At 38.0% G+C, this 112,582-nt stretch overlaps 1 protein-coding gene, 1 non-coding gene and 1 pseudogene across 2 annotated transcripts; 2 read left to right on the forward strand and 1 right to left on the reverse strand.

The window, feature by feature from the left end:
* The first annotated feature begins 1,951 nt into the window (after positions 1-1,951).
* Positions 1,952-65,936, forward strand: LOC144365088 (antigen WC1.1-like). Its single transcript, XM_078015890.1, has 18 exons — positions 1,952-1,958; positions 3,758-4,072; positions 11,184-11,492; positions 11,585-11,902; positions 17,190-17,504; positions 34,274-34,582; positions 34,670-34,987; positions 40,069-40,161; positions 40,239-40,553; positions 42,046-42,360; positions 45,154-45,468; positions 51,829-52,137; positions 52,229-52,546; positions 56,970-57,062; positions 57,140-57,454; positions 59,317-59,631; positions 65,099-65,101; positions 65,788-65,936. The coding sequence occupies exons 1-18, from the start codon at positions 1,952-1,954 to the stop codon at positions 65,934-65,936; spliced, it is 4,431 nt and encodes a 1,476-aa protein (XP_077872016.1).
* Trnaa-ugc (transfer RNA alanine (anticodon UGC)) lies at positions 39,204-39,276 on the reverse strand. Its single transcript has one exon. It is a non-coding gene; the product is annotated as a tRNA-Ala (tRNA).
* Positions 65,937-66,202: 266 nt separating the features above from the next.
* Positions 66,203-93,873, forward strand: LOC144365089 (antigen WC1.1-like; annotated as a pseudogene).
* The last annotated feature ends 18,709 nt before the right edge of the window (positions 93,874-112,582 follow it).

Genomic DNA, 112,582 nt, shown 5'->3' on the forward strand with positions numbered 1-112,582 from the left:
TTCTCTCTCTTTCATGACATATTTTTAAAGTGTTGAATTTGATTTTCAAGCATCTTATTCAGGATTTTTGCATCTATATTCATTAAGGATACTTGGCTATATTTTTCTTTTTGTTCTTGTCATGTTTTTATCAAATTTTGGTGGCTTCATAGAATGAGTTTGGAAGAGTATCTTTTCTTTATGTTTTATGGACTTGTTTGAAGAGTATTGGTTTTAGTTTTTAAAAGTGGCAGGCAATTTCTTCTATCCTGAACTTTTCTTCATTTGAAGACTTTGTTACTGTTTGAATCTCATTTCTTATTATTGATCTGTTGAGATTTTTTTGTATTCTCATACCTCAAAGTTGTTAGGACATATGCATCTAGGAATTTGTCTACTTGATCTAGATTTATAATTATTTGTAAAATCGCTTTTCAAAATATTTTCTAGGGATTGCCTATATGTCAATGCTGCCTATTTTAATAACCTCTTTCCATCTCTAATTTTACATGTTTGCATTTTCCCACTCCATCTTTTGGCTAGTTTTGTTAAAGGTGTGCCAATTCTGTTTATTTTTTGAAAGGAAAAACTCTTTGTTTTATTGATCCTTTCTATTGCTCTTTTTGTTCCTTATTAATCTATTTTAGTTCTGATTTTTTAGGATTTATTTCCTTTTACACAATTTAGGTTTCATTTGTTTTTGTTTTCTAGGACATTGAGGTACAATATTACATTATTTATTTGAAATTTCTCCATTCTTTTTTAATGTGTGTACTCATAGTTATAAATGATGTTTTTACTACTGCTTTCACTGTATCCCACAAATTGTGATATTTTGTGTTTCTATTTCAATTCACTCCTACGAATTTTTTAAATTCAGGCCACAGATATTTTCAATAATCTATTGTTTATTCAAAGGTATATTATTTAATATGTATGTGTTTGTGTAATTTCTCTTACTGTCAATTTCAGTTTCATTATGTCATAATTTTTATATAGTAGTCCATTAAATTGCAATAAATTATTTACATTTTTTGCATTGGTTAATGCTTGCTTTAAATCCAAAACTATAATGTATCTTAGAAAATGTACAATGTGCAAATGAAAATAATGTGTATTGTCCAGCTGTTGGGTGGAATACTCTAATCCTGTTACAGCCACTTGATGTATAATATAATCTAACCTTATGTTTGCTTGTTGATGTCTTGTCTGGATGACCAGTCTATTAGTGAGAATGACATTGAGATACCACTAGCATTTTGCTCAAGTTTATTTTTCCTTTATATCCTATAAGATTTGTTTTATAAAATTCTGTGTTCTATTACATATGCATTTATAATCATTATATCTTCAACTTACCACTATGTAGTTACCTTCTTTGTCTCTTCTGATTTTGAAGTGTGCTTTTCATATATGATCATACACGGTCACCATCATGACTAAGAAAGAAGAAAAAAACAACAATAACACAACATAAAATTAACAGGCTACATAAATAAAGTAATGATCATTTATACTCGAGAACAACTAAAATAGAAGTAACCATGATGGGGGAAAACAAATTAATAAGAGTAAAAAATTAATAAAAGAAAAATTAATTCAAGAAGGAAAATAAATAGGGGGGAATATTGGGAATGGGAAAAAGAAAAATGTATGTGAAGAAACAGAAAAATTAGAAATAAAAAAGAGAAAATCCCTTTAAATATTTTTAAAATAAATCAATGATAAAAAATAATAAGATATAAATAATAGTTTAATATAATAAGATATAAATAATTTAAAATGTATCAAAAATTCTTCCCAGGTAAAATATTTACACTGGAGACACCTCTTTGCAGGTGAGCTAACATTTGAATACACCAGGTATGTGGGGTTAGTAGCCTACAAAAGAAACCAATTCCTCTCTCTTCCCACCAAATATTCTGGGATTTGGTGTGGTATGCTGGCTGCACTGTGCTCCTCATTTCCTGCCATGGAGGGTAAGGGAAGGTTGATGGGGCTGGCCATCACACTACAGGGATTTTGTTAGCAAACCTGGGGAGCATTGCAAAACAGAAGTCAAAGTCACCACAAGCCATTCTTTAAGTGCTTTGTGAATCCAACTGGTGGGCACACACTGGCACACACTTGTTCCAGAGGCCTCTAGTCATTGACCATGGAAGTGTCCTAGTCATGGTGAATCAATCCTTGGAATGCCTGTGAAAAGTGGTGTAAGCAATCAAACCACTGAGCTCCACTGTGGAGAGGGGATGTGGGAATGCGGTGAACTGTCAGATGTGTTCTCTGAGCTCTCTCCGCTATGTGCAAGCACATGTGAATGGAATCACCCTTCTTCACAAAGGGAAGGACCACTTACTAATGAGGCTTCCAGGGCCTTCCCTGCCACTCAATTCTCTCAGTTTGTTTGCAACAGGCACTGTCCCTATCTGAGACAGTAGAATGATAATGTTTTCTACCCCATCACTGTAGCAAGGTGACCCAGGGCCCCTGAATTGACCTATATTTTCTAATCCCTGCACAGTTTATTCCCTACAATAGGCTCTTTCTCAAGATAGCTTCTGGTTATAGCACTATGAGAGCTTGCAGAGCATTGTCATGAATTCTCTAAAGCTCTGTTGTTGTGCAGGAGGAGTCTCTCTCAGAAAAATTCCCCAAACTTGATCTAAAGCTTATAAGAACCATGTGTTTCTCCCACAGCTAAGACTGCTGCTCTGCTGACACCATGTGAGTTGTCTGCTCTCTCCAGCTTACCTTATGCTTGCAGGTTGCCTCTCTCACCAGGCAGCTGAAGTTGATCTTGTAAATTACTTTGTACTTTTTTATGGGCTGCCTTAATGCTTCTCTGGATTATTCAGAATTCTAATAATTTCTTTAATTAGTGTCAAGTCCTCTCTTTCTCTTCTTAGGATACAGTTTCCACTGTGTTCCCTGATTCTTTTTGTTTTCAGAGTCAAAACAAAGGTAATTCTATTCTGCAATTTCCCTCCCTCATTAAGAACTCCTACATTTGAATAATAACAACTCCTGACAGGAAATCCAAGCCATTATTTTAAAAAGTAACATTCAATGATTCCTAGTGGCATCTGACATCATATTTTTGGTAGATTGCACAGTCTACCTAAAGTGAACACAGATTTGAAATAAAATATTCAGATCTGAACTCTGAAATGTAGAATCATTAGTGAAATATTTTGAAGGAAACCATAATCTGCCTTGTGATCCATTCATTTTCAGTCTTAATATCTATATAATTATGTATTTCCCTGGATATATAGCGGTCACCTGAGACTTCTGATGATCTCATCCCCATTTCTTACTTCATCTGCTGTGCTCTCATTCTTCCAAATCTCAAACCATTGACACTCGAGAATGCATGCTTTATTAGAAACCATTTCAGATGCTGGCACATTACATTGAATCTCAGAGATCATTCACAAAAAAAAAAAAAAATACTTTCAACTTCTCAAAGTAGGAATCCTGACATTTCTAGAAACATTTTATCACACCTTATGAAGAACTCTACCAATAACAACTTTACCTCTGATAGGACCTAACTTCTACATGAGACTACTTATTAGATTACAATGAGTTTAATTCCTTTTTTTACACAATTAATTTTCCTACTTGTTTGGGTAGGAATTGAGACCTAGCTGCTGCCCAGATATGACAACGCCATGTCTTTCCCAGCAAATTCTACATTTTGAAAGCTTAGTTTGTGGGAGGGAGTAGAACCCTTCTCATTCTCTTTGTAAATGCAAACATGATTCTTTCTCCTCAGAGACTCCACAGCTCCGCCTGGTGGATGGAGGCAGTCGCTGTGCAGGCAGAGTGGAAATTCTTCACCAGCATTCCTGGGGCACTGTGTGTGACTTCAGCTGGGACCTGAAAGATGCCCATGTGGTGTGCAGACAAATGGGCTGTGGTGAGGCCCTCAATGCCGTGCACGAGGCACTCTTTGGGGAGGGATCAGGGCCCATCTGGCTGGATGACCTGAAGTGCACAGGAGAGGAGTCCCATGTGTGGAAGTGCCCTTCTCTAGGCTGGGGGCAACACCACTGCACACACAAGATGGATGCAGGAGTCATCTGCTCAGGTATGGCCAGTGAATTCCCCACTGTATTGGATAATAAAAAGTTCTAAATAAGTGAGTGTCTTACCCTTGGGGGAGTAGGAAATGAACAGTCCAAGGAGGACAGAGAGGTTCTTTCACAGACCCTGAGTGTTCAAAATAGCTGCAAATGATGAGCTTCATTTGTGTCCCTTCTTGTAAACTTCAAATATTATCCTTTCCTTTCTCAATTCTCTTTCTTGATAAGATGGGTTTGTTATAGGATGTTTTCACTTACAATCAATCTTCATAATTTTGTTTCTCTAATTTACTATTTTGGGGATTACACATAAATTACCATATACACCCAGTTTACAGCACTTTTCAAAAGACATGCAAAAATGAGGCTCTATTTTTCTCAGTTTAATTGAGTGTTTATATATGTATAGCCATAGCCAGAGATATTTTTGCACTGGGTTAATAGGTTTATGGGCACGGGGCTGGGATTGAACACCTCACAGGAGAATTTTGGATTATTGCAAAGTTGTAATTCTCCTTTCCAGATTCAGACTTCAGAATTCTTAACACATTAGCAGGAAAAGCCAGAGAACTGTGAATGAAATGCTCTGAATCACAGGCTTTCCTTATTACTACAGTAATATTACTACAGCAGATTCTCTCTACGTTTCCTTTTAAAAGCAACATCTGTATAAACTCATACTTAGGAAGGTTAATGTAACCCTGCCCTGGCTAATCAATATGGAATGCCATAAAATATTAATGCATGTTTATTATGGTAAGATATCATGTAGTTTAGGTCCAGGATATTTATTCAGTGATCTCCCACAAATAACACTGAGTAAACTCCTATTCACACACCAAACTAGCTTGATAAGAGACAATAAACCACGTGAGTACCTGTTTTTAGTATATTAAAAAGAAAGACATATTCAAAAGGGAGAAAGATTAAAAGTTTCCAACATCAAGCAGCCCAGCATGAAGACAGATGCATCCTTCTTGGGGACTGGAAAAGAAATTAAGCTCAGGCCATGGACTTAAAATCTGGGACAAGTCCTGTCAGAATGAAACCTGGTGCCCTGAACTGTCCAACACTGGTTGCTATACCAGTGTGTTCAGACTGAGAATCTGGAACTGTGTTTAGTCAGGTAGCAAAGAGACTGTCTCCACCACCACTCCTCCAAAGCTCCCTTGGCAGAGGAGGAAGCAAGACTCCACTTGCTAAGGAGCAGGGCACAAGGCTGGCCCAGGACTTTGTCTTGGAGCTCAGTGCCAGGCCCATCATGGTGATACTCAGCACTCTGTAGGAATTAGGGACAGAGCTCACAGGCAGAGCAAGACCTATGTGCTGGTGGGACAGACTCAAGAAGAACCTGTGGCTGGTTGCAGGAGTCTTGGTCCTTCAGTCCACTTCAACAGTAGGCAGCTCATAGCACTGAGGGCCTTGGTCCCTCCCCAGTTCTATGTTGCCTTGGCAGGCTGTGGCCTCAGTGTGTGACAGCATTGCAGTGTTGGTGGCCATAGGACCACCCTCCTCATTGCTTCCCAAAGCCCCAGACAGCACACTATGAATAAAGTAGAGAGTTAAGTCTCTGTTTGGGGCTAAAAATTTAATTGGGCACCTAGATTTGACCTGGAACCTTGGGCTCTTTACATATTATAATACAGCTCCCAAAGATGAAAGATAGAGTCTCAAGCAATCAAAAAGAAACAAACACATAGGAATGGCCTAATTCACCTGATGACAAGTTTCTCACAGTAAACATATAGACCAGAGTAAGTGCCATGAGATTTTCATAGAGCTGAAAGTAAAACCTGCCAATCAAAAATTCAGAACACAGCAAAACTGTCCTTTACAGACAAAGGAAATATAAAGACATCATAAGAGGGCCCTCCCAAAAATAATTACCATATGATATAGCAATCCATGGCTGAGCATATATCCAAAGGAAATAAAATCAGGATGAAGAGATATCTATACACCAATGCTTATGGTAGTACTACCGACAGTAGCTAAGAAATGGAATTACGTGCTTAAGACCTTGGGTGTAAGGTGGGGAGGGAATCCACATTTGTGTGAATCCTAAGTGTCCATCAACTGATAAATGGATAAATAAAATGAAATAAATTTACACAATGCAATACTCTGTAGGACAAAAAAAGAATGAAATCCTTTTATTTACTACAGCATGCACTGACCTGGAGATCATTATGTTTTGTGAAATAACTTGGGCAAAGAAAGAAGAGTGCCTTATAATCACACTATATGTCAAATCTAAAAGAGTTGACCATATTGAATTTGAGGCTGGAATTGTGATAACCACAGGCTGGAAAGTACAGAAGATGGAAATAGAAGGCTACAGATTGATAAATGAATAAGAGTTTTTGCTTAGATAGGAGCAAGAAGTTCTGATGTACCACTGCACAGGAGGGTGACTATAGAAAAAATATTAAACTACATTTCAAAAAACCATAAGAAAGCATTTGGAAGTTTTCAACAAAAATAAATAAAGTGTGAGGAAACAAAGATAACACAATGTATACATACACAAGCACATCTATTTACCCATTGAAATTTATACTATTTTTGTTTTTAGGTATCAGTTCAAATAAATTTAAGGGAACAAAAAGAAAATGAGAAGAAATGTGGGGGAAGATTATATAGTTTACATCTGATGGGTTCAATGATACAAGAAAAGTACATTGGGAAGTAAATTAGAAAACAATGGGAACAAGAAGACAAACCAAATTTTTTGAAGACAGAGAAAGCTTACAGTATCTGGTGGATGGCAACACAAGGATGACAAAGAGCACATAAGGATTATCTGAGCCGTGCTTAAGAATCTAGGTGTAAGGTGGGGAGGGAATCTGTTTACATTTGTGTGAATCCTGTACACATTAGCTGTACAAAGTGAGAAAAATGATTTGCAAATGTGACTCACAGTTGTGGCATTGAGGTCAGAATAGGTGAAGAAAAGTTTCCACAAATGACACATTTTTGAGAAAATCAAAACATTCTCAAGGAAGCAATGTGTTTATGTAGCAAAAGATCAGACTAGGGAAAACCTGACTGTAATTTTCAATTTGCTCCAAGGAGAATGATTCATGTACTTCAATATACTTCTGCAGATGGAATTTTTCTTTCTTTTTCTATCCAGGTCTCATAAATTTTTCCTATAACTTGAAACTTTATGTCCTCACTAGATGTGAACCCTCACAAAGAATATTATTTCCCCAAAATATACATATCCACAACCAAAAAAAAACCAAAAATGTTTCTAGAACATGCCAAGTTTTGGTATGTTTTGAATAAGAAAACATAGAAGGAGACTCTCAAATTAGCCTTTATATACATATTTCCTACATTAGGACTATGAAGGAAGTTTAGATTGTGTCTTCTTTGAAGACCGCTCTGCCTCATTTTTATCCTTTTCCAGTCAGAGGCATTTTTAACCCTACTGGGCCTCCAGTGGCCACTCTCTTTTTCCCTGCTGTGCCTTGATGGGCAGGTCATGATGCCACCTCTGGCTTTCAAAGTGACTGGGAAGCCCAATGGTACAAGGAAAGTTTGGTCTTTGAGGAAGATACTTGGAATTTATGGATTTCTTCCTGGCCAGAATACAATAACTGATGGAGACATTCCCATGTACTCTGTTTAGGGTGATGCAGTTCTGTGCCCTAAACAGAATAGTAGGATTGTGGAGTGATAGATGAGGAGATCGGTGGGTACAGAAATGAGGCTTATGGACTCAACATTGAATATTATATTTAAATTTTATGTTTCAAAAAAGCCTCAGTTAGTAGATTTACTTCATGTTATGTCTCAAAATTCAAAAGAAGAAGCTTCTGATATAAATGCTATTTAAAACTCAGAGGGAGAGATACATGTCAATTCTTTCAAGAGACTTGAAAAATGACCATTCTGGGTAAATTCTACCAATTTAGACCTCTTAAATAATGTTCAAGCCTTCATATAGGTTTTCCTTGTGATACAAGAAGAAGGTCTATTCTGAATAAATAATTGATAATTATGTGTTTATACTCCAGTGGTCAAATGAATCAACTTCAACATTCAGACCTCTGGGATTTTGTGACTATAGATTGTTCAGACTGAATAATAGGTTCCATATGGCACATTAATTTTTGTTTTGTTTGTTTTGTTTTTTTTCGGGGGTACTGGAGATTAAACTCAGGGGTGCTTAAACATTGAGCCACATTTCCAGCCCTTTTTGATATTTTATTTAAAGACAGTGTCTCACTAAGTTACTTAGAGTGTCACTGTTCTGAGGCTGGCTTTGAATTTATGATCCTCCTGCCTCAGTCTCCTGAGGCAGGAGGATCATAAATCACATGCACATGAGTAGCATGTGCCACTGTATCCTGCACACATTAGTTTTATTTGGACATATATTTTGTATAAGCAAGAAAGGTGCACAGAAAAGTAGACAATAAAATGGTGGTACTATTTACCTCAACCATCTGGTAATGCAGATGAGTAAGGGAAATCATTTTTTATCTCCAAATCCCTTTATACTATTGACATATTACCAAAACTGGTATGTATTTTTGCAAATAGAAGTAATGAGGATTTCTAAATCACTATGATATAAGAAATGCCTACTTAGCTGAAGAACTATGTAGACAATAAAAATGCCTACATCTGGAATCAGTGGATCTGGATTTACAGAAGAATGTATACCTGCTCCTGAACCACACTTTGACTATTATATTTATATTTATATTTTATATATTTTATATATTTATGTTATATATATTTTGACTATTCTATTTATATTTTATATATTAAATGCAACAGAGTAATTCAACCCTTAAGAATAACAAGTGGGGATCATCTCTGTGTAGATGGTAGCTGACTCTAATTTGTACATCAAGTATTTTTAAAAATAAAATGATTCAAGAATTCTGGATGTATTAGTTCATTAAAAATGCCTAGAAAATTATAAACAATTAATATAGTTTTAAAGATGAACTAAAATACTGTTGAGTTTGCAACAATACTGCCCTCTGAACACCTCAGGATCTGCTCAGCACAATGACAGATGCTCAGTTAATCGTCTGAGTACATGTACTGAATGAATTTTGCTCTTCATCCCCTCAGACTACAGTTGGATTAGGTCTCTCTGACCTGTGAAGAGTAGAAGAGTAAAGGTGAAATCTGAATTGAATCATCTATTTCTTTACTTGAAATGTTTCCATTTTCATTAATGAAAATTATGCAAAAATTCTTTACAAAGTTTTGATATTCCAATAGAAATATCAATATTTTCTTAGTCCAGTGCCTAAGAAAAACATTCCCATATAACATTTCAACTGAATGACACTATAATCAGATATTCCACTGAATTCTCTTAGATAGAACTCAAAATTAATGTTATTCTACATTTATTGAGACATTCTATATCTTGGGAGCTAGAAATATATCATATACAATGAAAAACAAGAAAATGAAAAAGAAGTAGTGTTTCTGCAGACAAATTTTTGTATCTAATTGATCCAGAACTATAATCAGTCATGCACAACTCATGGTGGTGATGGTGTTAATCCCTAGTGTGGAGATGTAACTGAGTGGAAACCAGAATCTACACAGAAAAAGATCTGGCTGCATCCACAGGCAGAGACTATAGTGATAGTTTCTGTTCTGGAGACTGATCTTTATTGTTCCTGTCACTGGACACCAATATTGATAGCTGATTTTTATGATGCCCTGCAGAAGTCTCATGCTTTTTAAAACATAACATCCTAAAGTAGAGTGATTTCATTTTGAAATTCTGTATTTTTATTGTGACTTTCTAAGTAAGGTAGATTGTCATCACTCCTCTGTAATAATATATAATAATAATATAAAATAATGATATAAATAATGTAATAATAATATAAAATAAAATGATATAAAATAAAATGACCTTATAGTCACAAGGTCACAAATCCACACTTGATATTAATACATCAGTTTCAGAGAGAAATGAAAGTATTCTAATTATAATGCTTTAAGTAAAAATTTTAATAAAATTGATTAATGCTTTGATGTTTGTTCCATTTTGAAGATCCACTTTGGAAAAATAAACACTGATCATATTATTCTCTTCAGCAAGATTTCTCTGCAGAACTTCTTCACCACATAAACTTACTATTACATAACTTTTCCATACTTGTGGTGGGATGCCTGCCCAAGGGTCTAAACCTACACTTGAAACCCCTTCTTGATCAGCTTTATAGAGATCTAATGGCTTCTTCCAACTCTACTTACTAATAACAAAATAATCCCTCAAAACAAAATAAAACAAAAAGGCAAAAAAAATGCTCAAATCTCTTGATAAATTCTTTTTTTAACTTCTTATCATTCTTCTAAATTCCCTGTCTTCATTAATAGGAAATATGATGTAAAGAACCCTGATTATTTTAGTCAAGATAACCTGGATTCATCTCATTCTCACAGTATTTACTGGACTCTTTCCTCATTCCTAAATGGGAAATAAATATAAATGTTCAATTTTTTATACATATTGAAATTTTTCACTCATTAACAAATGTTAACTTAGTTGGAATTTTTTAATGAATAAAGTTTTTGAGAAGAAAAAGGTGAAAATTAATCCTAGTCTTTTTCTACTTGATTTCAAATTCAGTGGGTAGATATGGCTCTTATAAAAATGGAGGTAGAAGAGAGAGATATATAAACAAACACACAGGTATCTTTTTAATATGAAGGATAATATGTTCATACAGAAGAAAATAAAAACATACATATTACAACCACACAAACACACATATATATATGATATATATATTATATATAGATACATATAAAGATAGATAGATAGATAGATAGATAGATAGATAGATAGATAAATAGATAGATAGATAGATAGATAGATAGATAGATAGATAGATAGATAGATAGATCTTTATTTATTGAGTCAATCATTCAGAACTGACCTTTTAAATTTCTCCTCATAAATTTGTGTTCACACACTTGCTCACAGAATTCACATTTTGGTATCAACTATTGAACACCTTCACCACACCCTGGGGGAAAAGAAAGCTCTCAAGCATTGCCTGTGACATGTAGCTCCCAATTCCAAGACAAGGTACTCATTTTGTTACTTACTTTCTTCCACAGGATTTGTGCGTTTGGATGGAGGAGGTGGACCCTGCTCTGGGCGAGTGGAAGTGAATTCTGGAGAAGGATGGATTCCAGTATCTGATGGGAATTTCACCTTCCCCATGGCCCAGGTCATCTGTGCAGAGATGGGGTGTGGCAAGGCTGCATCTGTCCTGGGGAACCTGCCCTTCAGAGAGGACAGTGAACAGGTCTGGGCTGAAGAGTTCCAGTGTAAAGGGCTGGAGCCTGAGCTCTGGTTCTGCCCCAGAGTGCCTTGTCCTGGAGAAAGGTGTCCCCACAGAGGGGCTGTGCAAGTTGTCTGCTCAGGTGAGACTCACAACAGGATGTTAATCTCCCTATGCACTCTGTGGGCCGTAAAAAAAATTGTGGGATGTAGCTAAAACCCTGTCTTCTACCAGGATACACAGAAGTCAGGCTCATGAAAAATGGCAGCTCTCAGTGTGAGGGTCAAGTGGAGATGAAGACCTCTGGAGGCTGGAGAACACTCTGTGCCTCCCACTGGAATATGGCCAATGCCAATGTTGTTTGCCGTCAGCTGGGCTGTGGAGTCGCCATCTCCACCCCAAAGGGAGCATACTTTGTGGAAGGAGGAGATGAGATCTGGAGAGACCAATTTCACTGCTCAGGGTCTGAGTCCTTCTTGTGGAATTGCCCTGTGACTGCCCTGGATGTTCCTGCCTGTGCCCATGGAAACACAGCCTCTGTGGTCTGCTCAGGTAAGAGAGGTCAGGGATGACTGGTACTTGAGTGACATGTCTCTAAGAGTAGACAGCATGGAGAGCTGAGTTCACAAATGAGACATTCTGTGGTAAAATAGGATTCCTCTCAATTATTCATCTTTCTGGCCCTGTCAAGTGGTATTAAAAGCAATGTTTTTAAGTAAGCCTTTTATTTATTCAAATTTATGGACAACAATGTATAACAATGAACAACAGCTCTGTCAGGTTCCTCATCCTGGACAGAGAACATTAGAATCTCCCAGAAGTAACCTGCACATCCCTGCAATCACTGTGCCCTCCTCCCTGCAAAGAAGACCACCATAACTTCTGCTGCCAAAGAAAAATTTTGTCAGCTTTTGACTTTTATGTAAAGTCAAGCCACATCTTTTTGACTACTTTGAATCCACATTGCACTTAGAATTCACTCATTTTGTGTTTGTAGCAGAGCTACATTTCTTTTTATTGCTGTTTTCTACTGAATGACCACATGACCATGTATTAATACATTCAAGTGATATTGAGATTTGATGCTTGTTGACTTCTCAAATAATGATCCTATCTATTATCATGACAATAGCTTTTGGTCAAATATGTATATATTTGTATATGGTTTTTAACTCTTGTCCTTTAACTTTCACTCTCTTTAATATGGTCTTCTTTCAAATGTCAAGTATTGTTCTTAATGAAGCACAGCTTATCAACATTTTTGTACACTAAATAGAACTTTTCTACGATAAGATCATAAAGATATTTGCTAAGGGTGTGTTATACATGTTTAATTACTTTTCTTTTGCATGTAATTGTTATACTTTATGGTTGATATTGTAAGGGTGTGTATGATGTGAAGAAATTGACTCCACCCTTTATTTAAAGGAGAGTACATTAATGGTAGGAATAAGGATCTGGCAGGTGGAGTCTTTCTTCATGGTGGCTTGCAATTAACAGGTTGATTGGAATCTTGGCAAGCCCCACCCATCTCTGAGAGGTTATGTAGCTATGTGGCTCCAGCAAGTCACCCCATCTCCTGTGCTGTGTGGAACCTATGGCAAATCTAGGTAGGAATTCTCATGTATTGGGCAGTCTTAATAGCAGGAGTGCCACTGAGAGTTCCCAGACTTTCCTACCCACTTGCTTCCATGCCAGTTGGGGTCATGCACATTTCATGGGTGAATTCTGAGATTCAAACATAATGGATGAGTTGAAATAAGTCTACAAAATATGAATGAATGAATTCTACAAAACAAATACTGGATAGAGATTACTTGATTCAGTTTTTGCAATCTTGTTTCAAAGGCACATGTGAGGAAGCCTGCAAGCATAGCAATTTATGAAAAAAGTATCAGAGAGACTGAACAGAGAATATGGGAGCATGAAGCTATACTCTAATAAACTTTCCAAGCAATTAGGTAATGCAGTCTTGTTATATTAATTAAACTGTATTTCCTTATTAAGAGGTTGAATGTTTCTACCACAGTTATTGTACTCACGCCGTGCATGAAGTTGAATGACATGAGGCATGGTAGGTGCTGTAGAAACATGTGCATTGAGTAAGAGAAAATTCATATTTAAGTCAAGAACTAAAGAAGGAGTAAAGGTCCAATGCAGGAAGAAGTAGAGCATTTGGTCAGGGTAAATACTGAGGTGGGGAGGAGCATAGTGACCTTGATAAATCCCATCATGAGCAGAGCAGGAGAAGGGTGGGAAAGAGATGCATGATTAGTATATAGAGCTAGAGGCCGATCCAAAGAAAAAGTATAAGAAGAGCTGGAGACCTCTCCAAAGCATGGGTCCAATAAAAATCCTGTTTAAAAGCTGTTACTCTTCTCATCTGACATATCATGGAGGAGTGCTGTGAGATGAGGAACCTTGACTACCCTTATTTTCACCTTGAATTTATCTTCTCACAGTCCCAGAGGTCTTGGGTGATACTACCTCCTTTGAGCCTTTATCCATATGCTACTGCAAACTAATATGCCCACTTCATCCCTCTCCCAGAAAACATTCCATGGGGCCTGGAGGAAATGAGAACCTAACATCTTCTAAATTCTTAATAACTGTAATGTCCTCTTCAGTTTTATGTTCTCACAAAAATCTGGCTGTCCTCTGAAAACAATGATTTCCTTATTATTTGAAGGTTCTGCATTTTCCTTTGAACATATGTTTCTTTTCTTTTTCTGGCCAACTCATTGAATATTTCTATTTTCAACAATTAATTTTCTTTTAATCCATGTTCAGCTATTTGAAATTTGCCCCATGTAAGTTGGTGCCTCTCTCTAGTCTGGTCACTCCCCCTCATCCAGGAAGGCTGCAGTAGCAGGCTCACCAGGCTCCTCTGTCTCCTGTTCCTGGTGCTGCCAGCATCCTTGAACACAACTGAGATAACATCCTGGACTCTCCATTAATGACTTTCGCCCTTTGAAGCACTCCTTCACACTCCATCTCCTTTTATGGCCATACTATTGACCATAACTAACTGTCCAGCTTGAGATCTTGATTGCATTGTTTATTTCCCTAACTATTGCCTCTTCTCCTTATGGCATATATTCTTGGTGCTTCTTTTCCATATAATTCATCCTCATGCAAACTCCAAATGTTTTCCCTTGTCAGTTTCCCAGTTTTCCACTCTTCTCAGGGTTGTACATGTTCTTCTTACCCTGATTAGACAACATGATGTCCCATTATTATCCTCCTCCTTCAAGTACACTGAACTCCCTGGTTTCTCTCAAAGACAAGAATAATATTACCTCTCAGTTAATACTATCATGGGATTAATTCACTGATTAGGTTGAGACTCTCATAACCCAGTCATTTCTCTTCTAAAACTTCTTGCATTGTCTCATCAGAAGCTTTTGGGGGACACCTCACATCCAAACCATAATGTCCACCAAGTCTTGAGCAGAGCTAGGTCATGGCTACGTTAAGATACAAACTCACTCAAGTGGCTGAAGGTGTAGCTCAGTGGCAAAGCACATCCAACATGTTTGAGGCTCTTGGTTTAATCACCATCATACCTCAGAAAGAAGAAATGAATAACAGCAGTATTTAACACATAAACATAAATCAGCTATATAAATATAGTAATAATCAAACACACTAATAACAACTAAAAAGCAGTAAATAGATAAAGGAAGAATAAATATAGAATGAACAAAAATGTAAATTAATAAAAGGAAAATTAATTTAAAAAGAAAGATTGCAGAAAAATACAAAGAGAAAAAGGGAAATTAAAAACTAAGAAGAAAATAACTTTATTTAAAAAAGATGAGAAAGAGAAAAATCCATTTAAGGAATTTTTAAAATGCACTAAATACATAATAGTAAGGAAAATATAAAACTTTATAAATTGAAAAAGAAAAACATTACTTAAAATTCCTTCCATACAAAATACTTGCATGCAGAGAACTCTTTCCTGCTCATTTAACATTTAAATCCACCAGATATGTGGGGTTAGTAGACTAAAAATGAAACCAGTTGCTGTTCCTTTGAGTTCCCATCAAAGTGAGCTAGAATTTAGTTTGAAATGCTGGCTGCACTTTGCTCCTCATTTCCCGCCATGGAGATAAACGGAATATTGATGGGTCAGGCCATAATCATGTTGGAGGGGTTCTGTTTGCAAACGTGGGGGCATAGCAAAAGTCAAAGGCATCACAAGCCCTTCCTTCAGTGGTTTGTGGACCCAACTGGTAGGCACACACTACACCAAAGACCTCAAGCCCATGGGGGCATGCCCAGTGCCCTATTCAGGGTGAATCCCTGGAGTGCCTGTAAAAAGTGGTGTAAGCAATCAAACCACTGAGCTCCACCTTAGAGGTGGACATAGAAATGGAGTGAATCACAAAATGTGGTCTCTGAGCTATCAGACATGGCCTCCATGTGCAACTGTATAAGACTGGAATCACTCCTCTTCACATAGAGATGAACCACGTATCAATGAGACCTCAAGTCCTTTCTGTGCCACTATCTCAGTGTGTTTCTGTCAGTCACTTTTCCTGAGACTGAGGTGGTCACTCTTCCACCCTGTCACTGTGGAAGAATCACCCAGAGATACTGAGGTATGATTAATCCAAATTTTATAATCCCAGCACAGTTTAGCCCCTACAATGTGTCCCTTCTCAAGATGGCTCCCACTTATAGCACTCTGAGAACTTGCTGAGCAATATGATCAATTCCTTCTCTAAGTCTTCCTTGTTCTGCAAGAGAAGTCCTTCTCAGAACAACTCCCCAAACTTGATCTTAAGCTTGTAAGAATCATGTGTGTCTCCCACAGATAAGATAGTTGTAGTTGAAGTTGTAAATTGCCTTGTACTTTTCTCTGGCAAAGCCTTGTAATGCTTCTCCATATCATTAACATTTCTCATCATTTCTGTATTGGTTCCCAGTGTTCTTCCTCTTTCTCTTCTCAGAATACAGTTTCCCCTGTGTTCCCTGCCTCTTTTTACTTACAGAGTCACAAAGGTACTTCTATTCTGCTATTTGCCTCCTCATCAAGAACTCCTGACAGGAAGTCCAATCACAGGCTAGATATATTTGGGGGGAAAGTAACATTCTAGGATTCCTGGTGGCATTTGGGCAATGTCACTACTTTGACATCATCTATTTGGAGAGGTTGCCCAACCCACAAATTAATTTTCCATGTTTGAACTATGAAGCCTAGACCTATTAGTGAAATATATTGCATTAACTCTGATTTGTCTTATGATCCATTCATTTTTCAGTCTTAATGTCTATCTAATTGCATTTTTTTTCCTGGATTCATGGCTGTCAACGGAAACACCTGATGATCTTACCCCATTTCCTACTCCATCCCCTGTGCTCTCATCCTTCCAAATCTCAGGCCATGGGTACTCAAGTGTATGTATTTTATGAGGAAATCAATTCAGATACTGGCCTATTATACTAAATCTTAGAAATCATTAAGAAAATACACTTTGAACTACTCCATTTCTCCAATTGTTTTGTCATATCATATGCAGAAATCTACCAATAACAAGTTTTACTCTGATAAGATCTACATAATAACTTCTACCTAAGACTACTCACTTGATTGCATTGTATTTAATTCCATTTCTTAATTTTTCACAATTAATTCTCCAACATGTTATGGTAGAAACTGAGACCTAGCTGCTGCCCTAGTATAATGGATGATCCATATCTTACACAGCAACTTCTTCATTCTGAAAGTAATTCTGCAAACTGCTTGGTGGGGGAGAGAGTACCACATGACAAGAGAACCCCTCTCACTCTCTTTGTAAAAACAACCATTGACACGATTCTTTCTCCTCAGAGACTCCACAGCTCCGCCTGGTGGACGGGGGCAGTCGTTGTGCAGGCAGAGTGGAGATCCTTCACCAGCATTCCTGGGGCACTGTCTGTCACAATAGCTGGGACCTGAATGATGCGAATGTGGTGTGCAGACAAATGAACTGTGGAGTGGCCTTGAATGCCTTGCTCTATGCACAATTTGGAGAGGGATCAGGACCCATCTGGCTGACAGACATGGCTTGCACAGGGGAGGAGGACTCCTTGTGGAATTGCCCTGCCCTGGTCTGGGAAAAGAACAACTGTGAGCACTCTAAAGATGCAGGAGTCATCTGCTCAGGTATGGTCAGTGCATTTTCCACTACCTAAAAGAATGGAAATTTCCAGGAAATAGTGTCTGATTCCTAGGGGAACAGGAGATGAATTGTCCAGAGAGGACTAAGAGGACATTGCCTCAATCAGTGGAATCAAGGATAGCAGTGAACGATGGGTTTCATTCATAAAATGAAATTTCATGACTTTCATTTTGTGTTGTAAATCTCTACTAGTGTCATTTTACTGCTCACCACTATTGTATGATAAGATATTTTTTGTAGAGTATTTCAACTTAAAATCAATCTGCATAATTTTGTTTCTCTAATTTTCTGTTTTTAAGATTAGCACACAAGTTAGCATACACACTCTGTTTGCAGTGATTTTCAAAGAACAAACAATAATGAGGCCCTACTTCCCTCAGTTGAATTGAGTGTTTGTAATGTAGAGTCAGAGATATTTTTGCACTGAGTTAGTAGGTATATAGGCACAGGGATTAAACACATCACAAGGAAATTTATGGGCTACTGGAAAGTTGCAATTCTCCTTTCCAGATTCAAACATCACAATTCTTAATTTATTGGTAGGAAGGGCCAGAGAACTGTGAGTGAAATGCTGTGAGTCACAATCCTTCCATCAGTACTACAGTAGATTCTCTCTACATTTCTGTTTAAAGCAATTTCTGTATAAACTCATATTGGGAGATAAATTTAACACTGTGCTCCCAAATCAATGTTGAAAGCAATAAAATATTAATGCATGTTTATTATGGTAAGAGATTATGTAGTTTAGGACTCAGATCAAGATAGTTACTAAGTGATCTCCCACAAATACACCACATAAACAGTTTTTCGCACACCAAACAACTTGATAGGAGAAATTAACCCAGTGTATGAAAAGAAAAGAAACCAGGTAAGTGCCTGCTTTTATGAGATAAATATAAAAAGGAGTACTGAAGGAGAAGGGAAAATAGGAGTTGCCCTTTCCCATAATCCAAGCAGCCCAGCATGAAGGAAGATGCATCCTTCTTAGGGAATGGAATGGTAATATCCAGGCCTTAGATGTGTAACTCAGGACTAGAAAGGTGCCCAGTAGAGCCTAACAAGCCTCATCCTCATGCCAGTAAACTAAGACTGAGACTCTGGAACTATGTTTAATTAGACAGCAGAGAGACTGTCTCCACCAATGCTCCTCCAACCTATCTTAACAACAACAAAAAATCAAGTCTCCACTTGCTAAGAAGCAAGATGCAAAAGCAGAAATAGGATTTTGTCTTAGATCACAATGCCAGGTCCACCATGGTGATACTCAGCACTCAGCAGGAATTAGAGATCTCAAAGGTGTCACAGAACTCCTAGAGCAAGAGCTGTGTGCTGGTGGGACAGACTCAAGAAGAACCCGTGATTGGTTACAAGAGTCTTGGTCCATCAGTCCACTTCAAGAGTAGGCAGCTCATAGCATTGAGGGCCTTGGTCCCTCCCCAGTTCTGTGTTGCCTTGGCAGGCTGTGGCCTCAGAGTGTGACAGCATTGCAGTGTTGGTGGCCACAGGACCACCCTCCTCAGTGCTTCCCAAATTCTCAGGTAGCACACTATGGAAAGAGTTAAGTCTCTGCTTGGGGATTGGGCACCCATATTTGACCTGGAGACTTGGGCTCTTTACATATTATAATAAGCTCTCAAAGATGAAAGATAAAGAATCTCAAGCAGTCAAAAGAAATAAATAACACATAAGGGTGTCCTAACTTATCTGACAGTGAACTTCTCAACAGAAAATATGTAGATGAGAAGTGAGTGCCATGAAATTTTCATAGAACCGAAGAATAAATCTGCCAATCAAAAATACAGAACATGGCAAATCTGTCCTTTACAGAGAAATACAAAGACATTATCAGATAACTCCATAAAAAGTTAACATATAATGTAGCAATTCACCGTTGAGCATGTATCCAAAGGAAATGAAATTAGGATGTTGAAAAGACATCTGTACTCCCATGTTCATGGCAGTGCTACTGACAGTAGCTAGGAAAGGGAAACAATGTAAGTGTCCATCAACTAATACATGGATACAATAAAGTACATTTACATAATGGAATACTGTTCATCAAAAAAAGTGAAAAATAAAAAGGAATAAAATATTTTATTTGCTGCAGCATGCATGACCTGAAGATCATTAGGTTAAGTGAAATTAGTCAGGTAAAGAAGGACAAGGGTCTTTTAATCTCACTATACATTGAATCTGAAAGAGTTGACCTCATAAAAGTTCAGAACATTAGAATAGAATTGTGATTACCATAAGCTGGAATGTGTAGGGGTTAGAAATGGAAAGCTTTAGATTGATCAATTAGTAATAGCTTTTACTTAGATAGGAAGAAGTTCTGGTGCACCATTGCACAGTAGGAAGACTATAGATAACAGTAATGAACTTTTTTTCAAAAAGCCAAAAGAGAACATATTAGAAATATATACATCAAGAGATCTATTTACTCTATTAATAGGTATACTATTTATGTTTGGGCATCAATTAAAATAAATTTAATTTAAATGAAAAAAAGGAAAAAATGCTACAGGTGAAAAGATATGGGGGAAGGTTATATAGTTTATATGCAATGGATTCAATAATATAAGAGAAATGTATTGAAAAGTACATTTGATAAGAATGAGGATAATGGAAGAAATAAAACTTTTAAGGGAGACAGAGGAAGTTTAAAGTGTCTGGGGAATGGCATTGGAGGGCTGAAAATATTACAGAAGGATTATCTGAGTAGCACAGAAGACAGTGGCATATTGACTCCGTGTAATCTGTGTAAATTCTGTACACCCTTGCTGTGTCAAAAAAGAATAATTTGTAAGATTGACTCAATGTTGAGATATTGAGGTTAGAATGAGGGGAGAAAAGGCGCCATTGATGACATCTTTTAAAGAAACTTGAAACTTGCCCAAGGAACAATGTGTCCTTGAAGAAAAGAATCAGACAAGGATATATCTGACTGTAAATTTGAATTTGCTCTAGTGAGAATGATTCATGTGAATCAGTGGACCTCTACAGATGCAATTTTTCTTTCTTTTTCCAACCAGGTCTCTCATAAACTTCAAATGGCTTGAAACTGTTTGGTTTTATCTGCATTTTTTCCTTGAAATATATATACATCCAGCACCTAAAAACATTTCTGGAACATGGCAAATTCTGAAAAGACATTAGTACTTCAAATTAGAAAACATGGAGGCAGATTCTCAATTTCTCTTCAAATACCTCTCTCCTGTATCATGCAAGGGTTGGAAGTTTAGATTATATGTCTCCTTTGAAGCTCCTCTGCCCCCATTTTATCCATCCTGATTACAAGCATTTTTTCTCATTTCTGAGGTCCTTTAACCACTCTCCTTTCTTCCTTCTATCCCTCAAAATGAAAGTCATGATGCCACTTTGGCTTTCAGAGATGACTGGGAAGCCCAAGAGAACAAGGCAAGTTCAGTCTTCAAGGAAGATACTGGAATTATGTGGACCTCTGCCTGGCCAAATATCACATCTGATGGTGATGTTCCCATCTACTCTGGTGACATGGTTCTGTGCCCTAAAGAGTATAGTAAGATTGTGAAGTCATGGGTGAGGAAACAGATGGATGCAGAAATAAGGCTTATGATCAAAACCCTAGAGAACTGGCTGTATGCAGATGAGTCCCAGCTACAGGCAGGGTGGAGGAGGCAATCTTGGTCTTAGTGGAATAAATAAAGGGTAATCTTGATGAAAGATGTTGGAAATCAACCCTGCCACACTGCCTCTTTTGTTTGCCTGGATAGATTTGAGCCCAAAAGTTATAATAGTGATGAGAAGTGAGAGAGGCATTACCACAAGATGAAAAAGCCCTAGTTTTGTAAAATCTGGAATGTGGAGAATTAGGGATCTACCAAGACCTGGCACAGGTACAGAAAGTAGTTTCCTGAAGACCAGGTTTCTACACACCTTCCTGGTACTTGATTGAAGTGTTTTTGCAAACAAACCCAGTTTGTAGAGGCCACCTCTGTGAAATAAGAGTAGAGATGAGGCACCAAGGATAAAGGCACAGAATATATCCCTGCTGTTGAGGACATGGAGGGGGGATTCAAAAAGGGAGGGAGCTGAAGCAAGAGGAGCTATCCTTGAGAAGCATAAATGAGGTCCCAGTGGAAAGATCTGGATGACACCTTATGTCTAACCTCTAATAAGTCACTTACTCTCCCCAGGTTCTGTCTTCTCTGTCAAGACATAAGGACATAAGCACAGGAGTATCTTTGACAACATATCATTTTTAGTAACTTTTAACACATTTAACACTGTCAACAGCATTTATCACTATGGATCTTTAAACACAGCCATGAAAAGGGGCAATTATGTTGAGTTATTTAGGAGAATTTACTGGAGATATTTACTGGAGAATTCAGATAGACAGATTTAATAATGGAAATTGAGACTGAGAATGGATTTAGGGTAAATATCACAGTACTTCATTTATTTATACAGGAAGCAACCCAGACGCAGACCTTGCCTGTGAGTTGCCTATCTGTCTGTTCCTATTAGAGAAGCCACCAAAAGAGTCTATTTGCTGCCATGTATCAAACACATCCTGCACGTTCAGTTCTTATTAATGCCAATCCTCCAAGTTCCTTAGGCCACAGAGGAAGACAATTTTTCTTGGTTGTTTGCTGTGGGCCAGATGCATTCTCCTTTGGAACTGAAGCATGAGTGTGTCTCTATCCTTCTGATTTATAACACAGAAAGCAGAATGTGTTCTCTAGTGTTTAAGATGTAAATGGCAAATCTTAAGGTTTTAAAGTTACTTTTATTTGTTTCTATGTTGTTCCGTTGGAGTTTTCATGCAATTTGGTTAATTATATTTATTCTCCATTCAGTGGTTCTTGGTAAAATTGTTCTTTTTCTGCTGTGCCTCCTACATAAAGGTAAGTCCTGATATCTTTCAGGTGAGATTAGGGAGACTGATTTCCTTTACGAGGACAAGGAGCTGGGGAGTGGCCTTCAGTGTCAGCATAGACTTCACCTTGAAAATTCACCTCCTCTTCTCAGATGAGTCAGACACAAGATGGGTGAGGATCCCAAGTCATTTAGTCTCTGCCATGACCCTCATATTGAGAAATGTTAGGCACAAGACACATAAAAATGATGATACTGTTTCAAACAAACATATAGACAGCTCTGGTGAATCCAAAATCTATGTACCTCACATGACAATCTCTATGGGATTATTTCAATATTAAGAATTCACATGTCATTAAAATACCAGTCTCATGCAGATATTGAAATGTCCTTACCATGCCTCGTGTAATTTCCAGTGTTTGTCATGATTGAAACAACATGCAACCACGGGGAAAAACAAGGAACCTCATGCTTTTTTTCTTTTTCTTTTCATGTCATTGTCATCAATCACTGCTTAGTCTCATGAGACTAAGACAAGTGTCCCTCCTACCCACCTTACTACTCCTGGACAGTTGATTAGACTGGGACATGGTTCTGTCTTCTAAGTGTGATATTTCATAGGAAGAGATTCAAAAAATCTTCACTGAAGCATCACAGATTTAGAAGAAGGGCCAGTTACTATAGCAGAAATGAAGTGGAGAATTTTCATCCTGCCGTTTTGCATTGAATTCTCTAATCATTTTCCAAAGCCTCTCACTCACACTCCTAATCCAACCTGACTCTCATTCTCAGAAGAGGGGAGACACAGAGTCAGACAAAGAGAAGAGGGAAGGTAAGCATAGAGGCAGCAACCAAAGTGATTGATCTGTGAGCCAAGGCATACCAAGGACTTTCATTGACCAGTAAAAGTGAGGGAGGGTGAGTAAGGATCCCCCCTCCTATAGTTTTGAGAGAAGGAGCCAACTTGGCTGACACTGAGTTCACACTTCCATCCTCCACAACTATGAGGAAGTGAAATTGTGTTTTAAAGTAAAATAATATCTGTAATAATATTAATTCCTTACCCAATTCTACATCAATGAAAGGATTTGTTTTATCACATAATTAAAAGACTTTAGTCAATATGGAAAAGTCACGTTAGAGGACATACTGAAAAAATTATGTTAATAGCAAAGCCCTAGAATGGGTCTTATTCATAATCCACTCTGAAGTTTTCTAAAGAGCAGGTATCATTTTTTCCCCATGTGTTATGACTCTCTTTGACATCTACAGCTAGTCGGGTGTCTGTTCTGGAGGCTGATCTTTACTGTTCTTGTCAATGGACATTATTGAGGGCTGATTTTTTATGATGTGCCTGCAGGTCTCATGTTCTTTAAAACATAACCTCTGAAAGATTAGTGGTTTCAATTTGGAATTTTTGTATCTGAATTTTGACTCTATAAGTAAGGTAAATTCTCATTACCCCTCTTTAATAATGATGTAAATTATAATTACCAGTGTAGTAACACTTCAGGAATCCACCCTTCATGTTAATACATCAGGTTCAGAAAGAAAAGGGAGTATTCAAATTATAACATTTTTAGTAACAATTTTACTGAGGTAGATTAATGATTTTTGGTTTTTAACTATTTTATTTATTCTATCTAGTTATATATGACAGCAGAATGCAATTTAATTCATATTACACAAATTGAGCACAATTTTTCATGTCTCTGGTTGAACACAATGTAGAGTGTCACCATTTGTGTTTTCATACATGTACTTAGGGTAATTGTGTCCATCTCATTCTACCACCTTTCCTACTCCCATGCCCCCTTCCTTTCTCTCCCTCCCCTTTGTCTTACCTAAGTTCATCTATTCCTCCCATGCTCCCTCTGCATCCCCATTATGAATCAGCATCCTTATATCAGAGAAGACATTTGGCATTTGGTTTAGGGGGATTGGCTTCCTTTTCTTAGCATTATATTCTCCAACTCTATCCATTTACCCACAAATGCCATGATGTTATTCTCTTTTAATGCTGAGTAATATTCCATTGTATATATATAAGCCACATTTTCTTTATCCATTCATCAACTGAAGGTTATCTAGGTTGGATCCACAATTTAGCTATTGTGAATTGTGCTGCTATAAATATCTATGTGGCTGTGTCCCTGCAGTATGCTGTTTTTAAGTCCTTTGGGTATAGACTGAGAAGTGGGATAGCTGAATCAAATGGTGGTTCCATTCCCAGTATTCCAAGGAATCTCCATACTGCTTTCCAGACTGGTTGCACCAATTTTCAGTCCCACCAACAATGTAAGAGTGTGCCCTTTTCCCCACATCCTTACCAACACCTGTTGTTCTTTGTATCCTTAATAACTGCCATTATTACTGGAGTGAGATGGAATCTTAGAGTAGTTTTGATTTGCATTTCTCTAATTGCTAGAGATGTTGAACATTTTTTCATAAATTTGTTGATTGATTGTACATCATCTCTGTGAAGTATCCGAGTGTCATGTTAAAGGACATACTAAAAATGTTACTTAGTCCTTTTATCGATTGAATTATTTGTGGGGTTTTTTTTGGTGTTAAGATTTTGAGTTCTTTATATATTCTAGAGATTAGTGCTCTATCTGGTATGCAGGTGGTAAAATTTCTTTTAATTTTTTATTTGTTTTAATTAGTTATACATGACAGTAGAATGCACTTATATACTTTGATATATCATACATAGATGGGATTTAATTTCTCATTTTTCTGATACATACTGTAGAATCACATTGGTCATACATCCACATACATACATAAAGTAATAGTGTCTGTTTCATTCTACTATCTTTCTTATCCCCACATCTCTTGCCTTCCCCTCCTTTCACTTCCCTCTACCTAATCTAAGGTAACACTATTCTTTTTTTTCTTTGCATTACAATTCTTAATACACATGTATACCACAATTTTTGTATCTATGTTTGAATATAAAGTATGTTGACACCCAATTCCAAGTCTTCATACATGTACTTTGTATAATGATGTCCATTACATTCCACCATCCTTGCTAATCCCCTGCCTCTCCCTTTCCCTCCCACCCCTCTTCCCTATCTACAATTCATCTATTCCTCCCATGCTCTCCCTCCTATTCCCACTATGAATCAACCTCCTTATATCAGAAGAAAACATTTAGTATTTGTTTTGGGGGGGGGGGATTGGCTAATTTCACTTAGCATTATCTTCTCCAATACTATCCATTTACCTGCAAATGCCATGGTTTTGTTCTTTTTTAATGTTGAGTAAAATTCCATTGTGTATATATGTTACGTTTTTTTATCCATTCATCCACTGAAGGACATCTAGGTTGGCTCCACAGTTTAGCTATTGTGAATTGTGCTGCTGTAAACATTGATGTGGCTGTGTCCCTGTAGTATGCTGTTTTTAAGTCCTTTGAGTATAGACCTAGGAGAGGTCAAATGGTGGTTCCATTCCCAGATTTCCAAGGAATCTCCATACTGCTTTCCAAATTGGCTGCACCAATTTGCAGTCCCACCAGCAATGTATGAGTGTACCATTTCCCCCACATCCTCGCCAACACTTATGTTGTTTGTCTTCAGCATATCTGCCATTCTGACTGTAGTGAGGTGATATCTTAGAGTAGTTTTGATTTGCGTTTCTCTGATTGTTAGAGGTGATCAGCATTTTCTCATATATTTGTTGATTGATTGTATATCCTCTTCTGAGAAGTGTCTGCTCAGGTCCTTAGCCCATTTGTTAATTGGGTTATTTGTTTTTTCAGTGTTTAGCTTTTTTAGTTCTTTATATACCCTAAAGATTAGTGCTCTATCTGTTGTGTGAGGGATAAAAATTGCTCCCAGGATGTAGGCTCTCTGTTCACCTCACAGATTGTTTCTTTTACTGAGAAGAAACTTTTTAGTTTGAGTCCCTCCCATTTATTTATTCTTGGTCTTAATTCTTGAACTAAAGGAGTCTTATTAAGGAATTTGGGGCCTAACCCCACATAATGAAGATTAGGGCCTACTTTTTCTTCTATTAGACTCAGAGTCTCTAGTTTAATTCCTAGGTTCTTGATCCATTTTGAGATGAGCTTTGTGCATAGTGAGGAGAGATAGGGGTTTAATTTCATTTTGTTGCATATGGATTTCCAGTTTTCCCAGCACCATTTGTTGAAGAGGCTATCTTTTCTCCAGTGCATGTTTTTGGCACTTTTGTCTAATATAAGATAATTGTAATTTTGTGGGTTAGTCTCTGTGTCCTCTATTCTGTACCATTGGTCTACCAGCCTATTTTGGTGTCAATATAATGCTGTTTTTGTTACTATTGCTCTGTAGCATAGTTTGAGGTCTGGTATAGTGATACCACCTGCTTCACTCTTACTGCTTAGGATTGCTTTAGCTATTCTGGGTCTCTTATTTTTCCAGATAAATTTCATGACTGTTTTTCTATTTCTATGAGGAATGCCATTGGGATTTTGATTGGAATTGCATTAAATCTGTCTAGTGCTTTTGGTAGGATGGTCATTTTGATAATATTAATTCTGCCTATCCAAGAGCAAGGTAGATCCTTCCATCTTCTAAGGTCTTCTTTGATTTCTTTCTTTAGGGTTCTGTAGTTTTCATTGTATAGATCTTTCACCTCTTTTGTTAAGTTGATTCCCAAGTACTTTTTTCTTGAGGATATTGTGAATGGGGTAGTGTTCCTCATTTCTTTCTCAGAGGATTTGTCACTGATATACAGAAATGGCTTTGATTTATGGGTATTGATTTTATATTCTGCTATTTTTATGAATTCATTTACTAGTTCTAGAAGTTTTCTGGTGGAGTTTTTTTGGGTCTTCTAGGTATAGAATTATATCGTCAGCAAATGGTGCTAGTTTAACTTCTTCTTTTCCTATACTTATTCCTTTAATTTCTTTCATGTGTCTAATTGTTCTGGCCAATGTTTCAAGAACTATGTTGAAGAGAAATGGTGAACGAGGGCATCCCTGTCTTGTTTCAGATTTTAGAGGGAATGCCTTCAATTTTTCTCCGTTTAGAATGATGTTGGCCTGAGGCTTAGCATAGATAGCTGTTACGATGTTAAGACACGTTCCTGTTATCCCTAGTTTTTCTAGTGTTTTGAACATAAAGGGGGTACTGTATTTTGTCAAATTCTTTTTCTGCATCTATCAAGATGATCATTTGATTCTTATCTTTAAGTCTATTGGTGTGATGAATTACATTCATTGATTTTCATATGTTGAACTAACCTTGCATCCGAGGGATGAATTCCACTTGATCCTGATGCACAATATTTTTGATATGTTTTTGTATTCGAGTTGCCAGAATTTTATTGAGAATTTTTGCATCTATTTTCATTAGAGATATTGGTCTGAAGTTTTCTTTCTTGGAAGTGTCTTTGTCTGGTTTTAGAATCAGGGTGATATTGGCCTTATAGAATGAGTTTGGAAGTGCTTCCTCTTTTTCTATTTCCTGAAATAAATTGAAGAGTATTGGTATTACTTCTTCTTTAAAGGTCTTGTAGAACTCAGCTGTGTATCCATCTGGTCCTGGGCTGTTCTTCGTTGGTAATCTTTTGATGGCTTCTTCTATCTCCTCACTTGTTATTGGTCTGTTTAAGTTGTGTATATCTTCCTGACTCAATCTGGGCAGATCATATGATTTAAGAAATTTGTTGATGCCTTCAATGTCCTCTATTTTATTGGAGTATAAGGTTTTAAAATAATTTCTAATTATCTTCTGTATTTCTGTAGTGTCAGTTGTGATACTGCCTTTTTCATCACATATGCTGATAATTTGAGTTCTCTCTCTCCTCTTTGTTAGTGTAACTAAGGGTCTGTCAATTTTTTTTCAAAGAATCAACTTTTAGTTTTGTCAGTTTTCTCAATTGTTTTTTTTTTGTTTCAATTTCATTGATTTCCACTCTAATTTTAATTATTTCTTGCCTTCTACTGCTTTTGCTGCTGGTTTGTTCTTCTTTTCTAAGGCTTTGAGATGTAGTATGAGGTCATTTATTTGTTGACTTTTTCTTCTTTTAAGGAATGAACTCCATGCAATGAATTTTCCTTTTAGTACTGCTTTTATAGTGTCCCAGAGATTTTGATATGTGGTTTCTGTGTTCTCATTTACCTCTAAGAATTTTTTTAATCTCCTCCTTGATGTCTTCTATAACCCATTGTTCATTCAGTAGCATATTGTTCAGTCTCCATGTGATGCATAAATTTTTATTTTTTATTTTGTCATTGATTTCTGGTTTCATTCCATTATAATCTGATAAAATACATGGTAGTAAAAAAAACATACCACTATTGTCATGTATGTAAGAAATTTTTTAAAAATTTATGGTAGTGTCTCTACTTTTTTGTATTTGCTAAGAGTCACTTTGTGGCATAGTATATGGTCTATTTTATAGAAGGATCCATGTGCTGCTGAGAAGAAAGTGTATCCACTTGATGCCAGTTGAAATATTCTATATGTCAGTTAATTCTAAGTTATTAATTGTGTTATTGATCTCTACAGTTTCTTTATTCAACTTTTGTTTGGAAGATCTATCCAGTGGTGAGAGAGGTGTGTTAAAGTCTTCCATGATTATTGTCTTGTGGTCAGTTTAACTCTTGAACTTGAAAAGAGTTTGTTTGATGAACATAGCTGCACCATTGTTTGGGGCATATATATTTATGATTGTTATGTCTTGTTGGTGTATGGTTCCCTTGAGCAGTATGTAATGTTTATCATTATCTCTTTTGATTAACTTTGGCTTGAAGTCTACTTTATTTGATACAAGGATGGAAACCCTTGCTTGCTTCTGCAGTCCATGTTAGTGGTATGATATTTCCCAGCCATTCACCTTCAGTCTATGTACGTCTTTTCCTAACAGATGAGCTTCCTATAGGCAGCATATTGTTGGATCTTTTTTTTTCATCAAATCTGCTAGCCTATGTCTTTTGATTGGTAAGTTTAATCCGTTAACATTTGGGGTCACTATTGAGACATTGTTTGTATTTCCAGCCTTATTTGTTTAGTTTTGTTATTTGACTTGGTTTTCCTCTTTGATTACTTTTTCCTTTAGTGTGCTACTTCCCTCTGCTGGTTTTCATTGTTGTTTTTCATTTCCTCTTCATGAAATATTTTGCCAAGGATGTTTTATACTGCTGGTTTTCTAGCTATAAATTTTATTAACTTTTGTTTATCATGGAAGGTTTTTATTTCATCTTCAAATTTGAAGCTTAATTTTGCTGGATACAAGATTCTTGATTGGCACCCATTATCTTTCAGAACTTGAAATATGTTGTTCCAGGATCTTCTAGCTTCCAGTGTCTGTGTTGAAAAATCTGCTGTTATCCTTATTGGTTTACCCCCATATGTAATCTAATTCCTTTCTCTTGTGGCTTTTAAAACTCTCATTCTGTATGTTCAGCATTTTCATTATAATATGTCTTGGTGTGGATCTGTTGTGATTTTTTGTACATTCAGCATCCTGTAGGCTTCTTGGATATGGATTTATGTTTCATCTTCATGTCTGGAAAGTTTTCTAATATTATTTCATTGAACAGATTGCTCATTCCTTTGGTTTGGACCTCTATGCCTTCCTCTATCCCAATAACTCTTAAATTTGGTCTTTTTATGCTATCCCATATTTCTTGGATATTCTTCTCATGGTTTCTTACATTTTCACTGTGTTGTCTAAGTTCTTTTCAAGATAATATACTTTATTTTCATTGTCTGATGTCCTATGTTCTAAATGGTCTACTCTATTGGTGATGCTCGCCTTTGAGTTTTTAATTTGGTTTCTTATTTCCTTCATTTTAAAGATTTCTGTTTGAGTTTTTTATATAACCTCTATCTCCCTGTTGAGGTGATCTTTTGCTTCTTGATTTGTTTATGTAGTCATTGTCAAAGTGATCTTTCACTGCCTATATTTGTTATCTAATGTCTTCTTTGAGATCCCAAAACAATTTATCATGTATAACCTGAAATCTTTCTCTGTCATTCTTTCTGCTGTGCTGTTAATTCTTCTAATACTGTGTTATCTTGAATTATTTGTGGTACTTTCTTCTCTTATCTTTTCATGTTGCTCGCATTTTTTTTACAGCTCCATGTGACTGGTGTGTTATTGTTTTTACCCTATGGATTTTTAGTGCTCTTGTATGTTTTCAAGATCCCTCCTTTGTGGGGAAGGACAATGTTAACAGGTTCTAATATCAAAAGTACATCACCTATGAACAAATTATTGTTATTAAGACATTTATAGTAAGTCTCAATGTCCAGAAATGTTGGATTCATAATGGAATATATATCATTATACAAAATATAATTAGTAGTTTCATGAAAGGTGTACAGTTTCTGGTGGTGAACAGTGAACTGGAGGTCAGCCGTAGGATGATATGCTAAGGGGGAAAGATGTGAGGGTATGGGGTTAATATAACTTAGGAAATTTGAAGAAGAAATCTAATGAAGAGGGTTAGAAGCAGGGGAATACATAGGTAGTAACTTAAGGTAGACAAGTATGAGGGAAGACAGTAGAGTACATAAAAACAGAGTACATAAAAACAGACACACATATGTATTTAGAAAATTACAGGATGTTAAAATAGTAAAATTTGAAGGGTGCAAGAAGAATAAAGAAGAAAAATGGAAAGAAAGAAAGAGAAAAAAAGAAAGAAAGGAGAATTTTTTAAAAAAGAAAAAATGGGGGGGCTTATGCAATTCCTCTATATTATATTATTCATGTGACTCAATTCTCATAGTTCTATTTCATGTAAAGTTCTTGGTTTCACATATGTTGGCATTGTGAAGGCCAGAGGATAGAAGCATAGAGGAGGAAGAATATGGATAAGAAGGCAAAAAAAAACTTTTAAAATTTCATTTCCTTTCTGCCTCTATTCTCTTTCAGTAGGTTGTCTTAACCAGGGTGAGAGGACTTGAGCCCCCTGTGTCTCTGTCTCCTGCCTGGAGCTTCCCACTCCTGGTCTCTCTGGTTTGCTACAGGTTTTTCACTCTTTTGTCACTAGACCCCTCCCCTCCTTTTCTCATCAGGTCCTAACTGCAGGATCTCTCACCCTCAGGCTTGCTCCAGGTGGGTGGTGCCCTAGTCGCATTTTGTTCCCAGTCCCGTTCAGCTGAGAGCGGTTTTTGTGCTGGGTAGTCACTGTGCACAGTAATCTCAGCTGGGAAGGGGGGAGGGGGGAGGAAGTTGGAAACCAGGTACCTGTTCAAACAGAGGTCCACACTGATAGCCACACCCACCAAAAAAATGATAAGAGAGGTTTTCCAAGATGGAGTCTGTCTGCTTCCAGCTCTGGGGTGTCTGGTGAGGTGGGGGGAGATGGGATGGCTTTGTGCTGTGGCTAGATTGCAGCCATGTGGCCTGTGTCGGAGCAGGTGCAGCTGATTAGGTGATTCTGCTCCACTGCTTGAGAGTCATGTACGCTAAAACTGCGGGCTTTGGGTCTGGAGTTCAGAGTCTTACTGGAACACAGAGTCTCTGATTTCTGCACAGGTGGTTGCATCTCTGATGGTTTCTGTGAAAATCTGCTGTATAGGGGTCCTGTCGTATGCTCTGAGATGTTATATTCCGAATAGGTGAGACCTTGTGGAGAGGCCGCCTGACTGTTTTCTTGGTTTAATTCCACAGAGCAGCCAGAAACAGTACCTCTTCTATTCTGCCATCTTGGATCCCCTCTGCATGTGATAAAAATTTGCTCCCATTCTGTAAGCTCTCTATTCACCTCACTGATTGTTTCCTTTGCTGAGAAGAAGCTTCTTAGTTTGAATCAATCCCATTTATTGATTCACAATTTTAATTCTTGTGCTATAGGAGTCTTATTAAGGAAGTCAGGGCCTAATCTAACATGATGGAGATTTGGGCCTACTTTTTCTTCTATTAGGTACACCAGGGTCTCTGGTTGAATTCCTAGGTCCTTGACCCACTTTGAGTTGAGTTTTGTGCATGGTGAGAGATAGGGATTTAATTTTATTTGGTTGCATATGCATTTCCCATTTTCCCAGCACCATTTGTTAAAGAGGCTATCTTTTCTCCAATATATATTTTTGATGCCTTTGTCTAATATAAGATCACTGTATTTATGTGGGTTTATCTCTGTGTCCTCTATTCTGTACCATTGATCTACAAGTCTATTTTGGTGCCAATACCATGCCATTTTTGTTACTATAGCTCTATAGTATAGTTTAAGGTCTGGTATAGTAATGCCACCTGCTTCACTTTCTTGCTAAGTATTGCTTTAGCTATTCTGGTTTTCTTATTTTTCCAGATGAATTTCATGACTGTTTTTCTATTTCTATGAGGAATGTCATTGTAATTTTGATTTGAATTGCATTAAATCTGCTTTTGGTACTATGGTCATTTTGACAATATTAATTCTGCCCATCCAAGAACAAGGGAGATATTTCCATCTTCTAAGGTATTCTTTAATTTCTCTCTTTAGAATTCTGTACTGTACAGGTCTTACATTTCTTTTGTTAAGTTGATTCCCCAAGGGTTTTTGTTTGTTTGTTTGTTTTGAGGCAATTGTAAATGGGGTAGTTTTCCCCATTTCTCTTTAAGAGGATTTGTCACTGATATACAGAAATGCCTTTGATTTATGGGTGTTGATTTTATATCCTGCTACCTTGCCAAATTCATTCACCAGTTCTAGAAGTTTTCTGGTAGAATTTTTTTGGTTCTTCTAGGTATTGGATCATATCATCAGCAAATAGTGCTAATTTGAGTTCATCTTTTCCTATCTGTATTCCTTTAATTTCTTTCATCTGTCTCATTGCTCTGGCCAGTGTTTCAAGAACTATGTTAAATAGAAGTGGTGAAAGAGGGCATCCCTGTCTTGTTCCATTTTTAGAGAGAACACTCTCCTGGGCCTGCCTGTGCTCCTAGACTATAATTTGATGTCTGTTCCACACTGACTGTTTATTGGGGGGAAAATTAATGAACACATTATTCTTTTGAGAAAGGATTCCTTGCTTAATTTCTTCACTACATAAAATTACTATTATATTACGATTTCACATCTATAAATAGATGCCTTCAAAAATGTCTGAACCCATACTTGAAATCACTTCGTGATTAGCTTCAATAAATGGATTCTTCAAACTCTGTTTGTTATGAAAAAAATGAACCCTTAAAAACAACACAATACAAAAAAAATTGCTCAAATCTCTGAATAAATTTTGTTCCTACTTTTAAATGACCTCTCTGTCTTCTTTAATGGAAATGATGATGTAAAGAACCAAAATTACTTTAGTCAAAATAACCTGGTTTCTATCTCAGTCTCACACTATTTAGTGGGTTCTTTCTCATTCCTAAATAGGAAATAAATGTAAATTTTCAGTTTTTAATACATATTGAATGTTTTCATTTATTAACAAATGTTGTCTTAGTTGGAACTATTATCTGTAAATCTATGAATTGAATGTTTCAGGGCATAAAATAATGAAAAATTAATTCTAGTCTTTTTCTATACTGAGTTAAAATTCAGTGAATAGATATGGATCCTATATTTAAAAAAGAAAAGAAGGAGGTGGAGTGTTAAAAACAATCATGCAAACACAGAGATACTTTTATAATATGAAGAATAAAAAGTCCATTTAAAAGGAAAACATATGTATATACACACTAGAGATATTTATATAATAATACATGTATATATATTCATTTCATGGACATATATGTATTCCTGAATCAGCAATTTAGAACAGACCTTTAAATTTCTTCTCCAAAATTTGTCTTCAGACAATTGCTTAGAGAATTCGCATTCTGGCACCATCTATTCATCCACTCCCTACACTACAAACCTGAAAAATAAAAATATTTCACAGCTTTAACTGTGAATTTTATCTTCCAATTCTATTCTCTGATATCTGTTGTTGTTTATTTATTTCTTCCTTAGGATTTGTGCATTTGGTTGGAGGACATGGACCTTGTTCTGGGCAAGTAGAAGTGAATCCTGGAGGAGACTGGATTCTAGTATCTGATGGAAATTTCTCATTACCCACAGCCCAGGTCATCTGTGCAGAGCTGGGGTGTGGCAAAGCTGCATCTGTCCTGGGGAATCTGCCCTTTAGAGAAGACAGTGAACAGGTCTGGGCTGAAGAGTTCCAGTGTGAAGGGCTGGAGCCTGAGCTCTGGTTTTGCCCCAGAGTACCTTGTCCTGGAGGAAGGTGTCCCCACAGAAGGGCTGTGCAAATTGTCTGCTCAGGTGAGACAACAGGATGATAACCTCCCTATGTACTCTGTGGGGGGTAAGAAAAATGTGGGATGTAGCTAAAGCCCTGTCTTCTACCAGGATATACAGATGTCCGGCTCATGAAAAATGGCAGCTCTCAGTGTGAGGGTCAAGTAGAGATGAAGACCTCTGGAGGCTGGAGAACACTCTGTGCCTCCCACTGGAATATGGCCAATGCCAATGTTGTTTGCCGTCAGCTGGGCTGTGGAGTCGCCATCTCCACCCCAAAGGGGGCATACTTTGTGGAAGGAGAAGATGAGATCTGGAGAGACCGATTCCACTGCTCAGGGTCTGAGTCCTTCCTGTGGAATTGCCCTGTGAGTGCCCTGGGCGTTCCTGCCTGTGCCCATGGAAACACAGCCTCTGTGGTCTGCTCAGGTAAGACAGGTCAGGGATGGATGGTACTAGAGTGACATGTCTCTAAGAGTAGAGAGTGTGGAGAACTGACTTCAAAAATGAGACATTCTGTGGTAAAATAGGATTCCTCTAAATGATCATTCATCTTTCAGGCCTTTTCAAGTAGTATTAAGAGCAATATTTTTAAGTAAGCCTTTTTATTTATTCAAATTCATGGACAACAATGTATAATAATGAATGACAGCTCAGTCGTGTTCCTCACCCTGGGCCATCAGAGAGTATCAGCAGCTCCAAGGAGTAACATGAACATCTCTCCAGTCACTATGTCCTCCTCCTTTCCAAAGAAGATCACTCTAACTTCTGCAAAATATTTTTACACATCTTGAGCTTTATGTAAAATCATGCAGTATGTTCTTTTTCATGTCTACTATGACTGAACATAATGTTTAGAATTCACCCATGTCTTTATTTTTAGTCAAGCTTCATTTATTTTTATTGCTGTAGAGTTTCTGACAAATAACCACAGAATCATGTGTTGATCCATTCAAATGATGTCAAGGTTTGAGTTGTTTGCATTTTTTGAATATCCAAATAATGATCCTACAAATTATCATGTCAGTGTCTTTTAGTGCAAATATGGATATATTTGTATATGATTTTTAATCCTTGTCCTTTTAGTTTTCCTCCCTTAATATGGATTTTATTTTTGGAGTCAAATTCTTGTTCTCAGTGAAACACAGAATGTCAATATTCCCTGTACACTTAGTGTTCTAATGTCCATTTTTTTAATTTTTTTGTTGTAAATGGACATATTGCCTATATTTTATTTTTTAATTTTTTATTGTGTGGTGCTAAAGATTAAAGCCAGTTCCTCAGACACTCTTAGACAAGGGCTCTGCCACTAGGCTACAGCCTCAACCCTTCTATTGTCATTTTTTAATTGATTTTATTTTTTTAAGTACATGACAGCAGAATGTATTACAAGTCTTTTTTATCTTTTATTTATTTATTTTTTAAATACACGACAGCAGTGGAAAGCATTACAATTCTTATTATACATTTAGAGCACAATTCTTTATATCTTTGTATATAAAGTATGTTCACACCAATTCATGTCTTTATTCATGTACTTTTTTGCACTACAATTCTTATTACACATATATACCACAATTTTTAATATCTCTGTTTATATATAAATTATTTTGACACCCAGTTCATGTCTTTGTACATGCACTTTGGATAATGATGTCCATCACATTCCACCATTGGAATGGTGGAATTGCTAATCCCCTGCCTCCTCCCTTTCCTTCTCTCCACTCTTCCCTATCTAGAATTCATCTATTCCTCCCATGTTCCCCCTCCCTAACCCACTATGAGTCAGCCTCTTTATACAGAGAAAATATTCAGCATTTTTGGGGGGAGGGGGATTGTCTAACTTCACTTAGCATTATCTTCTCCTAGGCCATCCATTTACCTGCAAATACCATGATTATTACTTTTATTACTGAGTAAAATTCCATTGTGTATATATGCCACATTTTTTATCAATTCATCTATTGTCATTTTAAATAGAACTGTGCTATCATAAGATCATAAAAATATTCTCCAAGTGTCTTATCACGTCTAATTACTTTTCTTTTACATATAATTGCACAATGTTTCTGGGGTTGGTATTGTACACAGGGTGTGTGGTGTGAACATAGTGTCCCATTATTGTTTGGACATCCAATTGACTCAGAATCATTACTGAAAAGCCCTTTCCCCACTGTGGTGCCACCATTGAAATACACAGGGTGCAGCTATTTCTGACTCTTGCTCTATACTCTGTTTTGTTCCATTCTGTCATTTTCTATGCTTGTAGCCATGCATGCCTCCTTAATTATTACAACTTTACAGTATGTCTTATTAACATTTTTAAAGAGTACTGTTCTAATTGTGTTGTTTTTCCTGCCCAGTGCATTGGTCATACTCGGTATTGTGCATTTTACATAAATTTTATAAACAACTTGATATATTTAATATAATAAAAACATCATGGTCTTTAGATTGAGTTTTGATTTGACCCAAACATCAATATGGAGCTAATTAACTTAAAATGTATGTCTCTAGTTTCTCTCAGAGATTATACATAACTTTTACTAGGTATATTCTTGGTGTTTTATGTTTATGATGATTTAGTGTTTCTTTTAGTGAAATGTCCTAGGAATTAATTCTACTAGTGTTTGAGTCAGCTTTTTAGCTGCTGTGACAAAAAGGCCTGAGAAGAACAATTTTCAGAGAAAAAGTTTATTTTGAAGTTCATGGCTTCAGAGGTCTCAGTATTTAGATAGCTGACTTCATTCCCTGGGCCTCGAGGTAAAACAGAATATCATGGTGGAAGAGTGTAGCAGGAGAAGGCAGGTCAGGAGATGGCCACCAAGAAGCAGAAATAGGGAGAACTCTGCTCGACAAGGACAATATATAAAACCCAAAGACAGGCCACCAGGCACCTACCTCATCCAGCCACACCCTACCTGCCTATAGTCAGCACCCAGTTAATACTAACAGAGGATTAATGTGCTGATTAGGTTAAGGCTCATATACTCTGATCATTTCATTTTTAAACTTTCTTTCATTGAATCTCACACATGAGCTCTTGGAGGACACCCAGTATCTGAAATAAAACTACAAGTTTTCAGCTTCGCTTTTTTGTGGCTTTGTTTTTCTTGTTTCTGTTTTTTAAATTTTCTTATTCTTTGATAATTTGAAAAATCTGAATAAGCTTCAAAGATAGTATAAAATTCCCAAGTAACCTAACACATATTTCTCAATACTATTATTTTTCTGTATTATCCTATAATTCTGCCATATTTATCCCTGAATATATAAAATATTTTTAGTGGTTAGTTAAGAGTAAGTGGATAAGGTGATATGTCCCCTCAGTCTTCAAATATTTTCAAGATTTTCTTACATGTATGATATGTCAAGATCATTGTACTGTCATGTGTAACTAATAAAAATAAATAAGTTTTAAAAAACGATTTTCTTACGTAATCAAGTGTCATTGCCAAATTTCATAAATTAACTTTGTTGGCTTCCACATATAATGGAGAACTTGTAGTACTTTTCTTTCTGTGTCTGGGTTATTGAACTTAACATGATGTCCTATAATTCCCACCATTTGATGCAAAAGGCAGGACTTCATTTTGTTTATGACTGTATTTATACCACATTTGCTTCATGAATTTGTCTTTCAATGGGCACCTGATTCCATATAGTAGCTATTATGAATAGTGCCACAGTAAGCATGGGAATATAGGATTACTGTTTCAGAATAAATGTAATTGTCCTGGTTGCTATTGCTTTTTAATCCATTCCTCCCCCCACCAAAAAAAAATAGTGACACAAATAAAGAATTCATTTTATTTTGCCCATGATTTCCAGATTCAAAAATTTGGCAAGGGCTCTTGGCAGTTGCCATTTGTGGTCTCATGAGGTTGCACTTGGATCTCATCTGCAGCAGAGGTCATTGAAGCCTTGACCAAGCTGGGAATCCAGGACAGTTCATTCACATGGCTGGTAGCTTAAAGTTCACCTGGGGTTGCTGACGGAACCACCTGTAAATGCTCTCTCCCACATGATAGTCTCTACAGAGTAGATTTCCCATAAAGCAAACATACTACTAAGTGAAGAATGGGAGGCATGACTTTCTTAGCAAGGTTCTTAAGTCAAGCTGTGCTGGCTTCACCACATTCTGTTGTTTATAGACAACTCACTCCTGTCAGCCCAGAATGGAGGGAAGAAGAAATGGACTGCACAGGTCAATAGATAGAGTGTCACAGATATTGTGGGTATTTTTTTAAATGACAGGTGTGTTAACTATCTCACTTTGTATTTTCTGATTTATACTTTTGCACTACCACTAATGGCCTTAATACCTAAAACTTGTAGAGTATATAGGAATGTTAGGTTCTCTCACCACGTCTCTTCATTTCCTATTATATTTCCTATGTTTTTGTCTTTCTGTTCTTCACTCTGTATTTTCCCACTTACTATTTATATTTTGTACTGATCTACATTATTGTTACACTTATCCTCTGGTTTCTCATTTTTAACTACTGACTTTTTATTGGTTCTTTTAATAATATTAACTCTCAAATATTTGTTGGATTTTTGTGATCATTTCTCTACCAAAATTCCCATCATGTCATTTATTGATTCTTTGTGTGTGTGTGTGTGTGTGTGTGTGTGTGTGTGTGTGTGGTGCTGGGGATTGAACCCAGAGCCTTGTGCATGCAAGGCAAGCGCTCTACCAACTGAGCTATACCCCAGCCCTCCCATCATGTCATTTAATTTACAAAATGTAATTGTGATTATTTTAATTACCTATAAGGTAATTCACCAGGACCACCCTCTGAAAATCTTTCCTTTTTTTCTCCTTTGTTCACTTCATTTTCTTCCTAAATTTTTTTATATGTGTGGTTGTTTTTGTTTTTGTCTTTTCTTGAAAAACATTGTATTTGAAAAATATTTCTTCCTACAAAACATTCAGAAATGATTTTATTTTGCTTTTCAATTCACTTTATTTAGGGTATATCACATTATACAAAGAAAAGTGAAATGGTGAGTTATTGGGCACTCATTCGTATGACAAAAATTCTTTAGTTCACAAAATATGATACAAGTTTTCTGAATGTTTAAAAGGATTCTCCTCTTTGGTCTACCCTAATTTTTACTAGTGTACTCACAGGAAATGTGGCAAACATGCTGAGATTTTTCAGAGTCTCAACTACTACCTTTGAATGGTCAAATACCTCCAAGACAAAATAACTGATGTTAGTTTTTACTTTTCCCTGAACTAGATTCCAAAAATGTCTTGCTTCCCTGGGAGATATGCAATGCTCTTAAGCAGCACTAATATATTCACACTTTCTATAGTCATTCCTGGTACTTGATTTTAAAAAAAAAAAAAAAGAGTGTGTCAAAAACCACAGCAGATATCTTAAGTAGAAGATGAGCTCTGGAGATAGAAAATTACTAATAATGGGCTTTAGTTTTGAGATATCATCACCAGGTTATTGTCTAGTTTAATTCAGTTTCCTTTTCTCTAAACCTTTTGGTAGGAAACCAGACCCAGTTGCTGCTCCAGTGCAATGACTCCTGGTCAGACCCAGCAGGCTCTGCATCCTCAGAGGGCCAAACTGCCAACTGCTCAGGTGAGCAAGGACCCCAGCACCCGAGCCTTCCCAATCCCTGTATAACTGCCCACTGACATGACCCTGTCTCTCCTTAGACAGCAGACAGCTCCGCCTGGTGGATGGGGGCAGTCACTGCGCAGGGAGAGTGGAGATCCTGCAGCAGGGCTCCTGGGGCTCCATCTGTGATGACAGCTGGGACCTGAATGATGCCCATGTGGTGTGCAGACAGCTGGGCTGTGGAGTGGCCTTGGAGGCCACCATCTCTGCTCACTTCGGAGAGGGATCAGGGCCCATCTGGCTGGATGAGCTGAACTGCACAGGAGAGGAGGCCCATGTGTGGCAGTGCCCTTCCCAGGGCTGGGGGCAGCACAACTGCAGTCACAAGGATGATGCTGGGGTCATCTGCTCAGGTCTGTGGTGCACACTGTGCACAGGCTGGGAGGGCAAGAGAGGGTCTGTGCGTGAGCTCTTTCTCATCCAGTGAGGAGATCCACGGAAGAGGGTAGAGGAAAGTGTGGCTGTGGAGTCACTAATCAAGACCTCCTGAGACAAAGCAGGAAGCAGGTCTGCTTATATTACACATTTATATATATTTAATTTATATATATTTAGGCAGTAAATATATATAAATTAAATATATTTTTATTTGTATATATTCAGGCAGTAGCTAAACAGATTACAGGCAGCTACCAATGCAATTTCTGCTGTCATTGCAATGACCAATTGAGGAGTGGGCCATGGAGCAAGCACAGGGACTGCAACACATGGCCTCATACCCAGTGCTGTGCCTATGGGGTAAGCGGCCTGCCGCTCACACGCCTAGCATGAGGGGAATGGCCTGCCACTCAGATGCCCTTAATGTATGCCATGTATGGAGTATTCCATGCACCTCTCCCCACAGGTCTACAGGATGATGTCTGAGCCCTAGGACAGGGATGAGGACAGAGCAAAGGGAAGGACAGTTCCTGTTCTTCCAGCAGAGAAAATAAGGTGCTTCCGTTTCCTGCTGCAGCAACTGAGCCTTCTGCTCCTTCCTTCTCAGCACTGTCCCCTGACACAGTCATTCTCTACAGTGTTCATTTAAAGCAGTCATTACTCTTCTGTGACATGTGGGAGCAACATCCTGACCCACTGAATTAGTTTTATATTCCGGCTGTAACAATTTACCATAGACTGAGTGGTCAAAACAACACAAATTTATCATCTTATAGTGTGTAGGTTAGAATTTTGACCTGGGTCTGTCTGGGCTATAAATAAGGTGTCAGCAGCCTATAACAGCTGAAGCTCTGGGAAGACTCCATTCTAGCCTTTTTCAGCTTCTAGAAGTTGTCTGAATTCCTTGTCTCATGGCCCCTTTCCTCTTCAATACAATAGCATTGCAACATTCTGACCATTATTCCATGTTCACATTTTCCTCCCATGAGGATCAGAAAGAATTATCTGTTTTTGACCATACAGGTCAAAGGATATAATTAGATTGTGCTCACCTATTAATCCAGGATGATCCAGGATGATCCATAAAAGGATTTCTTTAAATCTGTCTGAAAAGCTCTTTCGCAATGAGGTAAAATATTCACAGGCTCTGAGGATCAGGGAGTGGACATATTTGGATCTCCACAATTCTGCCACCCTCTCTCCCACCCTGCTCTTCTAGGGTCTGTCAAATGGACAGTGTTCTTGCCTATTCATTTGCTAATATTACATTGTTATAGAAACAGAAAGAGAGGTACAAGTTAGCAAAACAGGTTAGAGGGACAAAAAAACTTCCAGTCTTCCACCTAGTGGGCACTTCCTCGGGACAGTCAGCAATGAGCATTCACTACTTAGGAATAATAAAATTTTAAAAAACAGCAGTAAGAGTTGAATGCTCACTGTGCCCTGTCTTCCTCCTCTTGCTTTCAGAGTTCCTGGCCCTCAGGTTGGTGAGTGAGGACCAGGAGTGTACTGGGTGGCTGGAGGTTTTCTACAACAACACCTGGGGCAGTGTCTGCCACAGCCCCATGGAACCTGTGACCTTGTCCGTGATCTGCAGACAGCTTGGCTGTGGGGACACTGGGACCCTGGATTTCCTGGTTCCTTCCAGGGAAGGTTCTAGACCCCACTGGGTGGATGGAATTCGCTGTCGGGAAACTGATACCTCTCTCTGGCAGTGTCCTTCTGAGCCCTGGAAACACCAATCTTGCCCTTCAAATGAGGAAGCTCATATCACGTGTACAGGTGACCTGTATATTTGTACTATAAAAATTACTATTACTAAAAAGGACTATAAAAATTCAGTAATAATCATTTAAACTTAATAACAAGTTAAAAAGCAATAGATAAAGGAAAGAATAAATACAAAAAGAACAATAAAGTAAATTAATAAGGAAAAATTAATTTAAAAAGAAGGCTATAGAAGAAAATATCTTCTCTTTAGAAGAATAAAGGGGATATAAATATAAGAAGATATCTATTTTATATAAAGAAAATATGAGAAAAAAGAAAAGAGAAAAATTCATTTAAAGAATTTTAAAATGCATTAAATATGTAATAGTAAGGAAAATATAAAAATGTAATATTAAAAAAGAAAAAAGTGCATCAAAAATTCTTCCCAGACAAAATACTGGCAGGCAGAGAACTCTTACCTGTCATTTAACATTTGAGTCCACCAAATATGTGGGTTTAGTAGGCTAAAAAAGAAACCAGTTGTCATTCTTTTGAATTTCCATCAAAAAAAAAACTAGGATATGGTCTGATATGCCTGCTCACTTAGCTCCTCATTTCCTGCATGGAGGTTAAGGAATGTTGATTGTGCAGGCCATAATCATGAGGAAGAGGTTCTGTTTGCAAATGTGGGGGCATAGTAGAGAGCCACAGCCAAAGGCGCCCCAGCAAATTTCCAGCTGCCAGCAATCCAGCTGCCGGCTGATGATTGGCTCACAGTGGCCCCAGCAACATCTAGCTGATTGGCTCCTCTGTGGTGATGTTCATTGGGCTGTTTCCCTGCCCTTCAGACTGCCAGCTGATGATTGGCTCACAGCAGCCCCAGCAACATCTAGTTGATTGGCTCCTCTGCGGTGATGTTCATTGGACTGTTTCCCTGCCCTTTCAGACCACGGAGCTGCTCATTGGGGGACTTCTTTGGCTCCGCCCACGCGACCCAGCCAATCGACCTCAAGAGCAGGAGGATTGTGGGAGGTGGTGAGGTGTGTGGGTGAGAGGCTTGTGGAAGCAGGTGGTGGCAGTTGGGCTCTGAGGGTTTTTTCCTGAGGAGCTGTTTTGTTTGACGTTTGTAGTTCTAAAAATAAAGTTAGTTTCTTTTGACAAGTGGCTCCTGAATTGTGCCCAGCCAGACTGCAACAGTCAAAGTCACCATAAGCCCTTCCTTCAGGACCAAATGTGGACCCAAATGTGGGCACACAATTCCTTCAGGACCAAATGTGGACCCAAATGTGGGCACACAATTGCTCTAGAGATCTCATGCCCATGGGGCATGCCAAGTGTCCTAGTCTTGGTGAATCCTTGGAACACCTGTAAAAAGTGGTATAAGCAATCAAACCACTAAGCTCCACCCTAGAGATGGGGCACAAAATGTGGTGAATTGCTAGGTGTGGTCTCTGAGCTCTCAGACGTGGCCTGTGTGTGCAACCATATGAGACTAGAATCACTCCTCTTCATAGAAAGAAGGATCACATATCAATGAGAACTTTAGTCCCTCCTCTGCCACTACCTCAGTGTGTTTCTGGCAGTCACTCTTCCTATCTGAGAATGTAGGCGGTCACTCTTTCATCCAGTTACTGTGGAGGGGTGACCCAGAGATGCTGAATTATGATTAAACCATATTTTATAATCCCAGCACAGTTTAGCCCCTACAATGGGTCCCTTCTCAAGATGACCCTCACTCACAGCACTCTGAGAGCTTGCTGAGCAATGTGAGAGTTCCTTCTCTAAAACTCTCAGAACAACACCTCAAACTTGATTTAAAGCTTGTAAGAACCATGTGTTTCTCCCACAGGTAAGATAGTTGGAGTTGAAGTTATAAATTGCCTTGTACTTTTCTCTGGGCTTGTCATTTCTTTACTGGTACCCAATTTTCTTCCTCTTTCTCTTCTCAGAATACAGTTTCCCCTGTGTTCCCTGACTCTTGTCACTCACAGAGTCACAAAAAGGGTACTTCTATTCTGTCGTTTGCCTCCTCATCAAGAACTCCTGGCAGGAAGTTGAAGCACAGATTAGATATATTTGGGGAGAAAGTAACATTCTATGATTCCTAGTGGCATTTGGGCAATGTCAAAATATGACATCATCTATTTGGGGAGGTTGCCCAATAGACCTATAATAAACATAAATTTGAAATTAAATATCCATATTTGAACTATGAAGCCTAGACTCATTAGTAAAATATATTGCATTAACTCTGATTTGTCTTATGATCCATTCATTTTTCAGTCTTAATGTCTATCTAATTGCATTTTTTCCTGGATTCATGGCTGTCAACTGAAACACCTGATGATCTCATCCCCATTTCCTACTCCATTCCCTGTGCTCTCATCCTTCCAAATCTCAGGCCATGGGCACTGAGGAATATATTATAAGAAATGAATTCAGATAATGGCCCATTACAGTAACTCTTAGAAATCACTCAGAAAAAAAAAAAAACATTGAGCTACTTAAAGTAGGAATCTTGGCATTTCTCCAATTGTTTTTTCACATGATATGCAGAAATCTACCAATAACAAGTTTTACTCTGATCAGATCTACATAATAACTTCTGCCTAAAACTGCTCACTTGATTATGTTGTGATTAATTCCATTTCTTTTTTTATAATTAATTCTCCAATATGTTATGGTAGAAACTGAGACTTAGCTGCTACCATAGTACAATGAATGACTCCATGTCTTAACAGCACATTCTGCATTCTGAAAGTAATTCTGCCAACTACTTGGGTGGGAGAGAAAGTACCACATGATAAGAGAACATTTCTCATTCTCTTTGTAAATACAACTATTGACATGATTCTTTCTCCTCAGAGAGCCCACAGCTCCGCCTGGTGGATGGGGGCAGTCGATGTGCAGGCAGAGTGGAGATCCTTCACCAGCATTCCTGGGGCACTGTCTGTGGAGACAGCTGGGACCTGAAAGATTCTCAAGTGGTATGCAGACAAATGGGCTGTGGAGAGGCCTTCAATGCCTGGCTCTATGCACAAGTTGAAGAGGGATCAAGGCCCATCTGGCTGACACAGCTGGCATGCACAGGAGAGGAGGACTACTTGTGGAATTGCCCTTCCCTGGGCTGGGGAAAGAACAAATGTGAGCCCTATGATGATGCAGGCGTCATCTGCTCAGGTATGGTCTGTGCATTCTCCACTACCTAAGAGAAAGGAAAGTTCCAGGAAGTAGTGTCTGATCCCTGGGAGAATAAGATAAATTGTCCAGAGAGGAGTAGGAGGTCCCTCCTCAATCAGTAGATTCAGGGATAACAATGGATGATGGGCTTCATCTATTACTGTCTTGTAAATCTCTAATAGTGTCCTTTCCCTTCTCAACTCTCTTATTTGACAAGATATTTTTTGTAGAGTATTTCAATATAAAATCAATCTTCATAATTTTATTCCTCTAATTTACTATTTTTAGGATTAGCACACAGGTTAGCACACAAACTCTATTTGCAGAAATTTTCAAAGGACAAATGATCATGAGGCCCCACTTTCCTCAGTTGAGCTGAGTGTTCGTAATGTAGAGTCAGAGATATTTTTGCATTGGCTTAGTAGGTATATGGGCACAGGGATTAAACACATCACAAGGGAATTTATATGCTACTGGAAAGTTGCAATTCTCCTTTCCAGATTCAAACATCAGAATTCTTAGTTCATTGGTAGGAAGGGCCAGAGAACTGTGAGTGAAATGTTGGGAGTCACAATTTCTCCTTCCATCAGTACTATGGTAGATTCTCTCTACATTTCTGTTTCAAGCAATTTCTGTATAAACTCTTATTGGAAAGTGAATTTAACACTGTGCTCCCAGATCAATGTTGAAAGCAATAGAATATTAATGCATGTTTATTATGGTAAGAGATTATGTAGTTTAGGACTCAGATCAAGATGGTTATTAAGTGATCTCCCACACATACACCACATAAAACTTTTCACAGAACAAATGGCTTGATAGGAGAAAATAAACCAGGTGTGTGAAAAAGAAAAGAAACAAGTGAGTGCCTGCTTTTATGATAATAAAAAAAAAGACACAATGAAAGAAGGAGGAAACGTTGCCCTTTCCCATAATTCAAGGAAAACAATGTAAGTGTCCCAACATGAAGGACAATGCCTCCTTCTTTGGGAATGGAAAGGTAATTAAGTTTAGGCCTTAGATGTGTAACTCAAGACTAAGAAGGTACCCCGTAGAGCACAACACGCCTCATCCCCCATGCCAGTAAACTAAGACTGAGACTCTGGAACTATGTTTAATTAGACAGCAGAGAGACTGTCTCCACCAATGCTCCTCCAACCTATCTTAACAACAACAAAAAATCAAGTCTCCACTTGCTAAGAAGCAAGATGCAAAAGCAGAAATAGGATTTTGTCTTAGATCACAATGCCAGGTCCACCATGGTGATACTCAGCACTCAGTAGGAATTAGAGACCTCAAAGGTGTCACAGAACTCCTAGAGCAAGAGCTGTGTGCTGGTGGGACAGACTCAAGAAGAACCCGTGGTTGGTTGCAGGAGTCTTGATCCATCAGTCCATTTCAACAGTAGGCAGCTCATAGCATTGAGGGCCTTGGTCCCTCCCCAGTTCTGTGTTGGCAGGCTGTGGCCTCAGTGTGTGACAGCATTGCAGTGTTGGTGGCCACAGGACCACCCTCCTCATTGCTTCCCAAAGCCCCAAGCAGCACACTATGGAAAGTGTGTTTGGGGGTGAAATTTAGTTGGGCACCCAGATTTGACCTGGAGACTTGGGCTCTTTACATATTATAATAAGCTCTCAAAGATGAAGGATAAAGAGTCTCAAGCAATCAAAAGAAATAAACAACCCATAAGGGTGTCCTAATTTACTTGACAGTGAACTTCTCAACAGGAAACATGTAGACCTGAAGTGAGTGTCATGAAATTTTCATAGAACCGAAGAATAAATCTGCCAATCAAAAATACAGAACATGGCAAATCTGTCCTTTACAGAGAAATACAAAGACATTATCAGACAGCTCCACATAAAGTTAACATATAATGCAGCAATTCACTGCTGAGCATATATCCAAAGGAAATGAAATTAGGATGTTGAAAAGACATCTGTACTCCCATGTTCATGGCAGTGCTACTGACAGTAGCTAGGAAAGGGAAACAATGTAAGTGTCCATCAACTAATACAGGGATACAATGAAGTACATTTACATAATGGAATACTCTTCATCCAAAAAAAAGTAAAAAATAAAAAGGAATGAAATATTTTCATTTGCTGCAGCATGCATGGCCTGAAAATCATTAGGTTAAATGAAATTAGTCAGGCAAAGAAGGAGAAGGCTCTTCTAAATCTCACTATATATTGAATCTGAAAGAGTTGACCTCATAAAAGTTCAGAACATTAGACTAGAATTGTGATTACCATAAGCTGGAATGTGTAGCGGTTAGAAATGGAAAGTTTTAGATTGATCAATTAGTAATAGCCTTTACTTAGATAGGAACAAGAAGTTCTGGTGCACCATTGCACAGCAGGAAGACTATAGATAACAGTAATAAGCTTTATTTCAAAAAGCCAAAAGATAACATTGGAAATTGTCACAGAAGGAAATGAAAAGATAACAAAATGTGCACATATATCAAGAAATCTATTTACTCCATTAATAGGTATGATATTTATGTTTTGGGTATCAAATTGAGATAAATTTAATTTAAATGAAAAAAGAAGGAAAATTATACAGGTGAAAAGATATGAGAGAAGGTTATATAGTTTATATATGATGGATTCAGTAATACAAGAGAAGTGCATTGAGAGGTAAATTTGATAAGAATAAGGACAATGGAACAAAAAACAACTTTTTGAGTTTCCAGTGCCTGGCAAATTGCACTGGAGAGTTGACAAAGAGCACATAAGGATTATCTGAGTAGCACAAAAGATAATGCTGTATGATATTGACTCTGTGTATATCTGTGTAAATTCTGTATACCCTTGCTGTTTAAAAGAGGAATAATTTGTAAGATTGACTCAATGTTGAGATATTGAGGTTAGAAACTTGAAACTTGCCCAAGGAAGCAATGTGTCCTTGAAGTAAAGAATCAGACAAGGATATACCTGACTGCAAGTTTGAATTTATTTACTCTAGTGAGAATGGGTCCTATGAATCAGTGGACCTCTGCAGATGCAATTTTTCTTTCTTTATCTAGCCAGGTCTCTCATAAACTTCAAATGGCTTGAAATTGTTTGTTTTTGTCTGCATTATTTCCTTGAAATATATATACCCAGCACCTAATAACATTTCTGGAACATGGCAAATTCTGAAAAGACATTAGTATTTTGATTTAGAAAACACGGAAGCAGACTCTGAATATTCTCTTCTACTTCTTCTCTCCTATATCAGGCTAGGGTGGAGAATTTAGATTATGTCTTCTTTGAAGACCCATCTGCCCCATTTTATCCTTTCCTAATCACAGGCATTTTTGCCCATTTCTGGGCCTCCAGTGACCATTCTCCATGTCCCCGCCCAAAAGTTCTAATAGTGATGAGAAGTGAGAGAGGCCATTTCCACAAGATGAAAGAGTCCTAGTTTTGTAAAAGCTAGAATGTGGAGAATTGGGGGTTTCCTGGGACCTGGCACAGGTACAGAAAGAGTAGTTTCCTGAAGACCAGGTTTCTACAAACCCTCCTAGGACTTGACTGAAGTGGTTTTTGCAAACAAACTCAGTTTGTAAAGTGAAGTCCACGTCTGTGAAATAAGAGTAGAGATGAGGCACCAAGGATAAAGGCACATAATATATCCTCAACAGCAGGGGCTCTTGAGGACATGGGGAGGGGATTCAAAAAGGGAGGGAGCTGAATCAAGAGGAGCTATCCTTAAGAGGCATAAATGAGGTCCCAGTGGAAAGATCTGGATGACTCCATATCTCTAACCTCTAACAAGTCACTTACTCTCCCAGGTTCTTTCTTCTCTGTCAAGACATAAGGACATAAGCACATGAGTATCTTCAATAGTATATCATTTTTAGTAACTTTTTAACACTTTGTTAACACTGTCAACAGCATTTATCACTATGGAGCTTTAAACTTAGCCATGAAAAAAGGCCATTATGTTGAGGTATTTAGGGTACTGGAGAATTCAGATAGACAGATTTAGGAATGGAAATTGAGACTGAGAATGGATTTAGAATAAATATCACAGTACCTCATTTATTTATACAGGAAACAACCAACACCCAGACCTTGCCTGTGAGCTGCCCATGTGTCTGTTCCTATTAGAGAAGCCACTAAAAGAGTCTATTTGCTGCCGTGTACCAAACACATTCTGCCCGTTCAGTTCTTATTAATGCCAATCCTCCAAATTTCTTAGGCCACAGAGCAGGACCATTTTCCTTGATTGGTTGCTGTGGGCTTTGATGCATTCTCCTTTGGGACTAAAGTATGAGTGTGTCTCTATCCCTTCTGATTCATAAAACAAAATGCAGAATTTATTCTCTTGTGTTCAAAACGTAGAGATCAAACCTTAAAGATTTAAAGTAATAAATGTATTGTTGAATTTGCAACAATACTGCCCTCTGAACTCCTCAGGATCTGTTCAGTACAACGACAGGTGCTCAGTTGATCATCTGAGCTCATGTATTGTATGAATTTTCCTCTTCACCCTCTCAGGCTATAGCTGGATTAGTTTCTCTGAACTGTGAAGACTAGAAGAGCAAAGGTGAAACCTGAATTGGGTGATCTATTTCTTTATGTGAAGTGCTTCCAATTTTTATTAATGGAAATTATACAAAAGTTTCTTGCAAATGTTTGATATTGCAATAGAACTCAGTGCCTAAGACAAAGGTACCCTCATAACATTTAAATTGGAGGACACTGTACTCAGATATCCCATTGTATTATCTTAGATAGAGCTTGGATGTAATGTTATTCTACCTCAAATTTCTTGGATGCTAGAAATGTGCAAAATACAATGAAAAAAAAGAAAAAGAAATAGTAACACTGCAGGCAAGTTTGTGTTTCTCTCTAAGATGAATCTGTAATTAGTCATTCAAACCTGGTGGCCCTCTCTGGTGATACTTGTGTTTACCTTTAATGTGAAGGTGGAACTGAGTGGAAACCAGAGTTCACAGGGAAGGAGACCTGGTGCATCCACAGGCAGAGCCTTCAGCCAGCCAGGTTTCTGTTCTGGAAGCTGATCTTTGTTGTTCCTCTCACTGGACAACCATATTGATGACTGATTTTATGATGTGCCTGCAGGTCTCATTCTCTTTAAAACATAACCTCCTAAAGATTAGTGATTTCAGTTTGGAATTTGTGTATCTGCATTTTGATGCTATAAGTAAGGTATGTTGTCATTACTACTCTATAATAATGATATAAATTAAAATTACCATTGTAGTAACACTTCAGGAATCCATAATTCATATTAATACATTAAGTTCAGAGAAAAAAGAGAGTATTCCAATTTTAATGTTTTAAGTAACAATTTTAATAAGTTATATTAATGCTTTTGGTGTTCATTGTACTTTGATGGCTTACTTAGGGGGGAATAATGAATATGCTATTCTCTTGAGAAAGTATGTCTTGCTGAACTTCTTCACTACATAAAATTACTATTATATTAAAATTTTATATCTGTAACCAAATACTTCCCCAAATATCAGAACCCATACTTGAAATTACTTCCTTATCAGCTTCAATAGATGTATAATGGATTTTTCAGACTTTGTTTATTAGGAAAAAAATCCCTAAAAAACAACACAAAACCAAAAAAAAAGTGCTCAAGCTCAAAACTCTGGATAACTTCTGTTCATTCTTCTAAATTGTCTTTCTGTCTTCTGTAATGGGGGAAATAATGTAAAGAAGACAGATTATTTGAGTCACATAACCTGGTTTCTACCTCAGCCTCACACTGTTTAGTAGGCTCTTTTCTGATCCCTAAGTGGAAAATAAGTATAAATTGTCAGTTTTTATACATACTGAATTTTTTGATTCATTAACAAATGTTATCTTATTTGGAATTAAGTATCTGTGAATTGAGAGTTTGAGGGCATAAATAGTAAAAAATTTATACTAGCTTTTTTCTACACTGAGATCACATTCACTGGATAGTTATGGATACTATAAAAAAATAAAAGGAGATAGACTGACAAAGAAAGTTATACAAAAACACAGATACCTTTATAATATGAACAATAATTTGCCCATATAAAAACTACATATATTACACAAATATATATATATATATATATATATTCATTTCTTGGACACACACATATACATGATGTATGTATATGTATGTGTGTGAGGAAGTGTTTCCTTTCTTGAATCAGCAATTTAGAACAGACCTTACAAATTCCTTCTCCAAAATTTATCTTCATACAACTGCACTGAGAATTCACATTCTGGCACCATCTGTTGAATCCTCTCCCCATGCCAGAACCCTGGAAAATGAAAAGATTTCCCAGCAATACCTGTGACTTTTAGCTTTGTAATTCTATTCCCTGACACATGTTGTTGTTTGACTTTACTACCATAGGATTTGTGCATCTGGTTGGAGGACATGGACCCTGCTCTGGGCGAGTGGAAGTGAATTCTGGAGGAGAGTGGATTCCAGTATCTGATGGGAATTTCACCTTCCCCATGGCCCAGGTCATCTGTGCAGAGCTAGGGTGTGGCAAGGCTGCATCTGTCCTGGGGAACCTGCCCTTCAGAGAGGACAGTGAACAGGTCTGGGATGAAGAGTTCCAGTGTAAGGGGCAGGAGCCTGGCCTCTGGTTCTGCCCCAGAGTGCCTTGTCCTGGAGGAAGTTGTCCCCACAGAGGGGCTGTGCAAGTTGTCTGCTCAGGTGAGACTCACAACAGGATGTTAACCTCCCTATGCACTCTGTGGGGGGTAAGAAAAATGTGGGACTGTGCTAAAATCCTGTCTTCTACCAGGATATACAGATGTTCGGCTCATGAAAAATGGCAGCTCTCAGTGTGAGGGTCAAGTGGAGATGAAGACCTCTGGAGGCTGGAGAACACTCTGTGCTTCCCACTGGAATATGGCCAATGCCAATGTTGTTTGCCGTCAGCTGGGCTGTGGAGTCGCCATCTCCACCCCAAAGGGAGCATACTTTGTGGAAGGAGGAGATGAGATCTGGAGAGACAGATTCCACTGCTCAGGGTCTGAGTCCTTCTTGTGGAATTGCCCTGTGAGTGCCCTGGGTGTTCCTGCCTGTGCCCATGGAAACACAGCCTCTGTGGTCTGCTCAGGTAAGACAGGTCAGGGCTGACTGGTACTAGAGTGGTGTGAGAGCAGACAGTGTGGAGAGCTGAGTTCACAAATGAAACATTCTGTGGTAAAATAGGATTCTTCTCAATGATCATTCATCTTTTAGGCCCTGTCAAGTGGTATTAAGAGCAATATTTTTAAGTAAGCCTTTTTATTTATTCAAATTCATGGACAACAATGTATAACAATGAATGACAGCTAAGTCATGTTCCTCACCTGGGCCATCAGAGAGTATCAGCAGCTCCCAAGAGTAACCTGCACATCTCTCCAGGCACTATGCCCTCCTCCCTTCCAAGGAAGATCACTCTAACTTCTGCAAAATATTTTTGCACATCTTGAGCTTTATGTAAAATCATGCAGTATGTTCTTTTTTCATGTCTAGTATGATTCAACATAATGTTTAAAATTCACCCATGTCTTTATTTTCAGTCAAGCTTCATTTATTTTTATTGCTGTAGATTTTTCTGCCAAATAACCAAAGGATCGTGTGTTGAGCCATTCAAATGATGTGGATGTTGGAGTTGTTTGCACTTTTTGAATACTCAAATAATAATCCTACAAATTACCATGTCAATATCTTTTAGTGCAAATATGGACATATTTGTATATGGTTTTTAATACTTGTCCATTTATTTTACCTCTCTTAATATGGTCTTCATTCAAGAGTCAAATTTTTGTTCTTAATGAAGCACAGAATATCAATATTTCCTGTACACTTAGTGTTCTAATGTCTTTTTAAATAGAACTTTACTACCATAGATCATAAAAATATTCTCCAAGTGTCTTATCATGTCTAATTACTTTTCTTTTACATATAATTACACAATGTTTCTGGGGTTGGTATTGTACACAGGGTGTGTGGTGTGAACATAGTGTCCCATTATTGTTTGGACATCCAATTGACTCAGAATCATTACTGAAAAGCCCTTTCCCCACTGTGGTGCCACCATTGAAATACACAGGGTGCAGCTATTTCTGACTCTTGCTCTATACTCTGTTTTGTTCTATTCTGTCATTTTCTATGCTTGTAGCCATGCATGCCTCCTTAATTATTATAACTTTACAGCATGTCTGATTAACATTTTTTAAAGAGTATTTTAGAGTAACTGTTCTAATTGTGTTGTTTTTCCTGCCCAATGCATTGGTCATACTCGGTATTATGCATTTTACATAAATTTAATAAACAACTTGATATATTTAATACAATAAAAACATCATGGTCTTTAGATTGAGTTTTGATTTGACCCAAACATCAATATGGAGCTAATTAACTTATAATGTATGTCTCTAGTTTCTCTCAGAGATTATACATAACTTTTACTAGGTGTATTCTTGGTGTTTTATGTTTATGATGGTTTAGTGTTTCTTTTAGTGAAATGTCCTAGGAATTAATTCTACTAGTGTTTGAGTCAGCTTTTTAGCTGCTGTGACAAAAAGGCCTGAGAAGAACAATTTTCAGAGAAAAGGTTTATTTTGAAGCTCAGGAATTCAGAGGTCTCAGTGTTTAGATAGCTGACTTCATTCCCTGGGCCTCGAGGTAAAACAGAATATCATGGTGGAAGAGTGTAGCAGGAGAAGGCAGGTCAGGAGATGGCCACCAAGAAGCAGAAATAGGGAGAACTCTGCTCGACAAGGACAATATATAAAACCCAAAGACAGGCCACCAGGCACCTACCTCATCCAGCCACACCCTACCTGCCTATAGTCAGCACCCAGTTAATACTAACAGAGGATTAATGTGCTGATTAGGTTAAGGCTATCATAACCCAATCATTTTACTTTTAAACTTTCATGTCTCACATGTGAGCTTTTGGGGAACACCTAGTACCAAACCATAATTACTAGTTTTCAGATTCATTTTTTCTGGCTTGGTTTTTCTTCCTTCTTTCTTTCTTTCTCTCTTTCTTTCTTTTCTTTCATTTTTATAATTTGAGAATTCTGAATAAGCTTAGGAAAGTATGAAATTCCCAGGTAACCTGAACCAAGATTCCCCAGTGCTATTATTTTTCTATATTATCCTTTCTCCCATCATATTTATCCCTGAATATATAAAATATTTCTGAGTGAATAATTTAAGAGTAGGTGGATGAGATGATGTGTCCCTTTACTCTTCAAATATTTTCAAGAATTTTTCACACAACCACAGTGTCATTGCCAAATTCCATAAATTAACCTTGTTGGCTTCCACATATGATGGATAACATGTGGTACTTGTCTTTCTGTGTCTGGGTTATTGAACTTAACATGATGTCCTACAATTCCTACCATTTGATGCAAACAGCAGGACTCCATTTTTTCTTTATGACTGTATTTATACCACATTTACTTCATGAATTTGTCTTTCAATGGGCACCTGATTCCATATGGTAACTATTGTGAATAGTGCCACAATAAGCATGGGAATGTAGTATTGCTGTTTCACAGTAAATGTAATTGTCCTGGCTGCTATTGCTTTTTAATCCATTTCTCCTCCCCCCCCAAAAAAATAGTGACACAAATAAAGAATTCATTTTATTTTGCCCATGATTTCCAGATTCACAAATTTGGCAAGGGCTCTTAGCAGTTGCCACTTGTGGTCTCTCATGAAGTTGCACTTGGATCTCATCTGCAGCTGACTTGACCAAGCTGGGAATCCAGGATAGTTCATTCACATGGCTGATAGCTTGAAGTTCACCTGGGGCTGCTGTCAAATGCTCTCTCCCACTGGATAATCCACAGAGTAGATTTCCCATAAAGCAAAATCCTAGTAAGTCAAGAGGAAGAGGCCTGACATTCTAAGCTAGGTTCCTAAATCAAATTGTGCTAGCTTCACCACATTCTGTTGTTTATAGGCAACTTACCCCTGTCAGCCCAGATTGGAGAGCAGGAGAAATGGATAGAATGTGACAGAATTTGTGGGTATTTTTTTTAATAACAGATGTGTTAAATATCTTTGTGTATTTTCTAATTTATACTTTTGAACTATCAGTTCGGGCCTTAATGCCTAAAACTTGTAGAGTACATAGGAATGTTAGTATCTCTCACTGTGTCTCTTAGTTTCCTGTTATATTTCCTACATTTTTGTCTTTCTGTTGTTCACTCAATATTTTCCCATGTTCTTCCACTTACTGTTTCTATTTTGTGCTAATCTACATTATGTTAGGCTCATCCTCTCATTTCTCATTTTTACCTACTGATATTTATTGGCTCTTTTTCATTGGTTCTTTTTATTCATGCCCCTCAATTATTTATTGGATTTTTGTGATCATTTATCTACCAAAATTCCCATCATGTCATTTAATTTACAAAATTTAATCATGATTATTTGAATTATCTATAAGGAAACACCAGTATCACTCTGTGAAAATCTCTTTTACCTCTTTTGTCCACTTTCTTTCTACATAAACTCTTTTATATGTGTTGAATATTTTTTGGTTGAAAGACATTGTATTTGAAAAACAAATTCATCCTACAAAACCTTCAGAAAGGATTTTATATTCTTTAATCCACTACCCATTTAATTTACAAAATTTAATTATTTTATTTATTACAATTTTATTTAGAGTAGATCCCTTACACAAAAAGAATTGAAATGATGAAAAATTGGGCACTCATCCCTATGACAAAAATTATTTCAGTTTACAAAATATAAGTTTTCTGGGTGTTTAAAAGGATTCTCCTCTTTGGTATAACCTAAATTTTACTTGGGTTCTCCCAAGGGAAATCTGGCAAAGGTGCTAACATTTTCAGACTCAACTACTACCTTTGAGTTGTCAAATACTTCCAGGAGAAAAAAGCTGATTCTAGTTTTTACTTTTCTTTAAACTTGACTCCAGTGTCTTGCTTCCCTTAGAGCTATGCAATACTCTCAAACATCAATGACATAGTCACACCTAAAGTCATTCCTAGTACTTGGCTTAAAATAGAAGAGTGTTAGAAGTAGAAGCAGAATTCACCATTAGAAAATTGGCTCTGTGCCGCAGTCTGGCTGGGCACAAATCCCCAGCCACTGAAGCAGGAATAAACTTTATTTTTGAACTCCACCAAAACACTCCACACATGCTCCCGGGGAATTCTCCCGAATGCCACGCCGCTCTTCCAGGAACCAGCCACCAGAAATATCTCCTCCGGAAATCCCTCCTCCTGCATTTCCCCAACCAATGGGAACTCTCTGGGAATCCCCAGGAATCCCCATGAGAACTCCAAAGTAGCATGAGAACTCCAAAGTATGGCCGAGGCGGATAGTAATGCCTCGCCTGTCAACCAATACTATTGGCAAAATGCCAGGGGCCATTCTGACTCAGCTGTGGCTCTCAGTAGCTCTGAAAATAGGAAATTAGTGGTCATGGGCTACAACCTTTAGATGCCATCATAAGATTATTGTCTAGTTTAACTCAGTTTCCTGCTTTCTAACCCTTTCTGTAGGAAATGAGGCCCAGTTACTGCCCCAGTGCAATGACTCCTGGTCTAACACAGCAGGCTCTGCAGCCTCAGAGGGCCACACTGCCAACTGCTCAGGTGAGCAAGACCTCCAGCACCAGAGCCTTCCCATTCCCTGTGTGAATGCCCGCTGACATGACCCTGTCTCTCCTCAGACAGCAGACAGCTCCGCCTGGTGGACGGGGGCAGTCACTGCGCAGGGAGAGTGGAGATCCTGCAGCAGGGTTCCTGGGGCTCCATCTGTGATGACAGCTGGGACCTGAGTGATGCCCACGTGGTTTGCAGACAGCTGGGCTGTGGCGTGGCCCTGGAGGCCACCATCTCTGCTCACTTTGGAGAGGGATCAGGGCCCATCTGGCTGGATGAGCTGAACTGCACAGGAGAGGAGGCCCATGTGTGGCAGTGCCCTTCCCAGGGCTGGGGGCAGCACAACTGCAGTCACAAGGAGGATGCAGGGGTCATCTGCTCAGGTGTGTGGTGCACACTGTGCACAGGTGGGTGTGGGCAGGAAAGGGTCTACAGGATGATGTCTGAGCCCTAGGACAGGGGTGAAGACAGAGCAGAGGGAAGGACAATTCCTGTTCTTCCAGCAGAGAAAATAAGGTGCTTCCATTTACTGCTGCAGCAACTGAGCTTCTGCTCCTTCCTTCTCAGCACTGTCCCCTTACACAGTCATTCTCTACAGTGTTCATTTAAAGCAGTCATCACTCTTCTGTGACCTGCAGGAGCAACATCTTGACCCACTGAATTAGTTTTCTGTTCCTGCTGTAACAAGTCACCATAGACGAGTGACTCAAAACAGCACAAATTTATCATCTTACAATGTGTAAGTTAGAATTTTGACCTGGATCTCTCTGAGCTAAAAACAAGCTGTCAGCAGCTGCAACAGCTGAAACTCTGGGAAGACTCCTTTTCTTGCCTTTTTCAGCTTCTAGAAGTAGCCTGAATTTCTCAAGTGACCCTATCCTTCTTCAAATACAAAGCATCTCAACCTTCTAACCATTCTATGAACACATCTCCCTCTGATGTGAGCCAGAAAGACTTATCTGTTTTTGAGGATATAGGTGTAAGGATGTCATTAGATTGGGCACACCTATTGGGGGCAGTCATCCTATCCAGGATGATCCAGTATAATCTCATGATGAAAGCACCTTTTGTTTGTTTTTGTTTTTGTTTTTTGGTTCTGGGATTAAACCCAGGGGGCTCAACCACTGAGCTACAGCCATATCCCCTTTTTTATTATAATTTTTCATTTTTGAGACAAGTCCACGTTAAGTTACTTAGAGCCTCACTAAGTTTCTGGGGCTGGCTTTGAACATGAGTTGCACCTGCTTCAGCCTCCCAAGTCACCAGGATTACAGGCATGTCCCATCTTGCCTAGAGAAAGGATCCTTTTCTTAATGTTGTCTGAAAAGCCCTTTTGCAATATGAGTTAAAATATTCACAGGCTTGCAGGATCACAGAGTGGATGTATTTGAAGCTCCACTTTTCTACCACCCCTCTGTCCACCCTCCTTTTCTATGATCTGTCAGATTGTTAGTCAGGTAGTAAAGTTTTTTTCCTACTCAAGTCCCATTCAGTGTTCCTACCTGTTCATTTGCTAATATAACATTGTTGTAGAAACAGAAAGAGAGGTACAAATTAGCAAAACAGATTAAAGGGATAAAAAAATCTTCCAATCTTCCACCTAGTAGGTACTTCCTCAGGATAGTAAGCAATGAGTTCTCACTACTTAGGAATAAAGAAAAAACAGCAGTAAGAGTTGAATGCTCTTTAGAGCAGATTATGCTAAGTGAAGCTAGCCAATCCCTAAAAAACAAATGCCAAGTGTCTTCTTTGATATAAGGAGAGCAACTAAGAACAGAGCAGGGAGAAAGAACATGAGAAAAAGATTAACATTAAACAGGGACAAGAGGTGGGAGGGAAATGGAGAGAGAAGGGAAATTGCATGGAAATGGAAGGAGACTCTCATTGTTATACAAAATTACATATAAGCGGATGTGAGGGAAAGGGAAAAAAACAAGGGAGAGAAATGAATTAAAGTAGATGGAATAGAGAGAGAAGATGGGAGGGGAGGGGAGAGGAGGGGGGATAGTAGAGGATAGGAAAGGCAGCAGAATACAACAGTCACTAGTATGGCATTATGTAAAAACATGGATGTGTAACCGATGTGATTCTGCAATCTGTATACGGGGTAAAAATGGGAGTTCATAACCCACTTGAATCAAATGTATGAAATATGATATGTCAAGAGCTTTGTAATGTTTTGAACAACCAATAAAAAAAAGAGTTGAATGTTCACTGTACCCTGTCTTCCTCCTCTTGCTTTTAGAGTTCATGGCCCTCAGGCTGGTGAGCGAGGACCAGCAGTGTGCTGGGTGGCTGGAGGTTTTCTACAACAACACCTGGGGCAGTGTCTGCCACAGCCCCATGGAACCTGTGACCTTGTCCATGATCTGCAGACAGCTTGGCTGTGGGGACACTGGGACTCTGGATTTCTTGGTTCCTCTCAGGAAAGGTTCTAGACCCCGCTGGGTGGATGGAATCCACTGTCGGGAAACTGATACCTCTCTCTGGCAGTGTCCTTCTGAGCCCTGGAAACACCAATCTTGCTCTGCAAAGGAGGAAGCTCATATCACATGTACAGGTGACCTACTGTCTATTTCTATGTATCTGTCCTATGCCTGTAGGTTGTTGTCAGGATGGATGAGTTGAAACAAGTCTACAAAATGAATTCTGGATAGAGGTTTTTTGATCCACCTCTTGCAGTCCTGTTTGAAAGACGGATATAAGGAAACGTGATAGAAATTTATGTGAAAACTACAGACAGACTGAAGTTAACATATGGAAGTATAAACTTATACTCTGATAAACTTTGTAAGCAGTTAGCCAAAACAGTCTTTATATTAATTAACCTGTTTTTCCTTAGTAAGAGGGTGAATGATTGGACCTCAGTTATATACATTTCTTACTATATGCTATCACTTTTTCCTCCACCAAACTGTATCACAGGTAATGTGCCTTAATTGTCACAATCAACTGATGATGGGTATTATAGTAATAGCTTATTTCATAAGAGGCAACTGAGCTTAGGAGGAAACATTTCATCTCCCTTACACTTTCAAGTGAGTGGGAGAGCAATTTGGGGAATCAAATACTATTGGGCTGTTTACTCTGAAATCCATCTTCATCAGACAGACCACCTCTCGGGTCACTTTATTGATGGAAAGTAATCAAGTGACTTGTAGGTAGAAACTTAATTCCATACAGGAGGACAGATGCAAGAAGAAAAAACTGCCCCATCCTCATGGAGTTTGCACTTCAGCCTGATGACATGCACCATGCATGAATTTGAGTCTCATGAAGAAATGGAAGGTGCCGTGGAAATGCGTGCTTTGGGGAAGAGAGAAATCATTTTAAGTTGAGACCTAAAGGAGGAATTGAGGTCCAATGCAGGAAGAAAGCAGAGCATTTATCAGTGTAAATACTGAGGTGGGAGGACTATGGTGACCTTGAGGTATGGATAAAATCCTATGATAAGCACATCACAATGCCTGATAACCTGGATGGGAATGATGAGCTCAAGTCCTCTCCAAGGCATGGCCCCAATAACAATCTTGTTGAAAATCCATCTGTTAATCTTCTCCTCTGCCACATCATGGGGAATGGCTGGGAGATAAGGGGCCTGGTCTCCCCTTATTTTGTTCTTGAATTCATCTCCTCACAGTCCCAGTGGTCTTGGTTGATACTACCTCCTCTGAGCCTTAATCCATATGCTGCCACAAATTAATATGCCCACTTCATCCCTCTCCCAGAAAACATTCCATGGGGCCTGTTGGAAATTGGAGACTATCATCTTCCAATTTCTTAAGACCTGTAATGTCCCCTTCAGTTTCATGTTCTCACAAAAACCTGACTGTCCTCTGAAAACAATGATATCTTTATCCTTTGGAGGCTCTGTGCTTCCCTTTCATCAGGATATTTTTTGAGCCAAATCTTAGAATAAAAATATTCTTGCTCTCACATGTCATTTTCAACATTTTTTTTCTCTGTGTTCAATTACTTGAAATTTGCCCCACGAGGTGACACCAGCTACCACTTCTGTTGGTGTCACCCTCCAGCCTGGTCACTCCCCCTTGTCCCAGTAGGCTGCAGTACCAGCCTCACCAGGCTCCTCTGTCTCCTGTTCCTGGTGATGCCAGCATCCTTGAACACAACTGAGATAACATCCTGGCCTCTCCTTTCCTGGTTTTCTCCCTTTGAAGCATTCTGCTCCCTCCCACCCCATCTCCATGTATAGCCACACTATTGACCATCACTACCTGTCCAGCTTGAGATCTTGATTGCATTATTCCTTCTCTGTTTCTTCTTCTCCTTATGGCACATATGCTTGATGCTCCTTTTCCAGATATTTCATCCTCATGCAGATTTCAAATGTTCTCCCTTATCAGTTTCCCAGTTTTCCCTCCCCTCATGATTGCACATGTTCTTCTTACCCTGCTTAGACAACATGATGCCCCATTATAATCCTTCCCCTTCAAGTACACTCAACTCCCTTGTCTCTTCATTACCTGTGTAATGACAAGAATGGTTGTGTCAACTACTTAACTCTTCCCTGCCTGCACTAGACTAGGCAAAGACTGCTGAATCATGGACAAGTGCTGTGTCTTGTTGTAATCTGAAATTATCCTGCTAGTCTCTTTAAATCCAACCTCTGATGGACCATCCACAATAGCCCCGTATTCTAGTGTGCTTCTCTCACATGTTCTCTTGCCTTTTCTGTAACTGTCTACCTTGCCTTTTCTTAGATGTCTACCTTATTTTCTCCTCATATACTCACTCTGCCTTATTGGTTGTTTTTATTCTGCTTTATAGGTTTGCTAATTCTGTTCCATTAATAAATTTTAGACACATTCTTGTTTGAACCTCAGACTCTCTACTCTTACTTCCCTATCCTGCTTACCCAGATGTGTATTCTAAAGATGTTGGATGGAATATTCTATAGATATCTGTTAAGTCCACTTGATCTATAATATTAGTGTAATTATGATATATGCTTGTTGATATTTTCTCTGCATTCCAAATCGATTAGTGAGATGGGATATTAAGGTACCACTAGTATTGTATGGAAATGTGTTGTCCCAGTATATCCTATGACTATTTTTTAATAAAATTCTGAGTTCTTTTCTTTGGTACATATTTATTTGTAATTATTATATCTTCTTGATGGTTTATTCCATTTACTAATACATAGTGACCTTCTTTGTCTCTTCTGATTGATTCTGAAATCGTATTTTTCAAATATGAATACAGCTACTTCTGTTTGCTCTTAGGTTCCATTTGTTTGCAATATCATTTTCAATCCTTTTCTTTTCAGTCTATATATGTCTTTGCCTCTCTGGTGAGTTTCTTGCAGACAGCAAGTTGTTAGCTCTTGATTTATAATGCTGTTAGCCAGACTGCATCTTTTAATTGGAGAATCAGACCACTTACACTCAGAGTTATTATTGAAGGGTTTGTAGTAGTTCTTGTCATTTTGTTGCTGTTGTTGTTTCTGGACAGTTTGAATAATCTATTGTCATGTCCTTCTCCCCTATTCATTTTGGAGCTTTAATGATATACTGAATTGATAATGTTTGATTCTTTCTTCCTTCTCAATTGTTTATTTGCTCTTCTAATGAGATTTATTCCTTCCCATGCTCTCAGTAACTAGGCTGTCTTGCTTCCTACAATCTTATGTGTGTAGGATTGATACAGTGTAGGATTGACACAGAATCTTCTACAGTGCAGGTTCAGTGGTTCAAAATTCCTTTAATATGTTCTTCAGAGGACTTATTTTTCTTTGATTTTGAGGGATAACTTTACTGAACACAGTCATGTAGTTCACAGTTGTTTTCTTTCAAAGTATTAAGTACATCACTCCATTCCCTCCTGGCCTTTAGTGTTTCTGTTTATAAATCTGTCATATGAGGTTCTTCTTAGTAAGCAGCCTTCTTTTAATGAAGTGCCTTAGTGTGTAGGTGTCCTATAGTGTTGAAATTAATTTGAAGTGGACATTGTAGGTTGTTTCTCTGTAGCTTCTTTGGTTGATAATAATGGGTTTTGAGACCCCAGGTATTGTGTCAGAGCACATCTTTCTCTGTAGTGCTCATACAAATGTGGTCCTTCTGGTAGTTCAGGCATGTTGTTATAGACAGCACAGTGTGTAGGACATTCTCTCTGTGGTTATTTTCCCAGTATTATTTTTTACTGTTTGGTCTGATGTCATATGGCAGCAACCTGTGCTGAGGTCTTTCAAGGCACTTTTTCCACAACATTTGAATTATTTTTCTCTAGTGTTGTTAAGCTGGAGATCGTCCAGGAGCAGGAGTTATGCCTACTTGTGGGTGGATCATCAGCTGGATCTTCCCTATCCATTAAGTTTAAATATCCACCAACACTTCAGCAGGACTAGGTCACAGCTTTAGTAAGATTCAATGTCTCTACATTGGCTGGAGTTATAACTCAGTGGCCAAGTACACATCAAACATGTTCAAGGTCCTTCACTTAAACACCAGCATACCTCAGAAGCAAACAATGGAAGTAACCAACAGAAAAATAAAATTATGGACAAGTGCTGTGTCTTGTTATAATGTTAAATTATCCCACTAGTCTCTTTAAATTTGTGATCCAACCTCTGATGGACCATCCACAATGGCCACTTAATCCCAGCAGCTCAGGAGGCTGAGCAGGAGGATTGTGAGTTCAAAGACATCCTTAGCAACTTAGCAAGGTATAAGCCTTGCTAATACAAAAAAGGGCTGTCTCAAATACAAAAAAAAAGGGCTGGGGATGTGGTTCAATTGTTATGTTCTCCTAGGTTCAATCCCTAGTACTCAAATAAATAAATAAATAGATAGATAAATAAATAAACAAACAAACCAGCTATAGAAATACAATAATAATCAATTACACTCAACAAAACTAAAACAGCACTAACAATAGATAAAGGGAAGAACAAATATAGAATGAACAAGAGAGTAAAAAATTAATAAAAGGAAAATTAATTCAAAAAAAAGATTAAAGATGGAAAATGAAAGGGAAAGAAGACAGGGAATTTAAAAAGAGGAAGAAAAGTATTTGTCACATTAAAAAAGGGGGGCAGGGAACATTAACCAGGCAAGTGGCACTTGCCTGTAATCTTAGAGACTCTGAAGCCTGAGGCAGGAAGAGTATAAGTTCAGTACCAGCCTAAGCAAAAATAAATAAAATTAGAAAGGGCAAGGGGTATAGCTCAGAGGTAAAGTGATCTGGGTTCAATCACCAGTACGAGAGAGAGAGAGAGAGAGAGAGAGAGAGAGAGAGAGGAAAATGAGAAAGAAAAAGAAAAATCCATTTGAAGAATTAAAAAACAAATTAATTAAATAATAGTAAAGAAAATATAATAAAGCATAAAGAAAAATATATGTCAAAAATTTCTCCCAGCCAAAGTATTTGCACTGGAGACACCTTTCCAGGTCATCTAACATTTAAATACACCAGGTATATGGAGGTCAGTTGACTGCAAAAGAAACCAATTGCAGTTCCTTTCTCTTCCCACCAAATATGCTGCATTTGGGGGCAATAGATTGGCTATACTGTGCTCCTCATTTCCTGTCAAGGAGGTTAAGGGAGTGTTGACAAGACAGGCCATAATATCCCTGTAGGTGTTTTGTCTGGAAACCTGGAGGCATGTCAAAGGTCAAGTCAGCCCTTCCTTCAGTGGTTTGCAGACCCAATAAGTAGGCACACACATGCTTCAGAGGCCTCTAGAAGGTGCCCACTGGGATATGAGAAGTGTCCTAGCCATGGTGAATCCCTGGAAAGCCTGTGGAAAATAGTGTAATCCCTGGAGAGGCGACAGAGGCGACATGGGAATGCCATGAATTGTCAGATGACATGCGACTAGAATTACTCTGCTCCACAGAGGGTGAGACAACTTACCAATAAGACCTCCATCCCTCCCCTGCAATGCAATGCTCTCAGGGTGTTTGTGACAGGCACTCTTCCTATCTTGTTGTACAAGAGTACTCTCTCTCAGAATAATTCCCCAAATTTGATCTAATGCTTGTAAGAACCATGTGTTTCTCCTACAGCAGGTAAGACTGCTGGTGCTGACACCATCTGGGTTGTCTGGACTATCCAGTTTACCTTATGCTTGCAGGTTGCTTCCCTCACCCAGGAAGCTAGAGATGAAGTTGAAAATTGCTTTGTACTTGTCTCTGGGCTGCCTTTCTGCTTCTCCATGCTGTTTAGATTTATCAAACATAGTTGATCAATAGATTTTTATAGTTCCTCTTTTTCTTTTCTCAAAATACTACTGTCCCTTTTTCCTTAATCTTTTTCACTCAAAGAGTCACAACAAAGTACCTCTTTTATGCTATTTATCTCCATACCAAAAATGCCTCTTTTTGAATATTAACAACTCCTGAAGGATAATTTGGGTAAAAAAGTGACATTCTATGATTCCTACTGGAGCTGAAGGTCGATACCTGAAATCATCTTTTTTGAAAACTTGCTCAATCTACCTAAAGAGAGTCAAGTTTTGACATTACATGTCCAATCTGAACTCTGAAGCCTAGAATTATTGCTGAAATATTTGGAGACAAACCATGGTCCATTCATCTTTCAGGATTCATGGCTGTCACCTGAGGTTTCTGATGATCTCATCCCAGTTCCGTATTCTATCCCCTGTGCTCTGGTCCTCCCACATCTCAGGCCATTGGCACTCAAGTGTGTGTGTGCTCTATAAGAACCAATCAGATGCTGGCCCATTGACTTTTAGAAGTCATTCAGAAAAAGACGCTTTTAACTACTCAAGCTAGGAAACCTGACATTTCTAGAATTGCGCTATCAGATCCTATGAAGAATACCACAGATCCTAAGTTTAACTATGATATCAACTACCTAATAACTGCTACCCGAGACATCTAACTAGATTATATTGTCTTTAATCTCATTTCTTGTTTTTTACACAATTAATTCTCCTACTTATTTTGGTAGGAATTTAAACTTAACTGCTGCCCTGGTATAAACAACTTTATATCTTACACAGCAAGTTCTGCAATCTGAAAGTGAATTCTACCAACTGATTGGTTGAAGGAGGGAGTACCACAGAATAAGAATACTCTTCTCATTTCCTTTGTAAATACAAGCATTGACATAATTCTTTCTCCTCAGGGACCCCACAGGTCCGCCTGATGGATGGGGGCAGTCGCTGTGCAGGCAGAGTGGAGATCTTTCAGAAGAATTCCTGGGGCACTATCTGTGATCAGAGTTGGGACCTGAATGATGCCCACGTGGTGTGCAGACAAATGGGCTGTGGAGTGGCCCTTGATGCCATGGACTATGCACAATTTGGGGAGGGATCAGGGCCCATCTGGCTGGATGAGCTGAAGTGCACAGGAGAGGAGGACCAAGTGTGGAAGTGCCCTACTGGGAGGCAGCACTACTGCTTGCATGTGAGGGACGCAGGTGTCATCTGCTCAGGTATGGTCTGCATTGCCGCTTTCCCGGTGACTTAAACACTCAGACCTTTTTGCCCACCCAAGAACACCATTTACCTGGTTGCTCACGGCTAAAACACTCAGGGATCACTGGACTAATTGGGCTGTGCGAAATAACCACATAAGAGACAGAAATACCTTTTTCTTTGGGGGTGCTGTGACAGCTCCTCTGACCTTAAGGGTTCAGAGAGAGAGAGAGAGCGAGCCCACACGTGCTGACTCTTTTTATTGAGGAGAAGCCATTCAAATGAGGCAAGGGGTCAAGTTACAAGGGGCTGAATCTAGCTTCATGATGTCCACTGTCAGCAGTTTGACTGATATCTAGGAAGGCCACACCCAAGGGCACAGTAAGAGAAGGGGACACATAAAGGGCACTTCCATGGAACATTGTTATCCCAAACAGGGCAAGGAGTAATATTACAAAGGAACAGGTGATCATAGGTCTACCCATGGGGATGTAGGAAAGCATGCCCATGAATGAAGACACAGTCACTCACACCCTAGAAGACCGGGGCTATCCAGATCACAGCATGACTGCCAGGTGCCACACCGGGCAGCAGGGGAGTCAGACACAGTCATGTGCTAGTTTGGCCTCCCACACTGCATATTCTCCACTGCCTAAGAGAATGAAAATGACCAAAAGTGTATATCTGATCCTGGGGAAATAAGAGACATTGGACTAAGAGGTCCCCATGGACACTGGGTGTTTGAAGTAGCAATGGCTAATGGGCTTCATTTAATTATTTCTTGTAAACCTCAAATATTGTCCTTTCCCTTCTCCACAGCCATACTTGAAAAGATAGGTTTTGGTTTTGTAGAATCATTCCACTTAAAATAATCTCCATAAATTACCATGAATATCCCCTTTTCAAAGGATAGACAAGAATGAGACTTGCTTTTTTCAGTTGAATTGAGATTTTTTGCACTGGGTTAGTAGGAGTATGGGCACAGGGATGGGATTAAACACATTACAGGGGAATTTATGGATTACTGCAAACTTGGAAATTCTTCTTTCCAGATTCAGACATCACAATTCTCAGCTCATTGGCAGGAAAGGCCAGAGAACTATGAGTGAAATGCTCTGAGTCACATATTTTTCTTCCATTATTACTACAATAGATTCTCTCTACACTTCTTTTCCAAAGCAACATCTATATACTTGGGAGATAAATTTAACCCTGTGTTGGCAAATTAATGTTGAATGCAATAAAATATTAATGCATATTTATTATGGTAAAATGTTTTGGTAGTTTAGGACTCAGACCAGGATGGTTGTTCCATGATCTCCCACAAATACACCACATTAACTGTTATTCACACACCAAACTGGCTTCATAAGAGACAATAGACTAGGTGAGTGCCTGCTTTTACTATGGTAAAAAGAAAAGACACATGAATGAGGAAGAAAGATCAGAATTGCCCTTTCCCCAACCTCAAGCAATCTAGCATAAAGAAAAATGCATTCTTGAAGAATGAAAAGGGAATTAAGCCCAGACCTTAGACTTGAAACTCAGGACTAGGCCTTGCACTGTGAAACCTGGTGCCCAACAGAGCCTAACAACCCTATCCTCATGCCAGTAAGCTCACATTGAGACTCTGGAACTGTATTTTGTTGGGCAGCAAAGAGACTGTCTCTACCACCAGTCCTCCAATCTCTAGCAGTAGAGGGGAAAGCAAGACTTTCTAAAGATCCGGGCACATTGCTGGCACAGCACTTTGTCTTGAGTTCAGTGCCAGGCCTACCATGATAATACCCGGCACTGAGTAGGAATTAGAGGCCTCAAACATAGACTAGAAGTAACTGAGCAAGACCTGTGTGCTGGTGAGACAGACTCAAGAAGAGCCTGCAGCACCTGTGGCTGGTTGCAGGAGCCTGGAGCCTTGAGTCCACCTTAGCAGTAGGTAGCTCATAAACTGAGGGCCTTGGTCCCTCCCCACTTCTGTGTTGCCTCAGCAGGCTGTGGCTTCAAAGTGTGATATACCATTGCACCATTATTGGCCACAGGACTTCCCACTTCATTCCTCCTCAACCCCTGGTAGCACAATAAGAAGAGAGTTAGTTGTCTGCTTGAAGGTGAAAAGTTAGTTGGGCGGTTGTGATTGGGAGCCTCAGGTTCTTATCTCTATCTATTATAATACAGCTGTCAAGGGTGAAAGATAAAGACTCTCAGACATCAAGAGAAAAAAAGAAAACAAACAAATAACATATAAGGATGTCCCAGTTCTCCTGCTGGCAGACTTCTCAATGGTAAACATATAGGTCAGAAGTGAGTGCCATAAGATTTTCAGAGAAATGAATAAAAACCTGCCAAACAAGAATACTGAATCCAGAAAAATCTATCCTTTAGAAATAAAGGAGGTACAAAGACATTATCAGACATCCTTCCCCCACCAAATTTCCATATGATATAGCAATCCCAATGCTGAGCATATGTCCAAAGGAAGTGAAATCACTATGTTGAAGAGACATCTGTACTCCCATGTTTATGGCAGCACTATTCATATTAGCTAAGAAATTGAAATAATCTAAATGCCCATCAGTGATAAATAGATAAATAAGTGAAATACAATGGGATACTATTTAACCATAAAAATGAAATAAATCCTTTCATTTGAGATAACATGCATGGGTCAGGAGATCACTAAGTTAAGTGAAATAAGTCAAGCAAAGAAAGACAAGTATCTTATAGTCTCACTGTATGTCAAATATAAAAGAGTTGACCTCATAGATGTTGAGAATAGAATTGTGGTTACCATAGACTAGAGAGTGTAGGGAATGGGAATGGAAGGCAACAGACTGATCAATGAATAATGGGTTTTACTTAAATAAGTTCTGGTGCACTGTGGCACAGGAGGATGACTATAGAAAACAATCATGAACCACATTTCAAAAGCTAGAAGAAAGCATATTGGAATCTTTCACCAAAAAGAAATGAAAAGTTTTTCAGGAGAAAATAAATGCAACATATACATGTATCAGCATATGAATTTACTCCATTAATATGTACACTATGTCATTAGGTATCACTTAAAATAAATTTGAAAACTAAGGAAAATATAAAGGTGATATGATATGGGGAAATTATTTATATCTGATGGAAACAATGATACAAGAAGAGTATATTAGCAGGTAAGTTTGAAAAGAATGGGACATGGAGAAAAAAAATTTTGTGAAGATAGAAAAAGCTTACAATATCTGAGGAATGGCCTTGGTGGGTTGACAAAGAGCACCTAAGAGTTACCTCAGCATCACTTAAGACCCTGGTGTGGGATGAGCAATCTGTGTCCATTTGTGTGAATTTTGTGTATCCCTCTGGCACAAAAAGAGAAAAATGATTTGCAGGAGTGACTTAAAGCTCAGGTATTAAGAAGGTCAGAATAGAGGAAGAAAATGTCCATTGGATAATACTTTCATAAGAAGCTTGAAATGTGCCCGAGGAAGCAATATATCTATAGAGCAAGAGATCAGACAAGGATGTATATGACTGCAATTTTTAATTTACTCGAGTGAGAATGATTCCTATGAATCAATAGATTTCTGCAGATGCAATTTTTCTTTCTTTTTCCACTCAGTGACTCACAAACTGCCGCAGTCTGGCTGCAACAAAATAACGGGGGGGGGGGGGGGTGACGAGCAACTTGTTTAGATTGATACAGCAGGAGTGGGAGCCGTTTATTGTAGGACAACAGAGGTATTTATACATTCCACACAGCCTATCTTAATTAGCATAAACTAGATACAGCAGTCAACCAATAAGAAATCTCCACACTTAATGGCTCGCTGGCACCACCTCACGAACCACTCCCCCTGGCAAAATACCAGGTGCCATCCTGACTTGTTTACAGACTCTAACATTTCTCTGGCAAAATGCCAGGCACCATCCTGACTTGTTTACAGACCTTAACAACAAACTTCAAAGGACTTAAAACTGGTCTTCTCCCCACTAGATGTAAAGCTCTTTAAATATACATACGCAGCACCTAGAAACATTTCTGGAACGTGGCAAATTCTGAAAAGATGTTAGTATTTGTAAATAAGAAAATATAGAAGCATGCCCTCAATATTGTCTTTTTAACCTCTCTTCTATATCAGACCTGGGCAGAAAGTATAGATTGTGTCTCCTTTGAGGACTTCTCTGACACATTTTTATTCTTTCCTGATCAGAGGCATCTTTACCCATACTGAGTAAATTCCATTTTGATGACTTACTTTGAAAAGAAAATTACTGAGCAGGTTATTTTACAAAGACAGAATTCCCTTCTTCAGGACATAAACTTACTATCACACTGCAATTCCATATCTGTAGCCAGATGCCTCCCCATGATACTTATTGCACTAGTTATTTTCTTCCACAGGATTTGTGCGGTTGGATGGAGGAGGTGGACCCTGCTCTGGGAGAGTGGAGGTGAATTCTGGAGGAGGATGGACTCCAGTACCTTATAGGAATTTCACATTACCCACTGCCCAGGTCATCTGTGCAGAGCTGGGGTGTGGCAAGGCAACATCTTTTCTCTTGGACCTGCCCCTCAAAGAGGCCAGTGAACAGGTCTGGGCTGAAGAGTTCCAGTGTAAGGGATGGGAGCCTGAGCTCTGGTTCTGCCCCAGAGTGCCTTGTCCTGCAGGCAGCTGCCAACACAGAGGGACTGTGCAAGTTGTCTGCTCAGGTAAGACCCACAGCAGGACTTTAACCTTTCTGCACACTCTGATGTGGTAACAAACATGAGATGTTACTGGAATCCTGTCTTCTCCTGCCAGAGTACACAGAAGTCAGGCTCATGAAAAATGGCAGCTCTCAGTGTGAGGGTCAAGTGGAGATGAAGACCTCTGGAGGCTGGAGAACACTCTGTGCTTCCCACTGGAATATGGCCAATGCCAATGTTGTTTGCCGTCAGCTGGGCTGTGGAGTCGCCATCTCCACCCCAAAGGGAGCATACTTTGTGGAAGGAGGAGATGAGATCTGGAGAGACCGATTCCACTGCTCAGGGTCTGACTCCTTCCTGTGGAATTGCCCTGTGAGTGCCCTGGGTGTTCCTGCCTGTGCCCATGGAAACACAGCCTCTGTGGTCTGCTCAGGTAAGAGAGGGCAGGGCTGACAGGATGTTTTTGAGTGACTTGTCTCTAAGAGCAGACAGCATGGAGAGAAGACTCTAAAAGTGAGACATTCCTTGGTGAAATATTGTTCTTCTCAATGATCATTCATGTTTCAGGCCATGTCAAGGGCGTTTTTCAGAGGATTTTTTTATTGACAAAGGCTATTGGTTTATTATTACCTATATAGATTAAACATTACAGAAAAACAGTAAGATAAAGAACATCCAAATATCTTCTGCAAAATTTTCTCAAATTTTAAACTTTGGCTACCATATTTGCTTCAGACTTTTTCTATTTTACATATATATAAAATATATATATATATTGTTCTTACTAGCTATACATGATAGTAGAATGTATTTTGACATATTATACATATATGGAGTATCAATTCTCATTCTTCTGGTTGTACATGATGCAGAGTTACACCAGTCATGTAATCATATATGCACATAGGGTAATAATGTCTGATTTATTCTATTATCTTTCCTACCCCTACATCCCTTCCCATCCATTCATTACCCTCTGTATAATCCAAGGTACATCTATTCTTCCTTAGCCCGCTGCCCCTTATTGTGAATTAGCATCCACATATCAGAGAAAACCTTCGGGCTTTGGGTTTGGGAGATTGGCTTATCTCATTTAGCATGATATTCTCCAGTTCGTTCCATTTACTGGCAAATGTCATAATTTCATTTTCTTTATGGCTGAGTAATATTTAAATACATATATATATATATATATATATATATCTCATATCTTCTTTATCCATTCATCTACTAAAAGGCACCTAGATTGGTTCCATAGCTTAGCTATTGTGAATTGAGCTGCTATGAACACTGATGTGCCATGTGATTTCAGAATGCTGATCTTAAGTCCCTTGTGTATATGCCAAGGAATGGGATAACTGGATCAAATGGTGGTTTCATTCTAAGGTTTCTAAAGAATCTTCATACCACTTTGCATAATGGTTGCACCAATTTGCAGTCCTACCTGCAATGTATGAGTAGACCTTTTTCTCCACATCCTTGCCAATATTTATTGTTATTGTATTCTTGATAATTTCCATTTGTCACATTCCTGGCAACAAAAACACTCAGGGTCACTCCATGGGAACTGGGCTGCATGAAATAATCACACAAGAGACAGAAATACATTTTTCTTTGAGGGTCCTATGATGGCTTCTCTGACCTTAAGGGTCCCCAGAAAGAGAGAGAGAGAGAAAGAGAGAGAGAAAGAGAGAGAGAGAGAGAGAGAGAGAGAGAGAGAGAGAGAGAGAGAGCATGCTGACCCCCTTTTCATTGAGGAGAAGCCATTCAAATGAGGCAAGGGCTCAGGTTTCAAGGGTCTGAGTCTAGCTTCATGACGTCTGCTGTCAGCAGGTTGACTGACATCTAGGAAGGCCACACCCAAAGGCAGAGCAAGAGAAGGGGACACACAAAGGGCATTTCCATGGAACATTCTATCCCAAACAGGGCAAAGGTGTAATATCATGAAGGACCCATGGGACTGCAGGAAGGCATGTCTATGCATGAAGACACATTTTGCTACATTTTTACAACTTTCAAGATGGGGGCCACCCTCTACTTTGATGTAGCCAGATCATGGGAAGTGACTGACAGAGCCTCACCAATCAGAAAAGGAAAACGCTAGTCACATAGTGCGATGGCTTCCCACAACCATTCCTACTGAAGTGAGAGGAAATCTCAGTGTAGTTTTAATTTTCATTTCTCTAACTACTAGAGATGTTGAATATTTTTTCATATATTTGTTGACCAATTGTATTTCTTCTTCTGTGAAGTGTCTGTTCAGTGCCTTTGCCCATTTATTAATTGGGTTATTTGGTTTTTTGGTGTTGAGTTTTTTGAGTTCTTTATATATCCTGGAGATTAATTCTCTATCTGAGGTGCAGGTGGCAAAATTTTCTCCCATTTTGTAGGCTCTCTAATCACATTCTTGATTGTTTCCTTTGCTGTGAAGATTTTTAGTTTGAATTCACCCCATTTGTTGATTCTTGATTTCATTTCTTGTGCTTTATGAGTCTTCTTAAAGAAGTCAGTTCCTAAGCTGACATGATATAAATTTGGGCCCACTTTTTATTCTATTAGGTGCAAGGATCTGATCTAATGCCTAAGTTTTTAATCCACTTTGAGCTGATTTTTGTGCAGGGTGAGAAGTTTGAGTTCAATTATATTTTGCTACATATGCATTGCAAGTTTTCCCAGACCATTTGTTGAAGAGTCATATCTTTTCTCCAATGTATGTTTTTGGCACTTTTGTATAGTATAAAATAACTGTATTTATGTAAGTTTGTCTCTGTGTCTTCTGTTCTCCACCATTGGTCTTCATGTCTGTTTTTGGTGCCAATACGTGCTGTTTTTGTCACTATAGCTCTGTAGTATAATTTAACGTCTGGTATTGTGATGCCTCCTGCTTCAGTCTTCTTGCTAAGGATTGCTATGGCTATTCTGGGTCTCTTATTTTCCAAATGAACTTTATGACTGATTTTCCCATTTCTATGAAGACTGTCATTGAAATTTTAATGGTAATTGCATTAAATCTGTATAGCATCATTTTGACAATGTTAATTCTACTGTCCAAGAACATGGGAGATATTTCCATCTTCTAAGGACTTTTTTAATTTCTTTCATTAGTGTTCTGTAGTTTTTATTGTGGAGGTTTTTCACCTCTTTTGTTAGATTGATTTCTAAATATTTTAATTTTTTTAGTCTATTGTGGATGGGGGAGTTTTCCTAATTTCTTTCAATGGATTCATCACTGATATATAGGAACATGTTTGGTTTATGGTTGTTAATTTTATATCCCACTACTTTGCTGAATTCATTTATTAGTTCTAGAAGTTTTCTGGTGGACTTTTTGGGTCTTCTAAATATGGGATCATGTCATCAACAAATAGGGATAGTTTAAGTTCTTCTTTTCCTCTTTGTATCCCTTTAATTTCTTTCTCCTGTCTAATTGCTCTGGCTAGAGTTTCAAGAACTATGTTGAATAGGAGTAGTGAGAGAGGACATCCCTGTCTTGTTCCAGTTTTTAGAAGGAATGTTTTCAGTTTTTCTCCATTTAGATTGATGTTGGCTTTGGGATTGGCACGTATAGCTTTTATGATGTTGAGGCATGTTTCTACTATCCCTAGTTTTCCTGGTGTTTTAAACATAAAGCAGTGCTGCATTTTTTCAAATGCTTTTTCTGCATCTATTGAAATGTTCATATGATTGTTATATTTAAGTCTATTGATGTGATTAATTGTGTTTATTGATTTCCATATGTTGAACCAGCCTTGCATCTCTGGGATAAACCCCACTTGATCATAGTGCACTATCTTTTTAATATGATTTTGTATGTGATTTGCCAAAATTTTATTGAGAATTTTTGCATCTATGTTCATCAGGGATATAGCTCTGAAGTTTTCTTTCCTTGATGTGTCTTGGTTTTGGTATCATGGTAATAGTAACTTCATATAATGAGTTGGAAGGGTTCCCTCCTTTTCTATTTCATGGACTAATATAAGGAATATTGGTATTCTTCTTTGAAGGTCTTGTTAGAACTTGGCTGAGAATCCATCTGGTCCTGGACTTTTCTTAGTTGGTAGACTTTTGATGGCATCTTCTATTTCTTTTTTGTGGGGAAGGGGATCACTGGGAATTTAATTCATAGGCACTTGACCACTTAGCTACATCCCAGCCCTATTTTGTATTTTATTTTGAGACAGAGTCTCTCTGAGTTGCTTAGTACTTCACTTTTGCTGAGTCTGGCTTTGAACTCATGATCCTCCATCCTCAGCCTCCTGAGCCACTGGGATTACAGGCATGTGCCACAGTGCCTGATGCTTCTTCTATTTCTTGAAATTGATCTGTTTAAATTGTATATGTCTTCCTAACTCAATTTGGGTAGGTCATGTGACTCTAGAAGTTTGTTGATATCTTCAAGATTTTCTATTTTATTGGCATATAAATTTTCAAAATAGTTTCTGATTATTGTCTGTATTTCAGTAGTGTCCACTGTGATATTTCTTTTTTCATAACAAATATTAGTAATTTGAATTTTCTCTGTTTTAGCATGGCTAAGGATTTATTGACTTTTTTATTTTTTTCAAAGAACCAACTTTTTTGTTGATTTTTTTGAATTGTTTCTTTTGTTTCAATTTCATTGATTTCAGCTCTTATTTTAATTATTTCTTGTCTCTTCCTGTGTTTGGTGTTGATTTGTTCTTTTTCTAGGGATTTGAGATGTAATATTTATTTGTTGACTTTCTATTCCTTTAGTGAATGAGCTTAATGCAATGAACTCTCCTCTTAATATTGTCTTCATAGTATCCCAAAGATTGTGATATGTTGTGTCACTATTTTCATTTACTCCTATGTATTTTTTTTATTTCATCCCTGATTTCTTCTGCTATCTTTTGGTCATTTAATAGTGTACTACATAGTCTCCAAGTGTTAAAGTAGCTTCTATTTTTTTCATTGATTTCTAATTGTATTCCATTATCATCTGATGATAGAATGCAAGGTGTTATCTCTACTTTTTTGTATTTGCTAAGAATTACTTTGAGGCCTAAGATAGATATGTTCTATTTTAGAGAAGGATTCCATGTGCTGCTGAGAAGAAAGTATATTCAGTCCTTGATGGATGAAATAATCTATGTATGTTCATTAAGTCTAAATTATTAATTGTATTCACTAGCTGATCCCAGTTTTTACTTTTCTCTGAACTTGACTCCAAAAGTTTTTCTATAAGGTGTAGAATGCTCTCAAGAAGAACTGGCATACTCGCATTTTCCTAAAATCATTCCTACTATTTTACAAAAAGCCTAAGAGTCTGCCTGAGTCAGAAGCAGAAATCTCCATTAAGAGATCAGCTCTAAAGATAGGAAATTACTGATCATGTCCTATACTTTCAAATGCCATCCCTAGATTCTTATGTAATTTAATTCAGTTTTCTGCTCTCTACCCACTTCTATAGGTAACCAGACCCAGCTGCTGCCCCAGTGCAATGACTCCTGGTCTGACCCAGCAGGCTCCACAGCCTCAGAGGGCAACACTGCCAACTGCTCAGGTGCGCAAGACCCCCAGCACCAGAACCTTCCCATTCCCTGTGTAAATGCCCACTGACAGGACCCTGTCTCTCCTCAGACAGCAGACAGCTCCGCCTGGTGGACGGGGGCAGTCGCTGTGCAGGGAGAGTGGAGATTCTGCAGCAGGGCTCCTGGGGCTCCATCTGTGATGACAGCTGGGACCTGAGTGATGCCCATGTGGTGTGCAGACAGCTGGGCTGTGGAGTGGCCCTGGAGGCCACTGTCTCTGCTCACTTTGGAGAGGGATCAGGGCCCATCTGGCTGGATGAAGTGAACTGCACAGGAGAGGAGGCCCATGTGTGGCAGTGCCCTTCCCAGGGCTGGGGGCAGCACAACTGCAGGCACAAGGAGGATGCAGGGGTCATCTGCTCAGGTCTGTGGTTCACACTGTGCACAGGTGGGAGAAGTGAGAAGGGTGTGCAGGATGATACCTGAGCTTTAGGGCAGAGGAGGGGAAATTGGTAGCAGGGAGGAGGGGGAGGAGGCTCATTCCACAGTGCCTGTGTCTCTAGCAGAAAAGATGAGGTGCTTCCATTTCCTGATGCAGCAGCTGAGCTTCTGCTCCTTCCTTCTCATCCTTGCCTCCTGACAATCATTCTCTTCAGTGTCCATTTGACTGTAGACCTCATGCTTCAGTTACTATGGGTGCAATATCCTGTGACCCACTGTATTAGTTTCCTATTGCTGCCATAATAAATTATCACAGAGTTAGTGGCTTAAAACAACACAATTCAAGTCTGACCCCAGTCCACCTGAGCTGACAAGGTGTCAGTGGACTGCCTTCAGCTGAGGCTCTGGGAAGACTCATTTTCTTGCCTTTTCCAGTGTCTTAAAGTTGCCTGTTTTCCACTTTCTTCTTTAAGTCAACCACTGGCACATCTCTGAGCATTTTTTCTTCTTCACATCTCTCTCTGACTAGAGCCAGAAACTGCTGTCTGCTTTTGAAAACACAGGTCTAAGGATGTGATTTGATTGTGCTCACATGGTTAATTCATGATAATCTAAAATAATCTCACTATTAAAACAACCTTATCTTGATCTTATCTAAAAAGCCCCTTTGCCTCACCAGGTGACCTATTCACAAGCTCCAGGATCAGGAACTGACATACCTTGGACTTCACTACTCTGTCACCTTACTGTTCATACCCCCTTTCCCAGGGTCTGTCATATATTTAGTCAGGTAGCTTTGCCTCCCTCCCTTCAAGAGCCTCACTTCAGTGTTCCTGCCTGTTCATTTTCCACTACACCATTGTCATAGAAATAGAAAGAGACATACAGGTTATTAAAACAGGTAAAAGGGATAAAATTTTTGTCTTTCCACCTACTGGGCATTTCGTCAGCAAAGTTAGCAATGAGCACTCAGTAACTAGGGATAAAGAAAAAACAGCACTAAGAGTTGAATGCTCACTGTATCCTATTTTCCTCCTCTTGGTTTCAGAGTTCCTGGCCCTCAGGTTGGTGAGCGAGGACCAGGAGTGTGCTGGGTGGCTGGAGATTTTCTACAACAACACCTGGGGCAGTGTCTGCCACAGCCCCATGGAAGCTGTGACCTTGTCTGTGATCTGCAGACAGCTTGGCTGTGGGGACAGTGGGATTCTCAACTCTTCTGTTCCTCTCAGAGAAGGTTCTAGGCCTCGTTGGGTGGATGGAATCCAGTGTAGGAAAATGGACACCTCTCTTTGGCAGTGTCCTTCTGACCCCTGGAAACAGAGATCTTGCTCTGCAAAGGAGGAAGCTTATATCATGTGCTCAGGTGACTTACTCCCTATTCCTGTGTCCTCACTCTACAGGTTGTTGTTAGAGAAATTTCATACTTTCAAACCAAAGGAATGAGTTTAAATAAGTTTTATGAGATGAACATTTGAATAGAGATTATTTAAGCCTCAATTTACAATCTTGTTTCAATGAATGACAGAAATAAGTAAACTTATTCTGACAGCCATTTATGTGGGAAATGTCATGGATATTAAACTGAGCATGTAGAAGCATGGACTTATCTGCCGGGTTTCTGTTCACAACTAAAAGGTTCAGGGGTCACTCCAGGAAAACTGGGCTGACTGGGCTATGCAAAATAACCACACAAGAGACACAAATACCTTTATCTTTGGGGTCGCTGTAATGGCTCCTCTGACCTTAAGGGTCCGCAGGAAGAGAGAGAGCGAGAGCAAGCGGCTGACCCCTTTTATTGAGGAGAAGCTATTCAAATGAGGCAAGAGGTCAGGTTTCAGGGGGCTGAGTCTATCTTCATGATGGCCACTGTCAGCAGGTTGACTGACACCTAGGTAGGCCAGACCCAAGGGCACAGTAAAAGAAGGGAATACACACACAAGGCACTTCCATGGAAGATTCTATTCTAAACAGTGTAAGGGGTTATATTACAAAGGAACATGTGAGCATAGCTTCACCCATGGGGCTGTAGCAAGACACAACCATGCATGAGATACCAACCCTCGAACCCAAGAAGGGTGGGGAAAACTCTGCCACATTTCCATGACTGAGCGCCTCAGCACCCAGCCTGGGAGTGTGACTCAGTCAAGTGCAAGGTTGGTCTCCCACATTTATCCTCTGAAAAACCATGTAAGCAAATGGCTAGTGCAGCCTAAGGCTTACTACTCTGTATTTCCTTAGTAGAGTGAAAAATTTGACCTCAATTATGTAAAACACTTGCTATATCATATCACTATGTTAAGAGTTTTTTTCACATGTAATGAAGGTTAAACCTCTCAGTACACTGTTCATAGATATTATGAAGATCATTTATTCCAGATGTGCAAACTGAGGCTAGGAGTAAGCACTTCATCCACCCAATGCCCTCAGGAGAGTGAGGAACAACTTGGGGAATCCAGTACTCGTGGGTTGTCTTTGAGCTCATGGTCTTTTACTCTACATCAGTCAGACAACCTCTTAGGCAAGATTGTTGATGGTAAGTAATGGTGTGCCTTATAGGTAGAAACTTAATTCTAGGCAGGAGGAGATACAAGAATAAAATACTTTCCCTGTCCTCGTGGAGTTTACCCTTCAACATGATAACACACACCAGCCATAATGTGAGTGACAGGAAAAAGTAGAAGGTGCTTTGGAAATGGGTAATTTGAGAAAAAGATAAATCCTATTTAGGTTGAGACCTAAAGGAAGAGTAGATGTCCAATGGAGGAAGTAATTATAACATTTGGTCATTGTAAATACTGAGGTATGAGAAGCATGGTGACCTTGAGGTACTGATAAAATCCCATCAGGAGCACAGTAGAAAGAGGGTGGTGAAAGTGATGCCTGATTATCTGGATGGGTGAAAAAAAAAAAAGCTCAAAGCATGGCCCCAGTAGCAATCCTATTGAAAAGCTGTTTGTTAGTCTTCTCCTCTGCCACATTATGGGGAATTGCTGGGAAATGAGGCACCTATTCTCTCCTTATGTTTCTCTTGAACTGATCTCCAGTCCCACAGGTCCTGGTTGATACTACCTCCGCTGAGCCTTTATCCATATGCTACTGCAAACTAATGCCCACTTCATCCCTCTCTCAGAAAACATTCCATGGGGCCTGTTGGAAATTGGAGACTATCATCTTCCAATTTCTTAAGACCTGTAATGTCCCCTTCAGTTTCATGTTCTCACAAAAACCTGGCTGTCCACTGAAAATAGTGATATCCATATCATTTGGAGGCTCTGTGCGTCCCTTTCAAAAGGATATTTCTGGGCCAAATCTTAAAATAAAAATATCTCTCCTTTTGTCATTTTCAACAATTTCTTTCCTTTTTCTCCATGTCCAGCAATGTGAAATTTGACCCATGAGGTGACACCGGCCACCAATTCTGTTGGTGTCAATCTCCAACCTGGTCACTCCCCGTCATCCAGGAAGGCTGCAGTACCAGGCTCACCAGGCTCCTCTGTCTCCTGTTCCTGGTGCTGCCAACATCCTTGAACACACTGAGATAACATCCTGGCCTCTCCCTTCCTGATTCTCTCCCTTCAAATCACTCTGCTCCCTCCCACCCCATCTCCATGTATGGCCACACTATTGACCATCACTAACTGTCCAGCTTGAGATCTTGTTTGCATTATTCCCTCTCTGACTATTGCCTCTTCTCCTTATGGCACATATTCTTCATTCTCCTTTTCCAAATATTTTTTAAATATTTATTTTTCAGTTTTAGGTGGACACAAAATCTTTATTTTTATGTGGTGCCGAGAATCTAACCCAGTTCCTCGCACAGGCTAGGCAAGGGCGCTATCACTTGAGCCACATCCCCAGCCCCTTCCACATATTTTATCCTCATGAAGATTCCCCTATCAGTTTTCCACTCCCCTCATGATTGCACATGTTCTTCTTACCCTAAAGACAACAAGATGCCCCATTATAATCCTCCCCCTTCAGGTATACTCAACTCCCCCTTCTTTTCTGCCAGTCAACAACAAGATGATTGAGTTAACTACCTACCTCTTCGCTGCCTGCACTAGACTAGGCAAGGACTGATGAATCATGGACAAGTACTGTCTCCTGTTATAATGTAAAATTATCCTGTCTCTTTGAATTTGTGATCCAATCTCTGATGGGCCCTCCACACTGGCCCCATATTGTAGTGTGCCTCTCTCATGTGTCCTCTTGCTCTTGCTCTAACGCGACATTTTACAAATTCACTGATCTGCCCCTCACTGTTATTTAAACCACATCATACACATAAATGATGGTCTTGCCTCAAACTTCACTGGAAAATAGAAACTTTCGGCTGTCTATCTGCTTTTTTGTTTTTTCCTTTTGGTCACTCTGACTTACTGATTATTATTCTGTCTTACAATACTAGAACTTCTTTGTTAGATATCTAAATTTTAGACTCTGTACTCTTCCTTAGCTCCGTCTTCCTTTCCTTATCTCATTGGGATTCATGGCCTTAAATTATATCATTTCACTGACAGCTCCCAATATAAACCTCCATAGCTGATCTCTGCCCTTAGGTCCAAACTCCTATATTTCATTGCTAATGTACCCTCACTTCAATATATGATAGACAGCTCAAATTTAGTTTTCAAAATAGAGTGTTTTACTCTACCCCTTCAATCCCTGCCTCTAACTTTTTCTCCCTGTTCTATTCCCCATCTCTGTTAATGCCATTGCTGTGCTCAATTACTCATTCTCAGTCTACATTCATGTCTCCATTTCACTCTCCCTCCAGTTTCAATGTAGCAAGGTCTATGTCTCTACCAGAAACCATGTCCTAAATCCTTCTACTCCTTTCTTCCCACTCTCATCTTAATTCATGAAAGATCACTTGTTGCTTAGACTCTTCCAAAAGTCTTTAGTGGTCTTTGTCTTCTACAACATATTGTCTATTTAATTCTGGAAATATGCTCATTTGACTAGCAGGTTGATTAATGTATTGCTGTGTGTGTCAGTAAGCTGCATTTAGAAGTGACACTGGCCCATTTCTTTGTGGCTCCCAGATGCAGAAACAACTGGAAACCATGTCTCGTGTCTCTAATTAGCCTAATTAGCAAAAATTGCCAGGGAATATGTAGTCAGCTTGTTCTCAGGCTTTGAAGGATTTCCCCCATAGAAGGGGGAGGGGACTGTGAGCCACTCAAGGGGTTGGGGATATGACTCATGCATGCAGATTACTACTGATTGGGTTTGGATTCATTCTAAGTTTAAGTAACACTAAACAACCTCTCCATGTGAGTCCCCCCAGGGAATGAGTAATGCTGTCTGTCTGGACAACGAGCACTAGAGGCATGAAGGGATGACCACCCCATCTTCTCTTATGCTGTGCTCTTTTTTGTTCTCTTCACAGAATCAGCCACATGCTTAACACTAAGGGATTTATGTTCTTCCCTCTAGTTTGTTTTTGCTGTAGCGTTAAACAATATTTTTTCTATTACACTGAATTACCAAAACTTTACTCATCCAAATCAAGGAAGACATATTAATAAATATAAAGTCTTTAAATATAAACATATAAATAAATATAAAGACATATAAAAATATAGAGTACATTAGTGACATTGCACAAACTCTTATCTATTTATATTCCATATTCCCCTGATTTAAATAGGATTCATGGACTTAAAAAAATCAAAAATTTTTCCCAACCCTCTATTTTCATGAAATCCTACCTTAAGCCATATAGTGATAAAAGCATTTATCCTATGGTGTCTTTTCATTTGGTTTTATAATATTGGAATTATATCATACTTACTATTGTTACATTGGCTTTTTTAACAATATATTGTGGATATTCCTCAAGCAGAGCTCACTCGTTTGTAAAACAACACCATGATGTTACATTCTTAAGAGATTAGCATTACAATTTGCATAATCATTTTGCTATTAATTTATAATTCTTTTCTATTTTTCCCTTCTACAAACAATATTGTAACAAATGTCCTTGCACATGTCACACTACATACTAGTATGTTTATTACTACAAGACGACTGCCAATGGTTGTAAGATCATAGAATATCTATTTTTTGAACAGATATTGTCATATTACTTTGTAGGAACAATTGTTGTCAATTGGTATTTCATATCTTGATAAAAAACACTGGGATTTTTTTTATAACTTGACCATTAATCTAAAGTCAAAGAACATACAGAAGCTTAAAATCAAAAAACAAACAAAGCCCACAAACCTATGCTAGGAAGTGCCTGAAATCCAAGGAGAATGCAATGGCATATGATGGTAAATGTTTCAAAAGCAAATGCTTACTTTTTTCCTTTTCTTCTCTTTCCTCACCTTATTTTTTTTCCTTTTCCCTGTAGAGGTTGAAGTGATAATAAATTATAAGATTAGGTATTGATGTATTTTTTCCCCTTACAATAGACTCCACATATTGAGAAACAGTGAAACATCCAATCCTGAAAGTGAGTAGCCACCCAAGAGAGGTTTCTAGAGATGTTCTCTGCATAGGGTAGGAGGTTGATAAGAGTAATGGGAATAATGTATACCCGTGATGGTTTTTTAGGAAAAGTGCCATGTATGTTTTCTTAGTGTCATTTCGCTTTTTTATGTATTCTCTTGTTTTGTTTTGCTTGCTAGATGTTACCTCTATGTCCTTTCATGAGTTAATTTTCCTCAGTGTACTACCTGTTTATGCAAACGTTTCTATCTTACCGACTATTATCTACTTATTAACTTTTCTCTAAATTCTACTTGCTTTGTTTATGTAAAAAAATACTTTTAATTTATTTAAAATAATAATGTTAATTAATTTAGATAAATACTTTTAATGTTTGTAATTTTTATAAACAATAAGAGGGATATTGAGTACAAATTATTTTGGGGATTACTCAGTACTTATATTTTAAATGTCTAATATTTGTTACCACAAGACATTGATATTAACTTACTCTTTATTACCTTTCTGGTTAGCATGAATTCAAAAAAAATATTTTTCAGCAGATTTTACGCCTCTATTCATTTAATCAGTAAATATTTATAAGCCGCTGTTCATAACATGCGTAGAAAGTCACCCATACATACTTCTAAGAAAGGCATTCAACATGCCAGGCATTGTCCTGTTCGCAGGAACAAGGAATTAGGCAAGGTCCCTTTCTAGTGAAGTTTTCTTTCTGAGTTATGTGTGTCTCTCTGTGTGTTTGAGTATACATATATGAGCATGTGCATCATCATGTTTGTGTTTTTTCACATTATGGGCACAGAAAAAAACAAGTAAACTGATAAAAATTTCAGCTGCTGAAAGGGATATGCTCCAAGGGATGTCCCAATAACCCAGAAACTGAGACTGCTTGTGAAGCCTGTTGTCTCCACCTGTCACCTGAACTAAGCCCAGGACCTTAGAGAGCCTTGTCTTGGGGCAGGATCCCCCCAACTGCTATTTACCAGTGCTTCCCCACTGTCTGCTCCTGCAGGAAACAGACCCAAGAGCTGTCCAGCCACTGCTCCCTGCACAGGTACCTCATCCCCTCCCACTTTCCCCATGGTTTCCAGGGGCTCCTTTCCTCCCACCAGGGAGTAAGTGGAGGTGCTGCTGCCTTTTCAGACAAAGAGAAGCTCCGACTCAGGGGAGGAGACAGCGAGTGCTCAGGGCGAGTGGAGGTTTGGCATGAAGGCGCCTGGGGCACTGTGTGTGATGACTCCTGGAGCCTGGCAGAGGCTGAGGTGGTGTGTCAGCAGCTGGGCTGTGGCTCTGCCCTGGAAGCCCCAGGAGAGGCTGCATTTGGCCCTGGAAATGGAAGCATCTGGCTGGACGAGGTGCAGTGCAGGGGCAGGGAGCCCTCCCTGTGGGCCTGTGCTGCAGCACCCTGGGGACAGAGTGACTGCAAGCATGAGGAGGACGCTGGTGTGAGGTGTTCTGGTGAGTAGCAGGACCAGGTGGGGGACCAGGGTTGAAGGAGTGTGTTTGCATCCAAAGGGCTTCCCAGGCTGCCCTGCTGCCCTGAGCTCTTGACATCTGGAAGAGAACCATGTGCCAGTGGTGATGGATGGGCAGGAGTGACATTCGAAGACCAACACAATGCAATGATTCCATTTTCCTTCTCTTCTTCCCAGGTAAAAGGACACGAATTCACCCCACTCCAAGAAATAAGTGGTTCTTTTACTCTGAATCAGGTAATAAGGAGTTAAGTAGAACTTCAGTGTTCTGCCCTGTGGAGTCTACACAGGCCTGATGATCAGGTGTTAAAAGAAGCCATCATTTTTATTAAGTTGTAGCAGAGCACTCCAAAGCCTCCCACACATTCACTTTATGGAAAACTCTTCAAACTAGACTCAGAAGATATTTGACACATCCCAGAGCAGGATCTAGGGTGGTAATCCTGGGATTCAGGCAGATCTATGATGATTGAGCTAGGGACTTCATGGTTCTGAGGACTCAAGTGATGACCAGGATAACTGGGTTCTCCTGAGCTTATGGTCCTCTCTAAAGACTCATGGCTCTTTTTCTTCTTCAGGCACCAGTTCAGCCTCAGCCCCTGTCCCTGGCATCTTCTCCTTACCTGGGATCCTCTGCATGATCCTGGGAGCCCTTCTGTTTCTGGTCCTAATCATCCTGGGAACTCTGCTGCTCAGATGGAGAGCAAAGCACCAAGGTGGGGCATAGGAATGCTGTGACCAGAAAGTATGCAGGGATAATATAGGGCCAATTGTGGGTTGTTGTTCTGTTTTGTTTTTTAAGTATATGTTTTATTTTGTTCTGATTATATGAAAAACTTCTCTACATGGACTTGGAGATTTAGAACACATAAATTCATCCTAGGTTAAAAAATGAAGCCCTAATGCCCCAAATATGATGGTTTCCCATATGGAGAGTGCTAGTGGAGACTGGGTATAAGATCCAGCGGTGGCCAGGAAATCTAGTTCTATCCCAGTGATCACAAAGATAAAGAAAGGGACCATAAGCTCAGGAGAACCCAATTATCCTTGGTCATCACCTGAATCTTCAGGACCATGAAGTCCCTAGCTCAGAGGGTATCTCCAAGAGTGTGCATTGGAGAAGATTTTGTCTGTTGGTAAAGGAAAGACTTCTAGGAGCAATATCTGAACTCATTCTGCTTTCCCCAGCCTTATCCACTTTTGAAGCTGCTGTTGATGAAGTCCTGTACCACGAGATAGATCACTCAATAAGTCCAGAAAATGAGAGCCTGCTAAACGGCCCAGGTGTGTTCCATAGCCTCCTTTTCTTTGCATGAGTTTGCCATCAGTGTGGGAATCTTCAGTAAGCAAAGACAACATGACTAACCCAGCCACACATGGCATATTAGATAGCTTTTCATTACTGAAGTAAAATGCCTAAAATAACCAAATTATAAGGAGAAAATATTTATTTAGTTCGACTCACATTTTCAGATGTTTTACTCCATGGTAACCTGGCCCTGTTGCTTTGGGGCCTGTGCAAGGAAGCCTATCATGCTGGGAGCAAGTAGTGGGGCAAAGATGCTCACCTCATAGTGACTAGCAAACCAATAAAAAGAGGAAGAGATTGGCATCCTATAATCCTTTTCAAGACCATGTTCCCAATAACTTAATACCTCCCACTAGTCCTAGCTCCTTAAAGGACCAACCTGTGGACCAATCATTTAAAACATGAACTTTTAGGAATATTCCTGGACCACTGTAACAATTCTCAGCATCCTCCAATGGCAAGAGCTCTAAGCGCTCTCTCTACAAGTATGAAGCTTCAAAATTTCTTCTGAACCATGAACGAAAATTTCTTCTTGACCTCCTACTGTGTTTGTCTATGATGTTTTCTCTCTACTAGGAACCATGTCTGATAGCTCAGCAACTGAGCTACCCTATTACCCAGGGGACAGTGAGGAGAACGGAGACCCTGAATTTTCCCCAGGTAGTAGAGACAAGTCTTCCCCTGGATGGTGGGGGTGAGGAGGAGGTTATCATCTGAGAAGAACTTTCTATGATTATGATGGGAAGGGTCTCTTCTGTCTGGTTCGCAACTATTTTTTTCCTCTCCACCCTCTCTGTCATCTAGAAAGGGAAAGATTACATTCTAACCATAACTACTTCCTTATGGTCACAGGTATACTTCAAACATATCATTGTAAAAACCCAAGGTCATAACTTTAAAAAGAACATTTGAACCTGATCGTCTCAAAAATTTCTTGGTGAAAGAGAACATTGAGAAGCATGGATTTGAGGTTTTGACCCTGAAATAGAGGGATGTATGAACCATTTTGTGGTTTAAGTGATACTAAGAAAAATAATGACCTTCATAATCCCTGGAACACATGGAGTGTGTGATGTCTGTACTTATCAATCACCAGGAACTCTTGTCTACACCTTTGTAGACCTAAGAAAAGAAGACATCCTGGACCTTCCTAAAGTGGTAAAAATGGAGAGTTCCAGGGATGAGGCATGTCCAGGAGTGCTCTGTCAAGATGGATCTTAAGGACAGCAGAGCAGTAGAGGAGGTTGAAACCCATGCCTCCTGGAATTGGAATTAGTAGGATAGCCTATCTGTGGGAGAGAGAAAGCCAGGCTTCTCTTCTGGACAGCTCTGTATCTCCATTGCCTCAGAGGCCATATGAACAACCTGCATTCTCCTTAATCCTGATGAAATCTCCCTGACTCACTGATATGTACATATTTTTTTCAACCCTCTACCACATGCCTGAAAAGAGTGCCTCAAACTCAGCATAACTTTTATCAATGTTTGTGGAATAATATGTTAGTAAAATATTATTGACCTTAGTATACTGAAATATTTAGATAATTTACATGGTTTCTAAGAATACAGAGATCAAATCTGCCTTTTGGACAACCTTGGAATATGGTTCCTATATTTATCAGCTATTAGAATCTCTGCATTAGAAGAGACTGAAGACATCACCTTGACTAACCCCCGAGTGATAGGAATGGGGTTCCCCCTCAGTGAAATGAGAAATAAAAGCTAAGAGAAATAAGATGGCTGAAAAATCACAGACCACAGAAAGTAGTTTCAAAAGCGGGGATAGGACAAGCAAGCTAATCAAACGAATTGAGCTTCTGGACAAAATGGAGCCCACACCTGCTTTATTTATATCAGGAAACATCAAAGGCCTTCCATAGAATATTCTTTACCAAACTAGGATAAAGGTGGGCTGACCAGTTCCGAATAGGATATGCCCATCTCTGGTACTACTATGAGGAACCTTTCTAGCACAGTGGAGGGAAAGGTCCTATGCATGGGGTGATCTATTGCCCTGGGAAAGCCACAGAAAGTTCCCAGTGCCAGGCCTATCCCTCCTTGGCTTCCAAGGTGAGAGAAGGTCCTCATGTATTTCATGGATGGCTTCCTGCAACTAACACGTATCTTGCTCTTCCACTTACTCTCTGTTTTCAGAACCTGCAGGGCAGCATGCAGATGCCTCCAGTAATAGTTATGATGATGTTGAAGAGTTACCTGTTTCTGAAATTCCTTCTTCCTCTGAAATGAAGGAGAAGAATTTTTTCCCAGAAGAGGGAGGTGGTGCCAGTTGTTCTCAGACAGGTATGTGGATAGCTATCTCTCCAGTTGTCCTGCATTATTGTCATGGAAAAGATGGATTTGGACATGTTAAAGAACCATTTTCTTTTATTACAAGAATCTAGGTAGCCTTGTACACCAAGATGATGTCATCTCTTCCATTTTTCTGTTTATTGAAGCTGTTGTATTTCTTCTGAAAGAAGGTACATATTGTGTTCTCTGTCTGCACACACAGGCCATGGGATAGAGACATGTATATATGAGCTGCAGAGACTTTGTGGCTTTGTTCTAGTTTTCACACAACAAACTAACATCTATGTTCAGACAACAAGTATGTGAGAAGTAATTTGGAAAGCTTTCTAAAGTTTTTATTAGTGAATTATAATTTTTCATAATAGTAGCATTCATTTTGACATATTCATAAATACATTTAACATCATTTGCTCCATTTAAATATCTAATGCTTCTCCTTTCCAAGCCTCCCCTTGATCCCCTTCCTCTATTCAACTGATCTTTCTTCTATTTATTTATTGTTTTTTTAGCTATTGCATCACAGTTATATTTAAACATAAAATTCATTGTGATATATTCAAGCACACAAATAGCATAATTTGGTTAATTTCATTTCAGAGTTTCTCCCTTTTCCTTCCCCTCTTCCTCCCCCTCAATCCCCTTCTACTCCACTGTTATTGAATTTTCATGAGATCTCCCCAGATTTTTTTATTTCTTATTTCCCTCTAGTTTCTGCATATGAGAGAAAACATTCAACCCTTAACTTCCTGAGTCTGGCTTATTTCATTTAGCATGATTTTCTCCAGTTCCATCCATTATCCATTTTTCCATTTTTCTTTATGTCTAAATGGAACTGTGTGTGTGTGTGTGTGTGTGTGTGTGTGTGTGTGTAATCACATTTTTTATCTATTCATTCCTTGACAGACACCTAGGCTGGTACCATAACTTCGTTACTATGAATTCTACTGTTATAAACATAGATATATCTATATCATTATAATATGCTGAATTCAGCTCTTTTTATAAATATCAATAAATGGAATAGCAGGGACCCTAGTCCTCTGATTGTACTAATTTGTGGTCCCACCAAGAATGTATGAGTGTTTCTTACTCCTCACATCCTCACCAACACTTTTAATGTTTTATTAGTACATTATAGTTCTACATAATAGTAGAAAGTAGGGTTCATTTTGATATAGTCATACATGCATGAAATAAAGTTTTCTCCATTTCAACCCTTAATACTCCACTTTTCTTCTGCTCTCCCTTCTTCTGCTCCCCCTTCTCTACTCTACCAGTCTTTCTTATAATTATTTATAGTTTTTTTAACTGGTGCTGTATAGACATATATAAAGGTGAAATTCACTGTGGTATATTTATATATATACATAACAAACTTTGGTCGATTTCATTCCATAGTTCCTCCCTTTTGCTGTCTTTCCTCCCTCCTTGTCAATCTTTTTACTCTATTCCACTGATTTCTACTTTCATGAAATACCCCCCCCCCTTTTTATTTCCTTATTTTGTCCCAGCTTCTGCGTAAGAGATAAAACATCCAACTTCTGGATTTTTCAGTTTGGTGTATTTCACTTAGCATGATATTATCCAGGTCCATTCATTTACCTGCAAATGCAATAATTTCATTTCTTATAGCTGAGTAAAATTCCATTTTGTATATTTGCCAATTTTCTTTATCATTCATCTATTGACAGGTACCCATGCTATTTTCATAATTTGGCTATTGTGAATTGTGATTTTATAAACATTGATATGCCTATATCCTTGGATTAAAAACTAAGGAGTGACCTATATCCCAGGGGTTTTGGAGCCTGAGGCAGGAGGATCAGGAGTTCAAAGCCAGCCTCAGCAATTTAGTGAAGCCCTAAATAACTCAGCAAGACCCAGTCTCTAAATAAAATATTAAAAAGGGTTGGAAATGTGGCTCAGTGGTTAAGAACATCTGGGTTCAATCTCTGGTACAAAAAAAAACAAGGAGAGAGAGTTATGTTATATTGTGATTCCTAGTCTTTTGATGAATCTCCATACTGATTTCAAAAATGATTGTACTAATTTGCAATACCACCAACAATGTACTTTTACCCCACATCTTCACAAGCATTTATTATTTGTATTCTTTTTTTTTCACAGATCAGGTTTTTTTTCATATTTTCATTTTTTATTGATTGTTCAAAACATTACAGAGCTCATGATATATCATCTTTCATACATTTGACTCAATTGAGTTTTGAACTCCCATTTTTACCCCAAATACAAATTGCAGAATCACATCTGTTACATACTCACATTTTTACATAATGGCATATTAGTGACTGTTGTATTCTGCTGCCTTTCCTATCCCCTACTATCTCCCTTATTTGTATTCTTGATGATTGCCATCCTAACAGGGGCTAGATGACATCACAATGTAGTCTTGATTTTTATTCCCTTGATTGCTAGAGGCATTATTTGTTGGTCATTTGTATTTATTCTTTTAAGAAACATCTATTTATCAATTGATTGGGTTAATTGTTTGGTGGGGTGTTAACTTTTTAGGTTCTTCATTTATTCTAGGTATTAATCCCCTGTTAAAGGAGTAGCTGACAGAAGACTTTCTCCCACTTCATACGCTCCCTTTTCATGCTCTTGTTTCCTTTGCTGTGCAGAAACATTTTAATTTGATGCCATCCCACATGTTAATTCTTGATTTTTATTACTTGAGTCTTAGGAGTCTTAATAAGGTACCTATAACAACATGTTAGAGAAGTGAGCCTATTTTTAATTCTACCAGTTGCAAAGTTCCTAGGTCTTTGATATATTTTCAGTTGACTTTTGTTCAGGGTGAGAGATAGGAATCTAATTTTATTCTACACATGGACATCCAGTTTTCCAGCACCATTTGTTATAAATGCTATCTTTTCTCCAACATATGTTTTTGCACCTTTGTCAAGTATTAGATGAAAATATTTATTTGGGCTTATTTCTATGTCTTCTATTTCTTTTCTTCTGTTTTTATGCCAGTAGCATGCTATTTTTGTTACTATAAAACTGTAATATAATTTGAAATTGAAAATTGTGATGTTTCCAGCCTTGTTCTTGCTCAGAATCGCTTTGACTATTCTGGATCTTTTATTCTTCCATATTCATTTTAGGACTGATTTTTTCTACTTCTGTGAATAATGTAATTGATATTTAATGAGGATTGCAATAAATCTGTAGATTGCTTTTGGGAGTGTGACCACTTTAACAATATTAAATCTGCTAATTGAAGAACAAGGGATGTCGTTCCATCTTCTAAGATCTTTCTCAATTTCATTCTTCAGTGATCTATAGTTTTATCTTAGCGGTCTTTCACCACCTTGGTTACCCCTATTATCAGGTTTTGGTTTTGGTTTTTGGTTTTTAGAGTATATTATGAATGGAATCATTTTTCTGGGGTTTTTATTTTGTATTTGGTTCACTATTGGTATATAGCAAATCTATTAAATTTTGCTTTTGGTCTCAGTTTTTGGTTTTTCTTTTTGTTGGTTTGTTTTTTTGGTGTTGTTTGTTTGATACTAGAAATTTAAACCAGATTGTTTTACCACTGAGCTACATCCCTAGCCCTTTTTGGTTTTCTTTGTTTGTTTGTTTGTTTGAGACAGGGTCTCACTGAATTGCTTAAGGCCTCATTAAGTTGCAGAGACTGGTCTTAAACTTGCAATCCTCTTGTCAGCCTCTCCAACTGCTGGGATTATAGTTTGCAACACAGCGCTCAACATGAAAAATCTATGAATGTTTGTATGTTGATCTTGTGTCCTGCTATTTTGCTGAATTTGTTTACCATTTCTGAAAGTTTTCTGGTAGACATTTAGGGGTCTTATATGTATAGAATCATATCATCTGCAAATGAAAATAATTTTACTTCTTTTCCCTTTGTTATCCCTTTAATTTTCTCCTTTTGCCTAACTTCTCTGGCTAAAACTACAAGAAATATATAAGAGTGGTAAGAGTTTAAATCCTTGTCCTGCTCCTGATTTTAGAATAAATGCTTTTATTTTCTCTCCATCCATTATGATGTTGGTTTTCAGTTGGTCACTTACAGCCTTCATGAGTTTGAGGCACTTCCCTTCTATTCCTAGTGTCTTCCATGTTTTGGGGGGGAATAACAGGGATTGAACTTGAACTCAGGGGCACTCAATCACTGAGCCACATCCCCAGCCCTATTTTTATTTTATTTAGAGACAGGGTATCACTGAGTTGCTTAGCACCTCTCCGTTGCTGAGGCTGGCTTTGAATTTGTAATCCTCCTGCCTCAGCCTCCCAAGCCACTAGGATTACAGGCACGTGCCACCACGCTCTGCCTCTTCCATGTTTTTGACATGAGTGAGTGCTGATTTTTGTCAATGACTTTTTCTGTCTATTGAGATGGTCATGTTATTTTTGTACTTAAGTTTATTTATGTGATGAGTTATATTTATTGATTTTTGTGTACTGAACAACATTTCACCTATTTTGAGGAAAGCACATAACTAAATGTTTCTAGTTGACATTTCCCACTATTAATGCATAATGTGCAATAGTCTTAACTGGAGAATATTGAAATTTCCATGCTAGAAGGAATGATTTTTGTCTTATTGTTTCAAATAACATATGGTGTATTTCTTGGGATTGGGCTTTCTACTTGCACATGGGCATGTGGTCCATGGGAAACAGGAAACTATTGAATTTAATTGAGCTTCCCCCCTTCAGCATCTGCCAAAGGACCAAAATTGTTGTCATGAATACTTTGAGGTCAAGTGTGGTCTGTTATTGAGGTACTGAGGAATCAAGGGAGGTCATCTTCTGCTTGGAGTGCTTAAGGAATCAGCCTAGTATGGAAGAAAGAGTGCTCATGTCTCTTGGCACTTCTACTATCCTCCTTCTCATTGAAATGAAGGCATTTGCAGAGAGTAGAGTTCCTGTGATGTAGCTCTATTAATCCTTCCAGAAAAATTCAGATTCCCCATAGATATTTTGTAGCCATTCTACTAGTCTTTCATCCTACAAAAGGTCTCTATATTGTCATTTTGTCACCACTGAAACCAGGATTCTCTAACTGTTTCAGGCACCTCTCCTCAGTCTCTCAGAGAACCTGATAATTCTAACACAGAAGAGACAGCATCCTCATTGGTCCTGAGACAAGATGACCCTGGATATGATGATGTTGAGCCTAACACCACGTAGTGCTATTTTTTAGAGCAACCAAGTCTGCAGAGAACACCTTATGATATTTTTCCCTAATAAAAGAGAATTCTGTCTTCATTTCAGCAATGTTTTACATGTATCCCTTATACATAATAAATACTCTGAGCTTCAAAGACGAGTTTCATTCTCTTAATGTGAGTACATTTACTCTCAGCAACCTCTGAAAATTCAGTGTTTGAACTGAATGGATCTCACATGGGATCTCCCACAGTTCTGTCCCATAGTTGCTTCCTTTAGATGGACAGATATTCATTCTTCTCATGAATATCATAAAACTGAAATGCAGTCCTGAACAAAGTTTTTCCCAGAATTGCAAAAACTTTCTAAGTGGCTGTACATACTATAAAATTTTTCCACCCCAGACCGTCAAATATTTACTGGACTCAGAAAGGAATAAGTATGCAAACCAAACATTGCAATTCTCTATACTACAGGATCATTTTTCTCTATAGCCATTTCCAAAATTTAGTTATATACATGCAAGCAGAATGGATGCTTCCATATCTGCCTTCTGTGTAATATTAAATCAAGATTGTCTTTACTATTCTTTGTGATTTCTCCCTTTTCCTTCATGAGTTTTTTATGTTTTTATTAGTGTTTTATTATACATGATAATGAGGTTCATTTTAATATATATATATATTCATATAATATAATTTGCTCCATTATGATCTCCAGTACTTCCACTTTCCCTCCTCTCCTCCCTTTCCCTTATTCCTGATCACTACTCTACTGGTCTCCATTCTATTTATTGATTGATTTTTAATGGTGCTTCATAGATACTCAATTCACTGTGGTATGTTCGTATATGTACATAAAATAATTTGGTCAATTTCATCCTGCATTTCTTCTTTTTCCTTCTTCCTTCTTCTGTCCCTCCTCCTTCCCCCTCAGTTCTCTTCCTCTACTCCACTGAACTCACTTCTATTTTCTTGGGATACCCCCTTTATACATTTCCTTATTTCCCTCTAGCTTCCCCATATGAGGGAAAACATTTGACTTTGACTTTGAGTCTGACTTTCTCTATTCTTTTTTAGCTTAAATATTATTTAAAAATAAAATGTATATTACTATCAATAATGTACATGAAATTATGAAAAAAATCTATAATCATAAACCATATGTACAGTTATTTTTCAAAAACTTTCCATATACTTCTATAATTCAAAATTTGGAAATATTTCACTATATTAAAAAGTTCAAAGCCCTTCGCTTAGGCTATGAAGTATGCACATTTGGAATTCTATCTTCGTGTTGAGCCTCATTAGCTACACATTCAGTCAGTTTTAAGAATAATCAATAACAAACTGTTTTCTAAACGTGTAAGATTCTTTTGCAAATATGTGTTTTATACATGTCTCTGGAATGCCCCTTGTGGTACTCACCTTTTCCTACCTCATTTCTCCCACTTTTAATTGCATTGTTTTGGGGGATTTGAGGTGGGGTGGGGGTGGGGAAGGGTATGTTTTACATATCACTTATCAATCCAGTAAGCTAAAATGGATTAACGTCATAATCAGACACTTAATGACTAGGAGTTCTATTGGACAATATTTACATATTATTTGTTTTGCAAAGTTGAATATAATTGATTTTTAAGTGGATAAATTTCTCACTCCAGAAAAATATACTTTTGTGTTTTATCATCTTTTTTAATATTTTTTAGTCATACATGGACACAATATCTTTATTTTGCTTTGCTTTGTTTTTTTTAATGTGGTGCTGAGAATCAAACCCAGTGCCTCACATGTGTGAGGCAATGCTCTGCCACTGAGCCACAACCCTAGCCCTATCACCTTTTTAATAGTGGATGTCTTAAATGTTCACCAACTTCTGCTATCACCATTCCTTATTCCAGAAATTATAAAACCAGAGTTGATTCTATTCCTGTGTCCTATATATTTCAAGTACATAGGACAGACAGGAATGACATGCACTCTAGCTAACTCACACAAAGCTAATTTTGAAACTAGAGTTCAAGACAAAATTTAATTCTCCACCTCTGCTGGCCGGTTGGGGCCTGTGCAAGCTGCAGGCCTCTGCAGCTAAGAAAGCCCATTTTAGTTTAAGTAGCTAATTACATCAAGGGATGCTGGTGGAGTTGGCAAATCTTATTTCTTCTCTACAACCACTGAGTGGTGTGTTACAGCTCTCAGTATTGGAGCTCTAAATGGGAGGATATGCCCTCCAGTGTTGCAATAGACTCTAGCAACTCACTATCAACTTCTCTCCATGTTCTTGTCTTGCAAATCCAAAGAATGAGATTCATGGAACGTGGAAGGTAAGAGTGAAAGGAGTAGGAATTATTTTATTAAAAAATAGAACTCTTATAAGGGCAAGAGAGGACACAGGTAGGGGTTACCAGCAGTGTGTGCTAGTCTAGAGATTTATACAGCACTTGGGTCAATGCTATTGGTCCAAATGTATGCTAATCAGGGTTTGGAAAAGCACTAATGCTGTTGGTTAACTCTTGAGTCTGAATTTCCATTCAGATGTGCCCCTTCTCCTTTTCCTCACTGTTGGCCAGGAAGCAGGAGGTTGAGGTCATTGGATAGTGGATGCTCAGGGATTCTAGCTGCAGCCTGGGTGGAGCAGGCATCCACATCAGGCCAGTCAGACCTCCATAGCATGATAGATCCATGTCCCCTGGCTCTCCTGTGCCCTGGCTTGCAGTGCCTTGGGTCCACACTGGTGTGGCAGACACTACTACAACCTTGGCCCATGTTCATAGCCCAGCTCCAGACCACTGGGGCTACCTTTCCACAACTCCAGGAAAATGACTTGGCTTAAATATCATTCAATCATCATATCAACATTAATACAAAATCATTCATTGATGATCACAGACTTTTCAAAAAAATCACTTTTTATCTTTTTATGAAAACTATTAGAGAAATTTACTTGGGTCTTTCCAAGTGGTAATAACTTTCTGTAGAAAATCTGAGTTTTAATTGTTGACAATTGTCCAAGCCACACTATACAGAATAAATTACCCATATCAGAGAAGACCCTGTTTCCATGGAGAGGCATTAATATTGAAAGGAAATGAGCCTTGTCTATTAAAACAGACTCTGAATAGAACCTGAATGAAGAAAAGTGAAGTCATTTGATTGAGATCCTGATTCTATTACTCTAAAGAGAGCCGAAAAATAACTTTGCATCAACTTCAGTGGGAGAGCTAAGTTACTGTCATTTCCCCCTCTGATCTAGGTCTATACAAACCCACTGATCCCAGCTAATTCTGTGCACCAGAGTAAGGTAGACTTATCTGAGAAAATGGGGAAATATGGAGACAACCATATTCATTTCTCCTTTAAATGTAAACCCAAGAATATAATTTACAAATGCAAGTCAAGAACAATTTTTGGGAAAAGAAAATGTAATGGAGACTGGCAGAATAAAATTTTTATACCTATTTCCTCCCAAGATATCAATGTATATCTATACAGAAATAAATTCCTCACTGTTTTCACAAGTGGCTATGTGCATTATGTGACAGGTCCAGAGTTAAAATGGCAGAGAGACTAAATGTTACTGAGAGATTATTAAATGAGGAGTTAATTTTTATTTCTTTTTGAGTAAAATCAGGATGGTTATTTGTGAATGGTCAAAAGTTAAGATTAAAAAATAGTATCCATTTAAAAATGTAAACAATTACATAACCACAATAAAAAATCTACTCGCCACCGTGGAATCAATGTGGTGAAAGAAATGAACAAAGAAGTACATGTGTAAATGTGAACAATTGGAAAGTTTAATATTACACTTTGCCACTCAGTCATCTCCTCTATTAATAAGGGCAAAGTACTTCATTTCTACTTTTAAAGAAGCAGTGAAAATTGAGCTTGAAAAAGTATACCAAATTACAAGGAAAGTTTGCTCCTGCAGCATCACCAATGAAGCCCTCTAATTGTCAATGGATGAGGAAGGGAAATCAACACATCCTCATGATGTGACAACTGTCAATCAAAACACAGTCAGACACCTAGGGTAGGTAAAAACCCAGTTATCACACAAACAGAACACATATGAGTCAAGACCAAGATGAAAGACAAAGACTAGGATCTGCAATTGGCATTTTCTAGAACATAAAAATAAGACATTAACTTTAAATAAGATGTAAAATTTTTTATTTAAAAATGATATAAAATAAGGCATGAATTATAGTGATAATAATTTGTGCTGCACCCCTCCCCTGACTCAGGCAAAGGCAAAGCCCTACTGAGATAAATGGCACAAGGCAGCCATCCTCTGGAGGAGCACAGTATGTTTCTGGGAATTGACTGGTTTGTTTTTGTATTCTGTAAATAAGTATAGTTGCGACTTCTCATATGACCATTAAGTATGAAGGAAAAAATTTGACTTTCCCAATTAATGCAACTACTTCTAAAGAATAAATCTGTTTGCTCTAAATGCAATGATTCAGCTGTGGAACGTAAATTGTTAATGTTTAATGAGAAACCCCCTGTAGGAAAAACAGTCAAGGAAGTTTTTGAGAAATTAAATTAAAATCTAGAGAAGAAAAATTAATATTAAGAAGACAGATTAGTGCTTAGTACTGGACAACTTGTTCTTGTTCCAGTGCACAATGGTTTGGTGCTTTTACTCTTGTTTGATTAAAATTAGTAGCCTCCCTTTTCAAGTTAACCATTTTCCATAACCGTGGTGCCAGTTCTAGTCAGTAAGTCAAGAAAGAATAGTCAAGGTATAGGCCAATAGTCTGGGACATTTCTTTTTTTTTTATTGGTTGTTCAAAACATTACAAAGCTCATTACATATCATCTTTCATACATTTGATTCAAGTGAGTTATGAACTCCCATTTTTACCCCAAATACAAATTGCAGAATCACATCAGTTACACATTCATAATTTTTACATAATGCCATATTAGTGACTGTTGTATTCTGCTGCCTTTCCTATCCCCTACTATCCCCCCTCCCCTCCCCTCCCATCTTCCCACTCTACCTCATCTGCTGTTGTTCAGTTCTCTCCCTTGTTTCCCACCCCCACTTTCCCCTCACAACCTCTTATATGTAATTTTGTGTTACATTGAGGGTCTCCTACCATTTCCATATGCTTTCCCTTCTCTCTCCCTTTCTCTCCCCCTACTCGACTCTGTTTAATGTTAATCTTTTCCTCATGCTCTTCCTCAATGTTCTGTTCTTAGTTGCTCTCTTTATATCAAAGAAGACATTTGGCATTTGTTTTTTAAGGATTGGCTAGCTTCGCTTAGCATAATCTGTTCTAATGCCATCCATTTCCCTGCAAATTCTATGATTTTGTCATTTTTTAGTGCTGCATAAAACTCCATTGTGTATAGAGGCCACATTTTTTTTATCCATTCATCTATTGAAGGGCATCTAGGTTGGTTCCACAGTCTAGCTATTGTGAATTGTGCCGCTATGATCATTGATGTGGCAGTATCCCTATAGTACGCTCTTTTAGGATCCTCAGGAAATAGTCCGAGAAGGGCGATAGCTGGGTCAAATGGTGGATCCATTCCCAGCTTTCCCAGGAATCTCCATACTGCTTTTCAAATTGGCCTCACCAATTTGCAGTCCCACCAGCAGTGTACAAGTCTACCCTTTTCCACACATCCTCGCCAACACTTATTGTTACTTGACTTCATAATGGCTGCCACTCTTACTGGAGTGAGATGGTATCTTAGGGTGGTTTTGATTTGCATTTCTCTGATTGCTAGCGATGGTGAGCATTTTTTCATGTACTTGTTGATTGATTGTATGTCCTCCTCTGAGAAGTGTCTGTTCAGGTCCTTGGCCCATTTGTTGATTGGGTTATTTGTTATCTTATTGTTTAATTTTTTGAGTTCTTTGTATACTCTGGATATTAGGGCTCTATCTGAGGTGTGAGGGGTAAAAATTTGTTCCCAGGATGTAGGCTCTCTATTTACCTCTCTTATTGTTTCTCTTGCTGAGGAAAAACTTTTTAGTTTAAGTAAGTCCCATTTGTTTATTCTTGTTATTAATTCTTGGGCTATGGGCGTCCTATTAAGGAATTTGGAGCCCTACCCCACAGTTTGTAGATCATAGCCAACTTTTTCTTCTATCAGACGCAGAGTCTCTGATTTGATATCAAGCTCCTTGATCCATTTTGAGTTAACTTTTTTGCATGGCGAGAGAAAGGGATTCAGTTTCATTTTGTTGCAAATGGATTTCCAGTTTTCCCAGCACCATTTGTTGAAGATGGTATCCTTCCTCCATTGCATGCTTTTAGCCCCTTTATCAAATATAAGAAAGTTGTACTTTTGTGGATTGGTTTCTGTGTCCTCTATTCTGTACCATTGGTCCACCTGCCTGTTTTGGTACCAGTACCACGCTGTTTTTGTTACTATTGCTTTGTAGTACAGTTTGAACTCTGATATCGCTATACCTCCAGATTCACACTTCTTGCTTAGAATTGCTTTTGCTATTCTGGGTCTTTTATTTTTCCATATGAATTTCATGATTGCTTTATCTATTTCTACAAGAAATGCTGTTGGGATTTTGATTGGCATTGCATTAAACCTGTAGAGAACTTTGATTAATATCACCATTTTGATGATGTTAGTTCTGCCTATCCATGAACAGGGTACATTTTTCCATCTTCTAAGATCTTCTTCTATCTCTCTCTTTAGGATTCTGTAGTTTTCATTGTATAAATCTTTCACCTCTTTTGTTAGATTGATTCCCAAGTATCTTATTTTCTTTGAGGATATTGTGAATGAAGTGGTTTTCCTCATTTCCATTTCAGAAGTTTTGTTGCTGATATACAGGAATGCCTTTGATTTATGCGTGTTGATTTTATATCCTGCCACTTTGCTGAATTCATTTATTAACTCTAGCAGTTTCTTTGTAGACCCTTTTGGGTCTGTTAAATATATTATCATGTCATCCACAAATAGCGATAATTTAAGTTCTTCTTTTCCTATTTTTATGCCTTTAATTTCTTTTGTCTGTCTAATTGCTCTGGCTAGTATTTCAAGAACTAAATTGAATAGAAGTGGTGATAGAGGGCATCCCTGTCTTGTTCAGATTTTAGAGGGAATGCCTTCAGTTTTTCTCCATTTAGGATGATGCTAGCCTGAGGTTTAGCATATATAGCTTTTACAATGTTGAGATAAGTTCCTGTTATCCCTAGTTTTTCTAGTGTTTTGAACATAAAGGGATGCTGTACTTTGTTGAATGCTTTTTCTGCATCTATCGAGATGATCATATGGTTCTTGTCTTTAAGTCTATTGATGTGGTGGATTACATTTATTGATTTCCGTATATTGAACCAGCCTTGCATCCCAGGGATGAATCCTACTTGATCATGATGCACAATTTTTTTGATATGCTTTTGTATTCGATTCGCCAGGATTTTATTGAGAATTTTTGCATCCAAGTTCATTAGAGATATTGGTCTGTAGTTTTCTTTCTTTGAAGTGTCTTTGTCTGGTTTTGGGATCAGGGTGATGTTGGCCTCGTAGAATGAATTTGGAAGAACTCCTTCTTTTTCTATTTCTTGAAATAGCTTGAAAAGTATTGGTATTAATTCTTCTTTGAAGGTTTTGTAGAACTCCTCTGTATACCCATCCGGTCAAGGGCTTTTCTTGGTTGGTAGTCTTTTGATGGCCTCTTCTATTTCTTCCTTTGTTATTGGTCTGTTTAAATTGTGTGTGTCTTCCTGACTCAATCTGGGCAGATCATATGACTTAAGAAATTTATCGATATCTTCATTGTCTTCTATTTTATTGAAATATAGGGTTTCAAATACTTTCTAATTATCTTCTGTATTTCTGTAGTGTTTGTTGTGATATTGCCTTTTTCATCTCGTATGTTAGTAATTTGAGTTCTCTCTCTTCTTCTCTTCGATAGCATGGCTAAGGGCCTGTCAATCTTATTTATTTTTTCAAAGAACCAACTTTTAGTTTTTTTCAACTTTTTCAATGTTTTTTTTGTTTCAATTTTGTTGATTTCTGCTCTAATTTTAATTATTTCTTGTCTCCTACTACATTTGCTGTTGTTTTGCTCTTCCTTTTCTAGGTTTTTGAGGTGTAGTGTGAGTTCATTTATTTGTTGGTTTTTTTCTTTTTTTGAGGAAAGAACTCCAAGAAATGAATTTCCCTCTTAAATCTGCTTTCATTGTGTCCCATAGATTCCGGTATGTTGTGTCTGTATTGTCATTTGTCTCTAAGAATTTTTTTATCTCCTCCTTTATGTCTTCTGTAACCCATTGATCATTCAGTAGCATATTGTTCATTTTCCATGTGATGTAGGATTTTTCCTTCCTTCTTTTATCATTGATTTCCAGTTTCATTCCATTATGATCCGACATGGTGCATGGTATTATCTCCACACCTTTATATTTACTGAGAGTCGCCCTATGGCATAATATATGGTCTATCTTTGAGTAGGATCCATGTGCTGCTGAGAAGAACGTGTATCCACTTGATGATGGTTGATATATTCTATATATGTTGGTTAAGTCTAGGTTATTGATTGCATTATTGAGTTTTATAGTTTCTTTGTTCAGCTTTTGTCTAGAGGATCTGTCCAATGGTGAGAGCGGTGTGTTGAAGTTCCCCATAATTATTGTGTTGTGGTCTATTTGACTCTTGAACTTGAGGAGAGTTTGTTTTACGAACGTTGCAGCACCATTGTTTGGTGCATACAAATTGATAATTGTTATGTCTTGATGGTGGATGGTTCCTTTTAACAGTATATTGTCGCGACCCCTCACCAGCAAGGGAAACACAACACAGGATTCTTCTTTCAGCAGTTTACTCAGGACCTTTGAATCATGATGAGAAAACAGGAACAAGAGAGCGAGCGGTCGGTCTGCCCTAGCTTAAGTACCCAGTCCCGCCAATGAACTAGCACCACGTGGAAAAGTCTAATAGGTACAGCGCAGCGGAAGTAGGCCAGAGCCCAGCCCCACAGCCTTACCTAACCGCTTAACGAAGCGGAAGCAGGGACCAGCACCATATTCAGGGTGCGGTCGCTGGCTCCCAACAGTATATAGTGTCCTTCTTTATCCCTTTTGATTAACTTAGGCTTGAAGTTGATTTTATTCGATATGAGTATGGCCACTCCTGCTTGCTTCCGAGGGCCATGTGAGTGCTATGATTCTTCCCAACCTTTCACTTTTAGCCTGTGTATGTCTTTTCCTATCATATGAGTCTCCTGAAGGCAGCATATTGTTGGATTTGGTTTTTTTTAATCCAGGTTACTAGCCTATGTCTCTTGATTGGTGAATTTAAGCCATTAACATTTAAGGTTACAATTGAAATATGGTTTGTACTTCCAGTCATGTTTATTTATTTATTTATTTTAGTTTGGCTAGTTTTTCCTCTTTGGTTATTTTTCTCCCCCTTTACTGAGATACCTCCCACTGTTAGTTTTGGGCACTATTTTTCACTTCCTCTTCTTGTAGTATTTTGCTCAAAATGCTTTGCAGTGCTGGTTTTCTGGCTGCGAATTCTTTTAGCTTTTGTTTATCATGAAATATTTTAATTTCATTGTTGTTGTCCATTCCTTTGGTTTGAACCTCTGTGCCTTCTTCTATCCCAATGACTCTCAAATTTGGTTTTTTTTATGAGATCCCATATCTCTTGGATAGATTGCTCATGAGATTTAAGCATCTTTTCTGTGTTGACTATATTCTTTTCAAGTTGATAAACTTTGTCTTCATTATCTGATGTTCTGACTTCTACTTGATCTAGTCTATTTGTAATTTTCTCGTTAGAGTTTTTAATCTGGTTTATGATTTCTTGCATTTCTAGGATTACTGTTTGGTTTTTTTTTTAAATCTCTATCTCCTGGTAAAGCTCGTTCTTTACAGTTTGAATTTATTTGTTTAGTTCATTTTCAAAATATACTTTCAATGCTTGGACTTGCTGTCTCATGTCTTCTCTAATATTCCGTTCCATCTGAGTTAAGTATGCCTTGATTTCTTTCCCTGTCCATGTTTCTGATGCTTCTAGGTCCTCCTGTAGATTTAAGTTGTCTTGCGTTGTTTGTAGACCTTTTTTCCCTTGTTTTTTCATGTTGTTCACGTTACTTTCCAGCTCTGTTTGGCTGCTTTGTAACTGCTTTCTCCTATACATTTGTTTTGGCTTTGTATATCTCTGTTGTCTCTCCTTTGTGGTGGGAGATTATGCCTAGAAATGTTGGGCTTTATTGTACTTTAAAGCTGAATCATTCAATTCATAAAAGGCTTCCAGGTTCTGTATGCATATAGTGATTTGTTATTTGTTCTTAGGACTGTATGTTTAGGTTAGGTGCTATGATGGTACGAGGGTTAGTATGTCTTGGCTACTTTGGAAGATTGCTGTACTGAAGATGGATACTAACAGGCAATTGGATCAGGGTGTTGGTAGTAGCTAGGTATTTAGGAGCCCTATAGACAGCCTCGAGACTTTCACCTATTTGCATTTAGATAATTACACGTAATGGAAGACGTAATGCTTGGGATGAAAGTTGGGGGGTAGGGGAATGAAGGTGCTCTTAAAAAGAAAGAAGGAGAGAGAGATAGATAGATTAGAGGAGAATGAAACGAACAATAAAACTTGAAACAGGAAAGAAAGAGAGAAGGAAAAGAGGAGAAAGGAATAGAGAGAGAAGAAAAAAAAATATTGAAGTCTTAGAGATTCATTTTCTTCTCTTCCAGTAGGCGGAGCTGTGCCCTCTGAGCAGAGCTTCTGCTCTCTACCTGCCCATAGCAATCCCTGTAAGGCATCTCCTGGGAGCCTCTCAGACTTGTCAGTCCAGAGCCACTTCACTTCTCCGGCCCTTCCCCGATTCCTCCTGTCAGCCAGCCAGCCAGGTCCTGTTCACCAGAAGCGGTTCCCCAGAGATCTAGTTACACTTGCAGCCCCACCGCGTGTCCCATTTAAGCCCCAGTGCTGTGGTAAACTGGTGGTTAAGACCTTTGGAGTCACCGCTGGTGATATGGGGGGTTGGGGGTCAGGGATCAGTTTGGGACATTTCTAACTATTATTATTATTTCTAACTAAGCAGAAACAGCTCAAAGCAAAATGCGAACTGAAAGTAAAAATGCTTGCTTAGCATAAGCCAAGATACATTCTTCTAATCTAATTGTAGCTACACAATATTTTGTTTCTTTGAATAATGATTCCTGTTTTGTAACCACAAAATACTGTGAACCTGCCAAAATGAAAAGTATATATGATTAACTTCACAAGTAAAGATTGGGATTCAGCACCTTCATTTTTGTATCTGTGTTGTTTCTCCACCCAGGACTCCTCACCATCAGTTTGTCTCCTGAGACCCCCTGCCAGAGCTGGACTCCCACAAATTTGATAATCAGATAAGACTCCTGAATAAGACTAAAGACAGTGGGGCACAGTGGCACACGCCTGTAATCCTAGAAGGGAGGCTGAGACAGGAGTATTGCAAGTTCAAAGCCAGCCTCAGCAAAAGTGAAGCACTAAACAACTCAGTGAGATCCTGTCTCTAAATAAAACACAAAATAGGGCTGGAAATGTGGCTCAGTGGTCCAGGGCCCCTGATTTCAATTCCCAGTACCAAAAAGAAAAAAAAAGAGAGAGAGAGACTAAAGACAAGCCAATCAAAGAAAAGAATAGAATAATTCCATTCCAATTGAGCAGTTGAATCACCATCAAACCAGCTGTTGTGTTATTTGAGATCCCTGCTCTTCAGCCTTCTTTACTTTCTAGCAAAATTACCCAGGCTTACTTTGTACACTGGTTCATTTTAATTGAAAGTAAGATTTGTAAATCAAGGTCTGGGCCTAAATGAGGTCTTCCTACTGGGATAAGATTACTTTAAGGTCACTGAGCAGACAGAGCAAAAATATAAATCAATTCATAAACTTCTAATCCCAGTCCAACAAAACAAGATTCTTCCTTTATCTTTCTATTCTAACCAGAATTTTTCTTCTCCAACAGTGATACCATTGGCTCCCAGTAACAATAAAAAGGTTTGCACAACTGCTCAGTCCTACAATATCCACAGAATAGATTCAAATTTGCTATAACCATAAGAGTGCCAACACAAATCTATAAAGATAAGGGTCACTATTGTCTTGCAGTTCTTTTTTTTAATTCTTTTTTTCATTAAATTATTTATTTATTCTAATTTGTTATACACAATGGCAGAATGCAATTCATTTCATACTACACATATAGAGCACAATTTTTGAAGTCACTGAGTGTACACAAAGTATTTTCACACCATTCATGTCTTCCTACATGTAATTAGGGTAATGATTTCCATCTCATTCCACCATCAGTCCTACCCCCTCCCTTTTCCTCCCTCCCCTTTGCCCTATCTAAAGTTCTTCCATTCCTCCCATGCTCCCCACCATCGCCATTATGAGTCAGCATCCTCATATCAAAGAAAACATTCCATCTTTGTTTTGGTGGGATTGGCTTACTTCACTTAGGATTATATTCTCCAACTCCATCTGTTTACCTGCAAATGCCATGATTTTACTCTCGTTTAATGCTGAGTAATGTTCCATTGTGTATATATACCAAAGTTTTCCTATCCATTCATCTACTAAAGGGCATCTGGGTTAGTTCCACCATTTAGTTATTGTGAATTGTGCTGCTATAAACATTGATATGGCTGTGTCCTTGTAGTATGCGGTTTTTAAATCCTTTGGGTATAGACTGAGGAGTGGATAGCTGGGTCAAATGGTGGTTCCATTCCCAGTTTTCCATATTGCTTATCAGATTGGCTGCATAATTTGCAGTCCCACCAGCAATGTATGAGTGTGCCTTTTTCCCCACATCCTCGATAACATTTATTGTTGTCTTCATAATAGCTGCCATTCTGACTGAAATGAGATAAAATCTTAGTTTTGATTTACATTTTCCTAACTGCTAGAGATGTTGAACTTTTTTATATGTTTGTTGATTGATTGTGTATCTTTTTCTGAGAAGTGTCTGTGTTCAGTTCCTTGTCCCATGTATTGATTGGGATATTTGGTTTTTTGGTGTTAAGGTTTCCGGGTGTTTTTTATACCCTAGAGACTAGTGCTCTATTTGAAGTATTGTGGTAAAAATTTGCTCCCATTCTGTAGGCTCTCTATTCACCTGACTGTTTATTTTGCTGAGAAGAAGCTTTTTAGTTTGAATCCATTCTATTTATTGATTCTTGGTTTTAATTCTTGCACTATAAGTCTTATTAAGGAAGTTAGGGTCTAATTCAACATGATGGAGATTTAGGCCTACTTTTTCTTCCATTAGTCCTAAGGTCTCTGGTTTAATTCCTAAGCCCTTGATCCACTTTGAGTTTTGTGCATAGAGAGAAATAGAGGTTTAATTTCATTTTGTTACATGTGGATTTTCAGTTTTACTAGCACCATTTATTGAAGAGGCTGTTTTTTCTCCTATGTACATTTTTGGTGCCTGTGTCTAATATAAGATAACTATAGCTATGTGGGTTAGACTCTGTGTCCTCTATTCTGTACCATTGGTCTATAGGTCTATTTTGGTGCCAATACTATACTGTTTTTGTTACTATTATCCTGTAGTATAGTTTAAAGTCTGGAATAGTAATGTCACCAGCTTCACTCTTCTTGCTAAGGATTGCTTTGACTATTCTGGGCCTCTTATTTTTCCAGATAAATTTCATGATTGCTTTTTGTATTTCTAAGAGGAATGTCATTGGGATTTTGATTGGGATTGCATTGAATCTGTATAGTGCTTTTTGTAGTATGGTCATTTTGACAATAATAATTCTGCCTATCCAAGAACAAGATAGATCTTTCCATCTTCTAAGGTCTTCTTTGATTTCTTTCTTTAGCATACTGTAGTTTTCATTATAGAGGTCTTTCACTTCTTTTGTTAAGTTTATTCCCAAGGTTTTGTAGTTGTTGTTGTTGTTGTTTTAGGCTATTGTAAATGGGGTGGTTTTCCTAGTTTGTTTTTCAGAGGATTTGTTATTGATGTACAGAAATGCCTTTGATTTATGGGTATTGATTTTATGTCCAGCTACTTTGCTTAATTCATTTGTTAGTTTAGGAGATTTCTGGTGAATGTTTTGGGTAAACTATGTATAAAATCATATCGTCTGCAAATAGTAATAATTTGAGTTCTTCTTTTCCTATCCATATTCCTTTAATTTCTTTCATCTGTCTGATTGCTCTGTTAGAGTTTCAAGAACTATGTTAAATCAAAGTGGTGAAAGAGAGCATCCTGTCTTGTTCCAGTTTTTAAAGGGAATCCTTTCAATTTTTCTCCATTTAGAATGATGTTGGCCTGGAACTTAGCATAGATAGCCTTTACAATGTTGAGTTATATTCCTGATATCCCTAGTATTTTGAACATGAAGGAATGCTGTATTTTATTAAATACTTTCTCTACATCTATTGAGATGATCAGATGATTTTTATCTTTGAGTCTATTGATGTGATGAATTATATTTATTGATTTCTGTATGTTGAATTAACCTTGCATCCCTGGTATGAACCCTACTTGATTATGGTGCACTATCTTTTTGATATTTTTTTGTATTTGATTTGCCCGAATTTTATTGAGAAGATTTGCAGCTATATTTATTAGAGCTATTAGTCTGAAATTTTCTTTATTTGATGTGTTTTTGTCTGGTTTTGGAATCAGGGTGATATTGGCCTCATAGAATGTGTTTGGAAGTGTTCCCTCTTTTTCTATTTCATGAAATAGTTTGAGAAGTATTGGTGTTAGTTCTTCTTTTTAATTTCCCCCTTGATAACTTGTAGAACTCAGCTGTGTATCCATCCAGTCCTGGGCTTTTCTTGGTTGGTAGGCTTCTGATAGTGTCCTCTGTTTCCTTGCTTAAAATTGATCTGTTTAAATTGTATATAGTATCCGGATTTTGTTTGGGCATATCATATGCCTCTAGAAATTTGACAACGCCTTCAATATTTTCTATTTTATTGGAGTACAAATTTTTAAAATAATTTCTAGTTATCTTCTGTATTTCTGTAGTGTCTATTGTAATATTTTATTTTTCATCACAGATGTTAGTAATTTGAGTTTTCTCTCTCTTCTCTTTGTTAGCATGGCTAATTGTTTATCAATTTCATTTATTTTTTCAAAGAACCAACAATTTTTTGTTTTGTTGATTTTTTTGTTTCTTTTGTTTCAGTTTAATTGAATTCATCTCTAATTTTAATTATTTCCTGTCTCCTACTGCTTTTGGTGTTGATTCATTCTTCTCTTTCTAGGGCTTTGATATGTAATTTAAGGTCACTTATTTGGTGACCTTTTCTTCTTTGAAGGAATAAACTCCATGCAATGAACTTTCCTCTTAGCACTGCCTTCATAGTATCCCAGAGATTTTACTACATTGTATCAGTGTTCTCATTTACTTCTAAGAATTTTTTAATTTCCCCCTTGATAACTTTTGCAACCCATTGTTCATTCAATAGCATATTATTTAGTCTCCCAGTGTTGGAGTAGCTTTTATTTTTTTATCATTGATTTCTAATTTCATTCCATTGTGGTCTGATAGAATACAGGGTAGTATCTCTACTCTTTTGTATTTGCTAAGCATTGCTTTGTGGCATAGCATATGGTCTATTTTAGAGAAAGATCCATGTGCTGCTGAAAAGAAAGTGTTTTCACTCGTTGATGGACTATATATGTCAGTTAAGTCTAAATTATTGATTGTATTATTGAGTTCTTTAGTTTCTTTGTTCAACTTTTGTTCGGACAATCTATCTAGAGGTATGTTAAAGTCACCCAGAATTATTATGTTGTGATCTATTTGACTCTTAAACTTGAGAAGAGTTTTATTGATGAATGTAGATGCTCCATTATTGGGGGCATATATATTTATAACTGTTATGTCTTGATGTATGATTCCATTACACAGTATGAAATGTCCATCTTTATCCCTTTTGATTAACTTTGGATTGAAGTCTACTTTATTTGATATGATAATGAAAACCCCTGCTTGCTTGTTTAAGCTATGTGAATCGTATATTTTATCCTAACCTTTCACCTTCAGTCTGTGGGTGTCTTTTCCTATGAGATGAGTCTCTTTTTTTTAACACATACAAATTTATTTTAAATAAGCTTTAGAATCAGAATTAAATTGATAAATGAAGTCATCTGCTGAAAAAGTATTATTTTACATCCATTTTGGAGAAATATTATCTTGAACTAAAAAAGTAGAAGCATATCATTTGCCAGTATTTTTAAAAACCATGTCCAGATACAAATTAGTTTTAAAGTTCTTGAAAAGCAATGAGATAGCAAGTGACTTGTTTTTCTCCATTATTTAACTATTACTATAATAACCTTTAAAGAAACAACAATAATGAATTTTGGACAATAAAAACTATAAAACTAGACTGCTGGCAGAGGAAAGAACAAACTGTAAGTTAAAAAAATTCATAAACATACATTTATTCAGGAAATACAATTACTAGAGTCCTTAATATTTCAATGATCATTCCACATTATAAAATATTCACAACATGTATTAAGTCTATACCAAGTCATGCTGACATTCTTTCCAGATAAGCCATACTATTTCTTCTACTAAATGCTATAATATCCATTTTAATTGTAAACAAACTATTTGAGCCAAAATATTTAAATACTTGACAAGAAAAAAATAAAACATAAACTAAAAATTTGGAAGAGGAGGAAAATGACAACAAAACAAAATAACTCCCTACATATCTGAATCATCAAACTTTTAAAGAACTAGGCCACTATAATCTAGCATTACAGTAAAAGATAGTGACCATATTAAGCAGCATGTAATTATCAATGACAATATTTCTCATCTGTAATTTTTAAGCTGCTTTTTCAAAGAATAAACACTATCTTTGTAAGTTTTAAAGCAAAAGGGGCAGAAAGATGAAACATTAAAAGTTTATATTTAAACTACTAGTTTTTTAATAAAAGAAAAAATAATAGTTTTATTATTACTTTCCAAATAAGAAATGCCAAGTATGTTTTATGCCTAAATAAATAATATAATCAATCAGCATGTAGCTACAAATTGAAGTATTCTATTCTGATACTTGAAAACAAAATTAGCGGTTCTCAACCCTGGATGTCCCTTAGAACCATCTAGTATTTTTTTTTAAACAAGTGACTCTGATTTAGTTGTATGGGAAGGGACTCAAGTGTTAATAATTTTTGAGTTCTAATATGCAACTAAGGTTGAGAAACACTGAGTCAATTCATTTTGAAGTAATAAGAAAATTAAAGAAAAAAATGGAAGGGGGGTTAACATTTGTAATTTACAAATCAAGCACCGATTATGTATTTACTTTATGCCTAGCTTTATTCACAAACCATCCATTTACAAGATGAAAATTCCTTCATTTCCTCATCATACTAGACCACCTTTGTGTATCTTTGCTATTGAATGAACCGTTCTATGATAAGATTTAAAATTCTGAGATATACTATGAAAATTGCATTAATAAAAACAAACTACTGCTACTCATGCTCAACAGTACAAAGCAAAACTACTGTATTTGGCTCGTTAAGCTATCTTTATTTTAAGAATTATAAATAGGTGCCAACCCACACAAAGACAGATTGTGGATTACTTTGAAAGAAAAAAAAACCCAGCTTACTTAATTTACTGAGATTCAACACCAAAAAAGATTTAACTTGGCTGAAAGTTTGGATACAGCTGAGACATTGAACCAGGAAGCTATAATTTATAAGGAAATGTTGATATATCCTAAAAGCTACTACAGCTGTAGCTATATTAAAATAAGATTTCTTCAGGGCTTATTTACCCTGTAATGCAAGAATACAAGCATAACAATAACATTAATGTTTTTATATGCACCAATACTTCTCTTTAATATATAAAGCTCTACAACAAATACCTCTAATAATTTTACAATTAAATTAAGTCCATAATTCTTCTATACTACTTTGGTCCCAACATTTTAAAAACACACCAATTAATTTTGAAAATATACAATTTAACAACATGATCCTATCAATAACAAGCATGTTTTGTAGTGGACTACAGACACATTCAACCATGCAATCCAGTGTTCAATACCTAAATGATAAATAACAATGCTGATTGACTTATATTCTGAGAAATCACTGAAAACTGGAATAATCTTTTAAGACTCACAGTGCTCACAAACATGCAGAAAAAGGTATACAAATTTCTATTCTTCCTGAAGGAATGCCCACTTTTTAAAATACAGGATTGATAATTATGCCAAATTCTTATTTTTTTAAACCCATCTTCTTTTAGCATGTCATTCACAATTTTTTAAAAAAGTACAAATGTTCCTATGAATTGTGACTGAAAATTAACTCTTTAATTTCAGCTTTTATGAAGAACTCAGTCACAGTCATATACTAATAGCTGCCGTTTAGTAAAAGAGTGACATCCAGTGGACAAATGACAAAGTAACTTTCAAAATTCCCATTATATTTGAATCGTAAACAAAGATTGCATCCCTAAATCCAACCGTTTTAATATAAATGAGTTCCTACTCATTGTGACAATCTACAGATTCTTATCAAATCACCTCATAGTTTTTACAGATCTTAAACATATCCTCCTTTTCCTATTTAACATTGATTCTTTAAAATGATCTAGATGTATAACTCAAGACTAGTGAGGTTAAATTTTTCTTCTTTCTTTCTGCTATTTCCTACCACAAACTAACTGGCTCATCTCTAGGCATGGAAAGACCAAACCATGAGAAATGTACTCAAATAAAAATCAATAGCCTTAAAAATATTTGCAAGATGAGATCTGAACCTGTTTCGCATTTATACTTTTTGATATA

This window comes from Ictidomys tridecemlineatus, chromosome 6 (assembly GCF_052094955.1).
Source record: "Ictidomys tridecemlineatus isolate mIctTri1 chromosome 6, mIctTri1.hap1, whole genome shotgun sequence".
Classification (NCBI taxonomy): Eukaryota; Metazoa; Chordata; class Mammalia; order Rodentia; family Sciuridae; genus Ictidomys; species Ictidomys tridecemlineatus.

What these genes read in the sequence shown, in the direction of transcription:
- LOC144365088 (XM_078015890.1), top strand. An exon ending in TGTGCAAGTTGTCTGCTCAG is followed by an intron (nt 11,493 to 11,584) that starts GTGAGACTCACA and finishes GTCTTCTACCAG; the next exon opens with GATACACAGAAGTCAGGCTC. An exon ending in TGTGCAAATTGTCTGCTCAG is followed by an intron (nt 34,583 to 34,669) that starts GTGAGACAACAG and finishes GTCTTCTACCAG; the next exon opens with GATATACAGATGTCCGGCTC.